This window comes from Pyrus communis, chromosome 3 (genome assembly GCF_963583255.1).
Source record: "Pyrus communis chromosome 3, drPyrComm1.1, whole genome shotgun sequence".
NCBI lineage: Eukaryota > Viridiplantae > Streptophyta > Magnoliopsida > Rosales > Rosaceae > Pyrus > Pyrus communis.
In genome coordinates, this window is record NC_084805.1 from 4,782,531 (window position 1) to 4,926,709 (window position 144,179).

The window sequence follows — 144,179 nt, forward strand, 5'->3', positions numbered from 1 at the left end:
AAATCACCATAGTTAAGCCCAATAAGAAGTACTGGCCCGTTGTCTTATCCTTCACATGAAAAGAACGATCATTAATCTCAAAAAAAAAACAATGATTATCATAGCAAAATCAATGAAGCGATAATTATTAGTTATTTTTAATGGCAGGGACATATAACACATCATCCAGTATCATGGAGCCATGTAAACCAGTTACGGAGGATTTGCCAACATGAGAGATACATAATTGATTACCGTTGCCAACAATAATATAATTGGTACCTTCATAAGGTTGAATCTACATGAGGGTGAAAGGATCATTGGTCATGTGATTTGTTGCACGAGAATCGAATATCCAAGGTGTTGGTGATGGAGAATGAGCAGTAGCAAGATATGCAAAGTTTCCACGTGTTTTACATTGGTTGGCTTTGTTGACACAACACGCCCCGATCCCAATGTCCTCGGGACATCCGGATGGTCACATGCTGGCCGACACCCGAGGGTGACAAAAGCCATTTAATTAATGCAAAGGTTAAGAACATGTGTAACATAAATTGTAGCAAGATAATATGATGTGACTATTCATGCAGTAGTAAAGTATTACCATAATAACAATATTCAACTGCCAACAATGAATTGTTATGATAATGAATGACATGTTCAGAGAATACATCTAATACAAAGTACAAGTGGAAGGTAAGATAGAGCAATGCTATTACAATCGATGTCAAAGCAGAAGGAAAATAGCACGATGTCACTGGTAGGGAATGCTTTGTAACTTGGGTCGTATTCTTCGTTCCTATGTCTTAAGGGGGTGCAAAACAAACATGAGTGGACCAAGTTGATATATATATATATATATATATATATATATAATAAAACAGTTAACACACTAACCCCTAAAGTTTTATGAAAACGAATACCATAATATGTAATAAATTTTCTAAAAACCCTAGCATGCCATAAACATATCTTGTATAAAGCGTAATTACTATGAATGTCCAATCTCAACTCCAGGCCCTATGCCCTCTTCCCGTCCTTGCGCCGTAGCCAAAGGAAATTTCTTCAAGCCCTATGCCAGTTCATGTCTCTCAGCCCGTAGCTAGAGATTATTTCTTCCGGCCTAATGCCAACACTGTAAATCTCGTCCGTAGGCAGAATAGGGACCACTAGTTAAGTAGAAAACCATTGAACATAGCTTTTCCAAACATAAGTACATATATCTCAAAATGATCTTCACAGTATAAAGTCATCCATCATCTCTAACTAGCCTCAGTAAGCATGTTATCTCATCATTAAATCATGCTTTTCATGTATGCATTTCTACTATTAAAACATGCATTTTAGAAAGGGTCCACTCACAGATACTCTGTCGTAGATGAGCTGTACGAATTAGGAATAACAGAATCGCTGCTAGAAATTGCACTTAAGCACATAAAGGGTATAATTAACAAAACTATACTCAAACGATTGAATTTTAGAAAACGAACATCATAAACAGGTTCAGGATGTCAAAAAACATAAAAATGGGCCTCGGGTATGACTGTGCGCCTCCCCATGCTCCCTTATCAGCCGCTGTAAAGTGGCGGCTCCAGCGACCATTCACCGCCGTGGGCCACCGTGGGTTGCCGGTGGTGCGTGCACCTTACGCGCTGGCATCGGCAGTCGCCCACGCGTAGGCCACACGCAGGCTCATGCACGGCTGGGCTAGGGTTTTGATCAAATTTAGGCTTGGGCTAAGGTATTAGGCAAGAGCTAGGGTATTGGGCCTAGGTCCAAAGGTTTCTGGTTGAGTCTATTGGGTCAGGGCCCGAGTTCTATAAAGCCCACAAGCCTGAGTTCCTTAGGTTTCTAAGCTAAAGGGCTTGAGCTTGAAAGCCTGGCCCAAAATCCTTTTGGGTTTAAACAAAAATAAAATTAAAAAAAAAAACAGATTTTGGGTTAAGGAAAAATGGGCTGGAGGCCCAATTTCTACTCGGCCCCAAGGCCGGTCCTTTGGGTTTTTGGGTTGTGGTTCCCAGTAAGTCGAGCTTAGAAGCAAAAGCCCAAAAGTCCATTCCACATAGCCCTCAGGGCCTGGGTTGTGGTTTTTCATCGGGAAAGAGGCCCGAGCCTCCCGATCTCCGGTCGCCATCGATTTGGCCACCCTAGGGTACGATCTAGGTTTGAAATTGAAGGTAGAGACAAGGGGAGAGTTTTGGTACCTTTAGTTTCCGTAGAATGGCTGGAGATGGCCAAAAACTTGTCTTGAAGACGTCAGACCCACGGAGGGAATGAGTATGCTTAGCTCCGATGGGTGTACTTCGTGTTGTCGGAAGAAGATGTGAAAGAGTCCTTCTAAGGGTGGTAATGGTGTCGTGGTGTGGTTAGGGGGGTTAGGTGCATGCATGGGTGTAGATCGAGGAGGGAGTCTGAGAGAGTTAGAGAATGGAGAGAGAGAATGAGAGTTGAGAGCTGAGAGTGAGAGATCCGAGAGAGAGAGAGAGAGACTCGGGAAGGAGAGAGATATGAAGTTAGGGTGCTACCATGTGGCATCATGGGGGAGAAAGGAAATGTAGATTGTGGGTCTAGATTAGATTAGGATAAGTGACCAAATTGCACATTTTATAAACTTTCAGGGACAAAATGAAATTACGATTTAATAATAGGGGTGGGGTTTCACATTTGTGACCATATTCCTCGTATAGTTGGCAGGGCTCGTCCGCCTCAAAAGTGGGTGGCTTGGGTGGTAGCGATGGCAAAGGAATAAGAGGTGGTTGATGGTCATTAGACAGACCACAGTTGAATCGAAGAGCATTCCAATTGGTCTGGCGGTGGGAATTTGAAGGACGCGACCTAGGACAATTGCGATTACGACCTTGTCCGTGGCTAAAAGAATGATTGGAGGATGAGAATTGGTTTTGGCTGGAGATAGATTTGGACGGGCCACTAGAGAGACGATGAGCAGTGAAGGTAGCACCATTGGACAAGGAAAGATATGACATTTTTTTGATGAGATTTTCTTCCTGAATGAGCAGGTCATAACAGTCATCATATGAAAGAGAAGGGCGAAGATGAACAACGGTGGTAAACTCCTTGTACTCAGGACCAAGGCCGTCTAAAAAGCATTCAATAAGGTCATCTTCACTGATACTGGAACCAACAGTATTATGAGAATCTGCAAGCCTTTTGGCATGCATTAGAATAGTCGAACATGGGCTTCTTCGAATCTTTCTTAAGAGTGCGAAGTTGGTCACAAAAAGTGCAGATGTGAGTCTTGGAAAAAGGTGATAAACGTTTTTCCAAGAGAGTCCAAGCATCATAAGCATAGCTGCAAGGAGTTAGAATAGTTCAGATAAAGGATATGCAAGTAGCCTTGATCCAACTGAGAGCGAGTTTGTTCCTAGAATAATGGGGATTGACAAAGCCATCATCGAGCTTCTTCCATGGTTTAGAATTAATGGTCACGACATCTTCCATTCCATGAATTTCAGAAACATCCTGAAATTGAGGTCGCCAACTAAGATAATTGTTGTGGTCCATGGGAGTGTTAATCGTGTGAGAGATGTTGAAGGTGGTGGGAATGGAGATGGTAGGGGTAGTCATGGTAAAGGAAGATGAATCAGAAGAGGTAGGGGAGATTGGGTTAGCAGAAGTCATAAAGGATCGAATGAAGTGTTAACTTGTCGAGAAGGTTGATATCATATAAAATTTGAGATTGGAAAGGGAAAGTATGAATGCAAAAGATCAGAGAATAGGTGAGAATAATTTGTGATTAATTTTCTTGATCATTTGCATTATCGTAGATTGTATATGTATACATATTACATCAGTTGGCTTTGTAAAGCCATAGAAGGCAAGTATTATAATATAATACAACAACAACAGTAAACATAGAGAATGAGTGAATCGTGCAGTACAGCAAATCACGTCCTAATGGTAGATTTGTTTGCTTGATTTGTTGAACATGTAGTAATCTCTTCACTAGTGAACTCTTATGTATTTGTTCCTTTCTTTCTGCCACCCGTCAATTTTTGGTGTATCTCAGGATCGGGGCGTGATACCTCAATTTTGTGATTAATCAAACATATAATTAAGGAGAAAGTTGTTAGTCTATGACGTTGTGTCCTCCTCCATTGATTCAATAGTTTGTATCCATACAAACTCTGTTAAGTAGTAACCTCCATATAGTAAGGCTTAGCTAAGTTGGCTAGCTAAAGTAGTGAGCTCTTAAACGCTTCGGTGTAATTAGGAATGGAACCGTGTAATTATAAGTTGTAAATCCCAATGTGAGATTTTCAACAAAAAGATGGTACAACACAATTCCAAATATTGTAAAACTGAGTTCTTATTTTCATAGCAAAATAGTATTTCACTCATAAAAATGATGTGATCATTTATTGAAAAATTACTGCAACTTTATGTACATCATTCAAAGATACAGTTTTTACTCCTCACAAAAGTTTTCACAATTACTTCCTACAGCCAGTGTTACCAAATCATGTAATTCTTCACGAACCACGGTTAACCTAGATAGTAGTAGATAAGAGATGTTCGTATTGTAAACAAACTACTGTTTTTTGATAAAATTTGGAATGAAGGGAGATAGCAGGTTCAGTAAAAGTAGCACAAAGCGTACTAACTAGAGTCTAGTCAGCCTGGTACCAGACAAGGTACTCAGGGTTGGGAGAAGTAGTGACCACTGGCAGGAAAGCCGTAGAAGTTTCAGGATTAGCAGAGGCAGCAAGGCAGGCAATTGGAACAGTTGTCACATCCCGTCCCGGGGCGAATCACTTCCCGTCCCGGGGCGAATCACTTCCCGGGCCCGCTCCACCACTGTAGCACGATATTGTCCGCTTTGGGCTTACCATTCCCTCACGGTTTTGTTTTTGGGAACTCACGAGCAACTTCCCAGTGGGTCTCCCATCATAGGATTGCTCTAGCCTCCTTCTCGCTTAACTTCGGAGTTCCTACGGAACCCGAAGCCAGTGAGCTCCCAAAAGGCATCGTATTAGGTAAGGATGGGAATATACATATAAGGATCACTCCCCTGGGCGATGTGGGATGTTACAATCCACCCCCCTTAGGGGCCCGACGTCCTCGTCGGCACACACGCGGCCAGGGTTAGGCTGCTCCACCACCGTAGCACGATATTTTCCGCTTTGGGCTTACCATTCCCTCACGGTTTTGTTTTTGGGAACTCACGAGCAACTTCCCAGTGGGTCACCCATCATGGGATTGCTCTAGCCTCCTTCTCGCTTAACTTCGGAGTTCCTACGGAACCCGAAGCCAGTGAGCTCCCAAAAGGCCTCGTGCTAGGTAGGGATGGGAATATACATATAAGGATCACTCCCCTGGGCGATGTGGGATGTTACAACAGTGGTGGTGATTACTGGACTAAGACACCGATATGAAGACAAAACGCAGAAATTTTGGCCAACTAAAAATGGCTTCACGTGACTCTCCCAAGGAAGATAATTTTGTTTGAAATATGTCAACAATCTGTGACAAACTTATATATGCTAATAATAAATGCGAATAAATATTTTACAGAGTATAAACAGAATGCAATAATAACTAAGCAGATAAACAGAAGATCGAGGCTTGTGTACCGCAATGTCCTTGAAAAAAAAATTTCGTCCCTACTCAGTGCTTGTAGTTCTGTGAACGTCTGCTTCACCAGGCTTCAACGATCAAGTTAGAATTCCAGCACCAGAAAAACTTAACTTCTGGCGAATTTCTTTGTGGTTCTCTTAGTAAGAATGCCTTGGATTGTGGAAGGAGAATTATTTTTTCTTTGTTCTAAATGCCATGCAGATGGATGTATATATAGAATGATAATGCCTATGCGCAACATGTATGGAGAAATGATGCATCTGTTAGAAGACATTTTCTCAGAGGGGTGTTTGCTTTCTGCATTCTTTCACCACACTTTAGACTTCATCTGAAAAGATGAGTCTGTTGGTAAAAAATTAATTAATTAATTAAATCCGAAAATAATTAATTAAATAATTGAATTATTAGAGCCCAAGCCCCAAGGCCTAAGGCCCATCTTTTTAGAATTAATTATATATTAATTATCAATTAATTAGTATACCCCAAAGGCCAACCCCAAAGGTGAGCCCAATTTTATTCTCCATGATCCATCACTCTAATAACTTTCTATAAAGGACAAAGCCTTATAAAGTGAGGGGACCTTTTGGTGGTGAGCAATGTGGGACAATGAAATTCTACTCAAAATTTCCAACAATACCCCACATTTGAGTTGAAATGTCATTCAGACACCGCCAATTTACTTATAACACTCCACATTTGAATGCAAATGTAAATGCAAATGTATGACTAGGTTGCCTAAAACTGAGAGAGAATAGACATGATATGCATCAAGTGAAGTGTATTTTGGACCTGAACTTACCCTCGTGAAAATATATCGAGTTTACTTGGTGACGCAGTGGATGTGGAAGATCTTGAACTGTTCACTGCAGTAGTAAACCGAGACAATATGCTACACACATATCATGTCTGCCACACGTCAATTCATACTCTTGATAACAAGATATTAATGTCATTAAATGTATAAAACATAACCCTCAAACTTCCACAGACAACACACATTTTATCATAGGAATGGGTAATCTGTGTGTTCAACTTTTGAATCAAACTTAACCAGTTTGCCTATTGAACCTAGACCATGGGATCTCCAATCAACTAGGTTAGGTTTCTGCCCAGTCCGATTCATTCAATTGGCTTGAGACCCATTCCCCTTTATGTGAATAATATTTGCTCTCTTGGTAGGCCTTTTGTCAAAGGATCAGCTATATTTTCCTTTGACTTTACATAATCAATGGATATTATTCCATTGGAGAGCAACTTCTTAAAAGTATTATGCCAACGCCTGATGTGTCACTACTTTCCATTGTATACATGACTTTTGGCCCTTGATTGCGCAGCCATACTGTCACAATGTATACATATAACAGTTACAAGCTTTGGCCACACTGGAATATCCTCCAGAAAATGTTTGAGCCACTCGGCTTCGTCGCCAGCCAAATTTAAGGCTATAAACACCGACTCCATGGTGGAACGAGTGATACATTTCTGTTTAGAGGATTTCGATATTGTTGCACTTCCCAAGGTAAAAACATATCCACTTGTCGATTTGGACTCTTTAGTGTCAGAAATCCAATTAGCATCACTGAAGCCTTCTACAACAGGTCAATACTCTGTGTAGTGTAATCCGTAGTCAAGTTTATTTTTCAAATACCTTAACACTCGTACTAAAGCATCCTAATGCTCTTGTGCTGGATTTTGTGTATATCTACTAAGTCTACTTACTGCATAAGCTATGTCAGGCCTAGTCGAATTCATCAAGTACATTAGACTTCCAATTACTTGAGAATATTCAAGTTGAGATATGGCATTGCCTTTATTTTTCTCCAATTTGCATCCAGCATCAACAGGAGTTGTAGCAGGTTTGCAATCAAATTGACCAAATTCGTAATATTTTTTCCGCATAATGGGACTGTGTAAAGACATATCCTTCACTTGAAATCTAGCCCTTTGAATTTCTTAGGCTTCTTAAAGTATTTAGTCAGAGTGCCATTCATAGTCATAGATTGTTGATCCATTTTTTGTTTCAAGATCGTTGGAAATATGTCAACAATCTGTGACAAACTTATATATGCTAATAATAAATGCGAATAAATATTTTACAGAGTATAAACAGAATGCAATAATAATTAAGCAGATAAACAGAAGATCAAGGCTTGCATACCGCAATGTCCTTTAAACAGAAATTCCGTCCCCACTCAGTGCTTGTAGTTCTACGAACTTCTACTTCACTAGGATTCAACGATCCAGTTAGAATTCCAGCACCGGAAAAACTTAACTTCTGGCGAATTTCTTTGTGGTTCTCTCAATAAGAATGCTTTGGATTGTAGAAGGAGAATTATTTTTTGTGTTCTAAATTCCATTCAAATGGATGTATATATAGAATGATAATGCATGTTCGCAACAGGTATGGAGAAGGGATGCATCTGTTGGGTGACATCTTCTCAGAGGGGTGTTTGCTTTCTACGTTCTTTCACCATACTTCAGACTTCATCTGAAAGGATGAGTCTGTTGGTAAAAAATAATTAATTAATTAAATTCGAAATTAATTAAAAATAATTAATTAAATCCGAAATTAATTAATTAAATAATTTAATTATTAGAGCCCGCGCCCCAAGGCCCAAGGCCCATCTTTTGATAATTAATTATATATTAATTATAATTAATTACCAAGGGTGAGCCCAATTTTATTCTCCATGGTCCATCACTCCAATCCCTTTCTATAAGGGACAAAGCCTTATAAAGTGAGGGAACATTTTGGTGGTGAACAATGTGGGACAACGAAATTCTACTCAAAATTTTCAACAATAATACCCCACATTTGAATGCGAATGTAAAAGCAAATGTATGACTAGGTTGCCTAAAACTAAGAGAGAATAGACATGATATGCATCAAGTGAAGTGTCTTTTGGATTTGAACTTACCCTAGTGAAAACATATTGGGTTTACTTGATGACACAGTGGATGTGGAAGATCTTGAACTGTTCAACACAGTAGTAAACCAAGACAATATGCTACACACATATCATGTCTGCCACACATCAATTCATACTGTTGTGTTCATTTTGGCCTTGAACATATCTCGGATTTTGTAGGAGCTTTAGAGAATTTAGCCATTTCAATTCTCGTAAATGTGGCCCCATTTACTCCTATATATGTGACATTCATTAAGAATAGTATGCCATATTCCGCTTGATAACAAGATATTAATGTCATTAAATGTATAAAACATAACCCCTCGAACTTCAACAGACAACACACATTTTATCATAGGAATGGGTAATCTGTGTGTTCAACTTTTAAATGAAACTCAACCAGTTTGCCTATTGAACCTGGACCATGGGATCTCCAATCAGCTAGGTTAGTAATCTGTGTGTTCAACTTTTGAATCAAACTCAACCAGTTTGCCTATTGAACCTAGACCATGGGATCTCCAATTAGCTAGGTTAGGTTTTAGCCCAGTCCGATTCATTGAATTGGCTTGAGAACCATTCCCCTCGATGCAAATAATATTTGCTCTCTTGGTAGGCCTTTTGTCAAAGGATCAACTATATTTTCCTTTGACTTTACATAATCAATGGATATTATTCCATTGGAGAGCAACTTCTTAAGAGTATTATGCTGACGCCTGATGTGTCGCGACTTTCCACTGTATACATGACTTTTGGCCCTTCGCGGCCATACTGTGACAATGTATGCATATAACAGTTACAGGCTTTGGCCCATTGTTTGATAATTAATTATATTAATTAAAAATTAATTAGTACACTCCAAAGCTCAACCCCGAGGGTGAGTCCAATTTTACTCTCCATGGTTTATCACTCCGATCACTTTTTGTAAGGGACAAAGACTTATAAAGTGAGGGGACCTTTTGGTGGTGAGCAATGTAGGACAACGAATTTCTACTCAAAATTTCCAATAAATTTGTTTCAGACAGTTTGACAGAAGCCAAGGTAGAGATATTGGGAATGATGATTGAGGAAGAAGATGAGGTTGCAGAAGCCATATAAAAAAAAAAGAGGATCAAAGCTCGAATGCCATGTGAACTTTCCGTATTTCATTGATTACAAAACAGCGCTTAGCAGCTAACACAAGTTACAACAATAATTAAAAATACAAATTATAATGATAAGATAACAGCAGAGCCTAACAATCTTATCCACATTTATAATCTTCAGTCACATCATCCTTCAGAGAGTACATTTTGCACTCGCAAAAGGGAAAAATATTTGTACAGTCTGTAGAAAAAAAATTCTTTACAAAATTGCAACGCAACTCATGTAATCACAATGAATTCAAAACGGAGAAATAACATCAATGAAGGTATCTTGTCAGCAGGGAATTGTTAAACCACCCATTGGATGATCAAATCCAAATTCTTGTTCTGCCTCACTTGGCAAGTCTTGGAATGAAGGTTGGTTGAGTTATGATACAGGAATGACAAACCGCTGTCTCTCGTGCTCCCCAACATAAACCGCTAAATAACTTTTCGGGACATCTGCTATATTATATGAACTTCCTCGACTTGAATTTGAAAAAGACCGCCGAAGAACTTTCTTTGCATGAGTTACACTTGGACGACTGAAACCCATGGTTTTATGTCTCTCTAGAGAAATGTCTGGTGCAAGTTTATTGGTGCAAGAAGAAGAGAAGAGTTGGGAAGATGCAGAGACTTGAATGGATGGCAATGAAAGTCTCATGAAATATATATACTTAAAGTTTTATATAGTCCTCTGTTGAAAGAAATATGTGATGACAATTAAGGCCATCTGGATAGGGCATAGAAGGGACACTGGTCACATGGTGCTGTTTTCCACCTCAACTTCAATATTTTGGGTGAAATATTTCTTGACAGAAATAGTACTTCAACAGATATATAGTCTCAATCACCACCGATGTACTTTGACGAGGTGATGAATTTGAAGACAGAGGCATGTGAACTTGCAAATGCTTGTGCCCTTAGAATTTTTTTTTTTTTCAATCCCATTCAATTTCCTGCAGACCACTCACTCAAACTTTCTTATAACATTATGTTGATTGTTAGGATTACCACTGATCTTATCGCATACTTTCCGAACATGAGTAGGACATTAAGTTTTATTTTAGTGTCAATACGTTTTCAGTTTGTGCAGTTATTAAGAGATGTAGTTGTAGGGTAATGTGGTTCTTCATTTCTGCTCTTAATTTTTCTTGATTAGTTGGAAAGACAAGTCCATGTGATTTTCCACGAGAAAATGATTATCACTTGGCTCAGCCACGGTCCTTCACTAATTGTATTTTTGTGCATAACTGATGTCCTTGAAAAATTGGGTCATAGCCATGTGAACATTTTAATGCTTGAGCAGCTGGGTCACTTGACAATCCGCATTCAATTGCCTCCATACCACTCCCTCCAACTTGTACAGATTATTCTGTAGACCAACGTATCAATTTTTCGTACCGATTATAACCAAAACAGATTAAGTCCTCACATTTTATATGCTAAAACTGTTGAAATAGCACCACGGGAAAAATTCTTGTCTCAAGGATGTCTCTGATTTTTTTTATAGGCCTTCAATTAAGAGATAGGACATTGGGTTGCTTTCGTTCAGGCATCAACTTGTGAAGTGTTGTTGATAGCTTGTCGACAAGTCCATGTGATTTCCATGGGGAAGCTATCTCACTTGGGTCCATTCCAGTGCTTAATCACCAATCATTTTAGGTAACTGACCGCTTGCAGCATACCGCTTTAGCTATATATGCATACATCACCCAAGGTTCAGGAGCAAACCAACACAAGTCTTCTACTCCCAAGCATATCTTATCAAAGCTCTTTCTGTTCAAAATATTCAATTGAACTCTTTATTGTTCCTTTTTACAGAGAATTTTTAAAACCATGGGTTTCCGATTGCCTGGTATTTTACATGCCAAGAAAAATCAAGTTTCTTCAAAGTCATTGGATGTTCCAAAAGGCTATCTTGCCATCTACGTTGGGGAGACCCAGAAGAAGCGGTTTATTATTCCGGTGTCCTACTTGAACCAACCTTCGTTCCAAGATTTGTTAAGCCTAGCTGAAGATGAATTTGGATATGATCATCCAATGGGTGGTATCACAATCCCCTGCAGTGAAGATACCTTCCTTGGTCTCACCTCAACTTTGGTGTATAAGTAGAGGCTGTATATACGTCGACATGATTTTGACACCAACGGCTGTAAGAGCACTTGGCAATTTTAATCGTTATCTGGCTCACCTGAAGGAGGTTCAATAGATTGATCGTCCAATGAATCATCGTGATGGAAGAGACATCAACGTCAAACTGCTTTGAGCTAAGAGGAAAATGTCCAGCCTAGCGGACATAAACTCACTGACACAATTTTTCAAGAATTGTTATTGTCAACTGAATGTACATAGTTGTCCTGATTAGAATATTTCACTACAATACAACGGTTTTACAGTTTCATGATTTACTTTTCTTTTTATTTGCTATCTTCTTTCAATCAAGTTATGAACAGACGATATATTTACACACAAGGGACTAATTACTGGAATATTGACAGACGAAGTAATGCAAGTAAACACCACAGGCAGATTTAAAAACATGTTAAGAATGGAATATTGTACAGATAAGTTTTAAGTAGTAACAAGCATTGGATGCACCCATAATAGCACTAATCCATGCTGAAATTCCCATGAAAATACCAATGTGTGCTTGAATATGCCCCAAATTAAATAGCACTTATCCATGCTCAAATTCTCACAAAAATATAAATGCGAACATTTAAATGATTATATTAATTACTAGCCAGGTCAAAAAGTTTCAACTGTACAAATATTAGCAAAGCAAAAATGTAGTCTCAAGCAGGTTCTTTACTGCAAGAGATCAGCACAGCGACTTAATTTTTTCCCGTGTCAACAACTCCAGCTCTTACCTTCCCAAAAATTGATTTGATCACTCGAATAAATGGTATCTATACATACGAATGTTCTAACTTTATTTAGTTTGCTGACAGTGGAATCTGTACGTATTAAAAAATTTCCCTTTATGGGAGCTATAGGTCTATGGCTAGCTAATTCAGTACTCACTTGTGTTAAATCTCTTATGGATTAGATCACATGATTAGTGATTAAGCCAAAAGAAATAGGGACCAAATCCATTGGGAAGCTCCTGGGTCAATGTCCATCTTATTAAAGATGCACCATGTCCACTCTCAGCAGCTGTATAGATGTAACTAAAACTGACTGACAATATATCCCACCTTGAAGATAAATCCCTAGCTAATTAGATCGTAGAAAGGCTTATTGAAGGTTCAACGTTTCTTTCATTCTTCTGTTTTGTATGGTGACTCTTATACATCTCCTACATCAAGTATCAATAAAAAGTTGAGAGTCGTAATTGGATACATGGAGAAGAACATATATTCATACAGTAAATTTCATAGTGGAGTTGTTTGAATGCAAAATTCGCAATTTACTATCTACCAAATAACATATTAGTCATACAAAACTAAGGTTATTGTCCAAACTATTGGGGAGATGTATTAGTATTCTCATAACTATAAAAAGGATCCAAATGAAAACTCAATCACAAAAGAACCTGAAGAAATTGATCCAAAATTGTACAGGTCACGTCTTTTTTACTTCTTTTTTTTATGAAAGAAAACAAAATTACTCATGTTTAAATCAGATGGTTCATCCTCAACCAAGAAATGTTTTGTTGGTCATTAGCAGAAGACATACCAAGCAGCAGCAACACACCTGGTCATATAATTTAAAGGGACGCTTTCTATATTGTAATGTAATAAGCTATGAATATTGCTAGAGTCTCCGTTCAGGCATTTACCTAATCTGATTCAAGGGGAACAGTATGTGTCTCCCTCCTCGATCAAAAAAAAAGTACAAAATCTGGAAATTGTTTGGTTTACAAAATTGTAACAGTCACACAGTTCGTGTAATTGCTCTCCACAGTCCACTGTATCATACTTTACTCAAGCGGGATATGAGATCAAGGAAAACATCTTGTCTGCAGGGAATTGTTAGACCGCCCATTGGATGATCAAATCCAAATTCTTCTTCAGCTTCACTTAGCAAGTGTTGAAATCCAGGCTGGCAGAGTAAAGATATGGGAACCACAAATCGGTGCTTCTCACTCTCACCAACGTAAACTGCAAAATAACCTTTAGACCATCTCCAACAATGGCTTATAACCTAAAATTTCCCTTTTTTTTCCCCTCAAAACCCACTCCAACCCATGTGCTAAATAAAACCTAAAACCCAAAACTTAAAAGAAGGCCAAATACCAGCCCGTTTTTAGGCCAAAAGTCATTATGGGCCCTACCTGTTGTGAGTGAAACACGGGCTGTGAAGCCCAGTTTCCTTTCCTCCAGACGCCCACACGCCGCACGCGCCAGGACTAATCCCTCAGCCGACAGCCCCACTTAGGGCTGTTCCCTCAGGTTTCAAAGCAAAAGCAGCCTAACGGCTACTTTTTGTAATCCAATGGTGACTTTAAATGGGCCGTTGGTTAATCCAACGGTCCAGGTTCAATTTTTTTTTTTTTTAGTTTTATATTTATGTATTTATTGAATTCAACGGCTTAGATCAAATATAATTAAATATAACGGTAAAAAAATTGATCTAACGGTCCAAATTTAAATCCAACGGCTAGAATAATTTTAAAAAATTATTAAAATTCATCCAAAAACTCTGTAAATACCTATGTATTTGTTCAAACATCTACACAAAACTCACTTTTCTCCTACAATTCTTCCAATTTTTCTTTATACCATTTATTCTCATTTCCAGAATTTTCAAGATGGCAAAAGAGCATGTTAATGGTCGTAATTGGACCTTTGATGAAGATATTGCTTTATGTTTGGCATGGATTTCGATTAGCGAAGATGGTGCCGTCGGCACCAATCAAAATAGAAAGGTTTTATGGGGTAAAATCGTTGATAAGTTCCATGAAAACTCCAACGCCGGTCGAAGGGAAGTTGGTTGTGTTTATGATCGGTGGAAGATTATCAACAAAGCGTGCACTTTGTGGAAAGGAAGCTTGGAGAGAGCCATGGTTGACATGCCTAGTGCAAGGGGCGCCTCAGAAATTGTGAGTTTATTTGTTGATATTTTAGTTGTCATGTACATAATAGAATTTTGCAACAAATTTTGCAACTAATTGTTTTTATGTATTTGTTGCATAGGGTGACAAAGCAATGGCAATTTACAAGACAAGAACTACACCAAAAAATCAAGCTTTTAAGTTGCATCATGCTTGGAACATCCTCAAGGATTGTCCGAGGTGGGGAACCGATGCGAACCAACAATGTGGAAGATTATTTCATAATGAAGCCCCACCCCCAAATGATGTCAATGAAGGTGTGAATTTTGCCGACAATGAAGGTGTCGAACAAATGACCCCAACTTCTTCTTTTGCAAGGCCCCCGGGTAGAGATAAGCAAAAGGAAGCAAAGAGAAAAGGGAAGTCCCAAGATCCGACACGTGCACAATTTGCTAGCGAAATGGCAATAATGAACGAAATCCAGTGTTGTCGGCAAGAAGAATCGGCCCAAATGCTTTTGGCCATGAAGGAACAAGGGGATAGGGAGCAAGAAAGGTACGAAACTAATTTGATAATGGAGGACCTCGACAAATACACTCCAGAGAGGAAGAGATACTTACATGGTAAGCAAAAGGAAATTTTATGAAGGAATGCCACAAGGAGTATATTTCAAGATGATGATTCATTTCAAGACTATCACCCAAGTCCATCACCAAGTCAAGATGGTGAATATCATTATTAAATTTATGTAGTCTATGAGTTTTCGATTGTATTAAGTTTATGTAGTTTATTAATTTTTTTTTTTATTTTTTAAGTTTATGTGGTTTATTAATTGTCTTTTTTATTTTTTAAGTTTATGTGGTTTATTAAATGTCGCTGGTATTAAGTTTATGTGGTTTATCTTGATTTTCATGTATTGATTTAGTGATTTTTCAAAATTTATCGGAATTTAAATATTTTTAGGTTAAAATGTTCATAAAATTAATTTAGGATAGTCTACATAAATTTTTTTTTTAAAAAAAAGTTAATTTAAAAAAAAATAGCCTTAATTCATTCTTTGATAATCTGGGGCTAAAATTTTAAGCCAGAAGGGTTGGAGTAGAAAAGTTGTTTCTGGGTTAAAACCTAAATTTTCTGGGCTAAATATTTTTAGGTTTTAGGTCACTATTGGAGATGGTCTTAGGGATATCCGCTAAATTATACAAAGCTCCTTGACTTGAATTTGAAAAAGACCTTCAAAAAAGTTTCTTAGCAGGAATTACAGCAGGCAGGCGGAACCCCATTGTAGTAAATCTTTGGAGGAAAGACTAGCAATCGAGTTTATAAAAACTTGAAGATCTCAAGGAACTAGCAACTGCAAAACAAGAAAGCTATATGCTTGAGAGCTTGAAGATTTAATTTGGTGGTCTTGATCCCATTCATATGGTATATATAGATGAAAAGTATTTTTGAATTAATATCTTCGGCTAAAGAGAAAATATATGGTAAAGACAAAGACAACTGGAAGGGGTATAGAAGGGAACAAGAGCTCATCAGGGACCACATGCGTGGTTCTGTCTTCAACCTAATCAAGCATTTAGGGAAAATATGTGGAGTCTCAATCACTAACAAGGCTTCGGAAGAATTGGAAGACAAGGCCATGTGAATTTTGAAATGCTAATATCTATTGCCACTCAATTGCCTGGAGAATACCCACACGGCCCCTCACGCCAACTACTAGAGATTTTTTCCTGACACATCCATCGTTTTATCAGTTTGGGTATGGAAACTTGTTGCTATGATATAGTAGTTCAACCACAAATCAATTTGTATTGTGTCCACATATATAGTATGCTGAACTAGCAACCTGCGAGAAAATTCCTGTGTTCAGCATGTCCCTGATTTCATAGTTATGTATCTATTCTTCCAAAAGGATTCAATTATGCAAATTTTAATCTGATCTGTTGGCATCGGTGGTTATAACTTGGAGACAAGTTCATATGATTTTCCATAGGCTATCTGCATTTTAGAGGTCTTCAACAGCTTAAGAACAAAGAAATGGTGCATGGTCTTCTAGTTTTAGAAGAAATAGATGAAGTTTGTGAAGGTTGTCAGTTTGGGAAACAGCATAGAGAGTGGTTTCCAAAGAATCAGGCATGGAGAGCAAGTAAACCTCTAGAACTGGTGCATGTAGATCTTTGTGGTCCTATGCAGAATGACTCTTTTGCGGGTAACAAATATTTCATGCTTCTTGTAGATAACTGTACAAGAATGATGTGGGTTTATTTTCTGAAATACAAGTCAGATGCATTGATCTGTTGTAGAAAATTCAAATCCATGGTGGAGTTACAAAGTGGCTTTAAAGTAAAATGTTTGAGGAGTGACAAAGGGGGTGAATTCACATCTTGTGAATTCAACAAAATGTGTGAAGATGCAGGGATTCAAAGACAGTTGTCTATGGCTTATACTCCACAACAGAATGGAGTGGTAGATAGGAAGAACAGAGCTGTAGTTGAAATGGCAAAAGCTATGCTTCATGACAAAGGACTACCTTACAATTTATGGGCAGAATTTGTACTCACAACTGTCTACATACTGAACAGGTGTCCTACAAGAGCTCTTGGAGAAGTAACTCCATTTGAAGCATTCAGTGGTCGAAAACCTGGAATTGCACATCTTAGAATCTTTGGTTTTTTGTGTTATGTACACACACCAAATGAGATGAGATAGAAACTAGATGCAAAGAGTGTCAAGGGCATATTTGTAGGTTATGCAACCTGTGAAAAGGGGTACAGAGTGTATGATCCTCTTAGTAAAAAGCTTATACTCTCAAGGGATGTATGCAGCCTGGGAATGGAAGAAAGCTCCTGAGAATTATGTAACTGTGTTTAATCATAGTGAGTTATCTGAGCTGCCTAAATGTATTTCATCAGAGACAACTCCAGAGAGAATTGACTATGCTCTGTCACCAAATCTAGCATCTTCTCATGAATCTGTAAATGATGTGAACAACAGCATGAGAAAGACTCAAGCCTTTGATCACACTCCATTGAGATTGAGGAATCTAGATGATGTTCTAGCACAATGCAATCTTTGTATTATGGAACCTGAAAAGTTTGAAGAGGTAGCTAAAGATGAATCATGGATGAAGGCTATGGAAGATGAATTGTCAATGATTGAGAAGAATGCAACATGGGATCTGGTGAACAGACCAAGTGATAACCCTATAATTGGGGTTAAGTGGGTGTTCAAGACCAAGCTTAATCTCGACGGGACAGTGCAAAAGCATAAGGCAAGGTTGGTAGCCAAGGGATATGCTCAGAAACCAGGTGTGGATTACAATGAAACGTTTGCACCTGTAGCTAGACTTGATACAATTCGGACTCTAATTGCCTTGGCAGCTCAGAAAAGTTGGAAATTATACCAACTAGATGTGAAATCTGCTTTTCTAAATGGAGTACTCGAAGAAGAGGTTTATGTAGAACAACCAGATGGTTTTGTGATCAAGGGGAGTGAAGACAAGGTGTACAAGCTTCATAAAGCTTTGTATGGTCTAAAACAGGCACCAAGGGCCTGGTATAGTGAAATTGATACCTACTTTGCTCACTGTGGGTTTGTGAAAAGTCAAAGTGAAGCTACTCTTTACATCAAAGCAAGGGGAGGAGAAATTCTAATTGTTTCAATCTATGTGGATGACATAGTGTATACTGGAAATAACACTGAGATGTTGAAGGAGTTCAAGGAAGACAGGATGATAAAATATGAGATGACAAATTTGGGGCTTCTTCACCATTTTCTTGGTATGGGAGTTATTCAAACTCACACAAGCATATTTATCCATCAAAGAAAGTATGTTGTTTCTTTGTTAGATAAGTTTGGTTTGAATGAGTGTAAATCTGTGTTCACACCTCTGGTTTCATCAGAGAAGTTATGCAAAGATGATGGCAGTGGTTCAGCAAGTGAGGAACAGTATCGAAGAATTGTGGGAAGTTTGTTGTATCTCACAGCTACTCGACCAGATATAATGTATGCTGCAAGCCTTCTAGCTCGATTCATGCACTGTCCTACAAACAAACATCTTGGAACAGCCAAAAGAGTGCTTAGATACATCAAGGGAACATTAGATTATGGTTTGGAGTATGTAAAAGGAAAGAATGCAATGCTAATCAGATTCTGTGATAGTGATTGGGGAGGATATGTTGATGATAGCAAAAGTACTTCTGGTTATGCATTTTCTTTTGGTAGTGAAGTGTTCTCGTGGGCTTCTGTGAAGCAAAATTGTGTAGCACTCTCTACTACAGAAGCAAAGTACATCAATGCCTCTGAAGCAACTGCTCAAGCCATTTGGCTTGGATTTGTACTTGAAGATTTTGGTGAGATGCAAACTGAAGCAACTCCAGCGCACTGTGACAATACAGCTGCAATTGCAATCGCTAAAAATCCAGTTTTTCATCAGAAAACCAAGCACATTGACAGAAGGTATCATTTTATCAAGAATGCACTCCAGGAAGGGATAATCGATTTGGTGTACTGTCCAACAAATGAGTAGGTGGCAGACATATTTACTAAGGCTTTGACAAAGGATCAGTTCAACTATCTCAGGGATATGCTTGGTGTGAAATCAGCTCAAAACTTAAAGGGGAGTGTTGAATTATAAGTGTTGAGCTGAAAAGTTTAAAATAAGATGTCTTAAATTGGTGTATTCACTTATGCAAAATGATGCAAACTGTAAAGTTCAATTTTGTTAAAAGGCCATGAGTGCCATGTGTTGATTGATCCATGTAATTAGTTAGATGAGTGACTAAGATGAAATGTAGTGTGTGTGTGGTCCCAAGTTAAGGCCAACAGTGATGTAAAAAGCATGTTGAGTGCTCTCTTTTGATATATGAAGAAAGTCATCCTCTCTGCACCTTAGGTGAGAGTGAAAGAAAGAAAACCATTCAGTTTTCTCTGTGTTCATTTTGTTCTCTGTCTAGCTCTTTCTCTCTAGATCGAAACCAGTGATTCATATACACTAACAGGCGGAACCCCATTGTAGTAAATCTTTGGAGGAAAGACTAGCAATCGAGTTTATAAAAACTTGAAGATCTCAAGGAACTAGTAACTGCAAAACAAGAAAGCTATATGCTTGAGAGCTTGAAGATTTAATTTGGTGGTCTTGATCCCATTCATATGGTATATATAGATGAAAAGTATATTTGAATTAATATCTTCGGCTAAAGAGAAAATATATGGTAAAGACAAAGACAACTGGAAGGGGTATAGAAGGGAACAAGAGCTCATCAGGGACCACATGCGTGGTTCTGCCTTCAACCTAATCAAGCATTTAGGGAAAATATGTGGAGTCTCAATCACTAACAAGGCTTCTGAAGAATTGGAAGACAAAGCCATGTGAACTTTGAAATGCTAATATCTATTGCCACTCAATTGCCTGGAGAATACCCACACGGCCCCTCACGCCAACTACTAGAGATTTTTTCCCGACACATCCATCGTTTTATCAGTTTGGGTATGGAAACTTGTTGCTATGATATAGTAGTTCAACCACAAATCAATTTGTATTGGGTCCACATATATAGTATGTTGAACTAGCAACCAGCGAGAAAATTCATGTGTTTAGCATGTCCCTGATTTTATAGTTATGTATCTATTCTTCCAAAAGGATTCAATTATGTAAATTTTAATCTGATCTGTTGGCATCGGTGGTTATAACTTGGAGACAAGTTCATATGATTTTCCATGGGCTAATCTCTCTCATGGTAACATCGTGGTGCCTCGATGATCACCAATCAGTCGTTTCAGATAATAGATGGTTTATGGCATATACCCATTTATCTATATATTTTATGGTCAAGCTCAGAAGAAAATCTCAAAGCCTTCTCTCATTTTTAGAAGTCAACTAAAATTTCCATTGTTGCTTAATTTTCTCATTAAGAAATTTTAAACTATGCGTTTCTGGTTGCCGGGCATTGTTCATGCTAAGAAATTCCAAGTTTCTTCAAAGGCCTTGTATATTCCTAATGAGAACTATAATGTATTATTATTTTTTATTCTGCTGGTTATCTTATATATCTTATGTTTGGGTTCTATTGAACTCTTATGTATTTGTTCCTACGTCTTTCTATCACTTGTCAATTCTAGGTGTATATCAGGATTGGGGCGTGGCACCTCAATCATGATAAATTGAACATAAAAGGAGAGATTTGTTAGCCTATGACTTTATATGCTCTGCTATTGATTCAGTACTTTGTATCCATACAATTTCTATTGAGTTATAACCTCCATATAGTAAGGCTTAGCTAAGTTGGCTAGCTAAAGCAGTAAGCTCCTAAACTCTTCGGTATAATTACGAATGAAACTGCGCAATTATACATTGTAAATCCCGATGTAAGATTTTCAACAAAACCACGGTACATCACAATTCTAAGTATTGTAAAATTGAGCTGTTATTTTCACAGCAAATATTATTTCCCTTACAAAAATGTTGTGATCATTTACTAAAAAATTACTGCTACTTTTGTGTACATCATTCAACGATACAGTTTTTTACTCCTCACAAAAGTTTTCACAATTACTTCCTACAGCCATTGCTACCAAATCATGTACTTCTTCACGGACCAAGGTTGACAAAAGTTTTCACAATTACTTCCTACACCAAATGTTACCAACCATGTGCTTCTTCACGGACCAAGGTTGACAAAAGTTTTCACAATTACTTCCTACACCAAGTCATGTACTTCTTCACGGACCAACGTTGACCTAGGTACTAGTTGATAAGAGATACTCGAATTGTAAACAAACTATATAGAAACTGAAATCTTTCTCTGTAAGCTTTCTTTTGTATTGAATAACTCATTACATTGTGATAGTATATATAGCCTTTGGCTATTTACATTCACACCTTTAACAACCTTAACTAATCACAACAATTAAAATAACTAGCTACATTTAGTTATAACAAACTATTTATCAGTAACTGAAATGGATGACTTGCCATTCTCCCTAATCCCCCTCAAGCTAAAATTGGGATCAGAGATGATACCAAGTGGAAGCTTCGATTGCAAGTGAGCAAACCTGCTTTTAGACAGAGACTTGGTGTGTATGTCAACCAATTGATCTTCACTACAAACAAACTGCACTTTAACCAAATTGGCAAGCACTAATTATTTGATATAGAGTAGTCTCTCTCAACGTGTTTTGTTCTTGCATGAAATAAAAGATTGGAAGCTAAAGAGATAGCTGAGATATTGTCACACCACAAGGTAGGAATTTTAGGCAGAGGAAACTGATGATCATGGAAGGTTTTTCAAATCCAAGTGATCTCTACAGCTGTGTGAGCTAAGGATTGATACTCAACTTCTGTGGAAGATCGAGCAACTGTGCATTGTTTCTTGGCACTCCAACTTGTGATATTTCATCCAAGTAACACACAATATCCACTTGTTGGTCGTCTGTCAAATGTGCAGCTTACCCAATCAATATCTGAGTATGCCACTTTACCCAAGGTAGAGATATTGGGAATGGTGATTGAGGAGGAAGATGCGGTTGCGGAAGCCATGGAAATAAAAAGGACCAAAGCTCGAATACGATGTGAACTTTCCATATTTCATTGATTATAAAACAGGGCCTAGCAACCTTATCTACCATTATAATCTTCAATTATATCATTCTGCATAGAGTACATTTTGCACTCACAAAAGGGAAAAATATTTGTACAGTATGCAGAAAAATTTTGCTTTACAAAAATGTAACGCAACTCATGTATTTACAATGTATTCAAAACTGAGAAATAATATCAATGAAGGTATCTTGTCTGCAGGGAATTGTTAGACCACCCATTGGATGATCAAATCCAAATTCTTGTTCGGCCACACTTAGCAAGTCTTGGAATGAAGGTTGGTTGAGGTATGATACAGGAATGACAAACCGCTGTCTCTCGTTCTCCCCAACATAAACCGCTAAATAACCTTTTGGGACATCTGCTAAACTATATGAACCACCTTGACTTGGATTTGAAAAAGACCTCTGAAGAACTTTTATTGCATGAGTTGCACTGGGACAACGGAAACCCATGGTTTTATGTCTCTCTAGAGAAATGTCTGGCGTAAGTTTATAGGAGCAAGAAGAAGAGAAGAGTTGAGAAGATGCAGAGACTTGAATGGATGGCAATGAAAGTCTCATGAAATAAATATAGTTAAAGTTTTATGTAGGATGTGCTCTGTTGAAAGAAATATGTGGTGACAATTAAGACCATCTTGATAGGGCATAGAAGGGACACTGATAAAATGATGCTGTTTTCCACCTCAACTTCAATATTTTAGGTGAAATATTGCTGGACAGAATGCAGTAGCTAGTTCAACAGACATATAGTCTCAATCACCACCAATGTATTTTGGCGAGATGTGAATTTGAAGACAGAGGCATGTGAAGTTGTAAATGCTTCTGTCTTTAGAAATTTGTTTTTTTTTCCAATCCCATTCAATTTCCTGCAGAGTGCAGACCACTCACTCAAACTTTCTTATAGCATTATGTTGATTGTTAGGATTACCAGTGATCTTGTCGGAGTATCTTCCAAACATGAGTAGGACATTATGTTTTATTTTAGTTTCAATACGTATTCAGTTTTTGCAGTTATTAAGAGATGTAGCTGTAGGGTATTGTGATTCTTCATTTCTGCTACATTTTTCTTGATTAGCTGGAAAGACAAGTCTATGTGATTTTCCATGAGAAAATGACTCACACATGGCTCCACCACGGTCCTTCACCAATTGTACATTTTTTCTGGAACCGAAGTCCTTGAAAAATTGGAAGACGTAACCATGTGAACATAATTGCTTGAGCAGCTGGATCTCTGGCCCATCCGCATTCAATTGCCTCCAGACCACTCACTCCAACTTGTACACGAACGTATCAATTTCCTAACCTATATCCGAACCAAAAAGATTATGTCTTTTCATTTTTTATGCTAAAAGTGTTGAACTAGCACCATGGGAAAAAAATTCTTGTCTCAAGCATGTCTCTGATTTTTTATAGGCCTTCATATAATAGAGCTGGACACCGGGTTGCTTTCGTTTGGTCATCACTTGTGAAGTGTTTTTGATAACTTTTAGACAAGTCCATGTGATTTTTCATGAGCAAACTCTCTCTCACTTGGGTCCATCTCAGTGCTTCATCACCAACCATTTTAGGTAACTGACGGCTTGCAGCATACCGCTTTAGCTATATATGCACACATCATCCAAGGTTCAGGAGCAAACCAACACAAGTCTTCTACTTCCAAGCATATCTTATCAAAGCACTTTCTGTCCTGAAATTCATTTCAACTCTTTATTGTTCCTTTTTACAGAAATTTTAAAACCATGGGTTTCCGAATTCCTGGTATTTTACATGCCAAGAAAAATCAAGTTTCTTCAAAGTCATTGGATGTTCCAAAAGGCTATCTTGCCATCTACGTTGGGGAGGGCCAGAAGAAGCGGTTTATTATTCCTGTGTCCTACTTGAACCAACCTTCATTCCAAGATTTGTTAAGCCTAGCTGAAGATGAATTTGGATACGATCATCCAATGGGTGGTATCACAATCCCCTGCAGTGAAGACACCTTCCTTGGTCTCACCTCAGCTTTGCGGTATATGTAGAGGCTACATATACGTCGAAATGATTTAACACCAACGGCAGTAGGAACACTTGGCAATTTTAATCGCTTTCTGGCTCACTTGAAGGAGGTTAAATTGATTGATCGTCCAATGAATCATCGTGATGGAAGACAACATCAACGTCAAACTGCTTCTGAGCTGAGAGGAAAATGGCCAGCCTAGCGGACGTAAACTCACTGACAATTTTTCAAGAATAGTTATTGTCAATTGAATGTACATAGTTGTCCTGCAAGGAAAACTGAGATTAGAATATTTCATTACAATACAACGTTTTTACAGTTTCACGATTTACTTTTCATTTTAGTTGCCATCTTCTTTCAATCAAGTTATGAACAGGCAATAAATTTACACACAAGGGACTAATTACTGGAATATTGACAGACGAAGTAATGCAAGTAAACATGGCAGTTTTAAAAACATGTTAAGAATGGACTATTGTACGGATAAAATTTTAAATATAACAAGCATTGGATGCACCCAGAATAGCACTAATCCCTGCTGAAAGTACCATTAAAATACCAATATGTGCATTGAATATGCCCCAAATTAAATAGCACTAGTCTATGCTTAAATTCTCACAAAAATATCAATGCAAACATTTTTATACATTATTCTGTTTCATAGAAGTTTTCTTTTGGTTGACATTAAAAACCTATTCGGGCAAATCCCTAAAGACATGCACCAAACGTATTAATTAACCATGCTAGGTTCTCAAGATTTGCAAATCTTTATATGATTATATTACTTACTAGCCTGGTCAAAAAGTTTCAACTATACAGATATTATCAAAGCAAAGATATAGTCTCAAGTAGGTTCTTTACTGCAAGAGATCAACCTAGCTACTTTATTTTTGCCAGTGTCAACAACTACGACTCTTACCTTCCCAGAAATTGATCTGATTACTCGAATACATATGAATGCTCTTACTTGATTTAATGTGCTGACAGTGGAATCTGTACGTATTAAGAAATTCCCCTTTATGGGAGCTACAGGTCTTTGGCTAGCTCATTCAGCACTGACTTGTGTTAAATCTCTCATGGATTAGATCACATGATTGGTGATTAAGCCAAAAGAACTGGGGACCGAAGCCATTTGGAAGCTCCTGAGTCAATGTCCGTCATATTAAAGAATGTCCACTCTCAGCAGCTGCATAAATGTAACTAAAACTGACAATATATCCATCGTTTTATCAGTTTGAGTATGGAAACTTGTTGCTATGATATAGTAGTTCAACCACAAATCAATTTGTATTGGGTCCGCTTATATAGTATGTTGAACTAGCAACCTGTAAGAAAACACTACTAGAAATTTGGCTAAAAGCCACCCTTTTCATTGGTATCCTTTGTCAAGTGTGGATACTCACAATGGTGGCAAACCTCAATTGCCACCAAGCACCCACCAAATTAGAGAACATGTCCTATGTAGAGGACTCTATTGTTACAAACACCACAAATATTGCATTGGTGTGTATGTGAATAGTACAACATTTTTATATTTTATAATTATTTCTAAAATTCAAAATATCTCATTGTCCCTGTTATTAGTGGCTAGATTTGAGTCTAACATTGGTGCCATTCATACTCATACACACACCAATCCTATTTGTCTATATTAGGATCAGTGGCTTTGAAGATATAGGCACCAAAGTTGGTGTGAATATACAACATTCCAAATGGCTAGTAGGTTTGAATTGTATTACATGCATCCTGGGAAAAGCTCTATACTATATTAAAACTCAGCTTCTTAATATAAAATTCACATGAAATTTAAATTTGTAAAAGGATTCACATTTCCAACCAACCACACTTTATGTCCAATAGATTTATCAATAACAAGGTTTGTGCTACATAAGAAAGCATATTACATTCAACGATATCGTCCAACACAACCAAGTACCCAAGGGTGATGACGTTACATTTTATAACAACTATGTACCTATGCACATCCACCAACAGTAAAATGATAACTAACAAAATCTACCCAATTAGTTCTATGCCTTCCCTATGGCATTTGTACTATATACATCAAGTAAAATTCACAAAAAGGATCATAGTTAACTTTTCACTTACTGATGCCAGTGACATTCACCATGCATGGACGATACCCAATCTTATCATCTGTGCCAATATTCTACACCACAACAAAACCTTCATCTTCAACTTCTCCACTTGCTTGGATCTCCAAACTAGTCGCTAGTTCAATTCTATTGACATAAGCTTGAGTCACATCAACTCCATTTGGTTCCACCATGCCTCCATCAGCAGTCATCTTCAGTGCGGACATAATTTCAACCCTCATTTCACGCTTCATGTTATTCAATTCCAAGTCCACCCATATGTTGTGTGCCACCATTGAATCAGTATGGTCTTTCCTCAATTGTGCAACCACATTTGCTGACTCAATCCTTTGCCTTTCCTCTCTCTCACTTGCCTCCATCCTAAGTCTCTCAATTTCAATATTAGCAACTTTTCTTTGCTCCTCATATGATGCTCTAATTGCTTCAACCTCTCTACAAATTCCCATTTTCTCTGTTATAATACCTAGCACATCAAACCACACAACCCCTGTCCCAAACCCTCTAACACAGTTATTTCTCTCAGGCCCCAATACATTAGCGTACATCAGTTATGATCTCATTCCTATCCTTGTACAGTTTTAGCTTTGTATTGAAATCATCCTGCAAGTACTTCACAAGATTAATTACTAATGTATATGCACTTTATATACATTTGAAAGCCTTCTAAATCAAAGATATTCTAACCATGTTTCTCAATAATACTAGTACTATGAGTGATTGGTCTGTTCTTCAAGCTATAGTGCATACCAATAAACTAATGCAAGATGCCATTGGCTTATGCTCTTTGTTTCACTGGCATTAAATAGCAAGTAATCTAAAACACTATCATTCTAAATCCACAAGGCAGTGTCTATATCTCTGCTACATATAAATCGTAGAAGCTAGTAATTGATGGCATACTTACAATTATTTTAGCAAACTGAGCATCCATTGGTTCCCCATTCTTCCGAGTATGTGTCAGCGTAAAGAATGTAATGTAATCTGGTTTGCTTCCATTAACTTGTTCCTGTTAACATAAAATGTCAAACAACTAATTTCCACATTATTTCATATCTTGACATCAATAGGCACATTCATTCCATTTGCACTAACATGTATTTAAGTTACCATAACACAAAACACCTGGAAGAGCCTTACATGTTCGTGTCTAATTTGCGCAAAAGTCTTGATTCCAGTCGTGTGATTTATTTGTAGTGCCTTCCTGTTCTTTCTAGATGATGTAGCACACTTCTGCATATGTCAAGTTTATCATGCATTAGTAGGGCTATGTTCAAGGAAATTCATCCTAATTTCCAATACATTTATCAAGCATATATGGTGTATAAAAAATGAAGAACATTTGTTGATTGTGTGTGGTACCTGAGCATCTATGGTATCCCATAGCTACACTAACAATTTCCATTGCCCTTGGTTGACACGGCCATGATGACAATGGAACCTCTCCGTTCATGGTGAGTGCAGACATGGAGTATAGTATGCCTTCTTGAGGTTTGCCTTGTAATTCTTCCATCTATCATTCAACTTCATCTCACAAACCCGCCGAATTTTTGGCCCCAATTCTAGAGTTATAGCATCTGCCTAATCAAGAGTCCCCTGCCCATGTACATATATATGATGTTGTTAATTATGCACCATCATTTAATATATGAAATATGAATATGTACAGTTACTTTGTAATACCCCTCCAGAAGGTTTCAAATATTTTTCTAGTAAAACAAATTAAAATTAAAGGAGACAAAGTTAAAAGAAGCCATCTTGAACATCACCAATCTGCATGGATGCTGCCTTTTAGTGGTGCATAATGTGCTATGGACCATATTCTAACTTTTTATGGAGCCTCTTACTAAGTAATTGGTGCGTCTTATTTCAAATTTTTCACAATGAACCGTAATTTATTCTAGTGCTCATTTCTGAGCGACTAACTGCAAAATAATTAACATAACCATTGAAGAGTTAAGCAGTTGAGGTCAAAGTAGGATTGCAACGAATTAATCAATTAAAAACTTATGGTTTCAAATTGCTTGTTGACAAAGGAAATAAAAGCCCATGTGAAAGCATTTTGTGGGTTTTTTTTATTGGAGGGTTAAAACTAAAAGATAATGAAATAACTATCTATCTATATATATATATATATATATATATATATATATATATATGTATAGGAAAACCAACCAACCATTAATGCCTCTTCTGTTGATTTACCTTAATCCTCTGCCAAACACAATCCATGTTTGAAGCCCTGTAGACATTCCTCCAATCAACTATGTTAATTGGAAAATATGATGCTTCTTGAGAACCTAAAAAAATCTAGCAACAGTATGAGGAGGCTCTACCGGCTGCCCTTTCTCATTAAATGTCATCAGCTCCTTTGTACCATTAGGTGCCCATCGTGGCCTATTTATTCCCCTAGGAGCCTGTGCTCTATGGGTCATACGTTGACGTTCATCCAAAACGCCTTCAACATTATTTGGAATCATGAAATGATCTATGCGGTCATGTTTCATCAGGTTGAATGTCGGTGGTTGAGTTTCGATGCCATCGTCAATCGACATTGATGCAAATGAGTTATTGTTGCTGACCTACAGTACCTTTGTAATTACCTTTCATGTAAACACATGACAAGTGTGTTAAATTAACATTTGTAAACAAAAGCATTTCTATTTAATACCTCAATTATTTTTTTGGTAAGAAGAGAAGAGTAGTAGATACCTCCTGAAATGGCTTCAATGAAACCTTTGTGCCCTCAAGATATTTTCTTGTTTGAGTTGATAGGTTGATGCAATTAAACAAGACAAGTGAATAATTGATATACCCTTATGGAGGTAAGCCCCTAGCCGCACAAAATGGCTAGGTGTTGCTATTACCAAATAAAAAAATTGGCAACCCATTAAATAATTTGGCAATCGATGATTTGGCAGATTTGGAATTCATGGTTGATGAGATTGGCATATGCATTGTGTGGTCAAAGTTTGGTGCTTTTGTAAGGAGACTCCCAAGACTATTAATGGTTGACACCCTAATTAAATTATTTTACACTAAGTGGGTCTGAACTTACAAGTTCCCTGCCTTCCATTCTAATGTCAATTATAAATATCAAATGATTCTGTTTTTCCACTTACACCAGTTTCAAAAACTCTCAAAATCACACCTAATCACCAATGGCCTCTTTATTCCCAAACGCTCACAGATAGTTGTTTCCTAACACAAGTGAATCCCTTGTTCCTGCGGTTGATCATGAAGTTGGTGGTCCCATGATGTAGCCCCAACCACTGACACTACAACCCCGGTTGCCACCCAGGAAAACCTTGTCCCTGTACCCACTGCCAATCATGAAGATCCTGATTTTTGGCGTTACCTAAAGGCTAACTTTCACGTCAAAGTCAAGTACGAGGCAAACCCTACACTGCAGTCAGGTGCCAATCAGTTGTTTGAATCCCCTGCAAAGACAACTACTGCTTGGGGTGAATGGAACGACTTTTCACATGGCTCTAACATGCCCCTTTACCCTCCTCAATCACCCAATCCCTTGATCAATATTTACTATCCTTGTTATGATGAGGTAGTAAAAATTGTGATCTTGAAAGATGAGCACTTTCCATCTGATCTTCCAATTTTAGGTGTGAACGTGCTTCTGCCCTAGTCCAACGAAATCAGTTACGTGAAGCATGGTAGCAGTGGAAAGCAACCTCACCTCAGTGGTGAGACTGAGAAATCCATCAATAGTAACACAGTGAAAATAATATCATCTTTTTTTCCGGGTGATTCATACCGCTTTGATCCTATTGAGATTTGCAATGCTATGCACTTTGATTCTGATTCTGATTGTACCAGTACTGCGAGCACTCATCATCCTCAAAAAAGTTACAAAGCTGTTAAAGAGTGTGCTGCGTGCGAATATGTGGGTGGTTAAGAACACTGTGATTGGATGAATCGTGCTACATGTAAAGCAAGTAGGAAGCCAACCCATTCAAATTCAGAGTGCAAAATCACATACGATGACGCTTATGGTAAGAATAGTTGAACCTAGCTGGGAATGGATGTTATATTATGGTATTACTATTCATGTATGTCCAGTGCAGGCAAGATATCAACCTTTAAAAAAAAATTCTAGTTTTTTGCTCTATGTAAACATTCCTTCTCAGTTTGTACCACCGCAGAAGATATGGATGTTTATATTTTGAACCTAGGCAGTTGGTAACTATATAAACTGCTTTGTTATTTTTGTTTATGTATGGATGGTTTATGGAATCAAAATCATGTAAGACTACTATGTGTATTTTCCAATTATAAAAATGTGTACCAGTTTAATTTATATGTATTCAGTTACAGTTGCACTACTTAAATATTATGACAATATAACTGGTTAATTCACAATTCATTTAATACCTAGATTATATTCTTACTGCTCAATGATTGAGTGCGAAATAAAAATGAACAAGCAGCAATGCTATGTCTAGAAGGCTTTCATCATACTGTAGTGATCTGAATTAGGACAAACCCATGCTCCACTGCACCTCCAGTCATCCTTCTTACCTGAAGCTGCCACATAAAGACACCAGTTTAATATATTGCATATAATACCAAATCAAAAAACTAATAGTAAGGGCAATGCTTGGATTAGGATTGAATGTCAAAATATAAAAATATTTCCATATCCTACAACTCTTTCGTCGAATCAATACTTCCTATAACTATTACCTTAATCAAATGTGAGATGTTATTACAGGCATTCTTCGAAGTCTTGGGCGTCTACATCGCTTTTAACTCGAACCTCATCATTATCACCAGTTGCATGTTCCACATCCTGTCTATCACACATATCATGATCATGTGTTGAGGATATATCAAGGAAATCACGTGGTCTCGTTTTGATTGCAACGTGCCATTCAATATTTGTTGGGTCTTGTACATAGAACACTTTGTAGTGCTTGTGATGCGAGAATGAAGGGGTCACTCGCAGAAAAAAATCTTATTGAAGTTAACTAATCTAAAGCCATATATGTACGTTTTTACGCCCTGACCAGTATTTTTGGAAGTGTCATCAAACCAGTTGCACTTGGAATAATACCACTGTGCGTTCTATATGGTACTTGATTTCAAATACACCAGTCAGAACCCCATAGTAGTCTACCAAACCAATAACAGGGTTCCGGTCACGTGGGCTAGCATAACTTGGAACATCAAACTGTAGGAAAACACCGTAGTTTTGGTATTTCCCATTGGATTGTGTGCCTCTTACTTTGAACATGAACCCATTACATACAAAAATGTTATATCTCTGACACCACTTACTAGGTCCATTAGCAAGCGCCACCAAGTCGACAGTTGCCCTTGGATCACCTGATTGTTGCAATTGATTAACCTACACAATTTACACACAGGTTCATATGCATAGTTAAGAATAGGAAGATAAATAGGAAACCATTATACGTAGAATCAACTTATTCCGTACTAACATGTTTTTCAAACCAATCTGGGAAGGAATTAATAGCTTCTTTCTCTGCTTGTAGCATGGTTACACGCCTCCCTTGCGTTCTTTGAGCATTCTCCACGTAACTTCTGTATGTGAAAATAATGTCAATGTCACTCTATATAACCACAAGTCAAGATTCAAAATTTGGTGCCATTCAACTACAATCTATAACATTTAAGTTTAATCACCTCCTATATTGTACCAACAAATCATTTGTAATAGGAAAACAAAAATTCAATCGATTTTATGAGTGACATTGTATGTATGAGTCTTGCAACAGATTTTAGGGTGCAGGGGATAGTAACAAGTTCATATAATTCACCAGAAGAAGGAAGAAAAGAGTTCATATACTCAATACTATCTATCGGGCAGTCATTAGTATAACAAAGCTTAAAAACTGAGGAACAGAAAGGGCAAAAAACTAGGAAGCCAATAAAGAAATTCTTTAGTTGAACCCTAAAACGTGAATAATTGGAGAATTGAAAGATTAATAAGCATGATAAACAAATTGAAAAGTTTGATCTAAAAAATTTTGAATATTAAATATAAGAAACACAAAATTACTTGTTTTTACTCCCCAAAATCAATTCAATGCCTTACAGGCCCAAATTGATTGTACGAAACCCAACTGAAAATAAATAATGAACTGAGGAGCTTAATCTGTTGAGAAATTGAAAGACAAGGTTTGAGAAGCAGATAATCAGCATCCTGGGAATGGAGCTTCCGCTGCCCACGCCCATCGCCAACTAAACGAGGCCGCTCATTGTCTTGGCCGCTACGCCCTGTCTGCATCCTGCCAGTGCGACTCGTTCGCGAAACCGCTCGACTTCAGACAAGATGCAATACTGGCCGAGAGATGCGATTAGGGTCCAAGGCTCTGTCCTTCTATGGGTTTTGGCCTCTATCTCCCTTTTGTTTTTCACTTGCATCCATAGTTTCTCTTCTCAGGATGAGTCTTCTCCCCTTGCAATATATATCGCAGCTTTCAAAACAAAAAAATTATGTATCACAACTTTCAAAACAAAAAAAATTAACCAGCACCACTTCGGTGTCTACAAAATAAATAATAAAATAAAAATGTAGAAGAAAAGTAATTTTAAGAAATAAAGTTATTTAACAGACACCAATCATTGGTGGCTCAATTTTGAAGGCCACTGATATTAGCGGCATCCTACTGTAAAGACACCAAAAAATAGTAAGAGTGACAACTTTATGTCTATGGCCACCAATTGCAAATGGTGTGCAAAAAAATGGTGGCCTAGCATAATTCTAGTAGTGAAATGCCTGTTTTCACATGTCGCTGATTTTGTAATCATGTATCTATTCTTCCAAAAGGATTCATTTCTACAAATTTTAATTTGATCTGATGGCATCGGTGGTTATTACTTGGAGACAAGTTCATGTGAAATTTCCATTGTTGCTTAATTTTCTCATTAAGAAATTTTTAATTATGGATTTCCGGTTGCCGGGCACTGTTCATGCTAAGAAATTCCAAATTTCTTCAAAGGCGTTGGAATTCCTAAATGAGAACTATAATATATTATTATTTTTTATTCTGCTGGTTATCTTATATATCTTATGTTTGGGTTCTAGTGAATTCTTATGTATCCTACATCTTTCTATCACCCGTTAATTTTGGGCATGACACCTCAACCATGATAAATCGAACGTATAATTAAGGAGAGATTTGTTAGCCTATGGCTTTGTATGCCCCGCTATTGATTCAGTACTTTGTATCCATTAATCTCTGTTAAGTAGTTACCTCCATATAGTAAGGCTTAGCTAAGTTGTCTAGCTAAAGCAGTGAGCTCCTAAACGCTTAGATGTAATTAGGAATGAAACCATGTAATTATAAGTTGTAAATCCCGATTTGAGATTTGCAACAAAAACATGGTACAGCACAATTCCAAAAATTGTAAAACTGAGCTGTTATTTTCACAGCAAAATAGTATTTCCCTTACAAAAATGCTGTGATCATTTACCGAATTATTACTGCAACTTTTATGTACATCAGAGCCAAACATCCTTATCCACATTTATAATCTTCATTCACATCATCCTTCAGAGAGTACATTTCGCACTCACAAAAGGGAAAAGTATTTGTACAGTACGAAGAAAAACTTTGGTTACAAAAATGTGACGCAACTCGTAATCACAATGAATTCAAAACTGAGAAATAATATCAATGAAGGTATCTTGTCTGCAGGGAATTGTTAGACCACCCATTGGATGATCAAATCCAAATTCTTGTTCAGCCTCACTTAGCAAGTCTTGGAATGAAGGTTGGTTGAGGTATGATATAGGAATGACAAACCGCTGTCTCTCGTTCTCCCCAACATAAACCGCTAAATAACCTTTTGGGACATCTGCTAAATTATATGAACGACCTTGACTTGAATTTGAAAAAGACCGCCGAAGAATTTTCTTTGCATGAGTTACACTTGGACGACGGAATCCCATGATTTTATGTCTCTGGAGAAATTTCCGGTGGAAGTTATTGGAGCAAGAAGAAGAGAAGGGTTGAGAATATGCAGTGGCTTGAATGGATAGCAATGCAAATCTCATGAAATATATATAGTTAAAGTTTTATGTAGGATGTCCTCGTTGAAAGAAATATGTGGTCACAATTAAGACCATATTGATATAGGGCATAGAAGGGACACTGATCACATGGTGCTGTTTTCCACCTCAACGTCAATATTTTAGATGAAATACTGCTGGACAGAATGCACTACTTCAACAGAAATATATTCTCAATCACCACCAATTAATGTATTTTGACAAGATGATGAATTTGAAGACAGAGCCATGTGAACTTGCAAATGCTTCTGTCTTTAGATTTTTTTTCAATCCCATTCAATTTCCTGCAGACCACTCACTCAAACTTTCTTATAACATCATGTTGATTGTTAGGATTACCAGTGATCTTGTCGGCGTATCTTCCGAACATGAGTAGGACATTATGTTTTATTTAGTTTCAATACGTATGTAGCTGTAGGGTATTATGATTCTTCATTTCTACTCGTACATTTTTCTTGATTAGATGGAAAGACATGTCCATGCGATTTTCCACGAGAAAATGACTATCAACTGGCTCCACCACGGTCCTTCACCAATCATATTTTTTCCGTAACCGATGTCCTTGAGAAATTGGAAGTCATAGCCACGTGAACATTTAAATGCTTGAGCTGGGTCACTTGACAATCCGCATTCAATTGCCACTCTCGGCAGCTGTATAGATGTAACTAAAACTGTTTACATCCCACCTTTAAGATAATTCCCTAGCTAATTAGATCACAGACAGGCTTGTAACAACGTGGAGCCAATGCTAATTATTTGTGGACAAATTTTTTTCGTAGCAATTAATATTTTTCCTCGTCATTCTTTGCAATTTCTAAAGGCTTATGTCTAGAAGGAAAAGAGCCGCAATGCTTCATACATTCTCTCGCCAAATATCATATGTAAATGTTCTGATTATTGAGGCTGAGAAACTTTATATGTAATTATAAGCCCGGGTTTGCTTGCTGCTCTTTCTTAGAGCTTAAATTTATCAGATCATTTGAAATCTTACAGAGAAATTTTAATACCATGGGTTTCCTGATAACATTCATCAAGGTATACACAGATGAATGTTTTGCAGAAAAAGTATAAGAACTGTATGAGAAGAAATGTAGAGAGAGAATCAAGAGAATGCAGACCTTGTTACTTCTTAGAGATAGAAAAGATAATCACACTATGATTCGATACAAGCTTATATAACAACCGAGCATAGCTTATCAGCTAATCTATCAATGTAACTAACTTTTAACAAACTAACAGACTACAATAGCTGATGTGGTATTCCTAACTAACTGTGATGATGTGTCAAATGATGTGGCAGTAGTCATATATCTTCCACATTTCCGGTTGCCTGGTATTGCACATGCTAAGAAATACCAACCACCATCAAGCCCGTCAGATGTTCCTAAAGGTTATTTTGCAGTCTATGTTGGGAAGGGGGAAAGACAGAAGAACCGGTTTGTGATTCTGGTTTCATATTTGAACCATTCCTTTTTCCAAGATCTGCTAAGTCGAGCTGAATAAGAATTTGGATACGATCATCCAATGGGTGGTATCACACTACCCTGCAGTGAAGATACCTTCATCTCACTTCCCGTTTGTGTGAGTAAATGCTAAGGAAGTGAATATGCGTTCCAAATTCACGCCCAAAGCATCATCATTTTGGAACTCGCGATATATCAAGCTGAAGAATAGGCTAAGATATGATTGAATATATCCAAACGCCTTCTTTAGTCGTCAAGCTGCTCAGCAGTAAGATACACCAAATTAAGTAGTCAGAATGACCATGTCATGAACTTTCAAAGACTATTGTCCTCAAATCTAGGAACCCAATTTTGAACTACAAAAAGAGTCAAATGCTTTCTTTGAAGCCCGTATGGTGTAAATTCTTCGTTTGTAGTTCTTCATCCATTCTTGTCTTATACTTTTCATTTTACTTCTTGGCATTGAACTTGTGATCGGTACTTGTTAAGATTTGAATATAATATTTAGGAGTTCATTTTAATTTTCTCATTGTATCATTCATCTAGAGCAAGTTATGTAACTTTCTTTGTACAGTCTTTTATTGTATCATACACACAAAATTCTCATACATTACCAATTTTACATAGCATTGGAGCAAAGTTCCCTGAGTTTTTGCTTTGTAGCCCTCCACTACAAATCCAAGAAACCTTCCACAAACAATATGGGAGATATCAATTAATAAAAAAACTAATAGTTGAAATATTCTTTTGATAAGATGAGTGATTTTTTTATGGACTTTTAGGAATTTAATTTATGATTTGTAGTTTTGACCTTCTTTCGAGAGCTTAGCATTCGACCATCCTTTTAGATTAAATGCCTATTTGAGACAAGGTTTGGAATATTCCTACTAATGTGAATTTGAGGTTTGCCGATTAATCTTCCGCATTAAGTTACTAAGTAGGATAGGTTGCACTTATTTATGTACGAATTTGAGAGTGTTACACCAACGCTACTGCCGACTACACTCTTTTGTAGGGCTCACTCTACATCGTATTTCAATAATCTAAACCGTCCATCTTTTAGGTGTTTCCTCATTGATCATTTCTACGAAAAATCACCCAAATCCAAAACCATTTGACCACTAGATTAAATGGTAGTTATATTAGTATTTCTTTGAAAAATCATATTCGTCTAGTGTCTTCACTACAATTAGATGCCTTAATAGTTTTGAATTTGCCTAATTTTTTTATAAAGATGATCTATGAATGTTGTCAAAATATGTTTATTCCAGCTAATTGCCCTCAAAATTTCATGAAAATTACAAGAAAAGAATCGATGTGGATCATAAATACATTTAAATACTCCCTCATATGTTTTGGAGAGGAAAAATGAAGTTTACATATATAGGATAAAAGACAACTTTACTGCCTTAGACCATCTCCAAAGAAGATGTTAAATATTAGATAAAATATGATTTCACTTCATGAAAGGATAATGTTACACTCTAAGTATTTATATACAAGTATCTTGTAACTACTAAGGAAAAACAAATATAACAAACTAACAGATTTCTTAACAACTAAGTAATATCTCTAGATTTTGTAGTTACAATATTGCCCTTTATATCCCCCCTCAAACGAAACTGAGGTACTCAAAGATGAAGTTTGTCACAGAGGAATATGAATCTTGACTTGGAAAGAGATTTGGTACAAATTTCAGCCACCTGATCTTGAATACAAACAAAATGCACAGAGATCTGTTTTGCCAATACTTTTTCCCGAATGTAATGGTAGTCTATTTCAACATGCTTTGTTCGAGCATGGAAACTAGGGTTCTTGGCAAGAGATATGGCTGAAATATTATCACATCATAAATGGGGAGAACATGGCAAGCAATAACCAATGTCAACCAACAGTTTACATATCCAAGTAATCTCAGACGCAGTGTTGGCAAGAGATCTGTACTCTGCCTCTATGGAAGATTGTGCTACAGTTGGCTGCTTTTTAGCACTTTAACTAATCAAAGAGTTTCCCATAAAGATACAATAGCCTCCAGTTGATCGTCTATCTAGAGCACAACCAGCCCAGTCAGCATCTAAGAAAGCAGTGAATGAGGGATCAGTTGAACACTTTGAGAACCATAAGCCAACATCAATAAAACCCTTCAAGTACCTTAAGATTGGCTTAACTGCCTGGTGATGTGAAATTCTAGGATTTTGCATGAATTGACATGCAAGGTTGACTACAAAACTAAGATCCGATCTTATCCAAGTAAAATATTGTAAAGCGCTAACTAATGAACGATACTCAAAAGCATTCTCAAGTAATAAAAACTCATGATCAAGTTTAGAGGTGCTGAGTGGTGTACTGCAAGGTTTGGCTCTAGCCATTTTGGCTTTAGATAATAGGTCCACGATATATTTTGTCTGAGATATGAATATGCCTCAAGATGATCTTTTAACTTCTATGCCAAGAAAATAATGCAGAGCTCTAATATCTTTGATTGGAAAGAGTGAGCTGAGTTGTTTAATCATTTATTGACATGATACAGAAGAATAATCAGTAACTAAAATGTCATCCACATTAGGATGAAAACCAAATTTGGAATATTTTTTACAAATAGAGAATGGTCACTTTGAGAACCTACAAAGCCAAGAGAGTGAAGAGCCTCATGAAGCTTCTCATACCAAGCTTTGGGAGCTTGTTTTAAACTGTACAAGGATTTAGGCGAGTGACAGACATGAGATGGCTTGGTTGAATCTTCAAAGCCAGGGGACTGTTGCATGAAAACAGATTCAGGAAGAGTACCATGTAAAAAGGCATTGTTTACGTCGAGTTGGTTTAAAAACCAATCATATTGAGCTACAAGAGTTAGTAGAAGCCTAATGGTGACTGGTTTAGCTATAAGACTGAAGATTTTAGTGTAGTCTAAACCTTCATGTTGATTGAATTCTTTTGCAACTAGTCGGGCTTTGTACCTATCTTTAGTTCCATATGGCTTTCTCTTGATTCGAAAGACCCACTTGTAACCTTCAAGGTTATGAGATGAAGACTTAAGGACAAGAGATCGTGTGCCAGTATTGTTAAGGGCATTAACTTCTTCTTGCATTGCTTGACGCCAATGAAAGTGATTTGAAGCTTGAAGATAAGCATCGGAAGTGCGGCACTAGTCAAATTTTCGTTGTTAAAGCAAAACAAGTTTTGGGAATGTTACAGAGACCTAGCAGCACGTGTTGTAAGGAAGGAAGTAGAATGGTACGTTTTGAGGACGCATATCTTTGGCGTCACTTCTCAAAATTCTGCCAGGGATACCACTGATGATAAAAGTAGATTACACCATCAATCCACTTTCTCATACTACATCAATTCCTCCTGTATCTTTTTCACACACTTGCATCATTGAGAAGACTTAGTTACAAAAGCTTACCAAATAGGAATTTACCCAACCAAATGCTTTGTCTTAGAGAATCTCAAACCTAGTTTAGAAGACGAAAAACCAAACCTAGGGTTTGTACCTGGTTTTCTAACAACTTATTTGGGTGACGATTAAAAACCATTAACTCGTACTTCAAATTGATGATCTCTCTGACCAATTCTAGATTCCGAGTTTTCTTCCTTAGTCTGAAGAATTTGCAGTAGTCGTACTGACGACCTTCTCACCTATTCCGACATCAAGGTCAAATTCTCTAAACATTGGCAGTCAGCTTTGTACCAAAGTCCCCAATCGTTAGCTTTGATTAAATTAGTACTTTTTTTGGGAGACGTGATCTTAGTAAAAGATATTCTTTTCTTTTTCCAAAAGGTTGTAGCGGAAGAAAGTTGATATTCTCACAAAGTGTTGTGAGATTCGAGATATACTTGGTCTTGTCGAGTTTATAGACAATTGGTTAGCGATTTTTCAGCTATAGTGTTTTTCCTCACTTATCGGCCAAGAAAAGCTAGTTTAGCTTGGGGTGTTGATTATGAATAAAGTTTCTGACAATTGAACTGTTGTCTCATCTCACCTTTGTTTTACGCTTTTAGATGACATTGATCATTTTGGAAATCCATGATGACGTGTTTTTTGGATGTCCCGACTATGCAGAGGCAGCATGACGGAGTATCACTTATATTTTCCAATGGTTAAAACCGTTCGAAATGAATCATCATATACATGACCTAGAGTCAACAATTATCATCTTCACTTGAAAATTGGATGACACTTCTCTGTGGAGAAACGTATCCAAAATCTTCACCAACCTCACAAACTTCCCAACTACACTTTCTCTCGTAAAGAGCTAAATTCATGGCAACAACGATGGAGGAACCAAACCAAATCCTACGATTGCACTATTGTGTATCACCCCGATTATGCAAAAAGACGTATCTACCTTTGAAGTACTTTCAACCTTTACTATTCCATTTTAGTTGGAATTCATGAGTAGTGGTTTGGTGTTACCTACAAATCATCAAGAATCATTCGAATGGTTGTAATCACTTTTTGTATCTGAACGGAGATGGAAAATATCATCATAAGCTCCCGGTACAAGGTATTTTGTACATGTGGAGATCATGATGATGTCTCAGTGATCATCGACCGACATGACAAGTCAGCTCATTTTTCATTGGTCCAGAAGGGCCATATCTAGTTCATTTAGTAAAATTTCTCATTCTTGAATTCTTCAAATTTTCTGAAGTTTTGATCGGTGTTTAATTTAACGGTGATTCCATATTCATCTTCTTGTGCTGGAAAGCATTTCAGTTAACCATGAGTACATGTCTACTCCACTGCTTTCCATTTTATTTCTGAGGTAGACAGACGGTCAAGTATATTCGTTCGGACATTGAAATTTTAGTTGTGACCATTAATTCTTCAATCACCCAACAATTACTCTGCTGAGTGAACCTTTACCGTTGGTGATTGAATATTCTGTAAACTACCTTTGTAGTGTGAGGTCATACAGTCAACTTAGATATCTTTAATTCTAGATTTGATGGACTTGTTTTGACCCTCAAATTCTTGATTTAGCCTTCTCAACTTATATTTTCACTAAAATCGAGAGAAACTCATATTGAATATGTTCGCTAAGGCATTGTGGATTACATTGTTCAATTACATGGTGCGCATATCACTACCGTATCTCACTATGATGCGCATATCACTTCTCAATCTTGGGAAGTCTTTGGAGAGCCTTGGGTACTAAGTTGTTATTCAGTGCTACATTTCACCTTCAGACTAACGCCCAGTCTGAACGAATTATCTAGACCTTAATGTACATGTTATGTTTTATCTGTTCTTTAGCATGGTTGTAGCAGACACTTATCTTTTTGAGTTGTATGTAACTATGGTTACAATTTTGGTTCGGCTATGGTATTGTTTGGGCCGTGGTATAGATATTTTATGCATGGAACATGTTTGTTAAACGAGTATTACGAAAAAGGTATTCAAATGATTGAGTTTACAACATAGAAATTGTGTAATGTTGATGACGTTACCCAAGAGGGTAGTTCGCTAGCGCAATCGAGGCTTATTCAGACGATTTATGTGTATTTCCAATGAGGGGCAAGAGGGTAATATTGAACCCTTGGGAATTTGTTACTTACTTATCGGGACAACAGTGAGTTGTTGGTATTACGGGCTGCAGACCGTAACATTGAGAACTTATTTGTTGAACTTGTTAAGCAAGTAGACATTTAGTCTACATTAGCATTTTATTTATTTATATGTCTAGTTATTTATTCATCATCTGGGCTAGACTCAAAGATACTACACACTTACCTCCGGAGTACATGACACTACGAATGCGTAGGTAAAATTTTTCTATGCTCAATTTTGTTTTCAGTACAACTATTTTACTTTATGTTATTATATATGTACTTTGACGTTACGTTGTTATATACCTATTTTTCTATTATATGTTTTTATAAAGGATTTTATATTTTAGTATTGTACTGAAGGATAATGAAAGTTTGAGTTTGGAGGCACGAAAGAGAAATCATTGCACTCCGATCTCGATGGAATGACAATCTCTTTTATGCAACCACTCAAACTCGATTTCTTCGATGTACATTGTCTTTCTATCCTAAGTATCTTATGCATATCAAGTGTTTTTTAAGGTGGGTAGAATGTGACAACCATTCCCTAAATTTACGTTTTTATTTATTTTAATCGAGGGAATTGACGAAAATGATCCTAGAGGCAAGGACTTTGACTTCCGTTGACCATCGTCTAGAGAAAGATATGCCTTATTCCTTTAGTGTATTTGTGTAGTACTCGTTGGTACAAACGCATAGGTGAAAACCGTTTGCGAGTCCGGATTATAACGGTATAGTTACGGACGTTTGAAATTGGTTATTTAAAGTTTAGTTAAATAAATTAAACTCCTACCTTATGGGAAGACTGACCAATCCGATTAAGGGGGTAAGGACCAATCAGATGAGAGAGAAGCAACCAATCAGAAATCAGGAAGAGAAAAAAAAATTGAAGCTCCATTCCCATCGATCCTTACACCCGTACACCCATCCAACCCAATTTTGGCTAATTTCGCTATTTTTTCCGTCGAATCATCACCATCCAACACCTGCAACTTCTTCCACCACCTCCTCTCTACCATTCCCGCCCAAGATTGAAGGGTTTTAGGTCCCATTTTGTGTAGAACTCCACCGGAGCCTCGGAGATGCTCAACAGTGATTCCTCCATTCCGGCGAGTTTCATCACCCATCACCGTCCTTAATCAACTCCCCTTGGACCCAGGAACAAGACCAACCAGTGATAGGGGCGTTGGGACACCGGAGAAGTCGAATCGACGAACACCCATTCTAAGGTTTCCGATGGGTTTGTGGCAATTTGAAGCCTTTCCCGGCCAAATTGGACTTGGTGGCAGGTATGAAACTTACTCAACTCGTTGAGATCTTCATTCTTGTAAAGTTTGAGAATTTTTAGAAATAGTTGAATTTTCCGACGAGATGGGGTGGCCGACTGCCGCGTGCGGCGGCACGTGGGCCGAGACTCCACCTGACCTTCCTAAGCTAATTTGGATGTCCCAATTTCATATTTGACATCCGATTAATGAAATTCCATTATTTGGGTATAATTTCGCTAAGGTCCTCCACTTGGACATTATGTGAATCGACGATCCAACCATTGGATCATCACCAAAACTTAATACATTATATTACGTAAGATTTGAGGATATTAGGAACTTATGGATTAGGAATCTGACGTACGGATCTTCCTGAATTGGATTTGTAAGCTCGTAAAATAAAATGCCGGCTGCCACTTAATTTTAGCAATTGGTGGAGATTCGACTATTGGATCGTTCCGAAACTTTAGGATGTTGTTCTAGAAGCTTATTGAAACTCTTGGGAAATTACATATCAGAAATTTGAGATGTGGATCTTCCGGATCGAGTTACGTAGGGTTGTGGACCCTACCGTCAACCTTTGACCGATGGTTAACTTTTGGTCAATGGGTTTCAAATCATTCTAGAACGTTCCTGAGGATGTGTTTTACGTATGTTACGTGTTCTATTGATAATCATTCTGAGACGTGATTTGATCATTGTTCTAGGCACCAATTGTAGCACGGACCTCCTGACGGCGTCGTTCTTCACCTCACTGTTTCATTTGGCTTCACCCAGGACTTAATGACTCCAAAGTTATAAGGATGGTCTGATTTCATGTTGGGGAGCCTTGCTGTGAACTAGAGGTTTATAGTTTAAACCCTAAAAGGTTGGAAAAGGATTGGTAATTAAAATCTTAGGGGTATTAATGTAATTTCTCAAATGTGAGGAGTTTTGTGAAAACTCACCAAACTTCAGCGGTGTTAACGTAATTAACTCATTGTAGATCTCGATTATGCTTTCCCTACAAAATAATCTCTTGATCCAAGAAGTCTTAATTGACATATTATTCTGGCAAAAGCTCACTTAGAACGGAAATCGGTTATTTGATTATTAATGTATTATTATAAATATTCTGTTTGTTGTAACTTTGTATTTGTTCGATCTAGAGTGAGTTTTTACAAGAATAATCTTTCAATGACTTTAAAAATAATCCATCCAAATTATACCACATTAGTGTATTCATTTGATCCGAGAAGAATGAGATGACTATTTTAAAGTGTTGATAACAACTGTTTACTTTTGAACAATAATAAAGAAAAATAAGAATGTAAATTAAAGGACTGAATGTGCTATAAGTAGCTACAAGTGATTTCATTGTCCGAGTGCATGCCAAATTTGAGATAATGTGCTAAATCTTCCCAACAAGTAACAGAAAATTAAGAAGCACCACCATTCGAATTGTAAGCCAAACAAGAAGTGCTTCCTCCGAAAGTTGCTTCTGAATTCAAATCTCTAATGCGCTGCAAAGTGGAAATGCAGGATGCTACCGAAATACCAAAATTTGACGAAGCCAGATGCTTTTGTGAGTCTGATGTTCAAGAATCTTTAGAAGCATTCTCATCCACCCGCGGCAGCAAAAACGGTGGAAGGAATGATGGTACGGTGAACGCCAAGGCCAAACACACCACTACAAAGCCTACAACCCACCAAGCTTTGTACGGAATCCCCAATACTAGTTCATCACAAACTGCCACCAACATAAAAGAGATGAACTTTGTTACAAAAGCAAATTGTAATAGGAAAATCTACAGTAAAGAAGAGGGAGATTGATAAAGAAAAACATTTACATACGGGAGCTGTTATTGGCAAGCCGTGCAACTCAAAGTGCAGTTTGCATATGGTTTTTCGAGTGCCAATAACAGCTCCCTTTTCATACCAACTTCTCGCGCAAAGTTTACTGTAATTAGTGGCATGATGGCAGCAATTGCTTGATATCTGCATTACCTATGTTGAATATGATGTGTTCCTTCTTTTTCACATTTGGTATTGCAACAACCCCCTCAGGCTCCACGCTCACCAACACAGACATTTCACCCTGAGCAGTCATCAGAGTCCAAAAACTTACAGGGCATCTCGGAAAATGCAAGTTATGGTGCAACAATGCATGCAGTTCAAAGGGTCAGTGGAAAAAATCGAACCTGATCATCAGAGCCAAGACTCTCAGTCTTGAAAATAAGCTTTTCCGTATTTTGTAATCTTCGGTTCCCAGTCAGTGCCGATTCCAAGTCCCCTTTCTTGAGTTGCAACGAAACGCTAGCCGGTATCTATTAACATGCATCAATAGAAGTTATGGAACCCATAAGAGGATTGCTGAACAGCACAAAGCAAATTAAAAGTTGAGAAATACATACGGAAGCAGGATATGATATCTTCACTTCGTACCAAGTATAAGGCTTGAGTCCATGAAGCCGGTAAAGGCATGAACCCGAATGCAGCGGTAGAGTCTCCCTCCACAGCTCTTCACCAACCTTCAAAACTTTGATGTCTGTCCTGTAAGAGGTGTAGAGCAGTGAATTGGGTTTAACCAATGCTCCTATAGAACGAAATTAATAGCAGAAAAATTACAAATTGGGTTTCATTCGGATAATACTAACCCGTTCGCCTTGCTTGAATTTGAGCAGCTGATAATGATGCAGATAATGCAGAGGCTGATAAAAAGATTATGAATACGTATTCGACGCATAGCTTCCTGAACCTAACCAACCAGAGTAACACACTTCAGTGGTTTTCTTTCTTGGTTGGCGCATTTCATCAAACAGTTGGTGGGAAACAAAAACCGCAGAGTAATCAAGTTAACTTCATATCGAACAAGAAATAAAGAACCCCACTGGAGCTCCACTAATCTACGAAGCAAAGATACTGTCATTTTGAAGAAAGATTAACAATTCCTTCAGCATTTTGATCCTTCCAAATCAAAGAACGACAGTCGTTTTTACATGCAAGCTAGTTTTCCTTACCTTTCTGGGAAACCAAACAGAAGAATGATCGATCGGCGGCTGCAATTAGGGCTTAAAGAATCCCGCAGGGGTAGTTGCGTATTTATTTTCTCGGGAATCGATCAGTGAATATTTTCTCAGGAACCAATCAGTCAGCAGCAACCATCTCTCAACGCAGCGTTTAGAAAGTGGCACTATAGAAGAAGAAGAAAGCACTAAACGCAGCGTTTCGGTTGCCGTTAATCGTCTTCCTACCGAATTCTCCCTCGCTCAATAATAATAACAGCTTCTCAGCCAACTCTGATCGAATTATATTTTCGGGGTTAATTTTGCAGAGCAAAAACCCTAATCCCCTTCTCAGTAGATAGAATTACTCAGTAGATAGAATTAGTATTAGCTGAACAGAGTTCCTCTCTGCAACTACTCGATTGCTGCATTCGAATTTTCGACAATGGTTAGTAATTCGAACGCTTCTTTCATTCGATCGAGTTTATTTTATTTTATTTTATTTTTTTCCATTTTGTTTTCGGTGTTCGGGTTCTGAATTTCTATGCTTTTTCAGTTCTCGATTGCAGCTATCAATGATACGGAGTCCAAAGGCAAATGGGAACCTTTAGCTCCCACCAAAGAAGCTCGGGCATGCCTCTCCCTCTCTCTCTCTCTCTCTCTCTCTCTCTCTCTCTACTTTTTCTGTTACAGTTCAGCTATTTTTGGGTTGAATTAGCTGAATGAGTTGGGATTTTCCGGGATTGTATATTAATTTCGAGCACTTTTAGCAGAAGTCAATTTATTGAGGACAAAGGAGAGAAATTTGAATTCTGTGTAGCATTAATATTTGGGAAGTTTATTGTACTTCTTATCATTGTTTCAATAAACTGAGTGAGCCAGAAAATGTGAATTGGACGCAGGTTTTCTGTATGGTAGCCCGATTCAGAAGCGTTTAGATTTTCTCAGCTGAAGATGTTTTCCTTTTCTGATCAGTGATTAGATAGAGTTCATACTGTTTAGTTTGGTCATGGCAGGAATTCCATCTTTCACAAACATATCATGAAGGACTTCACAAATTGCAAGTCAAGGAATACAAAAAGGCTGCTGAGCTGTTAGAATCCGTCCTAAAAGATCCTCTTATAGAAAATGCGCAGGTGAGCATAGGACCTTCAGCGGACATTCTTTAGATGGCTGTCTTATTGTTTGTCTTTGAATAGGTGGTTATTCTTGTTTCTATTGCCGTGCAGGTGGATGGTAGTGTTAGTGATTGCCATCTATTGCAACTCAGGTTTGGATTTCTGCACTACTCCATAATACACTTTGTGCAATTCTCGGAGTTGGTGTACAATTTTCTAATTCACATAGGAGGAATCAGTCTCTTGTAGAATTTTTGTTTTGTAACTTTTCTCTCACTAATGTTTTTGTGAGAATAAAAAGGATAAAAAGAAAAAAAATGAACATGATGTCCGAAACATCTTTCTCCAATTATATTTTTCATGCCAACTGCAGATTTTTGGCTCTGAAGAACCTTGCCAATGTTTACCTTCAACAAGGTTCAGCATATTATGAGAATGCTTTACGAAGTTATCTTCAAGCTGTAGAGATTGATACCAAAGATTCTGTTGTCTGGAACCAGCTGGGAACGTTGTCATGCTCAATGGGTTCTCTCAGTATATCCCGTTGGGCATTTGAGCAAGGGCTTATATGTAGCCCTAATAATTGTGAGCAATTTATGATGTTTGAATTATTTTTCTCTACATCCATACTACAATACATCTCCTATATTCATAGTGATTGGCTCAGCACCATATTTTGACAGAGTCATATTATGTCTTCTCTGAAAATTTTATGCAGGGAACTGCATGGAGAAATTGTTGGAAGTTCTTATTGCTATTGGTGATGAGGTTGCATGCCTTTCTGTGGCTGAGTTAATTTTGAGGCATTGGCCATCACATTCTCGTGCTTTGCATGTCAAGAGAACCATTGAAGAGTCCGAGCCAGTTCCATTTGCTCCTAGAGGTATCGATAAGTTAGAACCTAAACATGTCCGTCTAAAATTCGTTGACAAGAGAAAAGCTACTGATGAAAATCTAGAGGAGGGTGCTGCATCCAAGAAGCTGAAGCAGATCATAGATCTGAACCTTGCAGAAGCTTCTTAGGCTGCTCTTGCTGATGCACTCTTGGATATCTTACTCCCGTTGAATGGGTGTCAGTCTGAGATGGGGGATGCAAAATCGTACCGATCTGGAGATGTCAGATTAATTTTGCATTTACCTCCTAGTTCAGAGAGTACCATAGGATTTGAGGAAAGGAAAGGGTTTAAATTATCCCCAATCAGTGGAAATGCTGTATTTGGTGATTGTAACACTGAACGAACAGGTGTTGTTATAGAAAAAGCAACAAATTTTCTAGACTTCCAACCAGAGGAAAGGCGGAGTACTCGTCTTGAAAGGCTTAGAAGCCGTAAACCAGGGAAAGAAGATATTGAATTTGCTAATAGTAAGGATCAGGCCAAGGCTGTACTTCAATATCTAGAACCTTTTGTTGCTGGTAGATCAGGAAGCAAAGATTCTGGTCATAGTTCTGTTTCATGTCCTGATCAAGCTAATCCATGGGATAGGTGACGTGTCCAGATTTATTAAAAAACATCAAATAACTATGGTGCTTTCCATGTGGCTCATTTGCTTTTAGAGGATGCTGCGAGTAGAGGTCTTTTGTATCAGTATGCATTTGTTAAGTTCTTGGAGTTGGAAAGAATTACAAGGAATTGGGGGAAGGATAGGAGCCCTGAATGTTGTCTTTTTCTTGCTGAACTTTATTATGAGCTTGTCGTGTCTTCCGATGTTTCCAGGTTATCTGAATTCATGTCTGAGGCATCTTATCATCTTTGTAAAATTATTGAATCAGTAGCCGTGGAAGATGAATGTATTTTTGGGCTTAAGAGATTCTTTGGTGCTGATGGAATATCCGTGAACATCTCTGTTTGCCAGGATGTATCATTAGGTGGTTCTTTAACAAGTAACAGTTCTTTCTGGGTTCGTTTTTTCTGGTTAAGTGGACGGTTGTCTGTTTTGGATGGCAACAAGGAAAAAGCCCACCAAGAATTCTGTATTTCATTGTCTCTTTTGGAGAAGAAGGAAAATACGAATGATTCCCAATGTGTGATCCGCCTTCCATATTGCAAGGTTGTTAAAGAGTTAACCATTTATAGAATTCTCCATGAAATTAACATTTTAAAGGTTGATTTCTTGATGGAGAAGACTTTGGGTGAGATGATTGAGAAAGAAATGTACGTGGAGTGCATGTCCTTGCTTGTTCCACTTCTATTTGCAACAAAAAATGCTCCCCCTGATGCATTACCCTTGCGCTTAGCTGATAAAGGGGGAGAGGAAATTACTTCTGTTGAACTATCAGCACTAGACATTTTAATCAAAGCATGTGAGAAGACAGCCTGTGGATGTTGATGTTTATTTGAATTGCCATCAGCGGAAATTGCAAATCCTTATGGCAGCAGCAGGGATTGATGAATGCCTTGATTCCTGTAAATCCTTACTATTGAAATCAGGATCAAACACTCCCTATGCTTCTGACATAGACACCAAAGAAATTGCAAGCAAGCAGTGCTGGAATTTATTGGTTGCTGAGGAAGTGAAGGCTATTTCTCAATGTGTGTGACAAGTGAAGAACTTGATTGATCAATGTGGGGCTTCTGTAAGTCAATCGATATTCATGTATAAATAGCTTTGCTACTCGATCATGCTTACCTCAAACTGTAAAATTCAGTACATTTTTTCCAATTAAACAAAGATTTAGGTTTTCAAAAGTGTATTAACTTTATGGATCAGTCTAGAGATTTTGTAATTTCATGTTTTGTGCAGTATGTAATTATATCTTATGCTTGCAGGACACTATTCCGATGGACAGCGTAGGTGACATGCAATGCTTGCTCTTGTCAGTAATGTACAATGTTGCAAGCATATTCCTCTCTAAGAAGTCCTCTGATCTAGCAAATACTGATCAAATTGAAAGAAGTTGCTTCATTGAAGCTTCCATCGCATTCTGCAAGATTCAGCACCTCAACGCCATGATAAATGTTAAAACTCAAGTGAGTCTTGTGAACTCAAGTTGCTCATACAATGAACTCTTTCAGGCATACTTTTGGTTTCATTCTCTTTACCTCTTTTTAAATTTTTGGATTTTGCATCGTAGGTGGACTTAATTGTGACAATGCATGATTTACTCGCTGAGTATGGGCTTTGCTGTGCCGGGAAGGGTGGTGAAGTGGAGGAAGGAAGTTTTCTTAAGTTCGCAATTAAGCATCTGTTGGCCTTGGATATGAAGTTTAAATCTAACGTTAACTCATCAAACCAGGAAACAACTCAATCTAGTGAGCAGCTTTGCCTAAATTGTCCTGCCAAAATGTCTCTCAAGGAATCAAAATCAGATACTGATCTGGAAATGGTGCACACTGGAACAGATGATACAAGTGCTGTAGGAAAGGATGCTTCTGAAGGGATACCTTCCAAAAGCACTTCACTTGAGAATGCCATAGATAAGGACAGCATGGAATTGGAAGGTGGAAAGCAACATGTAGATGGGTCAGGTGGCAAGTTCAACGGATCCGAAGAAAGTGATCAATTAAATGAAGCTGGAGATGAGCTCATTGAAGATGAAAGGGAGGAACTTGAGTTAAAAATTGATTATGCATTGGATCAGTGTTTCTTCTGCTTATATGGTCTAAATATTAGATCTGATTCATCCTATGAAGATGAGTTAGTTGTGCACAAAAATACTAGCCCCAGTGATTACCAGATAAAGGAACAGTGTGCTGATGTTTTTCAGTACATACTCCCTTATGCAAAGGCTTCTTCTGTGAGCTCCTCCCTTCTCTCTCCTTTTTTTTTTAATTCCATGTGTGTCCGTACATTGCATGTTCCTATCCTCATCACTACAATTTGGGGTGTGCTATCCACACACCCCTTTTTACTTCTCACACACCTTTTGTTGATATCTGTCCCTTGATCTTCTTCAATTAAAAGGGTGTGTGAGAAGTAAAAAGGGGTGTATGAATATCACACCCCTACAATTTATCAGAAGGGTCCTAATGACAAGGCCTTGTAGCACCCACAGCTATTTAGTTTCCCCAACATTTATTTGGCTACTGGTATGCCTGTATGTTGCAGGGGACAGGATTAGTTAAATTTCGACGAGTACTCAGAGGCATACGCAAACATTTTCCACAACCACCACAAGATGTTTTAGCTGGAAATGCAATAGATAAGTTCTTAGATGATCCTCATTTGTGTGAAGATAAGCTCTCAGAAGAGGCTGGGTTTGATGGTTTTCTTGAAACCGTAACAAAGATTATACTCCCGGATGCGAGAAACATAAACAACAGAAGACATCACCAGTTTGGAGGTATACATAAATAGATTTCCTAATTTGTATTTGAAAATAATTGTTCTCTCAGTTGAGGGTTAATTCATAAATCTCATAATTCTTAGAAGTGATCTTTCTAGTTGTGTTATTGAATAATTGCAGCTCGGAGCCGTATCTGGATGTCTATTGCAACTTGTATTATTTCCTTGCCCTGTCTGAGGAAATGAATGCTACTGATAAATGGCCTGGCTTTGTGCTTACCAAGGAAGGGGAAGAATTTGTACAACATAATGCAAAGCTCTTCAAATATGATTTACTTTACAATCCTCTACGTTTTGAAAGTTGGCAGAGACTCGGAAATATCTATGATGAGGTAGTGTTTGTTGTTTATCATTCTGATTTGTGAATTCTGTAGAAACCAAAAGATTTTGGTGTGGAAAAGTTTCATTTTATAATGATCATTTTTACAGGAAGTAGACTTGTTGCTAAATGATGGCAGTAAGCACATCAATGTGGCAGGATGGAGGAAGAATGCTACTTTACCGCAAAGAGTTGAGACAAGTCGAAGGAGGAGCAGACGGTGTCTATTAATGAGTTTGGCTTTGGCAAAGAAACCAGTTCAGCGGGTAAGACCCCTTTCTTTCCTATATATTATTGTACTGGTGGGGAGTGGGGTCTTGTCTTTTCTCTTTCTTGGTCATGTTGGCCATACAGGTCCTTGGAGATTTTCCCATTTTTTTTTTTTCAATTGGCAGAATATAAGACCAAATAGAAAGTCTAAAATTGTTTTGATGGGGACCATCTTGTGCTGGATCATGAATAGATTTTTTATTTCTTAGCATGCCATTAAGGCAAACAAGAAAAAAAAGCTAGTCCTTTTTGCTTGATTTTGGATATTAGAATACCCTTGGGATGTGTTTGATAAATGTAATGATTTTTTTCTCATTTTGTGGCTCAGTCTGAGATACACGAGTTATTGGCATTGGTGTACTATGATAGCCTTCAAAGTGTGGTGCCATTTTATGATCAGCGAACTGTTCTACCTGTGAAGGATGCAGCATGGACGATGTTTTGTGAGAACTCAATGAGACATTTTAAAAAAGCTTTTGCTCATACGTATGCCCTCTTTACTACATGGTTTCATTTTTCCAGACAAAAACTAACCACTTCATGTGCCATAATCAAATGGTAATCTCTGTGCTTTCTTCTGTATCAGGCAAGATTGGTCACATGCTTACTATATCGGAAAGCTCTGTGAAAAGCTCAAATTCTCTTATGAGACATCGTTGTCATATTATGACAAAGCTATTGCTCTAAATCCATCAGCTGTAGATCCAGTCTACAGGATGCATGCTTCACACTTGAAGATACTTTGTGCATGCGGAAAACAAAATCTAGACACTTTAAAGGTTTTTTATTCTTAGAGATGTCTGCTCGACTGATTTCGTTGAAATAATTTGTGGACTTGGAGACTTTTCATATCCTACTATTGTACATATTTTGAAATTAATCTTTGGCCCTTTCAGGTTCTTTCAACATATATCCTGTCAAAGTTCTTGTCTGGCTTGTGGCTAATGGGAAGCTCAACACTTGTGAACAAATTCAAAGGAGAAGCCCTTTTATTTGCTTCTCCCCCCATTGGTGCAGTTTGTGCAAAGCTAAGGAGGAGAGTGTAAACGACATTTTTCTCCATTGTTCTTACACGATTCAACTGTGGTGGAAATTGTTTCAGGAGGTTAGAGTTAGTTGGGTCATTCCAAAGGGTTGTTTCGAGCTTCTAAGCACCAATTTTGAGGCCCTAGGAATTGGGAGGAAAGCTAAAGCTTTGTGGGGTTGTCTGGTCTCGGCCGTTTTTTGGAACATTTGGCTGGAGCGTAACAAAAGAATTTTTGAGGATTATACTGGTGTGGGGGTATCAGTACTTTGGGGAAGAGTAAGATACTGGGCAGCCCTCTGGGCTTCAGTTTCAAATGATTTAAAAATTACTCTCTTTCTCAGTTACAGTGGGATATGTTAGCAGCAGTAAAGTGATTTAGGTTTAGGTTTTGTTGCTGTAGCCAGATCCTCTTGAGAGATTTTCTTGTTTTTGTTCTTGGTGGATTTCTTATCCACTTCTGTGTATTTCTCTGTTCTTTTATAAAATGTTTGTTTCTTCTCAAAAATCCATCAGCTGTAGTTACAGTCTACAGGATGCATGCTTCGCACTTGAAGATACTTTGTGCATGCAGAAAACAAAATCTAGACGCTTTAAAGGTTTTTTCTTCTTAGAGATGTCTGCTCGACTGATTTCGTTGAAATAATTTGTGGACTTGGAGACTTTTTGTATCCTACTATTGTACATGTTTTGAAATTAATCTTTGGCCCTTTCAGGTTCTTTCAACATATGCCTTTAGTCAATCAAGAAAGGATTCTATCATGACGATTTTAGGTAACATGGATTCTGAAAATTCATATTCGCCTAAGGATAAAAGCACACAAGAAAACACTGGGGAGAAGAATGAAGATTTACAAAAATTAGAGGTGTGGAACATGCTTTACAGCGACTGTCTTTCTGCCCTTGAAACTTGTGTTGAAGGGGAGCTTAAACATTTTCATAAAGCCAGATATATGCTTGCTCAAGGTCTGTTTAGAAAGGGGGAAAGTGGTGCATTGGAGAGGGCAAAGGACGATCTCTCCTTTTGCTTCAAATCATCTCGCTCATCATTTACAATAAATATGTGGGAGATTGATAGCACGGCGAAAAAAGGAAGGTACAACTTTAATTCTGTGCAACAGTTACGTTTTTCGAAAGTCATAGGAAAAACCCCATTTCAATAGTTTAAAACAAAACCATCTAAGGGAAAATCCTTCCTGTTCAGTTCAGTATGTTTGTTGTCCATGTTGTTAGGTAGCTTGAAATTATAATTCATATGAAACTAATGGGATATTCTTCTCTGTTTATCAGGCGGAAAACTCCTGGTGTTTCTGGGAGTAAAAAGTCCCTTGAAGTTAACTTACCTGAAAGTTCTCGAAAATTTATTACTTGCATTCAGAAATATCTGTTGTTCTATTTGGAACTGTTGGAGAAGACTGGAGACATCTGTACTCTTGAACATGCTTATATATCTCTTCGAGCTGATAAGAGGGTAATAATTTAACCTCTAGTGCATTAGTAGTTCAAATATATGTGTCATAATTACTGCTAAAACGACATTGCCTCATCAGCTGTTCTTATTCTGTTTCTGATGTTTATTTTTTCTCTATTAATTTAAATGGGATCTGACTTGATTCGAAAATTCAGTTTTCACTATGCATTGAAGATCTTGTTCCAGTTGCACTAGGGAGGTACGTTAAGGCCCTGATTTCATCCATACGTCAAGCTAAGACTTTTGGCTCTGGTGCTACAATTAATTCCGAGCACATATTGGAGAAAGTGTTTTGTTTCATGGAGCAGGGGAACTTATGGCCAGAAATATGTGCTTTGCCTGAGATTAAAGTCACAGAGACGTCGGAAAGCAGTTTATATGGGTAAGTTGAATCTCAACTGCTTTCTAAGCCTCAATCCTCAAATTCTAATTAAACTTGAGTGATTAACTTCAGAGTCCTAATCTATTTATGTTATTATTTTAAACAAGATGGTTCTTCTTCCAGATTCTAATGATCTCCTCATACTTCTGCAGATTTCTTCATGAACATATAACAACATTGGAGAAAAATGGCAAGCTGGTCACTCTTGAAGCCATAAATGAGAAGATACGGAAGAGGTTTAAGAATCCAAAATGTCAAACAGTAACTGTGCAAAAGTTTGTAGGCATGCTTCCATTGCTTGGTGTCGATCTATTATACTGAGCTTGGCACAGATCACTCCCACACAGTCTGAAATCACCAGTGAGATTCAGGTCCTTAAGCCATCAGATATGCTGGAAAATAGCCAGCTGCTTTGTGTTGATCTACAATCAGATGAATTATGGAGTTCAGCATTCGAGGACCCAGCCCATTTCAAAGTCTCAAAGAAAAACGGAATCCTATTTTCTCTAAAATAAAGAATTTGATAATTAAGAAAGCTTCGGATGAGAATATGGAGGTCGCCAGCTCTCTGCTTCGATCTTCTTATAATTTTTATCATGAGAGCTCCTGTGTGATGCCCTCATCTGGTGTCAACTTGTATTTGGTTCTGTCTTGGTTAGCAAAGGATACACTATTGAGGCCGACCATGGATGGCACTGAAATCCTTGACCTTAGCATTCCAAGAAAGCTTCTCTTGTGGGCTTACACATTACTGCATGGCCGTTACACAAACATCTCCTTTGTTGTAAAGCATTGTGAAGAAAATGCAAAGGTATGGAAACTCAATCGCCAAAAATCTAATTTCTCTGTAGCCAGATCTTTCTCTTTTTGGGTTTAAACTTGACTGCAGCAGTCTGAAAACATTCAGAAGGGCCCAATGACACCATAAAATGTGTTTCTCTTAGTTCTTTTATGTTAAGAAACCCGAACATAATGTCATTTAGAGTATGTCTGCATAAAAGCAGAACAACTTCTATAAAAGTTTGAGGTAATTAAGGAAATAAATTTGAGTAACCAGTGACAAGTTTATTGTGGTTGTGTTTTGCAGTCTAAATTGAAAAAAGGTGCTGGAACCTCATCAGTGTCCCCGAACACAAGCATACCCAACACCGGCATTGTGCATACAGGTGATTCAACTTCTTTCTTCCATATTTCTTGTCAAACACAAAGTACTCACATTAAAAGTGTGCTTCTCAGCTTTCGGGGGTGAAAAAAGCACTGTTATCTTTAGATTGTTGGAGTTTCGTGGATGTAATATTTTCACCCACACAACCACTGAACATTACTGGTTGCAGGTTATGCGAGAGATGGAGCCGACCATACTGGAACCAGTGATGCAGAGGCCACTCCAGTGAAAACCATAGCACCCACCTCATTTCCGGAGGACTCCATTCAATCTGCCAATCCTCCACCTTCCAGTGTACATCAAGCGGGTTTATTTGCTTCTCCCTTACTGCAGCATTGCAACAACAGTGTTACAGAGAGGAGCAATACAACAGCGGATGGAGGAGTTCGGACATAAGTTAAATTGCAATCGGCGAATTACATGTAACTAATTGTATCAATATTGTAGATATGTTCTCCTTGTTAATCTCACTAGGCTAATGTGATACCCAACTGAAAGCAACGTACTAAATGGCTGATATCAATGTATACAACACGGCTTTTGGAGAATTAGCAATGTACTTGTATTTTCAAAAGAATGAATTTCAAACTTTAATCCCTTCATATAAAGCACACGAACGGCAAGACCGTAAGCAGGCATGATCATACTCCGATCGAACAAATTCACGCAGATGTTGCAATTTCAATCTTCGGCGGCACTGCTGCCATGACCATGCAAGGGGGTATGCAGGAACAGAAAGAATGATGTACATTGCTCCCTCCCACCATTGATAAGTGGCTATGGAATTAATCTCATCGACAAATGTATTGAATGGCCCCTCATATCTGCCAGAAGGAATGCTATATGTCAAACTATGATCTTTTAGATTTGTTGTAAGTTATAAGTTATAACGCAGACTAAGATCGATAATTAATATGAAGAAAGTCGCCATAACTTTAAAGTCCTTAAAATTCCAAGTGGGATATTGAAATGAAAATATAAATGATATATAAAAGTAAACTCACACAATCTCTTTTATTTGTTCTGGAGGTGTGTGGGGCAAATGCCAGGGATCACCAACAGTATTAGGACCCATAAAATACATCCGGTGCACATGGCTCTGTGACTCCTCAGCCCTGTTTGTTTCTAAAACCTACAATATTAATACCACCTATTAATCTCAAAAGTGGGGGAAGAGAGGAGATATATATAGGGAGATATATAGGGAGATAGAGAGGTTCTATTATACACGAACAAACCTCATTCAATGACTCTAGGAAAGGGAAAGAGTGATCTATTTGTGAGCCATGTTGAGTGGGAGCAGGGCCTGGTCATTCATCAACCCCAACCAATACCAATTTCATACGTGCAACACTGAGTACCAAAGCCAACAGGATGAGGAGCCCAATCAGAAGAAGACCGAATAGCCAAGGCCCGCCAAATGTATAAATCAATTCTTCAAGAGCTGTAAAACAGTTTGGCATGTGATATCTGTCTGAAATGCATTTGTAAGGACAAGGAATCTCAGCAACACCACCTGATAAGAGAAGAAGAAATGGTTTCATGTTTAGATACCAGAAATGACTAATATGGTAGAGGAGACTAAATACAACAAACTACAAATCAAAGGATGCAATACCACTAAAAACTCAAAGGCAGTAGGCCTGGCTCCTAATAAAGCAATAAATTACTAATGTTAGAGAAGTACCTCGGACAGAAATATAAATCGCACGAGGGGGAACCTGAGTAGCAGGACAGTGGTGACAAAGTGCCCTATCAGACCCAATAGCATTCTTATAACTGCCAGCTGGACATGCCTGAAAAAAAAAAAAAAAAAAAAAAAGAAGTTCGAGTAGCAATTATTAACGTTCAAAGTGGAATAATATTACTGCCCACAGTATCACTTTTTCTTATAGACCTACAATGAGTGCATGTTCATGAGAGAGGGAGAGAGAGAGATCTTAGAAGTTAGAAAATAACTAGATGATTGCACATAGGAATACAAAGTATGTCCAAACAATGAATACGTACCTCACAAAAGGTCCCATAGAGACCTTTTGGGCAATCTGTACCCGTCACTGTTTCATTTTCTCCAGCACCGCCTGGTCTCCACCCACCCCTCCCCTGCAATATAGTTATAAACCAATAAATTATTTGTTCCTTCCTTTTTTTTTCTCGGAGAATTAATCATAATAATCCTTAAGTACATATGAGCAAATTAGACTACACAAACCCTGCAAGGATGCTTCCGCCCACACTTGCAATGGGCTGATACACATCTCCAGTGGGAATATCTGACCAATGAAAATGAATCCTTCCACCACCACCTCCACCACTGCCGATGGAACTACCATTTCCCCCAACACTTGAAAGAATGGCAGTCTCACCAAGAGCTAGTGTTCGCAAGACCAAAATTGCTAATAAATTTTCAGAATGAACGAATAACAGTTCATGACATATGTGTAAACAGAAGATTAGACATTGAGGCTATGACATCAAAGAAAACCACTCACATGAATACTGTAGAATAGCGATAAAACCAGACGTTGTGCTTGAATCCAATCTCCAGGTCCTGATAAGTTCAATAAACCTTGTCCATGAACTCCCAGATTTGCATTAGAGTGTATCACAGATGATCCCCATTATAAACAAAGATTACTTGTCATAAATGAAGACAAACTCCACATAATGCAAAGAGATAGTAAGTAACTTACCCTGAGAACCACCAAGTTGCTAGCCCCGAGTAAGGATGTCTCAACAGCTTCTTCCCCTCCACCATCAATGAGCATCTTGGAATTCCACATCAAGAACATTGTTACAGTCATGCGTAAGGCCCCATACACCTGAAATTAGAAAAGGAGGGGAGGAAAGGCGACAAGTTCACAAATTAGAATACCATAACATCATATCAAGTTCAAGATCAAAAGAAAAAATAAATAAATGGCTTCGTACAGTGTGAAATTTAATTATCTGAAGGAATTGAAACAAAAAATTGTCAACAAGATTGCATCTTAATATAATAAGGAACTGCAAACAATGAAATCCAAAATTTTCTACTTACTTTGATTATAGAGTCGCTCATCAACAATTCTTCAGCCAATAAGTCAAACTCTGATGAAGCATAATGTTGAAGTCCAAAGCTTAACACACCATCACTCAAAAGGCTTATCTGTCCTTGCACCTATAGAGTGCATAAACAATGGATGACTGAATCGTTTCCTCAAATTTTAAATTCTTTATGTTATTGATAAATGTATTCTCTTTTCAAACTAGACCAAAATCTATATGAAAGTAAGACAAGGGATATAAACAGAAAACACCTTTTATCCAACAAGAAAGAGTTTTTGTATAAACCAACAAAAGGCTGAAAATTTACAGAGAAGGAAGAAACACTATAGGTTACACATTTTGAGTTCCACAAACCTGGACACGACTCCAAAGCAATGGGACGGTCGCACTCGCCTTATTTTGAATATAAACATCTGTCCAAAGAGGCTGATAAGGAAACTCCATAAGAAGTGATTCTGTATCTGTTGAGTTGTTATGATTGCTAACAATAAGGCTTCGAGGAACTGCATCATATAAAGTCCCAGCCCCGCCTGCATTTTCTGGACAAGCATAGCTATTTCCTCCCGATAATGAGATAATTAATGTCACATCCCCTCATTCCACATCAAGAAGTAATTACCACCAAAACAATTTTTTGAACTCCTCCAAGAGGGCTTTCGGCTTTCATAAAAGCTGACACATTTCAATTTTCAGAATTGCATAACTTAAATATATAAAAATAAATAATAATTTATCTTCTGATAGATGACATTTTAAGAATAAAAGATAAACTGAATTGAGTTACTTGAAGAGAATCAGTCTTTAACAAGTAAAGTAAACAACGAGATCATGGGAACAATTGTGAACACTAAAATTACTTTTCGAAGAAATTTAATATTGAAATCAGAACAGCAGATTACGAAACAAGAGAAACTACTGAGAGAATATTATAAAATGCTAAAAAACAGGTCAAGAAAATCTCAAACATTGAATTGAACATAAGATTTGTCCAAAATTTTTATAAGAAATCACAATACAATTAGCCATGTCAGGCAAACACATGGTGTCTCACCATGCACAAAAATTTTGGGGTCATCGTGCCTGCTATAGACATCAACTGACACTCTTCCACCACCACCACCAGCGTAACCATCACCACCACAAGCATTTATCCTGCCACTACCAGTCCTGCACTTCATAACAACAAAATTCTTTGGAAGGCATAAGGTCACCCTGCATAAGATTCACATCCTGCTGATACAACTTGATGCAGATGTAAAGCACAATCGTACCAACAGTCGAATGGACTTGGGAAATGAGAACAATGAGATGAAGCATGGTGGCATAAGAATCACATTTGAATAATAAGTAAAATGACCATGTTTTGATGCACAACTACAGAGTTACCACAGACCCCAGTTCTTACCTTTCTAGCATTTTTGTCACCGGCGTAGAAACAACAATGAAAACACAGATTCAAACATAAAATCAAAATTTAAGATCAAACATCATTCATTCACTTTACTTATCCACAAAAACTTGGATGTAAACTAAACAAGAGTTTTTAGAACACATCTCAAGACTCAAAAGTACAACCAATTGTGACTGAAACAGCGCACCAATATCATCTCTGACATTCTATAAGAAAAATCTGGGTGAACACAACATAGCACTGTAAAATTTAATTCCAATCGATCAAAATATATGTCATGTCAGTTCTTTCAGTGTTCCATTCTATTTGACTTGCCTTGACAACTAAAAACTCAACCAAACAAAGGGTTATAATCCAGGGACGTCTCTGAGAATTTGAGGTCATGTGCGAAAATCTTAAATGGGACCCTCGTTAATATAATCTTTTAGGAAAATGCTAATATTTTTTTAACATACTAATTTTTGTCTTCAGACATTGTACAAGGAAAATGATAATAAACACACACCCTTTTTAACCTCTCAAACACCTATTTTTAATCTTGTCTATTGTTTTTGTGTGATTTATTCAATTTGATGGCCAAAAATAAAAGCATCTAAGAAGCTAAAAATGGCGTGTGAAAATCACTTGCCAATAAACAAATCTACTATTAAAACTAACACAAACTTTAAAACTAAAACTCATAATCAATTAAGAAACACTCAAGTCAAATTCATAACATAAAACACCTAAATTTACTATGTCCATTCAATTAACAATCGTATTATAATATACGTTAAATGCCTTACATGAATCAAATTGTTAGCACTTCACTCCCAAGTAATTGAACAATCTCATGTATTTGGGGATTTACTTAATAGCAGTATTATGATTTATGGACGTATGAGAGAGAAATAATCCAATACTATTTTCCCTATCAGGCTATTATATATTTATATACGATTGAGGAAATCATATATTATATTTTATATATGGGGTGCAGAAACATCTGTGATGGAAACATTTCAGTTCCCTAGCATTTCTGTAAAATTCTTACTGAACAAATAAACTCAAACTCGCCATCTTACCGACAGTAAATTTATATCTACTTTCTCCTACATATCATCAACATATGCATCATCAAAAACACAAAAAAGAACATTTAACAGAAAAACCCACTACAGAACATCATCTAATTATTAAACAAATTAAGGAAAAAAAAAAAAAAAAGGAGAATTGATGATGAACATTACATTTTATGAGCCTTAATGTAGATACTGCCACCAGAACCACCGCCACCTCTATTCCCTCCGCCACCGCCTTCAGCCAAAACACTTCCCTCAACCACCAGCAATTCCTTCACTTGGAGCCTCACCCTCCCTCCCCCTAAACCTCTCCTTACTCGTCGAACCACCTCGGCTCCCAAAACTAGCCGGCCTCTGCAACGTTCCTCGTCACTAAGTCCTAGGGGGCACAAAAACAAAAGGTGAGTAGACCATAGTTTATGAGCCGGCCTTTGCAGCGTTCCTCATCACTAAGTCCTAGGGGGCACAAAAACAAAAGGTGAGTAGACCATAGTTTATGAATAATAATAATAATAATATTTCCTGATCATCCCACTAAACGAAAGTCATGATCATACCACTAAACAGAAGTACTAGTGAAAGGTAAGACATCAAGTTACAATTATTCATAAAGAAGCCATACACAAGTGGAAGAACGTAAGTTCACTGGTAACAAAATGCCTCGAAGCTCAGGTCGTATTCCTCGTCACTAAGTCCTAAGGGGGCACAAAAACAAAAGGTGAGTGGACCATAGTTTATGAATAATAATAATAATAATAATAAGAAAACCATTTTTCCTTCTGAAAAACCATTTTTCCTTCTGAACATACTAACCCCCTGTTTTGAAAACTCATATAGTAGTACATAGTAGGTTTTTCTAAAAACTCTAATATACCATAAAAACGTACATACGGTAAAATCATCTCTATAAGTGACAGTGAATCACCTGAAGGAAAAACCAACGAGTCTCAGAAATCAACACAACGATGTACTCAACTAGGGGTATCATAGTCACTCCAAGGCATAACCATCACCTAAATGTGAAGTTGTACGACACTGGTTACGCCAGCGAAGAAACATGGTAGGCCTCATCACTCGAAGGTGAAGCTGTACGACTCTGGTTTACGCTAGAGAATAAACATATACATAACATAACACACCAACACTAGCTTTGGCTAGTGAAGCTGTCCGACACTAGTCTTGCCAGTGAAGCTAGGAGTATGTCATAAATATTCTCAACTATGTCTAATGGTCATAGACATATACATACTTAGGTTTTGTGTATATGTTGTATGATAACCCACTAGATAAACACATAAAACGTATCTCAAAAACCCATGCCAAATTTAGAATTCCAAAATCTCATCATTTGAAATCATAAGCAATTCCATAAACGTGGATTTCATAAACATGGCAATTTATAAACCTTAAATAGATGAATCAAAACTAATTCATAAAAGCGAATAAATCATGAATTCTCCAAAATCATAAATATAGAAATCTGTAAAGAATATCATAAAACGTATTTAATTCATGAAATGTAGAATGAATGCAAGCCTAATATTTTATGAAAACATGCAATTTGAGAAGGGGTCCACTCACAAATATTCCGCTACCGGGGAGCCGTTCGAACTAGGGAGGATAGGATCACTTCCAACCGATGCACTAAACACAAATAGAGACCATTTAATACAACTCTACTAAAACGATCGAATTTGGGAAGATGGACGGCGGATTTAGATTCAACACGTCAAAAACCCTAAAGAATGACCTCAGGTTCCCCTACGCACCGTCGTAATGTGGCGGCCCAAGTCATCACGCGTTGCCACGCACCAAGATAAGTCGTTGAAAAACTCGCCAACGTCGCTGTGGTCGCCACTATAGACGGCAGCGGAGCACAATGCCTTCGGTGAAGGCGCATGCACTTCACGCACCTGCCTTTGACAACCCTATGCGCTGCGAGTATACTCACCTTCTTCGAATTTTTGGAATTTTTCCATATTTTTCTTCCAACTTCAAGAGCTCATTCCGAGCTCGATAGAAGTCCAAATCGAGTGATTCAAAAGAAAAATGTAGGTAGGAATGTGGAAATTAGAAGGTCCAACGGAGATCAGAGTTGGTCAGAAAAATGGCTAAAAGATGGACAAACGATCACGGTTTCGAATTTCCAGATTTTGCACAATGACTTCCCTTGTATTTTCTAAGTTCCTACACCACCAAAATCACCCAAAAACTTACTAATCATGAACCTAGACATGATCTACAATGATAGGGACCAATGTTGAAGCTTACCTTCGCCGGAAATGGCGAGAATTCGTCGAAGAAGTCCCTTGCACAGTGTAGCTCGGGGAAGGTGTTTTCAAGTGGTTTTTCTCCTATTTCCAGGTTCTAAGGTTCACAAGGATCACAAAGGATGATGGTGGGGGTGCTACCTTGCTGTGGTTGCAGGTGTGGAGGTGTGAGTGTATGTATGTGAGTGTGCTTGGCAAGGGAGAGAAAGGAGAGGTGAATGAGAGAGATGAGTGAGGTGAAAAAGAAAGGAAAGAAATAATAGAGAGAATAAGGGAACTCATGACATAAAAGAACTCCCTAGAAAAATGGGGAATTTGCCACATGTCGGCCTGGAAATGGTCAAAAGTGGAGAAATATCTTCAATTGTGAAATTACAAAAATGCCCTTGACATTTGAAAATTTGTAGAAGCTTTGTTTTAGCTTTGAATTTGATTCCATTTGCACTCACGCGTTCGTATCGAAGAATACTATGTGAATAAATTAAAAGAAAATTTCCTACATGTCAACGGACGAGAGTTAACGAAAATCAACGCTTTTGTCGTTAGGGGTATTTTCATAATTTAATTGATTAAAACGTAAAAATTTAAGACGGGTCGTTACAATAGAAGTATTGAGAGCATGAAAGGATGATGACCAGTTATATCTCTTTGCTAAGAAGCAGACCATGTAGTTCATCAATTGTTATGGATCCAAGTTGAAATTGTATAGCATCAACGAAAGAATCAAACTCAGGAGGGAGGCCATGAAAAGTGACAAAGATCAATTCTGAATCTTCAACTGGAGAACCAGCACTAGCAAGGGCATCAGGAATTACCTCAATTTGTTGAAGATATTGAGCAGCAGTGGAATCACCTTTGGTAAGATTACGAATGCGAGATCAAAGCTCATGGATGTGAGGTTGAAAAGCTATGGCAAGTCTTGATTCCAATTTTTCCCAGAGCTTAAGAGCTGAATTCACACCAACTATATGTGGAATTAGGGATTCAGAGAGCGTTAAGTTGATCTAAATGAGAATATTTATCATTCTCATACCAAGAAACATAGGCAGGATTGATGATGCGATTTCCCAAAGAATCAAGAAGAAATTGAGGAGGAGCCGTCATAGATCATCAATGAGACCTGTAAGGTTGTAAGGACAAAAAATTTGAGCAAAAAGAGCACTCTAGGTCAAGTAATTGGTTGTGGTGAGCTTGATTGGAACCATGGATCCAATGTTCTGGATCGTGATTGAGGCAGAGATAGAAGAATTAGGGTTTGGAGGTGTAGTCGGAAGAGGATGAACTAGAGAAGTCAATTTCGACAAAGGAGATGCAGAAGTTGCCATTGCCTAGAGATTGGTGACTGAAGATCAAAGAACACGATCACAATCGAAGAAACGATGAAGAAATCATAAAAGAAAGTTATAGAAAGAAGCGAGAGATTTGGGATCGAGGAAAGAGAAGTCATGAGACCAAAAGGCGTGTGATACCATATTTGATAAAATATGATTTCATTTTATGAAAGAATAATGTTACACTTTGAGTATTTATACACAAGTATCTTGTAACTATAACTACTAAGGGAAAAAAAATATAACAAACTAACAGATTCCTTAACCACTAAGTAATATATATATATATATATATATGTATGTGTATATATATATATATATATATATGTATGTATGTATGGATGTATATAGATGTTGTAGTTACAATATTGCTCTTTATACTCAAAACGCATTTTAGATGTTTTATTGTGTGGGACCTGGTAATACATCATGAAAATTAGTTTTTATTCATTTGTTAAAAAGATTGGGTCCTACAAATATTAATTGCATAAGAAAAAACATATTAATTGGAGCACAAGAAAATTTGAAATTGCCACGTAAGTCTTTAAATTTACATTTGACATTTTTTTTGACATTTCTATTGGAGATGCTATTCGTATTAAAATTGGACCTGTGTTGTATGGACCAAATGTTGATGATATATATCATCATTTGTCATGTTGATAAATTTTTCTGTCTGCTCAACCCACGATGTGTCATTTCAGTGGATGAAGGATTGTGGCCTTTCCTTCATCCAATCTCGATGTTTTCTGTACTGGGGATGCTTTGGATAATGATCATATCAAAAATCTTCTTGGCTCGACTCTTGAGTGAGTTCTGGAATGAGGCTTTGCCTTTTCTTGATGATCGGTTCGTGTTCACTCATACACTCAAGCGAGAAGTGAGATGAAGGAATGTGTCTTCACTGCAGGGAATTGTGATAGCACCCATTGGATGATCATACCCAAATTCTTCTTCAACTTGACTCAGCAAATCCAGGAACAAAGGCTCATTCAAATATGATATTGGTATCACAAAGCGCTTCTTCTGGCTCTCCCCGACATAGACTGCAAAACAGCCTTTTGGTATATCCATGGTCTTTGAATCAGCTGTCTGGTTTGAGCTAGTTAGAGAGCGAATGAGAGTTCTCTTGGCGCTAACAATTCGAGGAAAAAGGAAACCCATGACTCTATATTCTCAAGAGGGCAAAAGAAGAAGCAAAAGATTTCAAAGAACTTGGAAAACAGAGGAAGTTTGAACTTAGTAGGAAGGTGAAGATTACCTGTGTTATTCAGGATAAACTCTGACCATATGTATATATAGACGAAAGAGAGTGCAGAAGATCCTTAGGTAGGTATAGTGATTGGTGAAGAGGCACTGAGACGGGAAACAATGAGGGAGACACGAGCGTGTGAGCAATCACATGGGGTTTGTCATCTTTCTCATGTAACGCAATCCTCTGAAAGATTTCTCACGAAACTCTTCCCTACCACATATGTATAACAAACAACACGGACCACCAAATGTGATTCCGTCCCAAAGAATCGTGTGGGTTAGGTAAGAGGCATATATGATTGAGACCGGCACTTGTCTACGTGACCACCAATTCAAACTGCTGATTAATTGGACTAGTACTAATTAGGTCGACTAATAAATTGCATTTACTCACTCAACGAAGACACCAATGGCACTCCACACTTCATGGCTCTACCCTAAGGGGCCAAACCAAAATCCACCCCTAGCATGTGGGCTTGTTGTTTCATCTAGTATCCCGTCGATCTCAACAAGCTTTGGAGGTGTTTTCTTTTATTTTGGCAATCTAGAAGATTCCATGAGACAGTAACCAACAAATTGTACTGATTTAATGTTCGACCACCATTTGAAGCTAAATATCAGTAGACCTGAAATAGGAAATATGTAATTGCCTACCGGACTCTTGAAAGAGCAATTTACAGGAAAAAGTTGATTAATCAGGTGAGGCAATGTTCCTGGGCTGGCTGAGAGTTTTACGTACGTAAAGTGATTCATATTGGACATGCAGTAGGTACATACTGCCCCTAACTTGTCATATTACGTCTGAAATTGTAAGATTGATGCCATCAAAAGAATGCTAATCTGGTTCTGTTAAGTAATCGTAGACAAAAGCGTCTGAAAGTCCTGTATTGAAATGAAGTCTCAAGGGTATTTTCCTATCCACACATCTCTAAAATTTCAAATACGTTTTGTGGTTTGCAGGTAGTCATAAAATTGGTAGGGCACAAGGTCCACCAACAAATATATACTCAATTGCTACCAAATTTTTTAGACTGCGACGGAAGACGCAGCCATGTGATCCTTCAATGCTTATGTCTCTTGTCAATCCAAACACAATTTGCTGCCATATACAACTTTTCCAGATATATTTTTCCGAGTCTATTAAGACCTGTATGTTAAGTATTACCTACTATAAGGGCTGATACATTTTTCTAATCTTTATCCTTTAATTGGTTTTTCCAGTTTTTATCATTTCCATTTAGTTGTGAACTTTGAAAGACTTTATTTGGAAAATTTCAGAAATTTTTCTACAACAATCCCAGTGTTTTTTATCTGAAAGTTGCACTGACACGGTGAAAACATTTTACCCAGTCATAGGATTTAATTATCAGATAAAAGGCAAATAGTGTAGAAATTCCCCATATTATTTATCTAGCACATATATCTGATAATTTTGAAGCCCAACACTAATACTTGAGGCACCACAGATTTATATGAAGTACGAAGTATAACCAATTGAAAGTCATTTCTTGAGAAAAATCTGTTGTTATTGATAATTTAATTATATAACAGACTACATTGTACAATTATTTTTTGAGGGACCAAAGCTAGAAGTATAATTAAAATATCAAGACAAAAAACTGGATCAAGATATAAATTTATTTCATATTCTAATATATTTTGCACAAGAGCAGCAGCAGTTTACATTTGATTGACTTAGAGCAGCCAACATAAAATCAATTGGGTTAATTTAAATTCCCATGTCTGATACTCTGAACAGCGCCTGTGGAAAAGTTTTGAGTCATCGTTTTTGGAAAGTTGGGTTTTGTTGATTATATCTTCGTTTGTCTGCTTCATTAATTTTCTGACTTTCTTCTCAGATCACAGCTGGCTGCTTCAGTATTACTGATGGCTTCACCTCAACACAGGATGTGAGTTGATTCAGTAGATGATCGACCATAGCCTCTCCTTCATCGTAGCTCAGTGAGTTCCAAAATGAGGATCCTTTTGGACATGAAAGTGGATCGCATATTCACTTCTTTAGTGTTCGCTCACACACTTAAGCGGGAAGTGAGATGAAGGAAAGTGTATTCGCTGCAAGGTATTGTGATACCACCCATGGGATGATCATACCCAAATTCCTCTTCAGCTTGACTCAACAAATCTTGGAACAAAGGATCATTCAAGTATGATATTGGAATCACAAACCGCTTCTTCTGTCTCTCCCCAACATACACAGCAAAATAGCCTTTTGGGATATCTAAGGTCTTTGAAGCCGTCTGTTTTGAATTGGATAGAGACCGGATGAGACTTCTCTTGGCGCTAACAATTCCAGGCAACCGGAAACCCATGGATTTATGTTCTCAAGGGGATAAAAGAACTAGAAAAGGAATTAGAAGGACTTGGAAAAGGAGAATGCTTTGATTCTTAGGAAGGTGGAGATTTGAGTTGCTAATGCCATTGTGAACTTGTTGTGTATATATAGACGAAAGGGTATGCGAAAAAATCATATGGTGCATGAAATTATGGTCAAGAGGCAATGCAAAGAGAAACGATGAGGGAAACTAGCTTATACCAAATCACATGGCCCTGTCTTGCTGCTCACCTAACTCCTAACGTAACTCCTACTCCGACAGATTTTTCTGACATATCTTGTGTGGAAGCAGCATTTCCCACCTCCTCCGGATAACAACAACACAAGGTCCACTAGACATGAATTTTGTTCCAGTGGAATTATTTACGTCTGTTAGATAAGAGGCATTTTGCTTCAGACATGCCTGTTAATCACTAATCACGAATTTCTTTTTTGGATTAGGTTCCTAACCACTGGATAACCCTTTGCTGCATCCACATGTTCTCGAATAATCAATTGCTTGCACACTGGATGTTAAACAAGTGGACCAACAGTAGTGCATTCGTTATGCCCTATCAAACAAGAATTTGTGGATAAATTGTGTTTCATTGTAAACAAATTTAGAATAAATGCTACTTGACAAACAAGAACGTGTGGTGCTATGAAAATCTGGCATGGGGCCTGATGTATAAGAAGGGATGTGGCTTTTTCTATTCATCAACGAGTCAACGAAGTTCGATGTCATTTTGTTTTGCCTCTGTGTAGTCTAACCAGAAAACCGTACTATGCACATATCTAAATCCCGTTTGATAACGAAGATTATTGTTGTCTTAAGAGCCCTTATCTGTTCCAGTCAAGAAATTATGGACATATATGTCTGAAGCATGTCCTCTATTGTATTCAAAGGAAGGAAGTCACTCAAATGAAGAAGTAGCCTTTCCTGTCCACATATCTGTCTAAATATTTTCAAGTGGGGTTCCATGTTTGTAGGTTGTCATAAAAATGGTTGGGGCCAAAATGTTCACCAACAAATATACAGACTCAAAAGCTACCAAGTTCTTGAGATTGAGATGGAAGACAACACCATCTTATCCTTCCTCAAGTGCTTATGTCACACTTGCCAAACCCTAACATATTTTCTTCCATACATTTTTTCCACATTGCAGATATTTCCCTAATTCCTAAATACACCCTTTCGAGTTTCTTATATATATATATGTATATACATACACACACACTCGCGTAATATCCAAAAACAAATCAAGTCATCACAATTTGTACTAAATTTTTCCTCTTGTTTATTTCTAAAGTAATAACGTACACGATAACATGACTATCAGGTTTGTTGTACTAATGCATTACTTTGAAATTGCTCTTGTTGATATTATTGAATTTTGATGTATATTTGCTTGATCTAAACAATTACAAGATGAAACATATATATATAGGGAAGAAAAAGATCATAAGCCTAATTTTGCCTAACTTGCCTATCTTGCTTGACTAACCTAACTTGCCTAACTTTGAACAAGAAAATTGACTAGCCTACCATTATTCCAACATGTTTATTTCCTGCATTTTAACATTCCCCCTCAAGTTGGAGTGTGAATGTCGATGACACCCAACTTGCTAATTAAGACCTCAAATTGTGCCGAGCTTAGTGGTTTGGTGAACAAGTCTGCAGGTTGATTCGAGGTCCGTATGTAAGCTGTTTGCACCATTCCCATTTGAATCTTCTCACGTACTAAGTGACAATCTATCTCTATATGCTTCGTTCGTTCATGAAACACTGGGTTCGAAGCAATGTGCATGGCAGCTTGATTATCACAAAACATTGTGACTGGTTGTGCATGATTTACTTGCAAGTCCTTCAAAATGTTTCTTAGCCATATAACTTCACAACAAGTAGTAGCCATAGAACGGTATTCTGCCTCTGCACTGGAACGAGATATTGTGTTTTGTTTCTTCGTTTTCCAAGATATCGGTGCTTGTCCAAGGAAGATACAATAACCGGTTATTGACCTTCTAGTGACTTTACACCGAGCCCAATCAGCATCACAAAAGGCTTGTAGTTGTAGTGAACCTGTAGAAGGCAAAAGAATTCCCTGTCCAGGAGATTGTTTGATGTACCTGAGAACCTTATGCACCGCTTCAAGGTGTGGTTGTCGTGGCTTATCCATGAATTGGCCCAACATATTAACCACATAAGTCAGGTCAGGTCGCGTGATGGTTAAGTAAATCAGCTTCCCTACGAGTCGCCTGTATGAAGAAAGATCATGTAGGAGCGTCCCATCAGTTTGTGTAAGGGACAGGTTTGGTTCCATTGGTAATCGTGAGGGCTTCGCACCAAGGAACCCAGCATCTTCTAGTATCTCCAACGCATATTTGCGTTGGCACAAGGCAATCCCTTGTTTAGATCTTGCAACTTCTATCCCCAAAAAGTATTTGAGTTTTCCCAAATCCTTTAGTTTAAAATGTTGGGAAAGGAAGAGTTTAGTCTCTTCAATTTCTCTCAAATTGTTACCTGCAAGTATCACGTCATCAACATACACAAGTAATGCCATGAAACTGCCTTGACGGTTTCGGACGAACAATGAGTAATCTGACCATGATTGATGAAAACCAGCAGTCTTGAGAGCACTAGACAGCTTGATAAACCATTGTCTCGAGGCCTGTTTTAAACCATAAATGGATTTGTGTAATTTGCATACTCGTGTCTCCCCCTTTCGTCCGAACCCAGGAGGCAGGGACATATAAACCTCCTCGTATAAGTCACCATGCAAGAATGTGTTGTTCACATCAAGTTGATGAAGATGCCAGCCTCGTATGGAGGCAATACTCAGGAGGACACGGACGGTGGTGAGCTTGGCAACTGGAGCAAAAGTTTCCCGATAATCAAGCCCCTCAATTTGACTGTAGCCTTTAGCAACGAGACGAGCTTTGTAGCGTTCAACACTGCCGTCAAGTTTAAGCTTCACCTTATAGATCCATTTGCAACCGATGGGATGTTTGTGAGGTGGTAAGGGCACAAGAGTCCAAGTGCGATTGTCATGAAGGGCAACAATCTCTTTTTGCATGGCGTCACGCCATTTTGGATCCTGAACAGCCTGCGAAAAACTGGTGGGTTCTTTGATAATGGTGAGGGTGGTGAGAAAGGTTTTGTGAGTGGGGGATACATGGTCATAAGATAAATAATGAGATATGGGGTGAGATGTACCTGATGACTGGACCATGCTTGTGGAAGATGTGGGAGCAACACGGGAAGGGAGGGCCACCTCAACATGAAAGTCCTGCAAAAATGTGGAAGTTTTGGTCGGTCGAGTGCTACGACGGAGTGGAGATGGTTGGTCTGGTGATGGAGTGGTTGGAGGTGGTGAAGAGTGTAGAGTATGTGTAGGGTATGTGGAGGTGGGGAAGAGTGGTGAAGGTGTTGATAAAGTATCTGGTGGTGGAGTTGTAGTAGGTAAAGGAGATGAGAGTGGTGTGATGTCGGTAAGTGTGGGAGAGGTGGTGTTTATGTCTTCGGGTGCAAGGCTTGAGTGCGACTCAATGGGAGAGGTCAAGTCAAACGTGATGGATGAGGGTGTAATGTTTGATGGAGACGGGGCAGCGGAAGTGGTATGATTTTGGAATGGAAAATGATTTTCAAAAAAAACAACATCCCTAGAAACAAAAGTCTTATTGTGTTTTATATCAAACAATTTATAACCCTTTTGACCATAAGGATACCCAAGAAAAATGCATTGGATTGCACGGGGGTCGAATTTAGAGGGCCTTTGGGCGTGTGTAGAAGCAAAACATAAACTACCGAAAACCTTTAAATGGGAATAGTAAGGTGTTTTACCTTGGAGAAGTGGAGTGGGTGTTTTATTGATGAGGTAAGCTGAGGTTAAGATTGCATCCCCCCAAAAACGTTTTGGCAAACAAGCTTGAAAGAGCAAAGCCCGAGCATCATTGAGCAAATGTCGGTGTTTACGTTCGGAAACACCATTTTGTTGTGGTGTGTTGACACAACTAGATTGATGTATGATGCCTTTGAGAGCATAAAATTGCTCAAGCTTAAACTCAGGGCCATTGTCACTTCGTATGATTTGAACTCTGGTATTGAATTGAGTCTCAATCATTTGAATGAATCCGACTAAAATGTCTTTTGTGTCAGATTTATGTTTCATCAAATAAACCCAAGTGCTTCTAGTGTAGTCATCTACGATGGTAAGGAAATACTTGGCACCTGAAATAGAAGCAACTTGATAACCACCCCAAATATCAATATGCAATAAAACAAAACATGATTTGGTAGAAATAGAGCTCAAAGGAAAGGGTAATCTTGTTTGTTTGGCCAATGGGCAAATTAAACATTTTTCCAAATCACAAGCCTTATTGTTAAATAAAGGTAATAACGAAGTGGCTTTATGAGATGGGTGTCCTAGGCGTTAGTGCCAAAGCTTTGGTGAGACGGTTTGAATATTGTTGCATGTTCCTTTCTTTGATGGGTCGAGGTAGTAAAGTCCATCCCTTTCAGTTCCTGTCCCAATCATCTTCCCCGAGCGAAGGTCCTGAATGACACAAAATTGGTGAAGAAAATGGTGACATATAAGGAATCATAGGCTAGTTTACTGATAGATATTAAATTCAACCTAAAGAACGGCACACATAGGACATTTTTAAGGATAAGATTATGAGAGAAAACAACTTGTCCAATGTGAGTGACTTTGGCAACGGAACCATCTGGCAGTTCAACTGTATGATTTTCAACAGCTCGTGAGTGTGTAAGGAGACTAGGACTGCAAACTATGTGATCCGTGGCACCACTGTCCAGGATCCAAATACTTTTGGTTCCTTTACATGGAAAAGAAAAGGCTTAACCTGAAAGTTCTTCATGACTAGGAGGATTACTGACTTGATTGGCAAATGATGATTTGTTCTTGTTCAACATCTGAAGGATTTGCTTGCAGTCCTCCTGAGAGAACAGGAAATTAGGCACTGTCTCTTGCTTGTTACTTTGTGAAACTTGATTGCCCTTTGAAGAAAAGAGACGATTGGATTCGGTCTCTGTGGCTGCTTTTCGTTTTCGACAGAAATCGAAGATGTGGCCTTTCCATCCGCAAAAAGTGCACTTGAAATGTGCACGACAATTTTTGGTGATGTGATTGGTTTTATTGCACTTTCCACATCGCATCTCCTTGTCTTCAGGTGTAGGTTCTCGCGACAGATTCTTCACCGCAAAGACAGCAGTTTCTAGTTGTGTGCTTTTCCCATTGGAAACCTCTGCCTGGCGTTCATGTCGAAGGACCAATGCATATGCCTTGTTCACCGTAGGCAGTGGTTCGAGAAGAAGAGTATTGCTTCGAACCGTAGCATACGATTCGTTCAGTCCCATAAGGAACTTCATGGTTTTCTGAGTTTCAACATATGAGTTCATCTCATTCTTTGTTCCACAACTGCATGCTGGAATGGAACACAAAGTATCACGTTCATCCCATAAACTTTTAAGTTTAGTGAAGTAAGAACTTACACTCATATTGCTTTGGACGCAATCATGGATCTCGTTCTCAACATAGAACAGCTGAACTATATTCACATGTGAGAACCTCTCCTGCAGATCGGTCCACATTTGTCGAGCATCCTTGTAGTTGATGACACTCCCTGAAATCTCCTTTGACATGGAGCCTAGTAGCCATGTCTTGACCAAGTTGTTGCAGCGATTCCATTGCTGCAGCTCCTCAAAATTATCCTTACTTGGTTTGTTGATCGTCCCATCAACAAAACCAAGTTTGTTCTTGACCGTTAAGGCCATACTCATGGATTGAACCCATGTGTTGTAGTTGTCTTCCACCAATGGTTGTGGTACGAGGATTGCACCAGGTTGATCCGAGTGGTGGAGATAGAGCGGGTGGTTGGGACTTTCCCATTTTGAATGAGAGGCCATGCCTAGAATGGTTGACCTCGTGGCTGCTTTAGAGCTGTGTTTTGTGGTTTTATTTTATTTTATTTATTTTTTTTTTCAGATCACAGCTCTGATACCATATTGAATTTTGATGTATATTTGCTTAATCTAAACAATTACAAGATGAAACATATATATATAGGGAAGAAAAAGATCATAAGCCTAATTTTGCCTAACTTACCTATCTTGCTTGACTAACCTAACTTGCCTAACTTTGAATAAGAAATTTGACTAGCCTACCATTATTCCAACATGTTTATTTCCTGCATTTTAACAGATATTATTATTTGTCAAAGAGAACAAAAAAAGATGTACATGCTCTAAAAGAAAAAGATGGAAAATTTTGTTTATTTTTTATTTTTTATTTTTTCAATTATTTTTAAGAATGAAATTACTTAATTATCCTTACATGTTGTATACATGTTTCGATTTAATAAGAATTTATATCAAATATATAAAAATTTAAATGATAAGGAGGAAATCGGCTAAAAAATTAGTTTAATCCTTAATTTTTTAGTAGAAAAGTTTAGAAAAAAGAAATTGAAAACTAAGTGAAAATTTAAGAGAGAAATCGAGTGTTACTCTAAATATTTTTAGCTTTTACACGCACAATTGGGGATGGTATTACTACCCTCCACACGGCCCAGCTTCATTGGGTGAAAGTACGGACTAACTTGAAGCACGTTGTACAGGATAACTCCCTCCTGGAAAACCACGGAGCCTCGAGACCGTACTCTGCAACTTCGCGGGAAGAAACCCTAGTTTCTTGATTGCGCCACAGAAGAAAGTGCTTTTCACAAAGACATGAACAATAGTTCCTCTTCCACAATGCACGGTCCAGATCAACCTGAAATAAGTGGGCCTGCGCCTGCGCCTAAATCTCTGCGCACGAAAATGGGCAAACCGGAAGACAGTGAAAAGAAGGTAATTTTCTTGTTCAATTTCAAATTTTTACTATTACCCACTTCCTAATTTACCAAAACAAGGATACCCAGAAGTGCTTTTGGAAATAGTTCTGATCCGCAACTTCAACACTCTGTTTTGAGATTGATTTGATTTCCCAATGTATAATGTGTTTAGTGCCTTGTTATGGATCATGAGACTGGACTTTTTGAAAGAAAAAAAAAAATCTTTTAACTGTTCTTTTTATGAATTTGAATTTTTGCCCAGCATTCTAATTACCAGAATTTAAATTTGAATTGTAGCTCTTTTTTTTTTTTTTTTTTTTTCATTGTATTGCTTTTCATGTAACTTTGTGTAGATTTTTCATAAGAAACTCAAAGATGTTGAGATTAGTGTTCCGATAGTGTATGGCAATATTGCATTCTGGCTCGGTAAGAAGGCGAACGAGTAAGTATTGTTTTAATGGCGGTAGATTTATTGGCTTGTTGAATTACTTACATGAGGACTGGAATATCAGAGTTAATTTTGTGATATCTAATTAGGTACCAATCACACAAGTGGACTGTGTACGTTCGTGGGGCAACCAATGAGGATCTTGGAGTGGTGATAAAACGTGCTGTTTTTCAGCTGCATTCCAGTTTCAATAATCCCACAAGGGTGGTTGAGTCACCACCATTTGAATTGTCAGAATGTGGCTGGGGTGAATTTGAAATCGCCATTACGCTTTTCTTCCACAGTGATGTTTGTGATAAGCCATTAAACTTGTGAGTTGCTTTGAATATTAAATTTATGTGATTTACTTGGCATTTGGCTGTCTAGTTTTGTGTTTGATACTGTCTGTGTTCTTTGCATTTGTACCAAGTCCTCAACAATGGAATAGTATATTTAAATGGTTAAACCTAGCTGGAGAGAAGCAACTTTGTCTTTTAATTTCCAACGTCGATATGTTCATTGTCTATCTGAGTAGTTAACAGAAACCTTCCAGCAACACATCCTGCTTTATATGTGGAAACTATATTTTACTTAACCTTCTAGCGTGCTTAATTGGGAGATCAATTTTTCAAACAATGAGTTTGATTATTTGTTACATGCTTTGATATAATTTGATTTTACATTTGATTGGAAACAACCAACAAGCTGTTTTTCATTTTAGCATGCATTTGGTACTATGGGTGCCCATCATTGTGAGGAGAATTTGATCTTGAGCTTTTTCACAGATTTCATCATTTGAAGTTGTACCCAGCGGATGAGTCCGGTCCTATGTCGACTAAAAAGCCTGTTGTTGTGGAATCATATGATGAGATTGTGTTCCCTGAGCCTTCAGAGGCATTCTTAGCTCGTGTGCAGAATCAGCCAGCTGTAGTCGTTCCCAGACTACCTGCTGGTGTTGCTTTGCCTCCTCCTGGTATAAATTAGATATGCTGTGCTGTCTGTAATTTCTCTTTATCACGTTGTGGATGGTAAATTATTCCTTTTCGTTGCATGTAGTGCCAGTTGAGGATCCAAGTAACAGAAAGAGAGGGGACACTAAAGATCATCCCCTATGCCAGTGGTTCACGAACTTTTCAGAAGCAGATGAGCTGTTACGACTTGCAACAGCTCGTCAGCAGGTAAGCATTAGTCTATCTCATATTTTCTGGATATATTTGTGGAACTTCAAATTTTGTGATCATGAAGAGCTGTCATATGTGTGTATTCGTGGAAAAACCATATGTGGTTTTTTAGATTATGTACTGACATATTTGTCCAGTTAATTTCTTTGTGGAAAATCCTTTTGCAATTTATTGCATATATTAGTGTCTAGGATTGAATTGGCGCAAACCCGAGCGCAATGGCGCTCTATTATTCATACAGTCGACCCGCTTAGTAGGTAAGGCGCAAACTCCAAAAAAAATTTGTTAGAAGTATTTCACCCTTCTCATTTATGTATTGAACGGAGTTCTATCCATCTTTTGTTAAGTTACAAACTTCCCGATACTTAGTAATCCCCAACAAGTCATCACTTAGGACATCGCCAACCCACACAGGAGGATCTTCAAGGAGGCACAATCCTGGATCAATGTTGTAGCTCCAATTAGCAAGCATCAGCCACTGCATTCTTCTCCCGTAAATATGCATAAGTTTATATTGCTGGAATTGAGACAATATCTCGTGGTAGCTGTCTAAAAGAGAAGCTAGAGGATGAAACCTGTCAACGCCATCCTGCTGCATCAAATTCACCAAACCAACTGAATCTGTTTCTACAATATGATGAGAGATGCCCTTTTCCCCTTCTAACCTAAGCCCAAAACCCCAAACTTCAGCCTCCCAACACTTGCCCTTTACCCATTTGCAGTCATCTCTCTACCGCAACTTTAGATGTATATTTGATAAGTATGAACTTAAAATCATTACGATATTCTAGTGAAGAAAACATCAAACATGAGCCCAGTATGCTTAGAGAAAATGAATAGGGCTTGTTCATGTTCTAAGAGCTGTAAAGGGATTTCACAGGAAAATTTTCAGTAAGCAATCGTTGTGCATCAATCGAAAACATTTAGCCGATGGACCGTTGCTCTCTATCTGATCATTGTAGTGTCCAAACTAGTGTAACAATGTCTAATCTAACGGATGTTTAAATATATCCCCAGAGATACAGGGGTACAATGTTTGAATCCTAGGGTGTGCTCTGTAAACCCTAAAGACCACCCAACCATGTTTAGTAGGGCTGTGTTCAAATTGAACAGTATTTGGTACTCAGAAACTATAATCTGGTCTGTGGAACTGTTGTGGGCTAAAATGTAGAAAATAGTGAACCAAAATTGTAATTTAGAGCCAAGGCAGACCTAAAATAACATTCAAAACTAGTTCAGATTTAAGTTGTTTTAATTATCAGGTTTTATGTAGAACTGGTCTAAACCAATTCTTTAGTTTCCCAAACACGTCCTAAGTATATGTTGAATGGATTGATGGGTTCTCAAGTGAGTTAAGAGAGGACTACCTTTCTTCTCCCAGTGAGTTCTGATAAAGTGTCTCCAAAAAGGACAAATTATATGCAAAGATCTTTAGCCATTCGATCATGCTACCGTCCTATGTCTATGTACACTACGAGGGAGGGTAAAGAAACAGACTGACAATTACGGCAGGGAAATACAATATTTCTTTTTTGCAGCCCTTGGTCTAATCAAAAGACGAATAAGTCTCATAGGTCGCCAAACTTCCACAAAAGTTTTTACTTTTTGTAGTTCGACCCTGCCATGTTGAGTTAGAAGGCCTTTGATGAGTCAAGTTTCTATAGGAAAAGTAATTATCATGACAACTATAGTGGTTGTTTAAGTTATTCTGAAATTCCTGAACCAGTCTAAGCATTTGTGATAAGGGGTGTGATATTCACACACCCATTTTTACTTCTCACACACCCTTCTAACTTTCGGCCATCGGATCAAATGAATTGAAGACGATCAAAGACAGAAATTAACAAGTCGTGTGTGAGAAGTAAAAAGGGATGTGTGGATAGCACACCCCTTGTGATAAATACCTATTTTGTGTCTCCACGTTTATTGACTTATCATGATCAAATTCTGTGATTTCATTGCTATTAACCATTGAAATCTGAAATAAGTTAGAATTGAGTAGGTTATGAATCCTGAATCTTGCAAGGATTTATTGAGTTGAATCACATGTTGTGGAGATCTGGAACATATATGACGTTTTGGCATTAGTCGGCAGTAATGTATACCATAAGTTTGGTTACTCTAGTTGAGATGAAAATTACTTATCGTGATAGAAAATGCTTAAATAACTATATTAACATCTGTCAAATGTCTTTGTGTTAGGTTCAAACTCATATTGCTAAATTTCGAAGAGAGATAACTCTGATAGAGGGGCAGCATCAACAAGTGAATTCTGTCTCCGACCAGTGACTGTACATTATCCTGCAGATTTATGAAGATTTCAGTTCCAAATTGGTTCCTGGTAGATTCATTCAAATGACTTGCAGCAGACGCACATGGTGGCACACAAATGTAGTGACCTACGTGTATTTTCTCAGCTATGGGGAGTTTTTTTTTTTTTTTTTTTTTTTTTTTTTTTTTTTTTGTACGTTCTCTTTTTATTTCTCTCTCTCTCTCTCTCTCTCTCTCTCTCTCTCTCTCACGTTAATTTGTTGTCTTCTTCATTGCAACGCCGCATGTATCGGTAATCTTTTATATCTTTTATGTCAAGAAAAGAGAGGATTTTTGTTTACTTTGACAATTAACATTGATTGTTCAACTTGTCGGTGTTAGTTATCTGAAAGTACATATGAAGAGAATAGAGTAGGTATGAAAATTGAGGCGTTTGATTTTAGGAATGGCTTGTGCATTCAGCATTAAGGTATCATCTTAATCAATTTTCTTTTCAATTTTAAGTTTTCTGTGGGGATTGGGCATACGAATTGCAACGCAAACGGGGACGAGTTCTTGAAAACTGAAAATTAAAACTGAATGGTCGTTTGCCATTCTTTGTTTTGAACATATCAGGTGAGGAGCCATCCTTACTCTCACCCTCACAAATCCTGTCAAAGTTGCTGAGTTAGGTCCAAAAAAATAATTCTCTTTATACTTGCATATATCCCGCTGAATCTAGGCTTCGTGTAGTGTAGGTTATAGCCTAAGTAATTCTCGTTTTCTTAAAGATAGGGGACACTTTATTGATTAGCTATATGTCATATTCAGGGTGCGTTTTTACGAAATAGGATTGTTTAACTAAGAACAACTCTACCCTTAAAAAAATGCGCTGGCACCCAGCCCTTGAAATTTGATTATATTGGTTATATCCTGTTAAGCCTCGGGGGGGGCGAGTGCCATTTATTTCACATTAATCGCAAAAGATGCTTTTGAAAAAGGAATTAGTGCGTCTTCCCGCGAAACAAGATGGCACGGCCCGAGTCGACAACAAATGGTTATCCACCCACAGGGCTTTACGTTTTGTTCGAATCATGATGTCGTACTGAGCTCCAACCCTTTCTTTCCTTCTTACCACAAAAGATCATGTTTCTTTCACTGCATGTCTTCATCTTGAAATATTTTGGAATAATGTATACAAAGAAATAAAAATTGAAAACAAATCTTGCAATATTAACTCCAATGAACAGTTAATTGGCCAAATCCATCTCCACCCCTACAAAATGTGTTGGCATCCAACCCATTTAAAATATTATTAATTTTTTTTTAGAAAATAATAAATAAAAAAAATTTAGTTTTAATTTCGGATAGGATTTTTAACCAATCTTGTCACGTCACATATCATTATCCGAAAGTACCATTTTGTGGATAGATTTCCATTAAGATTTTCAACCAATCCCGATACGCCACATATCACTATCTATTTACAATAATTTAGTCAAGATTTCGATTAAATTTTCAACCAATCTTGTTACGCCATATCCGAATGTACTATTTTGTGGATAGATTTCCAATAAGATTTTCAACCAATTCCAACATGCCACGTGTCACTATATGTTTACAATAATTTAGCCAAGATTTTGATAAAATTTTCAACCAAGCACGTAGTGCCACGTGGCATTGTAAAAAACCTCATCCTTTCTTTTTTTGTCCATATCAACCCTACATCCATCCTCATTCGTACACCAAACTCAATCCTTCTTTTTTAGCTCAGAATCCTTCTTCATCGTTTTTAAATCTTAAGTTCTTACAATGTCTTCTTCAAGGAGATTGTATGAAATCAATAAGTAACAGAAAAAATTGTTGGCACAACAGGAAGAATTGTTCAATCTAAAGGAAGGCGAAGATGAGGCTTTCGCAATGGAAGAGAATGAGGATATGAACATAGAAGGCAGAAGGCCGCACATTCCCGTCATGTCATGAAAGTTGTGGGTCAGATATCCAAACCCAAACGTGCCACAAACTTGAATAAAAAGAGGGAAAGACAAGGTAAAGGTCTCTTGGAAGATTATTTTATCTCCAACAATTTATTCCCTGATCATATTTTTAGACGCCGTTTTAGAATGCAACGAAGTTTGTTCGACAAAATCATGAGTGCTATCTGCAACCATGATCCATACTTTGTGCAAAAAAATGATGTTTTTCATGTTCTAGGTCTTCTTCCTAAGCAAAAAATTACAACTGCCTTGCAGATGGTTGCATATGAAGCATCTTCAGATCAAGTGGATAAGATAGCAAGGATGGGAAAATCAACTATTTTAGAGTCCCTGATGCAGTTTTGCTCCGCAATGGAAGTCCTGTACACCAATAAGTATCTTCAAAAACCCACGCCAAGGGACTTGCGAAGGCTTCTGAAGAAGGGTGAGATACGAGGCTTTCCTGGCATGATTGGAAGCATTGACTACATGCACTAGACCTAGAAAAACTGTCCAAGTGCGTGGCAAGGAGCTTATGGCAACAGAAAATGAGCCAAAAGTATCATTTTGGAATAAGTGGCTTCATGTGATACATGGATTTGGCATACCTTTTTTAGTGTTCCAGGAGCTCAAAATGACCTCAATGTCCTGGCCCAATCTCTAGTATTCTCGCAACTCCATCTCATTACCCGTAAGAAGGTCATAGGTAATTTGAACCCAACATTGACATAACATAACATCTTTGATGAGCTTCCACTTAGCCATTTTTTTCACAAAAAAGTATATGAAAGCTTTGCTTGAAAGTGTTGAAAATATTGAAATGTGGTGTAAGGTGGAAGCTGATGGTTATGTATTTATAGAAAAATAATAATAATTTTTTTTTAAATTTTTTCTGTTCTTTAAACAATTTTTAATAATTTTTTATTAATTTTTATTAAGTTAATTAATCTGGACCACTGGATTTGAAAATATTCAAATCCAACAGCCCAAATGTGAACACGTGGCCAACGGTCATAATTCTGACTGTTTGGTTTTTTTGGACAAAATCATGGATCGTTGATCTTGGGATCAGACAGCCTAGAACGAGCCACATCCCTGGCCGTTAGATTTGAATTTCAAATTTTTTTTTACCGTTGGAAATCCAACGGTCCAGAAAACTAGCCGTTGGAAATCCAACGGCCCAGAACGAGCCACATGACCACTCACCCAGTACCAATTAGTGCACTGCAACGGTGGGCCCCGCTGCCTTTTTTTGGTCAAGAAATTGCGCCCAGTCGCGCATGTTTCCCATGCGCCTGAGGCAAAAAATAATAATAATAATAATAATTAAAAAATAATTGTAGTGGGCTGTGACGACACACAGCCCAGCACATTGCTTAGCATGTTTTGGCCCGCCCTATGGACTGGCTTGGGCTGGGTGCCAGCCTATTAAGCTTGGCTGGACCATTTTTTGTGCAGGCTGACCTATTTTTTAGGCTTTGAGTCAGCCTACCCTAATGGGGTGGAGCTCCTCTAAGGGTGCGTTTTTAAGAAATAGTATTGTTTAACTATGACAACTCTCACTCACACAAAGCAACATTTCCACTTGTATTTGGTCCCATCCACCCCTTTGTATTTGTTGTTGGCACCTATAGTGAAGTTTCTGTTTGCCAATTCTAGACAAGATACTTAGCAGAGTTGACTGACTAGAGAAACTTTCACATTCAATGGGATCATGTGGGGCCGCGTGATGTTTAAATAGAGAGATCTCATGTTTTTTTTATGAAAAAATGCTCTACAAATAATGTGATCAGACATCTCTACTTGAGTTTTTCTCCCTCTACTATTCATTTCCCCATACTCTTGTGCACATGGGATGTGAACCCATACCACAATTTACATCTTGATGACATCAGCATCAGGTGCTTAATTTTCTGATCCTATCCATACTTTGAAAATACAGATGGATATGGATATAAACCATATTTCATATACATTCTTTGACTAATTATGTTTCCATGTGTTTATTTATAGTATGTTTATGATATATTAAGCTTTTTATTGAATAACCCATGAGACCATGTATTTTGACATCATCACCACCATCAAAATGCAGCATGCCGTCTCTTCAGACTTCATTGTTAAAGCATTTGCTTACAACCCACATGGGTGTCAATGCCTTTGTTTATTCAATTTTTTCCTTTCAAACAATATTTTAATCTACTCCAAAACTACTCAAGCAATGATTCAAATATAGGTACAGGTAGAGTGGCAGAAATACATTACTCTAACCAACCGGGCAACGCCTGATGTCTGCATTTTTTGTTTATTCGTTTAGTTGCTCTTACTCTATCCATGCCTATAAAAGAATAATAGTTGGGATCTTTTGGTTAATGTTCAACATGACCTCATTTTCTTACCAAGTTTTAACTAAGAAAGCCAATGGAAAAAGACAATACCTCATAACATATATGTTTGTACCATACTTGATCAATCCTAAAACTACCAAGCATCGGTCAACTTCATACCTTCAAGGATCCACTGAGGGGTTCATGCTGAGGCACCCTTACCGAAGCACAAGAGTTTTCCTCCAACCAGGGGGTCAATCACAGCACGACACATGTCAACGTCAGAATAAAGCTCATAGAGTCCTACATCAACCACAAACAAAAGCTAGAGGCTCTCCTCAACTATAAAAGAAGACCATTCTCCTACAATGAATCCCTAATATCATTATTGTACTTAAACTAGTCATTAGAACTCACTAATGATGATTATGCTTGAACCTATATATGTATTTGTGTAAACCCTTCACTATTAATAAGAACTCCTCTACTCCATGAACTTAGCCAAACTTAGGGTGAACCACATACATCTTGTGTTTGCTTCTTTATCTCTATCTCTTTTCATGTTTATCCTCATTAGTGACCGGAGCAACCGAGCGAAGGTCACAAATTTGACATTTTACACTATTCCAAAATCTTCACTGATTTTGTGCATCAACAATATATATTCCAACTTCCAACTATATACAGTTACGGTTGAAGTAATCTTTTTTGGGTAATTGAATTGGCGAGAGAGAGAGAGAGTCGTTTGAAGCAGTTGGAAATGATGTCATTGCAGCGATCATCATCAGGTCCTTACATTGTTGTTTTTACAGGAAAGTGTTGGGGCAAGAGTAACATGGCCTTCATGTGCCAAACCAAGCCGCAGTCAGAGTCAGTGAAAAAAATGAGAGACAGAAAAAATACCACCAAAATTTGAATAGAAATTCCATGTCCTGTGTTTTTGGGGGGTCTATGGTGGCGGGCCTTTACAGTCCCTCTCTTGTGTTTTCATTTGTTTATTCTGTTTTTTCCCAATCAATCTCATTCATAGAACATGGTAGGTGGGAGGGATTCTTTGGAAGACGGTGACTTGCATGTAGGTAATTTGGTACCTGTGTATGTTTGTATCTGGGGCTTCCTATTGCAACAGATTTACCCTCCAACCTTGGCCCCCATATGTAGTTGCTTTCTTAGCTACCACCCAAATAATCGTACTCTGATCTTCCTCTTGGTAGGGTTTTGGCGAGGCTCACTTATAAACTTGTAAACGGACCAAAAGATTGGATCACCCTAAGTTATATCTGAATATGATAATCAAATTATTGAATTTCAATCGTATTTAAATTAGTTGTTTGCATGCATCTCAATCCATATCTTATTAGTTATGTTGAAAAATCAGACAAAAATCCTACCATTGGCAGTCGACTTGCTTATCCACATCGGCCATAGTTCTATTGTTTGAGAACGTTTCTGGCGACGTTCACTTAGCAACACCAAAGCGGTTTCAGCCAAGAGTTTCAGCTAGGTCTCCTAAGAACTAGTTGCTTGTTAGAGAGTGTCATCGTCTTTCGATAACTAAAGGCGCTCTCTTATAGTCTTGGGCTGAAATTATTTTTATGTTGTTGTGAAATTTAGTGTGAATGACACACATGCGATTGTATGAGGAAGCAAACCAAAATAGACTTTGGTGACAACCGTTGAAAGTCTTAGGGAGATAAAAAATGTCTTCATGCATGTAAAGTGGTGTCAGATCAAAACCTCTATGTATATATGGTTGTAATCTCATTACAACACATAAGATTAAGAGTGAAAGCAATAATATCAATATCGCCCTTTCTTTGCCTGCATTCTTTGTGTGATACAGTTACGAAAATAAACAGTATGATACATAACACCTGTTCTACTTCTATCTCTAGCAAAGGTTATCTCTCTCTCACTTTTGTAACATATGTGAATTTATGTTGGTGCATATTTCTTTAGAGTTGCCTTAGTCTAAAAAAGCCAAGTACTAGTTTCCAAAAAAAAAAAAAAAAAAGCCAAGTACTAGCCCTGCGTTGGTCTAAAGTTACACCCTTTAAACCTACATTTTTGGTTGTGCTTGAGTGTGCGCTAATTAATTATGATCGTAAAGATATATGTACTCGTTTGGGTTTGAGAAAACACAAAAACAAGAGACAGAAATGCAGGACATGGCCGTATTGGGCACTAATCATAGCTTTGTGGACCACTTTAGGAATTCGAACATGGAGGGGTTCCTTTGCTAAAATGGATGCAGACTTGGAAGGTATATGGGGTGTACATTTGCCGTAGATTTATGTCTTATTGCAAATCTTCTTTTCTAGTGGTTGTAGTTCCAGTAGGACCACGTAAAGAAAGCTCTATACGTTATTAAGACACTGCACTTCACTGTTATTTTAACCATTAGGTCCATGGCCAATGACTCGTCAGTTAGTGAACCGGTTAGTGAGTCGCGATTTGATGAGTTAGTGAGCCGTAGAACAAGGTTTTAAAAGACACTAGGTGCTAGTCGGATGGCAGATTGGAGCCTACTGTTTAGATGGCTAGGTGGGGTCCTAGGCGGATTTAAGTTAATATAAATAATTGCATGCTTATTCTTAAAAAATACATAATTGCATTTGAATACATAAATTGCAAAATAAAATGACTTATAGATTACAAAATATTAGAACATAATGAAAACATGGGAACCAAGCATATAATGTACATGTGTTCATCTTTGTATTCAACAAGTTTATTACAATTTATTGAAGAAAAAAAATGCAAAATGAAAGTTATCTATTTTCTATCTAAAGAGTCGCGACCTAGGCAGGTCTAGGCGGGCTTCTAGGTGATCTGGGTGAGCGCCTAAGCAAGTTTAGGCGCCATTTCTTAATTTTCGAACTCCTAGGGATTAATCGCGATAGTAGCTAGGCGCCTAGCACCTAGGCTGGGCCTATGTGGCGCTAGGCGGAGATTTTTAGAACAGTGTCATATAACTCCATGTATTGAGTTCATAAGCTAATAATTTGGTGTATAAGCTAATAATAAGCGGGCCAAGAGTGCCACGCAACTAGAAACATGAGTAAACGCCTGTATTGATAGACAAGAGTCTATCTGAGAAGATGTTTTAGAATGAATATTTCACCATAGATAAAATAAGATGGCGTGTACAACTTCATAAGTTTGTTTACATTGGAAACATAATTAAAAAATATATATAATGTTCTGTAACTTTAACAAAAAGGAATGCATCTTTCTTTTCAGTTAGAATCAATGTTGATCACCGCTTCCAACCTTGTTTGTTTTCGTCAATATTTTCTTCCTGTTTAGAAGAGGGTGCTGAATTGTGATTTGCGAGAGAGACATCTCTGCTCAGGATGAGTAGGACAGGAAATTATATATACATGCATGGAGTTTACTTGATATCTGTGATAACCAAATACATATAGGTATCCACTTGAATCGTATTAATAGATTCTCATCGTATCAATTTAATGTTAGTGTCAAAATCACCACCACTAAACTTTCATATACGTATCTGGGTTGAGTTTAAGTTAATTAAACAATCGTGCGAAAATGTTACGTACTCGAACTGAGATTATTGCTAAATAAAGTAATCATGAAAGTAAGAAAATGTTTGAGGTATGATTTTGATTGATTTGGTACCAACTCAATCCGGAAGCGTGATCACAAAAGTATGGTGGAAATATGCAAAAGTAGCAGTGAAAGACACATAGGTTTCGAGGTTTCTATAAAAATGTTAGTTTGCTATGTGCTCTGTGTGTGTGTGTGTGAGAGAGAGAGAGAGAGGGAGGGAGAGAGAGAGTTGTTTTATCTGTGAGGTAGAAGCAGTACACGAAATCACCAGACCAGGTTGCCGAACAATCAGGAAAAGGCCAAACCATCCACTTCCACAGGACTGTACTGTATAGTCCCCTAATTATCGGTTACTGTATAGTACCCTAACTATCGGTCCGTGATTGTAGATAAAGAGAAAAGGATGTAAAATTGTAGTAAATTGCTTTGCCAGTAGTGGATTCTTACGTTTACGTATCTCTTTTTAGAGCAATTCCACCCTACTAAGACAAAACCCAAGACTCCACCGTCGACGACGTCGGTGCCAGGCTCAAAGCCCTTCAACTCGAGCACGGCTCTCCTTCCTCCTCTTTCGCTACCTCCGCCGCGCAAGGCCGGAACGCCGTCAAACTCTACCACCACGTCGGCGGCAACACATCAAGGCCAAGTGGATCGTCCCCGAGAGGACCGCCCCCTCCCTCGACCAGCATCTGATTCTGCACCCTAACCTGCAAATTTTTTTTGTCATGTGACGTCATATCGCCTCAGGCACAGAGGCGAGCGAGAATGGCCCTATTGTTGAGTCTGGGGAGTTGGGCCCACAGAATAGCCCCCGCGCTGGAACTGTTTTTGTTAGGGTAGGGAGAATGAATCATCCAATTACAAGGGCAATGAGAAAGGGTGAAGTTACTGTTAACTCATCTCTTTTTCGTTTGTCCATTAATTCTTTTTTATTTATCCAATTTAAAGACTATAGAAACAGAAAAAGTATGAGGAAAAAATGAATTACCTTGTAAGTTTTCTAGCTTTAAACCTTCCTGGAAAATTTACATGGCATTTGCAAATTCCTATTATTTAGTATTTAGAAAATTTGTCGATGGAACTCTCCAAGAGCCGGTGTCTCATTCATTTACCAAAATCTTAGATCTAAAAATATTCATAGCAGTCTTTCTTTAGCTTTCTTCCTTGCTTTTCTCATGAATTGTTGCAGATTTATTTTTTATTTTAGTACTTTTCGTTTGTAAGTGTCTTATTGGTGAGGCTATTTGTGAGTCTTTCCTAGTGAGTATTTTGATACTGTTAAGCACAAAATTCATGGTGCTATGAACACTAGTTAGTTCCTTGTCAGTTTCTCTTTGGAGTTGACATTGCTCATTGTCAAAGAGTGTCCTCATGTTCGTTATATTTCAACTTTTGTGCACAAAATTTTCAGATGTCAAATCGTGTTTAACATTTCCATTAGAAATTGAGTTACTTTGACTTTAAAATGTCGTCCCAGTCTCTTGAGTTTGGGTGTGGATGATTTCAAGATTTGGATGCAATTCCCTTAATTATTTTAAGGGACATCTCACTCTCAAATCCATCAATACAGTGAAAACTAGCTTGGTCATGTTGATCTTTTATGTTTTTGTTGAAGTCTCTTTTGATAGAGGACCTCTTGCATTTAATCAAGAATGTTCTCTTTAATATTTGTATCAGTTTTTATTATTAGAGTATTATAACAAAACTGCTTATAACAGAATGAGAATGGCATCTCTTTGTGGAAAGTCATTAACTAAGAAATGATTTGGTCAGTCAATAAAGTATAGTGCTTTCGAAACCAAACTTTCAAATTTAGATACCTTCATCCAAAAAATGAAAATTTTCCATGAAGAAAGAGAGAGAGGGTCCATGTTGTCATATGGAGGGCCAACATGCAAGAGTAAACCCAATGGGTTTGGCTCCCACCATGTCCCTGCACACATACACATAGACATAGACATAGACATACACACATACCCCAAAACACCCGTGGTATGTCCTTCCCTCCCCACACTTCCACATGACCTCTCTCTCTCTCAAACCCTCTCCTCCATAAATACCCCTATCACCCTTCACTCACTTCACCACCAACACCTCTCTTATCCTTCCTTCCCCATTTCCTTTACCCCAAAACAAACACCAGAAACCAAAAGCACAAAGCAAAGAAAAAGGATGGGCATCAGAAAACCAAACAAACTGGCTCAAACCGCAGTGCTCAAGCAAATCCTGAAAAGATGCTCGAGCTTGGGAAAGAAACATGGCTACGACGAAGATGGTCTTCCCATTGATGTCCCAAAAGGCCATTTCCCAGTTTACGTTGGCGAGAACAGAACAAGGTACATTGTTCCCATCTCGTTCTTGACACATCCTCAGTTCCAATGCCTCCTCCGCCAAGCCGAAGAGGAATTTGGCTTCGATCACGACATGGGCCTCACCATCCCCTGCGAAGAAGAAGTTTTTCGATCCCTAACGTCGATGCTCAAATGATATCATTGGATATTTTCAAGGTCTAGAGATTTGTGTGTGGGATTTTCATGGAGAAGAGATGACCAAGATGAAGCTTAGCTAGCTAGATAGTCATAGCTTCTCTCTTTTTTTAACATCTTTTTCTTCTTTTTTCATCAATCTTGACCTTAATTTGTTGGGTTTTTTATTTTTTATTTTTTGGGGGTTGGGAGGTTTGTTTTGAACCCTGTTGAGATGTTTGATTATTGACCCTAACTTGAAACCCATTAACATAAAATGGGTTTGGTTACATTGTAAAGTTTGAGATCCATTTACTCACAGAGGTAGATTGTTATGTTCCCTGTGAGACAATTACTACTGTTTTTAAGGAATTAAGGACAGCTTAAGTGACCGTTTGCCTTAAAAAAGAGGCTTATTTTTAACTACGCCTCTTTTAATCTCACTTTACTTCTTATAACTTAAAAGTCACCACGTTACTTTTTGAAACTCAAAGTTCGCTTCACTTTGCCCCTGTAACTCGATTTTAATCCTATGTTGCCTCTTGAAACTTGAAAGTCGTCTCTATAAAACTCAAAATTCGCTCCACATTGCTGAGATCTGTTAATTTTTTATGTGTGTTTGATTTGGGTGCGCCAAGCTAATCAAATTCTTTTTTATTTTTTTCATCTCTTCAATTTCTTTTAAAATTAGTATTCTCTGATTATTGAATGTTAACGCATAATGAAAATTTATATTCAAATTTATTGCACAAGTGACATAGTCTTATTGGGTGTTGGGTTCCACATATGTTTTAGGAGGCGACCTATAAGTTTCCAACAAAAGAAAGAGTCCACAAATCAAAGTGAAACGAATTTCGAGTTTTAGGAAATAAATTGGTGACTTCTGAGTTACAGTATGCAAAGTAAGATTTAAATAAAGTTCCAAAGAACCTAGTTAAAAATAAACCTATATAATATCCCTCTCTATGTAGGAAAAAATTGAGATCTATGCATGGCTTGAAGCAGCAGGTAGCGTAGCTATGTAGAATACATAATCTTGAGTCAAATCACATTCAGGAGCATCAATTAGCTTAAAAATGAAGTACCCAAAGGACCCTCGCCGAATCTTTTTCTTAAGGATCCTAGGGATTTCGTGATCATGATCGTTTATCGTATATCGTGCGGTCAGTTTTCGTTAGGTACTATTTATATTTAATTTTAAATTTTAAATTTTGAAATGATTTATGACCATACGATGTACGATAAACGATCACGATTACGAGATCCCTAAGATCCCCATAAAAAGAATCCGGTAAGGATCCTTTTCCTAAAAACAAGTTAAAATTGAGTAACTTGTCAGAGAATGTGGGGTACATAGGTTTTGTACGGATCAGCGATCAGGTTCTTCACAAGAATAATTATTTAGAGTACCACATCCACCGCGTAGTATTAGTTACAACGAGTGTTTTCCAATTAAAATTGCAAGTTGCAAAAAATTAAGAAAGGTTATAACAGGTTATAATTGGATCCCACAAATTCAGATTTTGACAGGAAAAATAGAAAATTATTAGTCTATATTTTATCTTTTTCTTTCCTCACGATCTCTCTAGTCTCAGCGTCTGCTTCCCCATTTTCCTGTCATCATCGCTACCAAATTGACTTCCAGCAGAGGGAAGGGAAGTTTAATTAAGTTACGAAACTCATTCGAGTTTAGAGTATTAAAGTTATTTTAAAAACTAATTCCAAAAATGTTAGAGTTGACACATGGGCTTGCACCCACAAGTGACAAGAAAATGCACTTATGAAATTAGTGAAGCCCATATCCGTTTCACACCAAGTTAACCACCAAGAAGACCTGAGCTGTTAACTACGACATCTCTTCTATACTCATAGTGTTTGGGTTAATATTGAACTTTGGGCTTAAAGGGAATGAAGCCCAAAAGAGCTCAATAGAGGAGATTTTGCCCGAGGGCCAGAGTCAAGCCCAGATACCTGTCTCAAGACAATATGACGGTTCCCTATTAAATGCAAAGGTTATGTGCTTACAAGGGAAGTGACAACTGATGGAAATCAACCAACTCTCGGCCCAAAAGCACTTTTTCGAATGGCAGAACATGTAAAAATGCTGATGACTCACTACCCTCTAGTTGTTTTCGTGTAAGAGCAGAAGCAGCACAATCGGGTTAATTCGCCTATAAATAGGAGACGAAGACCCAAAAATAAGGACACTCAACCAATCAAACAACAAACATACAACTTGCCTTTCAGTCAAGCAAATATCCAGAAAGTTGTGCTTTGTCCAGATTTTGCACCCTTTTAGCTCTAGACTTCCTTTAGAAAGACATCTTTTGTCTATGTAAAAGCTCTTCTACCTTTTTCAAATGTTGTAGTATCGATTCTCTTGTGTAAACCCATTTACCTTTCATCCCTCTTTCAGTACCTAGCCCTTTAGAATTGCAAGACGTTCAACCATGCCCGACAAGATGAAATCTTGCCCACCTCTCTTTGTTTTGTCATTCAATCAATAGATCTATTGTTATAATTCCCCAGTACATATTCAAGTCATTTCTAGTCTTTTGGTGATCCAAAGCTCCATCAGATCTCAGATCTGGTTCGTTTAATGGTTCTATGGTCATAGGAAAAGTAAAATTAATTAAAACTGATGACTTGATCAGATCTTGATCTCCGCCCTTCAAGCATACAAGATAAAGAACTAAAAGTCCTTGATCTCAAGGCACGGAATAGAAATTAATGTAGACCTAACCCATCTACGACAATCTTTTGATAACAAGAAGTCAGAATAACTTGGGGCGCAAGTAATCGACTTAAATACACTTGTTTTACATCTGCCATACAAAGATGGCAATGGCACGTCTTAACACTTAGTTAGTTTTGATTGCAAGTCTCAAGGCCTACACCTAAGGCCCCGCAAAGGCACATTTCAGAACTAACTTTGTCCTCCTCTTGCAGCATCTCAGCAAGCTGGAGCCCGACAATCAACCAAGGTCCTAACTCCTCGATGAGCTGTGTGCTCGAGCCAGGGACCTCTCATAGCGAGATTTCCTACCCGAACATAGTTTTGGCAAGCCCAGTGAGACCACAAATCTTGTATGCTAAGAAGGCAAAAGAAAGAACAAACCTTCATGAGGATGGGAATGAAGCAAAAATCACCCCAGTGTATCCCAAGATCAAACATGGCAAATCTCCCCGAAGACTTGCAATAACCTCCCTTGATGGAAAGCCCGACTCTTTTCGAATGATCAAGAAGGAAGGTCACAAATGAAGACCTGTAGGCTACCATAATAGCTGTCTTGAAAAGCATGGAGAGAAATTCTCTAGAGATAAGAGAGGAAGTGAGCAGACTCTGTTCCTTGACAAGAAATTTGCAAAGAAGGCTAAATCTAGGATATTCTACCCTAGAAAACAACCATGGTAGAAAGATGATGAGAGAAACCAACCCTGTGAATGAGCTAGTTATTCCTTTGCTTAAGGAAAAGATGAATAAAGAAAAGAGCAAGGATTAGAGGTCAATTTGGGCTCAAAACAAATCATGTTGGCCTTTTTTGTTGTAAACAGTACATCCACTTATAGGGCTTTACTGGGCAGAGATTGGATTCATTAGAGCATCTTTGTGCCATCTACGTTACACCAACAAGTTGTTGTTTACCATGAAGAACGGGAAATGGGACCTGGATTCTTGGAGATGGTGGAGGCCGAATCACGGCCGTCCCTGCCTACAACTAACATCACATAAGCCAACTTCTACAATCCCAGTATTGGAATTTTTAAATGTTCAGAAGCTAATAAGAACAACCGCCCGACTAAGGTGACGGCCCAAAAGCTTCTAGAATAAGGGTTATCTCTCACAAGCGAAGAATGGGACAGACCCTACATCATCCTAACTCCCTAACACCCTTAATGTCAGAACAAAAAAAGGAAGGACCAAGTGATTACAGTCAGGTCCTTAATAAAAAGATTGTTGGTGTATAAGAGAGAGAAAAAACAAGAAAGGGAGAAATCAGCCAAGGAAGAAAAAAAGTGGAGTGGAGAGTCTTCAAGCAGTAGAGTGAAAAGAGAAGAATTTTTTGGAGAAGAATTAGAAACAGCCATCCAAATGGCTGAATGTATACACGACTTGGAGGGACCAGAGGATTTTCTCGAGACTCCTGCACTTGTTGAGTTTTTGTGTGAAGAACCCGACAAAATAGGCCCAGAAGTACAAGACCCCTTTGGAAACCATTGATTTGGGAACTAAGGAGGATCCAAGATCAATACAGATCAGTGGTTTGTTGGAAACCGATGATTGGACAAGGATTGTCGACCTTCTGCATGAATTTAAAGATTGTTTTGCTTGGCATTACACCGAGATGTCAGGTTTAGATCCAACCTTGGTGGAACACAAAATGCCTATTAAGGTGGGGTTTAAACCAATTAGGGCAAATTCACCCAGCTTCTAGCAAAGGACATACGTTCATAATTGTGGCAACAAATTACTTCACCAAATGGGTAGAAGCTTCAGTAGTAAAAACTATCACTTCAACTGCAGTTAGGAAATTCATTGAAACCAAGATTTTACATAGATTTGGGGTGCCTAAGACAATTTTCACAGACCGGGGACCATCCTTTATTTCAAAAGAAGTAGAAGAGTTTGCCAGTAAGTTCAAAATAAAGATGGTCTAGTCTAGTCCTTACTACCCCTAGTCAAACGGGCAGGCTGAAGCTAGCAATAAGATCTTGGTAAAATTATTAAAAGAATGGTGCCCAGGAATCCAAAGAAATAGCATGAGGAGTTGGGAGATACTTTGTGGGCATATAGGATTTCCAAAAGTGCAGCAACTGGAACTATTCCTTATGCTCTAACTTTCGGGCAAGATGTTGTGATTCCCATGGAAATTAATGTAAGTTATGCTCTAACTTTCGGGCAAGATGTTGTGATTCCCATGGAAATTAATGTAAGTTCGTTTAGGATTCAAAATCAATTCAGGCTACACAATGAAGAGTACATTCAGGCTATGTGTCAAGGAATTGAAGACCTTGATATAGCCTGAATCAAAGCTCTAAATAAAATTCAAGAAGGAAAGAAGGTTGTTGCCTAAGCCTATAATAAAAAGGTCAAGTTGAAGAACTTCAAGGAAAGAGAGTTGGTATGGAAGAGGATTATTCCTTTGGGAGCTCAGATCAAAGGCTTTGGAAAATGGAGCCCGACTTGGGAAGGTCTCTTCATTGTTAACCAAGTATTGGGTAAAAGTGGATATTACTTAACAAATTTGGAAAGAGACTTACAAAAGCATCCAGTTAATGTTAAATTTCTAAAGAAGTATCACCCAACTTTATGGGATGTTAGGGATTGCTATATAGAAGAAGAAGTGCAAACATTGTATGAAATCTAAAGCCAGTTTTGCACTCGTCATGAATCTCAAGGAAAATGCAAGGCAAAGCAATTTTAAAGAAATCTTGTTCATTTCAGCAAAAAGTTACATTAGATTTAGCTCAATAATTTTACATCCCTAACTAGGACAGTTACCCTAAAATGGTGAGCCTACTTTTTGTCCAACTCTGCCTAAACATTGTTACTATTGGCTAAATAGATTTCAACATATCCAACTTCCATTTGCTGTCTCAATTTCTTTGGATCTTCTGCGCCTTCGCCCGAGAGCCCGACCGATGAAGTCATGATAGTTGATCTTGAAGCATACACCTTTGATGATGAAGTGATTAAGAAAGCAAAAGCTATAGGGAAGTCTGGGCTTGTGAATATCAACAAGAATGGAATCTACCGGTGTGATTAAGGCTGCTCGGTTACTCCTCAATGTCATAGAAGTCATGAAATGGAAGCAGGGAGTAGTGCGCATTTCTAATGATTTTATAAGAACTGATTTCTTCTTAGGCATGCAATCTCCAACAGCACTTGAGACCTGAAAGGCCCATGCAGGTTCCAAAGGATGCATTCCTCCATCTTTGAAGGAGAACTTAGTGTAAGGACCTACCCGAGGATGATGAAGGCCGTTGAGAAAATAATGCATGGTGGAAATCCTTTCACCAGTTGCAGGAGAAAATTGGATTCATGCAGCTTTGAGTACCTTTAAGAAGATGGGAAGAAAGTTGGAATTAGAAGGGTCTGAAAGTGTATATGAATTCTAGGTAATCCTGGAAAATTTTGAAGACTCGAGTTGGTTGAAATCTTTGGCCAAGGAATGAAATTGAAGGGAATTTTATAGTGAAAGATCGGGTGACAGTTGGAATTCATGGGTTAGTGCAAAAGAGGCTCGGTGAACTAACAGTTGCTTTTGAAAACGGTGCAAGTTCTGAGGGTAGGCGTGCAATGGTGGTTAATGAAATGCGGCTATTCAATCATTATTAACACCTTGGTTTACAGGCTTAACAACGATTGAAAGGGGCACTGTTTGGGTTAATATTTAACTTTGGGCTTACAGGGAATGAAGCTCAAAAGAGCTCAATAGAGGAGATTTTACCCGAGGCCCAGAGTCAAGCCCAGATACCTGTCTCAAGATAATATAACAGCTCCTCATTAAATGCAAAGGTTACGTGCTTACAAGGGAAGTGACAACTGATGGAAATCAACCAACTCACGGCCCAAAAGCACTTTTCTAAATGGTAAAACATGTAAACATAATGATGACTCACTACCTTCTAGTTGCTTTCAAGCAAGAGCAGAAGCAGCACAGTCGGGCTAATTCACCTATAAATAAGAGAAGAAGGCCCAGAAATAAGGACATTCAACCAATCAAACAAATAAACATACAACTTGCCTCTCAATCAAGCAAATATCCAGAAAGTTGTGCTTGTCCAGATTATGCACCCTTTTAGCTCTAGACTTCTTTTAAAAAGACATCTTTTGTCTATGTAAAAGCTCTGTTACCTTTGTCAAATGATGTAGTATCGATTCTCTTGTGTAAACTCATTTAGCTTTCATCCTTCTTTCAGTACCTAGCCCTTTAGAATTACAACAAAGAAATTGCAAGACATTCAACCTTGCCCGACAAGGTGAAATTTTGCCCGCCTCTCTTTGTTTTGTCTTTCAATCAATAGATCTATTGTTATATTGTATTCGTTAGTACATATTCAAGTCATTTCTAGTCTTTTGGTGATCCAAAGCTCCATCAGTTCTCAGATCTGGTTCATCTAGTGGTTCTATGGTCATAAGAAGATTAAAACTAATTAAAACTGATGACTTGATTAGATCTTGATCTCCGCCCTTTAAGCATACAAAAAAAAAGAACTAAAAGTCCTTGATCTCAAGGCACAAAAAAGAACTTAATGTAGACTTAACCCATCTACGACAATCATTTGATAACAAGAAGTCAGAATAACTTAGGGAGCAAGTAATCATCTTAAATACACTTGTTATACATCTGCCATACAAAGATGGTAGTGGCACGCCTTAGCACTTAGTTAGTTTTGATTGCAAGCCTCAAGGCCTACACCTAAGGCCCCGCAAAGGCACCTTTCAGAACTAACTTTGTCCTCCTCTTACAACATCTCAGCAAGCCAAAGCCCGACAATCAACCAAAGTGCCAACTCCTCGGGGAGCTGTGTGCTCGAGCTAGGGACCCCTCCCCGCGAGATTTCCTGCCAGAACACATAGTAAAAAGATAAGGCAAGAAAATTAAAGGTAAAATTAATAACTAATTTCTATCTTTAAGCTTTCCTTATTGAAGACAACTTCCTTCAAGCAAGGAACAACAATCCAATCCAATCCAATCAAGGACTCTACAGGATAATTCTAAGATATTATTAATTTAATAATATCTTTTGGATAATTCTTTAGTGCATCTGACGAATGATACTCTTTAGCCAACTAGATGTCAACACATGACATGACAATCTCCTACCCCTCATTGTACACATCTTAAGTAAGTGAATGCTACGCAATTCAACCGTAAATCTCTCTGTCGCTAGACTTAGGCATCAAAAATTGATCGTCCAACCCCCTCCCTCCCCTCCCCACTTGTTTAATAATTTTGTGGTACAATTTCATCAAAACAAAAGACGGAGAATTTTTACTATTATGTCTCCACATATACAACGGCAATTACTTGTTGAAAAATTTCACTCAATTACATTTTTTTCTGTTCCAGAGATACTAATTAGAAATGGAAGTCTAGCTTTGAGTTCATAATATAAATGATTATCCAAATTATATATATGCCAGCTCGAGGTTCATATCCACCCAATGATTCATACGCTATTCGAAGCCTCCAATACTTTGGACACAGAAAATACGCATCATACATGAATTATGTGACAATGAAATATCATTTTTATCTTATCCTTTACTTATGGCATACGGTCTAAGACCATATCTTGTTTGGAATTGGAATATATATGTACACTCTAATCACCAGTCCTTCAACTCCCATTAACCTTGAGTACTGCATGCACTAGGGCTCTTGTATATTAAGCAAGGAGTTGCTACTAACACTTTCCGAAAATCAAGACGAATTGCATGTAAGAAAATTTGAGTTTGAAAGGAAAAAGAAATTTGCAAAACAAAAGCACCATCATGTATCTCATCTTCTATAAAGTTATCAGTAAAAGTTTCACTTTAAGAAATGCATGATGATTTTTTAAGGTGGCATTTATTAGTTAATTTTACATCGAGCATCTCTCGATATTTAAAGTATTAGAAGTATTAATATATTAGCCTAACAAATTTTTTATGCTTTTATGATAGAAGTTCTTAATTAAGATCTCATTTCAATGTTGATTGGGCAGAAAAACTCACTATAATTCTGTGTTGATGGAATAAATGATGTGGACTTAACTTCTAAATGTCTAAGTTGAAGGTAGAAGATGAATAGGCCACAAAGGAACTCTATTCATCATAGTCCTACCATTTTTCTGGCGAGTAGTACAAATTTCTTTTATGACCAATTCAACTTCAACATTCAATTTAAAAGATTTTAAGTTGACATTCATTTTATTGAGGACGTAATAGTTTAGTTGTTGAAGAAAAGTCACCAGTAACCCATAAATTTTACCCACTATATATGCCCTCACAGCATGTAAAAATCTCGGAGTTTGCCCATTCACTCCAACTCACCATCTTAGTGAACATTTTAGTAATAAAATCGCAAAACATTCAACCGCATCAGTATATATCGTACATAAAATGGAAAATGTTAGAAAAATTATCTCTTTGGACCACATTTGAAAAATGGCTCTTTTTCATATCAGACCAAATGAACTATTACAAAGAGCATGGTTAAAAAAGTGGCCCAGAAAAAAATCTCGCCCCGGGTAAGCCACTTCGGAAAAAAAAACTCCGGGGAATGACAAAGAGCCACCCACATGCTAGAAACAAACTAATCACATTACAGTATAATCATCAGACAATTAATCCATTAATTATGGGGGATCACATTACAGTATAATCATCAGACAATTAATCCATTAATTATGAGGGACCGACATCGTCCCACAATGATCCATCTTGATGAGTAAGACTATAGCGAACCACCCAAAGCCTTAAAACTAATACACTTTCAGGTTTTCAAGACAAGGCTCATTTGGTATGTAGGATTGAATTAAAATGGATAACTTAATATTTTAAGGTCTGTTGATGTGAGAAATGGAAAAATTAGATCAACTACAGGGTAGAAGATGAATTACTCATGAAAAAAAATTTATCCATATTTGAATTACTTTAGTCTAAAGTAGGAGGGGAAATCGCACTATTCATATGAACAGTGTTTTGGACCACATTTCAGTTTATTTACGAAGCTGCCACTGTCTCCCTCTGCCGCTGATCTTGATGCCGCGTGTTGATGATCGTGGAAAGGCAGGGTGCGATCGTCACTTTACCATTCTCTTCCTCCCCTCTTTCTCCCTCAGATCCCATTCTCTTCATCATTCTCTTTCTCTCTCCCTCAGTTTCAATCTGCTCACCTAAAATCCCCAGATCGAACATCATCCATCTCAAATAAAAAAACCTTCCCCCTTTAAAACCTATAGAATCAGCACTAATGGAATAATCATGGATTTTTGTTTAGGTAATTTGATTTTTTCCTCTTCTGTAATTTGTTTTTGTTAGTTTATTGTTCCTGAATTTTAATTTTTCTGTTTTCTGACTTGGAAGAGTCGACCTTCAGGTGATAAAATCATGATGTGACCATCACATCTCAAAACGATGAAATCGCACAGGGCTTTGTTGATTTCTGTCAACTCCGACCACGACCAGTGTCGGGTAAGCTATCGACTACCCCCTCTTCATCTTCTTTTTCTTCTTCTGCTTCTCCATGCGCATTCCAGTTTGACTGTTTGTGTTTTGGATGCATCTTGATTTCCTTAGTATGTTTAGACGGTTCGGATGCGCCTAATAAACCAACCTAATTTGCCTCGCGCGTTTAGTCATCTCCTTCCTTCGTCTATAACCTCACGCAGAGACAGAGTTCCCCCAAAACCCTAAACGCCCAAAGGTAATTTTGTTTAATTTTTCAATTAGTTTTAATTATCTGGCGAATCCCTAGCATAAATTCATTCTTTTTCTACTCTAAATGCGTATAATTTTTTGCAGTATTGATCACAAAGCTACGGAGCTGAAATTGCAAACGTTATCCATGGCTCGCTTCAAAAATGTAAGCTTGAAATTTTTAGGTTCTGTTTGGTTGTTGAGAAAACTGAATCAAAGAGGGTTTCTTTTTTTGTTAATTTTCTCGAAAACGTAGTTGATTGTTGTGTTTCTGAAAATTTGAAAACAGAAGAAGAAGGTGTTTGTGAAGTCGGTTTCGACGAAATGATGTTTGATATGGTTAAACATATATATTCAAGATTTTGATCTCTGTGTGATTTGGCAATACTACTTTTCACCTAATATTCCTCTCTCTCTCTCTCTCTCTCTCATGAAGTTGCTGATTGCATTAAAAAAAAGGTTCCCAGTTAATCAAGTATAGCCGGAAAGGGAAGCCAAAACTTTGTCCATTCAGAATTTCTACTATGAGCAATTTCCTTTACATTAGGATATTGGATTCATTTCATACTAATAAGTTTTTTATCTTACATCTTCTTCCAGCTGCGTATCTCCACGATCATTACTAGATATCTTAACCGCTTGAATGGCTTCATTTTTCGTATCTTTAACAGGATGAAACCACACTAATCTGGTTTAGGGATTTAGGGTTTTTGAGGTAGTTTTTGTGAAGGTCATTTTTTGATTTTAGGCACACTATAATCGGTTACGGGTTTTGGGATCCTAAACACTTTGAAATGGTTTCCAGAAAAGACATCTTTCTAAAGGCGAGTAGTGACACTGTAAATTTCCTCAACCAATCTTCACTGGAATTTTCTCCGTCATCCTATATATTGCAGCATTAACACATTTGATAACAAATTTTCAGTTTCTGGCCACTTAAGATGGCAGGAAAATGGACACAATAAATTATCCATGGTCTTTATCATAGCTGAAAATTGGAAAGTGCCTGAAATTATTAGTTATTAAACTCTTCCTTTTTGTTTGAAATGCAGGTGGTGTTGGACAAATGGGATAAAAGAAATGGTTGTTGACTGGAAAGTTATCTGAAAATAATGGAAAGAAAATTTTCTGCATCGTTATTCTTTAATTGTATGATAATGTTTTCAATGTTTTAGATTACATTGATCTGTATTATTTTAAAGAATATATAAAGATTAGTTTATAGGTGTATGCACTTAATATTGGATATATGGTATTTTTCAGGTTATTTGACATACAATTGCATATAATCTCAATTTTCTCCTGCAAATTTTATCTGAGCTTCGGAATCGTTGAAAAATTTGTCTAAATAATAAATTAATTGAAATGGTTATTAGTAATGAATGAGGTGTTTACTGTGTTTTTTTGGTGTGTACAGAGCATTTTTTGGTGTGTACAGAGCCAATGGTATGTTGCTAACGAGGGCAAAAACAAGATGCAGTTTGCTGCATATAGAAAACGGAGGTTAGTTTGATTCCAACTCCTTTTTTCAGTTTATTTGAATAGAAAATTGGTAAGTTCGAGTCCAATTTGATTATTTCTTGCTTTTCTGCTGCCTGTCTGCTCTCCCCCTTTCTTGCTACCGTCCATTGCTGTAAAAAAAAAAAAAAAAAAAAAAAAAAAAAAAAAAAAAAAAACCATTTGCCAAACCCACCAAAGCCACAAGAAAAGACAAGTAGAATTTTATATTCTCTGCCCACTTTTATTCATGATTGCTGTTGGCTTCCATTTTTTAGAAAGGAAAAGTCCCGCTCTTCTTGGACAGTACCATCTTTCTCAAAACATGGATTCGGAAAGACATCTGACAGAATTTATTTTGAGTCTAAATTATTAAATTAGGAGAGCTAAGAAGATATTAATAACTCTGATTTTCTCTTTTGGCTACCACCTTGCTCTCCATTTCTCTTTTTCCTCCTGCTCTGCTACTTTTTCAGTGTTACAACCTCTATGCAAAAAACACATTGTATGTGTCTTGCATGTTTTTGTTCATGCTTCTATTCTTTGTTGTCATTGTGGTGACTCTGAATGGAATTCTCAGTTATCTAATCCTCTACAATACATGATACATCTTATTTTTGTTCATTGACAGATGACACCACATGCTTGAGATTTTTATGCCATCACTCTGTTGGTTCTTTTGTGATTGTTATTATTTGTTTTAAAATGTGTATGTTGTGTGTGCACAGATTAGAGCAGAGATCTATGATTTAAATTCAAAATAATCCTCACATCAAACTTAGTTAAGTTCAATGTTGTTTTTTGAAACTTTGTATGCTGTTACCAATAACGTTAAGTTTAAATCATTTTATCATAACATTATGTATTTAAATTTAACTAATAATGTTAAGTATTAAAACGACGTAACAAAACAACATTCATTGAGACACGCCAAAAACAAGAATCTTCATTAACGTTATTAATAAACCAATCAATATTTCATAATTTTTTGCATGTAAGTGTACTAATATCGATCCAAAGCCGCATGGCCTACCTGTGTGGTCAACTCTTTTGATATAACAATCACTCGACGTTTTCAATGTACATAGCATTAATCTTTAGTACATTAATTCAAATAAAATTGTGGCTCAAGGGAACAGTTAATGATCCACATGGCATCAAAGTATCTTACTCAATTGTATATTACACATGTGTATTGCATTATGTGTGTGCGAATACCTTTTTTCACCGTCAATCTATATTAGTTTTGAATTCTGAGTTGATTTAACTAACATGTTTCTTTTTATTTCAGATTAATTTGGTTCTCGCTAAATATATCAAAGATCATAAGACTAGAACCAATGGTTTCCAAAAAAGGTTGGTTCTTGAATATTTTCATTTATGCTTTTTCAGTTCTTTGAATGGACTTCCTATAATCCAAAATGAGCTATTGAACAACTCTTTTGCTACATTGTGTTTGCAAATCAATATTTAGGCTAATAATTGAAGGATGATTCTTTTTTGTTGAAAAATGTAATCTGGATTCTTAAACTGTGGCGGTTAATGTGGTTTTTAGGTGAATTTTTCAGGTGGGGGAGAAGGGGTGGGGGGGGCTTTAAATTGTTATTCTCAATTGGTATATAAATATGTGCAAATCATGGATATCATGGAAGAATTCAAATGTTTTTTCTGCATTAGGTTGGAGAGCATGATCGTTTTCTGTTTACACATCACAAAGTTTGTTTTGAGTACTTCTCACGCCATTGAGGCACAAATGTTCTTCCTGCATTAGTTAATGTTTTTTATATCAAAATTTAATAAATTCAATTTTCCTTTGTATCCAAATATGTATTAAAGTAATTGTGATTGAAGTTTGTTTATGTCTGCTTTCCAAGATTTATTTTTTGTTTACATGTCGTACTCCGTTTATGAATGGTTTTTGGTTAACTGAAAGAATGTTTTTCATTCTTGGTTTTCAGGACTTTATCTACCGTTTACAAGTCAACCCCATAATACCAAAGTACAAGAGAAGCAAAGATTTGAGGTGATTTTTGCTCTAACTTATTTAGATTTTATATTCTGGGTTAATTATCAGCCGGATTCTGTTACTAGATTTAGAATTGTAATTTGGTACCACTGCTGCCACCTGCCGCTTCAGTTTTCACATCCAAATGCCACAAAATGCTAATTTTAAAATCTAGGTTATGGGTAAGCATTATTATTTGGAGGCACAAATTATTTTCAGCCGCTAAACCAAGTTCTAAATCTTTTTTTTGTGTAGTTTACATTAGGCTATCCAAGCCCTATTTTAAATGTATGATTGGTTTGCGTGAAATGAATGAAAAAGAGAGTCAAAATACCCTATGAGATGACTGATTCCAGAAACCATTTTAAATAAAACATATCAAAAGTGCTGAACGGAGAGCTAAAAGATTATTTGGATGGAAAACAGATTTCACTTTGTTTTCTTTACTCAAAGTGCTTTTATTTAATCCGGTTCTGTTTCGGTTGCGTAGTTCGTGGTTCGCAGCGACTAAGAATTGTTTCCTAAGAAATCTATTGAGCTAAGTTCTTTTGGTGGGAAATTAGGGTTGCTGATGTTAGCAATGGATTGAGTCTTTCTGTTTGGTATGATTATATCTCTGAACAAGCATTAATAAATAGAACGATTTTGATCAATAATTTTATTCGGTCAAGATTCAAACTCCCATTGTAGAGCAAACTATAACTCAAACTCCCATTGCAGAACAAACTAGAAGTCAAACTCCCATTCCAGATCAAACTATGAGTCACACCCCCATTTCAGAGCAAACTGGGAACGAGGAGAAGCAATAGGGCATGGCTATTTCCGTGGCATCGGTCGTTTTGAGATTCTGGTGTAATTAGGTTTGAACATTCTGCTCCTCTGCTTCTTGATTTATCTATATCTCGAATTTCTCTCAATTGCTAATGGATTTATCTTCTTGGGAAATTTCAGAAAGTCAGGTCGTGTGAGGAAGAAGCTGGTTTGTTGCCATTTTTAGGTATATAATTATGTGCCCTGATAGCATATTCAAAGCCTATTTAGTTATATGGGTTTTTTTATTTATCTTTCTAAAGCTTTTGTGCCTGGATTTTAAATATGTGATTGATAATTACGTAGCACGATAATTGTCAAGCATTTGATCGTTATTCATGAATACAAAATCTTCATTCACAAATCACAAGTATATGATGAGCTATTTAGAAATTCAGCATTTCCGTCATCCAATTCAATAGCATTGGGGATACTATGCTAGAATTCTATTACAGCTCCAGTTAAGAGATGTGAAGCATGAAGAATATCTCTTTAGGAAGTGTTAGCTAATCCGGTTGATTGGTCAACGAAATTAGCCATTTCTGTCATCTAGATTGGATAAGCTAGGAAGAATGTTAGAATGATTGGTCATATTCGTTAGCCCTACGTTTTTTTATTGCATAATGATGGAATTGACACGTCATTTAGTCATAGTAATTGATGTAATAAGTACGTATCAACTGCCGCATTCACTCATCTATTCTTCTCTTCATTTAGGTAAAATGTATCTTATTCGTGCAGTTCAAGGTGATGCATTCAAGTCCCGCAGCAACGCGCGGGCACATTTTCTAATACTCTCTAAAATGGTAGGATTAGAATGAATGAGTTTTTAATGTCAAATGCTTTTTTAATCTCCTCCAAATGAAAAATCATTCACATTTGTCATCAATATGCCGTAAAATTAAGAAAGTTTATTCATTCCAATCCTACAACCAAATGAGACCAAAAGAGAACTTAAAAAAAAAATTATTAAAAAATTATAAAAAAAAGCCAGTTGAGTCTTCCATTTCATGCATGCATGTTCTCTCTCGGAGTATGACTCTCTCAACCAACTTGCAACTGGCAATTTGGGTAACAAGTGCCCTAATCATTCAAACCCATTGAACAGATTATTCACGAAATCCAGTTGCTCTTAGTAATTTCATCGTTGAAAAAAAGGACCCGAGAATCAAGAAGCAGAGAAAAGTAGGACCGGAAAGGATGCAAATAAGGCTGCATATGGACCTCTCCTTTATTAATGCGTCTTTTGTATGTTTCTCTTGCAGCCACACAATTTTCCGACACTTGCATCTCTACCTTAAACTGGCTCTACAACTGCCTTTTGCAAGTTTGCAACCTAAAAGAATATCCTTCATTTGCAGCCCCAATTCCATATTAAAATCTCCTCCTCAGAAAATATAAATATCCTCGCATTATGGTCCTCTTCTTGTTCTTCATGTCCATTACCACACACACCACCCCCACACCCCCCCTCCCCCCTTCAGAAAATATAAATACCCTCTCATTATGGTCCTCTTCTTGTTCTTCATGTCCATTACCACACACACCAACCCCCCCCCCCCTCTTCTCTCTCCTCCTCTAATGGTCCTGATATGATATTACCAATAAACAAATAATTTTTCCAAAAATCCAACCATTGAATTTGTTTGTTTTATATTTGGACAATACTTCATTTACTGGAATGATGCACCAACTTGTCCACTAAGTCATGGTTCATGTAGTTTCATCATATGCATGCATGTGTTAGAGCGTCGTATTAACTTACTAACCAATTATAATGCTTAAACGCTTATGTCATCGCAAAATTAGCCATGAAACAACAATTTGAGTCAGGAAAAGTTAGTGTGTAAGGAGTGGAAGGAGTGGAAAGAGAAAGCATTAACATTTACTTGTCCGAATTTGTTTGCCATAGCTCTATCAAGTTCTTAATCAAAATCACATATAGACATGACGATTTCACTATTTGATCTTCAAAGATATATACGAGTGATAATAATCAAACAACATAACATTTTAGACGTTCGGTCCATGTAATTTGTCCTCAGGATAATACAAAATTAAGTAGCTATACACGTTTAAAATTGTCTGGCACCTTATGTAAACTCAAAGTCATTAAACCCTAAACATGCATGAACGAATTATGAGACGTAGGCGGTTGCATGGTGATAAGGTATCATCCACCTCCACAGATGTACGTGTTTCATATCTCTCTCTAGCCCAGCTAGCTTGCATTGCAAGCATGTATTTCGTTTTGATTAATTGATATTAATAATTTGTTTCCTAATTATATATATAATGAATTTTAATGTTAATTTTATATTTAATGTATACAACTGGTGCTTGATGCATTTTTTTCTAAGAGAGGTGAACTAGCTAGACAAAAAGGACACAGTTAGGGTGAGGTGGGCTAGCATATTATATATGGATGCTGTGGGAAAGACACGTTGAGTTCGATATATATTTGGAAAATGATGAAAGTATTAGTGGGTATTGTCGGGGTACGAATCCCCTTTTCCTCATTCATATTTTTTATGAATATTTACATGCATGCTCATCTCCTTTTTGCCAAACCTATGTAGTATCTAAAAGAAATTATGTCTTGGCTAAACTATATATGTGCACACTATGACTTTTCGACTGTCATATATAATAGGGCCTCAAAGGACCAAAAGCACGAATGACATAAATAAATAAATATATATATAGAGGAATAGTTGTAACCAAATACGTAAGAGTTCCTACTCAAAACTTTTGATGACTAATTCACGAAATTTCATGTTTATGATGGAACCAACCAATATTATAAACCTCTTTATAAATATTATATCTGCAAGAAATCAATTAAAAATAAAGTCATTTAGTCAATCAACTATAGAAAATTGATAAACGGTTCATAACATTATAGTTAATTGTCTAAACGAACAGCCTATCTATTTGTTACAGTTAATTAACCATACAACATAGTTTTATTTTTTAATTTTTAAAGATAATCTTTATAAAATAACTTCCTTATAATATAATCAGTTTCGATCATAAATAAGTAAAGTATTATTCCATATGGGTACTAATAAATAGTTCATATATAGTTTCTACCCAAAAGTAAATCATGAGTTGGCAATGTCTTTGATTAAGTGGATGCCACAATGGCGAATAGACAATGCTCAGATGCGCCAACATAATTGTACTTGGCATCAGGATCCTCTCCTAATCTAAGGATGAGGTTCCTCATGACCAAGGTATGTGGACCGTTAGATTTTTATCCAACGGCTACAAACAGGAAGGCCCTTTTAAAATTATAATGATATAAACCGTTGAATTTTTATCCAACGGTCCACATCTCTTGATCATGAGGATCCTCATCCTTAGATTAGGAAAAGATCCTAATCCTTGTACTTGTCCTCTTGCTAATTGCAAAACAACCAAAATATGAATATGAAGTGACTCTTTTCCTTTTATGATAAAGGGATTTTTATGGCCATTTCAACCTCGCCTTACTAACAGCCAATTTAGGATTGTTGTGATTTAAAAAATATATATATAGCCAACAAGCTCAATGAATAGCGGGTTTTGGTGTCATAAATTTCACCAAAAAAGAAAAAATGGATAGGAATGCCCCTCAAACAAAAAACTTAAAACAAAACCTAAAATAATGCATCAAATGTGATAGGGGTATTTTCGTCATTTTAACAGTACTTTTTTAATAATTAATTTTTTTAATACAATTTTTTTTAATTAGTACCTCACAATAGGCTAGCAATAATATGATTCTATCAGCTGTTTATTAAATATTATTTTCTCTATTTTTAAACATGTTCAAAATATCTTGATAGGCGTGTAATGTCGGTTATAAAAAAAGTATTTCGCACGCGCATAATAATGTGATTAAATTAGTTGTCAAATTATTGTTTTTTATTGTTTTTTTTTTTAACAAACGATATTGTCTACACTAAGAGGTTTCTTCTAACATGATCTAAGATTATTCATTTACTTCCAGTATTTGACTTTCCTTTTGTCAATTCACGCATATAAATACATTTAAAACGTGCAAGTCACGTGTAGCACGCCGTGATTAAACAAATGCCTTTTGCACACATGTGAGCACGTGCATGAAGGCTAGTATATAGTTATGTTTTAAGAATAATTAGTTGTCAAAAAATCAGTTTATTTATGAAGGAAGTTGATGTTTCACTTTAAAACCAATTGGCAATATATAGGGAGTAAGCAATGCAATGTCCCTTCTCTTATCAATGTGAGATTCGATTCTCAATGCGCCCCTTCACATGTGGTGAACTTTCAAGCCAAACACGTGAACAAATCAAATAAGGTGACGTGGAGTGCGTGTGTCCACTAGGCTTCACATGTGAGACAATCTGCTCTAATATCATGAAGAAAGTTGAGGTTCCACCATTAAACCAATTGAAAAAATGGAGTAGTTTAACTACTTATAAGTTCATGCAAGGTCCCTTCTCCTATCAATGTGAGATTGTTGTAGGGCTAGTGGCATCGGCGGTGATGGTGGCTGCAGTAGAGGTGGCGGTGGTGTGAGGTTGGTGGTTGCAGTGGTTAGTGGTGACGATCACCATGTTCCCTAATTGAGTAAATATGTGCGCACAAGGATAAACAATGTCATTTTATAAAACCAATAAGGGTATCACAAGATAAACAATATATTTTTTAGGAAAGCACGTTCAAAGCAGCCTACAAGCTACCTAGAGGTCATTATTTTTCCAAATAAATTATTTTTATTTTATTTTTAATAAACATTTTTTATTGTTTAACATTAAAGTGAAACGCTTGATAATGCATCTATCAACATAAAAAAACAACGTAAACAAAATTAATGCCTTGGTAGAAAGAAAAATAAAAACAAAAATATGATGCACGTCTTGGATGGGTGATAGATGGATTGGTATCTTGGTTCCCATACCAAGTTGGCATGGCAATGTGAATATGTCATTTTCAAAATTAGATATTCTAGCTTTTGCCATGAGTGTCCCCAACTATTTTCTGTGGCCACCAAGGGGCCGAGGCGAGAGCTATAGACAAGGGACAAATTTGTCTAACGCCCAAGGTACGTACGAACCCTGTAATTGGTGGTTTCACTCCTTTTTTATGAAGCAACGATGACATTAATTTTATACCACAGTTATACTTTTGTGTGATGTTAATTGTCAATAAAATAAAGGTATGTGTATAATACAACTTACATATATTATTTTTTTACATAAAACATCACTGTAACAGTATATCCCTATCACACGGTCTTTCTTACTTATTGTTTGGCACAGTGTTCGGTTAGATCTTGAAGGGTAAAATGTGAAAGAATGAAAGCATTGAGAGAGGAAAATGTTGTAAATTGTAGGGGTGGGCACGGTCTGATTTGGTGCGGTTTTGATTGAAACCGAAACCAAAACTGAAAGTTTTTGCTGTTTGGTTTGGTGTGGTTTTGAGGTTAAAACCGAAATGAAACCAAATCATTTGATTCGGTTCGATTCGGCTTGAAACGGTTTCGGTTCGGTTTTAAACCGTTTACAAACAAAATGAAAAAATAGCTTCAAATCTCTTTTCTTAATTTAATTTGCCAACTCCCTATACTCTTTCAATGTCGTTTCATAACAATATTACCAAACCATGAAAATAGATTGCTGAATGATTAATTAGCAATGTAAGTTCCAAATTCGTGTTGGAAAATATAGTTTCTTGCTAGACTTGTTGAATTCAAAAGCAGCAAAAGGGATTTCTCATCTACGGGCAAATTAGAAGGAGGAAACACCTTCTCTTTCAAATCAAAACAATGTTGTTGACTCTGGAGTTGCGCAAGAGAACTTACAGGCTTACAGTGGTTCATTGTTTGGGGGTGAGGGGGTTTAACTGATAGGTATTTACACCACCTGCAAAAGTAGGGATAAAAACATTTAAAAATGCTGGCAAGAGTACAAGGTTATCGTAGTATAGCAGCTTAAGTAAGGTCGTTTTCCACAGATATTGAATGAATAATTTATGTTTAAAACCAACTCTTAATTAATTATTGAAAACAAAGTTTGAAAAATGTTGATTTTAGAATTTAATATAATAAAAACGAATTTTAAAACAAAACAATTAAAGAAATTAACTAGAGAACAATTTAAAGAAAGTCGATTTGTAAAGCCTAGGGTTCCGCCGTCCCCTTAACAATCCTACGCAATTTTATCAATTACTTATGAATTTCTACGTACATGCTTGGAAGGTTAGGTTTTCCTAATACATATTTTCCTTGTGATGTTCAAGCGAAAACGTATATCTAACATGCAACCTGTCTATGATGTTCAAATCAAATATAAACATGTAAGACTCATTAAGTTTTGTGAAAACCCTTTGAAAAACCATGCAACCCTTAAGAGTGTGATGTTCGCCTTAAGTGAACTTACAATTACTAATCACAAGAAGCCCTCCTCAATTTTAGGGTGATGTTCCAATAGAAATTGCATCAAATTACTTGTCTAAAAACCCTAATGGTCATGAATCATTAAGACAATTAGACAATTTAATCGTGGTGATTAATAATTCAAAGCAAGCATGCATCCATAAGCAAATTAATAAAATCACATATGCATGCTAAGGCTCATGGCATCGCCCTAGCAAAAGAACTAGTTACGAACAACCATAAAATAAATTATTATTAAGAACAAGGATAGAAAACACCTAGAAAATAAACTTGAACTGTCAAAGGCTTGTGCCTGCGTTTCCACCTCTCCTTCCCCTATTTCTTGCATTCCAACCCTAACAACTAAAAAGTCTTATTTATACTACTACAAAATAAAACCCTAAAAGGTTTTAGAATAAAACTAGGAAACATAATAAAATAATAAAACAGAAAATAAAAGGTTCCTATTTAAACTGAAATTCGGACTTCTTAGAAAATCAGACTTTTGAAAGAACAAATCAACTCCGATTTGGTCCCAAAGTGTCTCTTTTGAAAGCTGGAGACGTCCCCTACAAATCCTCAGAATGAATCTTCCTCAAAATATGTCATCTTGACCTCCTAAATACCCAAAATATCCAGAAACGTCAATCTAGGAAAGCTACGCATTGGGCCTTTATTTCATCGCCACAGTCAAACGGCTTGGTAGAAAAATCTGAAACTTTGATACAATCATCTTGAAAGAATCATGAACATCCTTCAATTAAAATCACTCCAGAATTCATCCGTTTGATCACTTTTTGCTCCAGATGAAGTCGCATGTCCTACATTGAAAATATATAACAAAGTATCAAAATTCTACCAAAATAACCAATAAACTACAACTAAGAATAGGGTAAAATATATGGTATAATATGGACTCATCATTAGCCTCCAAGAATCAAAGTTGTTGCGCAATGAGCGTGAGACAAATTGATTTGCAGATTTTGTTTGTGTAAGGCGTGAAGAACGTATGAGAGTTGGGAGAGAAAGAATGATTAGATGAGTGATCCAGAGTTGAAGACTAAGAGAGAGATGAATTTCTATGGTCGAGTCCATACTAAATGTATGGACTTTAATAAACAATCAATTATAACACAACACCTAATATGGGTATTTAATTAAATATTTTATTTTTTGCAGTATGGTTCAATTTTGGTTGAGTTTCAAAATGCCGAAACCAAAACCAAACCGTTTTCCTTCACTGCAGTTCAGTTTCAAACCAACCATTTCAAAACCACAAAATCAAACCGTTCGATTTGGTTCATGTTTCGGCTTCAGCTTTCGGTTTCAAGTGCCCACCCCTAGTAAATTGTAGTTTGGTGTTGGGTCTAGCTGGAGAGGGGTGTAAGTTGTAGTGGTCCTATTGTCTTTTAGTCGCCACCCAACTTTCTTCAATTCACCAAAAAAGAAGTAAAAGGACTCTCTTGACCTATGGAGAGAGATAGAGCGAGGGAGAGGAGGAGAGAGATGAGTCTGAAGAAAAAACCCAAGGCAGTAATTGTGGGAGGGAGCATAGCAGGGGTATCATGCGCCCACTCGCTCATATTAGCGGGGTGGGATGTTTTGGTGGTGGAGAAATCATATGCTCCCCCAACTGGAAGCCCAACTGGGGCTGGACTTGGCCTTGACCCTCTCTCTCTCAGACTCATCCAGTCATGGATTAAAGACCCTGACCTTCTCCACAAGGCCACTCTGCCGCTTACAATTGATCAGGTACAAGTAACAGTTCTCTATTCTGTATCGTTGGATTGTAAATCGAAATCGAATACTTCTGACGCATATGCAAAATGATTATACACACATGTCAAACTGTGATTTCTTCGGTTTTCCAACGAGGGTGGATTTTTTATGGTGTTGTGTAGAATGATGCAATTGATGGTGAGAATAAGGTGAAATGGACGCTGACTAGAGACGAGGACTTCAACTGCAGAGCAGCACATTGGGCTGACCTGCATGCCCTTCTGTACAATGCACTACCACCAAACCTGTTTCTTTGGGGTCACAATTTCCTATCTTTCTCCATTTCCAGTGACAAGTCTTCAGTTATAGTGAAGGCTTCATCCCATCGGACCAATGAAATCATCGAAATCGCCGGTGATTTGCTCGTTGCAGCGGATGGATGTCTCTACTTCCTGTAAACATATACCAATCACAATTATAAGCCGGTGCTCTACTTCTTATAAAACTGAAAAAAGTGCAAGAGATGCTAAAAACATCAAGGTTGAGTATAAAACCTGTCTAGCAACAGCCAATGACCGAAGCCCACGTTCAGCATATTTGTCAATAATGGTAAAAGCCTTCTTCTTGAAATCTTCTTTGCAGAGGCAGAGGTCCAAAATCTAATTACAGAAATCAATTCATTAGTCTGTGAGTATGAACGCTTACCTTTCAATAATGTAATGCACCGGGTAACTATAGGAAAAACAGAAGTACCTGCTCAGGGGCACCTTTGCTTGCTCTATGCCAGTTTCCATCGGAATCAATGTTACCTGCTCAGAGGCCATGTCGTTCTTATAATTAAAAAATAATATTTATATATATAATATTTATTTCTATTCGGTATGAGAATACCGAAAAAATGGAGATGTAATACCGAATCCCATACCGAAAATTTCGGTTTGGTTCGGGATGACATACCGAAATTTTCGGGAATTTTGGTTTGGGATTTTTTTGGTTTGGGATCGGGATTTTTTCGGTTTGGTTTGGGACTTTTGGGATTTTTTTCCAGCCCTAGGTGTAATGATGGGATATATCTTGTAAGTCCAGTCTCTATCTCTAGGGGATGATGAGTAGCACGTGACTGAGGCCCTGGACGTGGCCCACTTACCGTCAAAAAGTGGTACGCCGTACTTACCATGTGGCTTGACAGTCCTTTGGCAGTGTACATGTTATTTGCATTATGTGATAGATCGTAGAATGCTAGTGTCAATTGTTCTTTCGATCAGCTTGCTACAATGGACAATTTGCAATATATTAAACTAGCTAATGATTATTATTTCACTCAGTGATACTTAGTTTTTACTTTATTATACAGGAGATGTTACCGGCATTCTAGTAAAGTCATCACCCAATCTCCAAATACATTTTCCCTCTTATATTTTTACAAGTTTAAAGAGCAAGAGGATTTTTTGAGTGCCAATAATAATTATTATTTGACAAAGACACAATGAATTTGATTTACTTTTCATAGCATGAGTGATTTATTCGCCCGTTATAATTCTAACTAGAACTAAGAAAACAAGCATTGATTCACACACACAACGATATATGTACGTTCAGATATTGGAGAATAAATTGATTTTGAACTTTCCATCCACGAGATTCTAAATTAAGACTTCTCATTTATAAATGAAGAAGAATATCACTACACAGTAGTACTGAATGGTCAAAACAAGCGGTCATTTTAATTATGCGTTTTTCTTCTCTTTTCTTTTTTCTTTCCCAATTTTGAAATGGTTATGGAATTCAAAGTGTCTCACAGAGCCAGTCATGGAAAACAAACCATACAACTAGGGGATAGTTAGAAATGGAAGAGCCCAATCTGCAAGACCACAATTGCCATTTATGTCGATTAGGAGCAAACAATTTTAAATTCATAATATACTAAGCTAGTTTTGGGCCTAATTGATAGGGCCATTATACAAAATCAGATCCAATATGTTGCCCACAAATTTTCCTTTTTGGGCTTTTTAGACGTCTGTTTAATTTTTCTGGAATTTCCAAGTTTCTGTGAACACTCATTTCTTTGTACACCCTCCGCTGAATTTCCAAGTTTCTTTGGACACGTAACTACAATTTATAATTTTCTTAAATTATCCCTATACAACAAATGATTTATTTAAAATAAAAACGTATAATAAAAAACGCCACTTAGTATTGTAGTCCAGTAGACTTCACTTGTAAGTGAGAGGTCTTAGGTTCGAACACCCACATCCTCCCCTTTTTATTTTCTTTCATAACTATTATTTTTAATGGTAAATTACAAAAAAACTACCTCAACTATTGGGTTATTAACAAATTCATGCCTTGTCTTTAAAAAGTTTCAATGTCATACCTTATCTTCGAATTTGTTGCAATGTCATACCTTCCGTCAGTTGACTGTCAATTCCTCTGTTAAATGCTGATGTATTAAAAAATTAATAAAAACTAAAAAAAAATCATTTAATCTTTTTTAAATATTAAAATAATAAAGAAAAGTATAAAAAAAACCCTTAGTTCGTCCCTTCTCCCCCCCCCCCCCCAACCCCCTCTCTCTTCTCCCCCATCTTCATCTTCTTCTCCCGACCACTCCAACCCAAGAAGGAAAAAAAAAAAAAAACCCCCAGTTCGTTTGAAACTTTTTAAAGACGAGGTATGAAACTGTTAATGACCCAATAGTTAAGGTAGTTTTTGTAATTTACCCTATTTTTAAAATATTAAGACATTGTAGTCCTAATTCAACTAGGTATGTTAGTCATTTTACAGGGGGATACAATCCTCATTAATAAAATTATGGGTATTCTAGTTCTAATTCCCTAATTTTTTTAAATGAGCTCGTTGACAACAATAGACCTATTGTTAACGCAGGGTCCCTTCCAACCCCAATAGGCCCAAAGAAACATGGGTCTAAAGGAAGGTCAAGGCCCGACGAAGCTGGGAGAACAATCCCGAGTGATATAGTAGCACTTGGCATCCAGGTTGACTATAAATCAACTAGGCCAAGGGCTTCCCTATAAAGCATTTTCCGACCACCAATGTGCAAGTTGGTGCACTGACGTATTTATGGCACAACGTCCCAAGAACAAAGGGACATGCCTATTCAAACCATTAACTCTAGGTGCGTTGTGGCTATCGAAGTGAACAAAAACCCAAACCCACTAAGATGAACCATTTATTCAAGAGACTTAACGAACAGTTTTAAAAGATGAACCACTTAAATTTTGTTATCTATTTTTCCTTATTCGCAAACCCCAAACCCACTAAGGGGCAACACACAACTATTTTGGTCTTTACTGAGCTCACTAATTTTAAGCACTAATACGTATGTTTATCTAAACAAATAAAATTAATGAAAAAGACCTAACAAAGTCTAATTTTTAATCAAAAGCATCGAACAACCTTTATCCAATGATAAGGATAAGAAAAAGACAATTTCTTACAAGAAGTCTCACTTTGGGCCCATGAGAATTCCCATCTATCGAACAGTCTGTCATCAACGCTCCATCTGACTCGCATCCTATCCACGTGCGGGTCCCATGAGAAATACTCCCACCAGAAAACAACAAAAATTGTAATTTTACTATTTTGCCTTAATTTTAAAGTGTCTTCTTTTCTAAAAAAAAATGTCTTCTTTTAATATTTTTATTAATCAAGAACATTTTATGATATTTGAAAGCTTCATTATTGTTGCTTTCTCACTTTCTATATATAAATAGATAAATGCATATGAATTGTCGAAGTATATAAATACAAAAGATTTTATATTAGAGTCAATTGCCCATGCACAAGTAATTAACACAAATTTTATGGATGTATTAAATGAAAGTCGTGGTTATGTCATGTTTAGATATTTTCATTCTCTCTTTCGATTTGTTTTCACTCTTTCATTTACTTTCCAATATAAAAATAAATAAAATAAATAAAAAATAAAAAAAACAAGCATAAAGAATACAAATAGAAAAATTCTGTCACTTTTACAGTTGAATTGGTGATCAAATAATCAACACGATAATTAGTAATATAGCACACTTGGTTTATTCATGCACATGAAACTTGATGAAGACTATTTGGTTCATGATTTGCTAAGAATCCACAATAATACATGTTTGATTAGTAATTGTTGTTGTTTTCTACGTCATTTCATAATTTTGAATTTTGATCACCAATTCATCAATGGTGTACCTATGTAAAAGCTCTTTTTGTATACTGAAAGGAATTACTTTGGATGTATCTTAATCGTAAATAATACACTATTCTTTTTTGCTAAATAAGCTCGTATAGAGAAATAATGATGTCATAATATCATACGAGACGTCTTGTTTAAGGACTCTAGTCCTACTTGATTCTCAACTAAATGGAGGATTTTTATGTTGTCAATTCTTAGATTAAGATTAGATAAAAAGATAAGGTTACTGTTGATGACTTTTCTAGCAATTATTAGTAAGAGCACATGATGGTATGACCTTTACCGACCTTTTTTATCCTTCATTTTTCCTGTCTTATTTTTTCACTTACTTTTAGCCCTAAACGTTATCTTGATTCCTGAAAACCACGACCTTTCTTAGGTAAAAAAATACCAACTCCAAACTCTATAACAGAATAATAAAGAAAAAACAAACCAAACCATTTAATTCATTATGAAATTATGTTTTATTAATAATTGGGTTTTACTTCTGTTAGTGATATTTTTCTTCATTAGTTAGCAGGATGGTTATAAGTTTGATTCACATAAATGGCGAGTTCAATACAATTTTATTAAAACTAACTTATTTTGTATTTTATCCCAATTTTATAAGGAGTGTTATAGCTCCATCCTCACTTAGAGTTTCCAAGAGGCAAAGAGAGAAAACACAAGCTCTCTCTAGGAGGCCAGCCATATGGGATGGAAGATACTAGCGTCTTCTTCTAGGGATTGGTTATGTTCCAATCGTTTTGGTTTTTGCTGAAACTGAAACTGAAACGAAATTACGGTTCGGTTTTTTCCGGTGCAATTCGGTTTTTTTTTTTAATAAAAATCTGAAAATTGTTTAAAAAAAAAATAAATATGGGGTTTAATTTTTCTCTGTATTACTTCTCTTTTGATCCCCACGTCAAAATTAGGGTTTTCCCTTTGAACCCCTTTAGCCTCTAGTTAAGTAATCTAATATTAACTAGGAAACCACAAGCTTAAATCTAATATAATCTCTAAATCTTAGCTTATAATTCATAATCCCACAATGACTACAAAACCATATCATTCTAGAAGAGTAAAACACCAACAACTAAAACATCTTAATTCATAAGGTCCTTTATATGATTAAAGTGTATCAAACACTCTTTATATTGTGGTCCCTCATTTTGCTCATCTTACCCATCCTTTAGTCATAACTTCCTTTTTTTATAATTACTCCAACGGAGTAACAAAAATATATTTAATTTAAAAGCCTTGTGATGACGATCATGACAAACAGGGCCATGATTTAGAAAGCTGCCATGCGATGGTACCATCCGTAAATACAAACAAGCATACGAGTGCAGAACAACTGGAAGCTCGAAAATCATTTTTTATTTTTAAGCATACTCTAAATAAAATTTTAGTGTTAATTTCAATTTACTATCCTAAAGTTTCTTGATTTTTAACATTTCATACATTTAGTTTTTTTCGTCTCAATCTGGTACCTAGAGTCATCATTCTAGAACACTTCCATACATTCATCAAGTTTTTCGTCAGAACTTCCATTAACCGATGAAGTGGTGCTCTGGACAATAATTGAATGTTACGTAGCCAACATACAAAACGCCTTCACATTCTCCAGACTTAGCTCCATAGCCCGAGTCATATCCTCGATCACCGAGTCAGCCTGTGCTTTCTAGTTCATCGACTGCTTGATCTTTGCCCTTTTGATGAGTGCATCGTCGTGCTCCTCGTCAGCCAAGCTCTTCTGGCAGAGAAAGGACAGTGCAACGTAAATGGCGTCGAGGGCGAAGGTCTTGAATCCATGGGCGCTGAGGGTGAGGGATTTGAGGATGTGGGCGGCATCCTTGGGGTCGAGTGTGATGGCCTTTTCAACCTCGTCGAGGGTCTGCTGAGAGGGAGAGGTGGAGGAGGAGCGGGAATCGGCAGATTAGGACTAGGCGAGGAGCTGGTGGCCTTTTCAACGTCGTCGAGGGCCTGCTGAGAGAGAGAGGTGGAGGAGGAGCGGGAGTCGGCAGATCAGGACTAGGCGAGGAGCTGGGTGCCGTAGACGAAGTGGCGGTTGGCTTGGGCAACTGTTTTGTTACAAAAGCGGTGCCAGAGTTATGCGAGGAACTTTTGGGGATGTTGTGGATGGAGAGGAAGGCAACAACGACGAGGATGATTAGGCCAGCTTGGAGGAGAATGTCCTTCACGATTCGGGAATGATAGATCGGTGCCGATTCTTCTGTTTACGAATTAATGTATCATAATTGGGATTGAAGGAAATCCATGAGTGGGTGTTTAGGAGTTGGGTTAACTGTTAAGGGAGGACTGGGAGATACGTGGGGGGAGGGGAATTAGGAAGGGTAAGGTAGGGAGGGAAGGGGAAGGCTGAGGTGGAGATCAAAGGGTGAGAGAAAATCATTTTTTTTAATTTTTATTAAATTTTTGATATCCACGTGGGCTCATATTGACACGTGTCGTTCAATCATTGTCTACATGAACATCACTTCATTAGTTAACAGAGATTTTGACGAAAAACTTAACAGATATATGAAAGTATCCTAAAATTATGACTTTAGGTATCAAACTAGAACGAAAAAAAAACTTAATGTATGAAATGTTAAAAACCAATAAACTTTAGAGTTATAAACTAAGATTAACCCAATTTTTTTATTACGCATTAGAACATTGACTACCCAATCAATGGCAAAATTTGCCTTTTTGGTGGGTTGTATGAGATTAGGCCTTAGGGAACGAATGGATTGGTAACAATTGGTTAGGCTTTGTAAGACAAGATTTGTAACATTAACTCATGTATAAGGATAGATAACATAACCTACTCTATTATGAATTCATAACACATCACGTCTAGCTCACATTTTGACACAACAAACAATGAACTGAACTCAAGTCCATTTTAACTGTTTCCAACCTATTCTGACCATTCCACCAAACAGGCGGATTGAATTGCTACAAAAAGCGATTGATCATAATATTAGGGGTGTGCTATTCACACATCATTTTTTACTTCTCACACACCCCTTGTTAGTTTATGTCCGTTGATCATCTTCAATTCATCCGATCCCACGACCGAAAATTAAAAAAATGTGTGAGAAGTAAAAAATGGTATGTAGATATCACATCCCTAATATTAAAATTTCGGAGCATTCAATATGACGAGGCATTGTGGCCACACCCTACTATAAGACATAGAATGAGTATTAATTTATCAATTTTCCCAATTGAATATGCTTGCTTTTGTTGAAATGTTTGCAACAATAACTAATAGTTTAACCAATCATGATTTTATGAACTTTCTTTTAAAGATAATCTTTGAATGAATACAAAAATGTGAGCAGCTTCCATCATGAGATTCAATTGCAACCCCACAAAATGGTTAGCACCAATTAACTTAGCAGTACTTGAGCCGTTGAGCACATCTGCTTTTGATATTAAGTATAAATTATTAGAGGAAATAATAGTAATGGTTTCTCAATTTTAACTTAGTTGGAGTAATGATTTTTTAATTAAAAATTCATCATTATTTGTCTCTTAAGTCATCAAAACATGCAGCTATGGTTCTTTTCATGAACTCCGTTAGAATTTCCGTTAAAATAAGTCACGTACTACGCAGGTGAGGCTGAATTAATAGGCAAATATAGAAAACCAAATAAGAAAACTTGTAGTAATGGTTTCTCAATTTTAACCAAATTAGAACAATAATCCCTCAATTCTAACCCAATTGTAGCAGTGGTCCTTCCAACATAACTCATTTTGATGGAATTCTGATAAAGTTGACGAAATGACTACAGTTGCATGTTGTAATAAGTTAAGTGATCAACGGTCATGAATTTTTAGTTTAGGAACCATTGCTCCTATAGAGTTGAAATTGAGAGATCATGGCTACAACTTTCTTAAATTATTATTTTGTGCTACAATTTTATTTACGGTAAAGAGTAAGAGAATAATTATTTTTTAACACATTATTTACGAGATTCGAACTTAATACGATAAAGGTAAAGTTTAGGGATTACATGAAAGAACTTCCGTAAATTAACTAGATCTCTTCCAGTATAAAAGTATGTTAAAGACTATAGAAATTAGAAACAACTAATAAGAACAAAAAAATATTAATCTACCTTTGAATTACTACAACTATAATAGATTAGATATCAAACATTTAATTTGTTGAATATTTATATCCTGAAATTCTACAATAATACACAAATTAACCACTCCTAATCCAGTCTTTACCAAAAATAATTAAAAAAATAATTAGTTAACTCATAGAGTAGTCGCCAGTAGTCAGTACTTGTAGTCCATTTAACTCGGAAACTCGGCTGAGTCGTCTCAACTCGACCCGCTCCACTGAAAGCCCCGCACCTAATTAACATACAGATTTATCAGCCAACCCAAGCGCGAAGCAACGGCCCAGATTCACCCAAATACTCAAGCTGGTTCAAAGCATCCCCGTGGCAGCGTCTCTGGAGATCCTCCACGTTCAAGAATCGCCCGGAGTTACCAGACTCGGACCGGGCCAGGACCCGAAGAACCTCTTCGAAAAACGACTCGTCGCATGGGATGGCCAAGGGGCCCTTGTTGGCGAAGCCGTACTCCTCCTCGGCCTCTACTAGAAGCTTCTGGAAGATAGGGTGGTTCAGGTACGTCGCGCGCACGATAAACCGCTTGTAGCTGCTTCCCACGCAGACCGCAACGTGTCCTGAGGGGACGTCGGACGGCGCGCGAGCTGCCGTGAGGCGGGCCTTCTTGTGCCAGCGTTGTAGCATTTGACGGATTCTAACAATGCGTCGAAGTTTGTTGCATTTGCTGATCGCCGGCGACATATTGCCGGAAAGAGTTGGAAAGAATGGTAGTTGCTTAAAAGGAGGTAATGGCGATGATGGGGGTACGAGTATTTGTTGGTGGGAGGTTTATATGGGAGGTGGAGAAGTGAAATGGCCCTGGAGTTGGAGATAATTACGGGATTGTGGCTGTTGTTAAAGTTGTTGTCAAGGCCATGTGATGGGTAGAAAGGAAAGTTGACATGATAACATGGGATTAGCGCACTGAAGTCTTCAGTTTACTGATAGATGTGCCACGCCTTTGAGAATCTCACTAGATAAATGCTTGATTGGCTCCTGACATAGGAAAAAATAGACGGAGGCAGATCCCTCCTATTATCATGCCCTTTCTATCTCTTTTTATATTGTGCGGTCACGGTTAAGTTACGTTAATATTTTATATTAATTTTTTAATAAAAATAATAAGATAAAAAATAATAAAAATATAAAATATTAATGTGATTTAATTATAATCGTATAAATACAAGAGAATGAAAAAGGCATCGTAAAAAAAGGACAGACAATCTGCCTCCAAAATAGACATGCTTGATTTGGGGGAAAGAGTTGCCTACACGGCTATTGCTGTACGAACTGCGACGATATAGACGTTTGTTATTATTATTAGATGTCGAAATTATATTTTGGTTTTGGACTCTTCTTCACGTATAACAGTGTTAACATTCACCGTAATTATTAAAATTTACACTTTTTGAGGTTATATAGTAGTGGTAAAGTTACAGTTAATGATATAGAATGATGTTGTTATCACTTTAATAAATCTGGTCTTCACGTTATGGACTTCCCATAACACTGTTAATGTGGATAATTATATTTAGACTTGATTGCATTACATTACCAACGTTGATGGTTATATCATGCACACCTTATTACATTATAGAGGTGGACTATTATTAGAGACGTCGTGAAGTAATTACACATCATCGTTAGTCACTTACCTTCATATCTTATAGTGTTGCAACATGAAGTACATTATTCAACGTCAGAATTACAAGAAAGATAAAGTTACACTATAATCGTTAACATTGACGCTCTATGGATACACAATGAAGATAAGGTTAGAGTTTATAACACACATTGATGTTGTTATTACTGGAATAAGGTGGTTGTGTAACTTGTGGACGTTCTATTACACTTTCAAGATAGGTTATGATGCAATTGGTTTACACTACAAACGTTGACATTTAAGAGTCGGATACCATTTTTCTTTGGTTAAAGGATACCGTAAGCTAACCCATGAAAAAAAACTAATGTAATTGTGTTAATCCTGATTAAAAAAAAATATATTATGTTATTGATATAAAATATTTTATAGTGACATGTCTAATGTAAATAAGTCATCCTCGGTCGATTGGCTAAAACGAACGAAAAATGATAGGTGCATGTACTAGTAATGTGTTGCAGGGCACGAGAGAAGAAATAAGTTTGTTTTCGGCCGATTTGGAGTATGTCATTGTCGTGGGCTTGTTCAGCGACCAACAAGCAAATATATGCAACTGGATTTTCTCTAGTTAAGTACAAGAAAAGAACAAAGAACAAAGATGGTGTTTTCCAACTACAGATGCAAGATTTTCTCAAGTTTGGTAATGTCTTGCAACTAACAGATGCAATGTGTTTAGGAAGGTTAAAAATAATATTTTATTGGGTATGGAGTCAAGTAACATGAAAGTGTATGTGAACTTTATATCAAATATATTTATGTCTGGTTTGGTGGTCAAAATTAGAGCACTTCAATTAAATTGGACTAGAGTCATGTTTTATATTTGATAAATTTCTGTTCAATTCTATTGAAATAGATGTGAAATATAAAATCGAACGCTACGTAAATGTATGTTGACATTATAATTTAGTAAAAATATTTCCATCATTAGATTTAAAGCAGGTTTTTTAGCCAAAATGATTACTGAGATTAGCATAACTCCCCAATTTGGTTCTTGAGATTTGAAATCGATAGAAGTGGTCCGTGAGTTTGTCCACCGTCAATCCTTTTGGTTATTTTGTGAAAAATCTCTATTAAATAAGGACCATAATGAAAAAAATACCAAATTTAATGAATTTTAAATTCAATGATCAATCCTCCAATTAAGTCATAGTGAAGGGACTATTGATTCAATTTTCTCAATTTAGTAGACAATTTTTGGTATTTTTAAATCCTACCAACATTTATAAGCTTGACAATTTTGTTTTGTATCCTCCTGCCCATGTTTATGTAATGATATGATCCGATTATATTCTCTGTGTCGAGGAAATAGAACATGTTTACAATTAATGAAGTGCATGCTAATCATTTCCAAGTGAAAAACTAAAAACTGAAAATCAATTATTCAATAAATATTATTTATGTTGATAAATGTGTGTAGGATTTTATGCTGCGAAATACCATGTGCATGATGAAATAAATAAACCCACAAAATAATATAATAAGATACCAATTAATTAATAAGTTAATTAATTATTCAAGTTAGTTTTGGCAACTTAATTATTAGGAGGAGGAGGAGCATGACATGAGACATCGGTCTTAACTTGTAGTGTTAACTGATCCACCAAACAGGCTCTGATCAACAAGATTTTCTCCCAAACAAAAATCAACACACACTTCTTTATGCATGCATGGCATCAATTAAATATTTTAATGCAAAAATACCTGCTACGTACATCGAAAGTTATAAACCCTTCTTCTCTCCCTTTGAATTTGCAGTGCCTCAGTGCTACAAGTGCAAAGACAAACACTAAATTAAAGATCATTTCCTGATTAGCCATTTCCTTTTGCATTTTTATATTTGATATGATTCGATTAGAAAGCTAACTGTTTTGTGTTTGCAGTTGAATGGACCACATGGTATCAAAATTTTATATGCACATACTTATTGAGTAGAGCACAAGTAGGAAGTAAGTTATACCTAATACTCATTTAACCACACATTCAATTTTGGAATATTGAAAATCAAGGTTAGATCAATTGATCACAATAGTATAGCTGCTTTTTTTTTTTTTTTTGTGCTTTTGAATCCAATGAAATATTTACACTAAAGGGAATAAATTAATATCAAACCCGCTATCCACGAAATTCAAATATAAGACTTCTTATTTACAAGTAAATAGAGAATATATACTACTGCACCGTAGTACTTTGTGAGTTTTGAAAACAAAAGAAAAAATTGAAAAACGAAATGAAAAATATGATTCGATCCCTCTCTCCTAATAAACAATAAACAGAAATATTATGCGACTCTAAATAAATAAATGAGTGCTTGAACTTTAATCAGTAGAAACTTTGAAAATTCTTGGTGTGGTGCTTAGTGCTTAAGTCCACAAATATATATTAATTAAGCATGAAATGGAAGGATATAATTTTGTTGTGGCGCTTTTTGTTTTTTCCCTAACCCCATTGAGCTCTTGTCGACCACTATCTTTTTATCACAGTAATATTGATTAAAATAGTACAATATTGAAGATTTAGGAAAATATGCTCCAATTTGGGGGGTGATTAATTAGCTGGGGTAAATATGGAGTCAAAGGATATATTTGAAAGTTCAACTACAAAAGTTAAATAAATAAATATTGGAATGGAAAATCGGGTAGTCAAACTTTCATCTCAGCATTTTTTAAAAGAATTGTTATTAGCATTCTAAAAATCTCATTTGGCACTTCAAATTTTCTATAATTAGAAGGAAAAAAAAACACTTATAAAGAGTATAGAATGAGATTTTCAGAATGCTAATAAGAGTTCTCTTAAAAAAACATATTAAAACCTATTTTTGTCAAGTGTTACTTTAAACAGGTACGTTGGTATTGGTATTGTGACGTTTCGTATAACACAATATTGTTTAAAGAAAAATTTCCATAAAGTGTTGTATTATTAGTGCTAAACTTCACAACGAATGTACTAGTGTCATTCATGTCTTTTCCGACACAAACTTATACCTTATTTTTAAACATTGCAATTCATACATCAACTTACGAATTCGTTGAAATATCATACCTCGTTTCCTTCTTCATCAATTTTTCTATTAACCGATGAGATGGATATTGTGTGGCCAACTCCCTTGCCTTCTAGAACTCCATGTTGCTGACATTTCCACGGTGGAGTGCGGCTAATCCCATTCGCTAAACATATCCAAAAATATCCTTTAAGTCCACCTACCATCCTTGTCTTCTCATGATTGTTCGCCACGTGGCTCCCTCATTCGCTTTCATCTCCAGCTATTTTCCCTTCCTATTTTATCTCCCCTAGAAAATCTAAAAAACCCTAAAGAATTTCAGAGCAAAAAAAACAAAAAAAAACTTGAAACTTGATCCTTTTTTAATTCTTGAGTTTTGCATGAAAATGTGGAGGTTTCTGAAGCGGGATTGAAAGAGGAGGTGGTTGAGAATGCGCTTCTGAATTTTCAGACGAAGTGGGAGATGCAGGCGTTGAGAAGGCAGGAAGCAGGAGGAGAAAAAAAGGCAGGACAAAATGATTCCTAAGTGGAAGACCAATCGAGAGAACGAAGATGAATGTGAATGTGAATATGAATTTGAGCAACAAATTGAGCTGCGCTACCCGGTTCAACAACTGGGTTAGTACCCATACCCGCCGCTCCAGTTCGTTCCATACATGAACGGGTCATCGTATCTCCATGCTATTGTTAAACTTGGCAGCGCATCTCCGTTGTCCCTTGCTCAAATTCAAAGTCACATTCACATTCGTCTTCGTTCTCTCTTTCTTCATCGTCGGCTACTCCTCCACCTGGGAATCATTTCGCCACAAGCTTTCCTTCTCCTCCCGCTTTCTCTTCGCTTCCTGCCTTCTCAATTCTTCCATCTCCCATTTCATCTGGGGATACGGGGGATATTTTGGATATATTTAGGATCCGTTTACTAATCCGTAATCAAAATAGGTGGAATTGGATTAAAGGGGAATTGAATTGAGGAGAATTGAAATCCAGATTTCCATTAAAGCTATTTACTACAATTTTCTAGAATTGGAGTATAAATGGTCTTGTTTAAATATAAATTGTTTACTAATTCATTTGAATCGGAATGAAAATTTGTATGATTACTAAAATGCCCTTTATCATAAATAAATGTTTTATAAGAACTTATAGGAAATCAAGTCAATTGATATAAAATTAAAAACAAAAAACTAACCAACCAAACCCCAACCCAACCGTTCTCTCTATCTCTGCCTCAATCATCTTTCAACAATTTGAAATTCACGGTGGGTTTGAGGCCTATGGGAAGTGCTGGTTGTGATGATGTAGTTTCTTTGAAGTTTAGTTTACGAGGTATTTCATGTTGATTTGAATGTGAGGAGTTTGGTTTTTAGCATTGTGTTAAAAAGAAATAACTAAAATGGGTTCTTCTTCAGCTTTCGCTTGATCTTGTTTTCTGGTTGTCGTTGTTGTCTAGGAAGATGATGGTGGGTATGTGGCATTGGGAAGACAGGAAAAGGGCGGTAGTGAGGGAGAAGGAGACAGACTAGCGTTGGGCACGGGTGCTGGTTTTATCATTGGAATTTCAGCAATTATGTGAGGGCATTATGGGTATGAAAAAGGTATTCCCCATTCCCTCATTCTTCCGGAACTAAAATACCACTTACTATCGAGGGATCCAATTCCTCCAAAGTGAGGAATTGAATTCCAAACTTTGTGTGGGTCCACCATAATTTTGATTCCTTTAAATTTAGTAAACACATGAGTGATCCGTAATCAGAATACGATTCCATGTTTTGATTCCCACTACGTGTACGTAAATGTGCTCTTAGCATATGGGATTAGCCACACTTTACCGTGGATATGTCAACAGTGTGGAGTTCAATGGGCGATGGAGTGGGCTCTGCGCTTACCATGCCTGCAGTTGACAAATAAATTGACAGGCTAAGAAACAAGTTCTGACATGGCAACAAATTTATAAGTTGAAGTATGATATTGTAATATTCAAAAGATGAGGTATGAGTTTGTTATATGATCCAAAATTGAGGTGATAAAATACAACTTTATTTACACTTTAAAAATCCTCAATGACTGCTAGTTTTTAGGTACTTTTGCTAAAAAATTTATTCGGCCCAGTTACAAAAGTTACCAGGCCGAATGGAAAATTTGAACAGAACAATGACATTCTACTATTAACAAAAATGTTAAATCATCTTGCTCATTCATGTAGGTCAAATTTGAAACACCTCTTTTGCAGGTGAAAGTGCTAGTTAGTATCCTTTGTTTTGTTTATAAAACTAAATGAGGAGGAATTTTGGAAAAGACACACAATTTATCAATCATAATTATCAAATGTGTCATCCATTGTAGTCAAATTTAAGACATTCAACTTGTATATAAGTAGAGAGAAATATTATTAAATTGTAGCACACGTGTAATAATAAGAATTTAAGAGCAACAAAATGCACAGACAATAATAACATAATATCAAACTCATTATTCATAGAAATCAACCTTAAACCCTTGTTATCACTTAATACTGCAATTTAGTGATATTCTCCTTCAATTATAAGTAAGAGGCATTTGATTAGATTATTGTTAAAGGAAAATTTGAACCAAATTATTACTTATGAATGAAATATTTAAGCCTGGATTTAAAAAAACCGGACATTGTGCTGTCCCACAAATTATCTTCCCCCTCTTTAAAAAAAAAAAAATCGTGCCTCTTGCTCTTGCCTCGTGCAACTTTGCAATCCCTCGCTCTTAACTCAAGGCAAATTCTGCAAAGTAAGAATTCAATACAAACAGTAAAATAAAATCCAAAGAGGTGAAGAACTGGGATAGAATACAACAATCAACAATGCCAAACTTGGTCCTCCACCACCCACCAACACTCACCCCCTTTCTTTCCCACCTCCCATCATCATCATCATCAAGCTTTCGAATTCGGACCCAGAAATTATCGGCCTCGCTTCCCCCAAAAAATCCTGCGGTTGTACTCCGTTGGCGGCCCAACACCATCAGGTGCATGGCCAACCCGCGCAGAGTGGTAATGGTGGCCAAGCAGATAAGGAGGGAGCTGTCTGACATGCTCATAACTGATAAGGTCTTGCAGTACGCTATTCTTCCTGAGGTTTCTTTGGGTGCTGACCGTTTCCTCTCGTCGCTAACCACCATAAGCGATGTGGAAGTCTCCACCGACTTGCAGGTACATAGTTACTTGCATATGTAATTACGTATGGTTTCTTTTTATTTCGATTCTGATATTTTGACGATGTTTTTGTGTTTTTTGTTCGATTTGTAGTGTTGGGTTTTGTGGGTTTGCTATCTTGTTTGGCCTTTCATTCTTAGTAAACTTCTGTAGCATATTTGACACTTCGTGGGTGCAAATTATATGGCTTCTTGTTTTGGTTGTCTCTGAGAGTAGCTTCCTTCAATGTTTCCGCGAAGATGGCAATGTTCATCATTTGACGAATCTTGTGGCGCTAAAATTTTAGTAAACTATAGTTTATATGTTTGCCTACAGGTGGTGAAAGTGTATGTTTCTATTTTTGGCGATGAGAGAGGGAAGGAGGTTGCCCTTGCTGGGCTAAAGTCAAAAGCCAAATATGTCCGAGGTCAATTGGGAAGGCGTATGAAGCTGCGGTTGACTCCTGAGATACGCTTCATAGAAGATGAGTCATTAGAGAGAGGAAGCAGGGTAAACTTAATACCGTACTATTTCATATGATTATCTATATAACTGGGGACAGCAATACAATTGGTTTCTCTTGACTTTCTTCCAACTTTTTCCATGAGAGTACTTAAGTCGTTTTTGTGTGGGTGATTCTTGCATTAATTGAGGTAAAGATAAGAGATAAGTTGGTAAAAGTAAAGCCAATTGTGATTGCTCATAGAGGTTGACAAGACTTGGTTATCAAGGTTTGGTTTGTGTACTTGTAAAATTGCTTTTGAGGTGGGTGTCAATATATGCTAATATGTCAATGGTGAACCATTTCAGGTGATTGCAATATTAGATAAGATAAAGAATGAAAGGAAAGATGAGGAAATTCAAGGTGAGGAACAATTGGAATCATCCCAGGCACCTGAGGATGACGGAGATTGGGAGGCTGATGACCCTGATGAAGACATTATATACATAAAATAGTTACTCTCCCTAGTTCCTGAGCATTATGCTATTTTGATTGAGGCTTGGCTTCACTTGTCTACAGGTTTGTTTCATTTTCTTCGCTTTCTTTGTATATACCGTTTGCAAATATATGTATGTTTTAATTGTTTCTTCCATTTGCTGAAATTGAACACAAACATAATTTAAATGAAGCGGACTACCTGCAATTTGGTTTGACAATGCTTGGTCTATTTAGGTGCAATCAATGAGTTGTTGGATTCAACTTTAGGAAGGTTTAGTATTGTGTTTGTGTATTTGATTAGAATTTAGATGATGTTGGGATTAAAACTAGCGTACTATGGTTGAATTAGGAGTTTTGGTACGGACACACAGAGTGGCCAACTTTAAGGTACAAGGTTTGATCTCTGAACACCTCCCACTCCAGAGGGTTTGTTGTGGGAGTTGGGACTGCCTGTGATGGTACAATATTATGCACTTTTAATAATCTTTATTATGCTCATAAGAAGTGTATAATGTTTCATTTACTTTCCGTGAAGCAGGCAAGCACGATTAGTCACAAAGCTAACCTAGACAGAAAAACTCTTCACGGCTGGAGCCCCATCGTCTGAATTACGAGCTTCAACCATGGCACACCTTGTAAAATTACCTATAATGTTTCCGTTCTTTTCTTCAGGTATGCTTGTGATTTGCTTTTTGTTTTGGTTATCTAAAACCAGAAGCAGAAATTGTGGTATTTATGGTGCTAGATGGTTCACGAAGTTGACAATCCACATGATGTGAATGGAATTCTCATATAAACATGTCTGCCTTTGTGATATTCTGCTGTGTCTGTTACCGATATCACCTACTAGTTACTGATGCTTGGGGTCAATAAGATGCCGCAGCACTAGCTCGTAATCTCGTCCAGTGGTCAGTTTACCGGGACAGAACTGAAAATTTATCATAAGCACGTCGACGAGCCTTGGACTCTATTTACCCCATGCTGGGAATTAATAATGTATGATTTTCAAAAGAAGTAGTCTGTGTTGAGCGTCCACGGGGTTTGGATTTAAAAGTTTAGGATGATGTATGACGTTACAAGAGCAGAGGCAAGGATGAAATATGAATAAATGGAGTTTTCTAGAGGTGCAAAACTAAATCTACCCCTACTCTCGAGAAACTTCTCTCCCTCTGTGAAAGTCTTTCTCTCCTCCCCCGTGAGAACCTTTTCAGCCTGTGTGCTGAGCCTTCTTCAGACTTCATCTCCTCCGCCGCCGGCCCTTGCCATGGCCTGGGTCGGTGGCCCTCGGGTTTAGTTCTCCCTGCAATGTTTCTGCTGATCGTCACCAATATGTGCTTTAATTTTCCAAATCCTATGCCATCAATTCCAATTTCTTTTCACCATCTTTCCCATCCTCCGCCTCCTAGGCTTTCCTCTAACCTATTTGATTTCGGATTTGTAGCTACTTTCCTTAAATGCGTTTTGTCGCGATTTTTTGGGGATGTGCATAGAGCTCCGGTGTAGGTGATCTCACCACCACCTCTCATGGATCGGGAAGTGCGTTTTGCTCCGGTTCGGGTGTTTATACCACCGCCTCCCATGGATTTGTCTTCGACAACTTTTTTGCCTTCGATGACTATGTTGCTAATGGATTTTTTACGCCCGTTGGACGAACGTTCTTCAACGACGCATCGGCGGCTGTTGCAAGGAAGATAAGGTTTTGTGTTTCTGTTGTTGTTTCTGGGCTCAAACTTTTGGTTTGGGCTTTGTTTCGGGGGTCCATATTTTTTTTAGGCTTTTCTTGTAATTAGACCTTAACTGTTGTAAATTTTAATGTGGTTCGGCAATAAATCTTCCGGTTTTACCAAAAAAAAAAAAAGAAGTAAATCTACCCCTTTAGCGATATAGTCACACCACTACGTCTTGTGATGACGGGGTATTACAAGTTTATGCGAATTTTAACACACCTGCAATCGCTAACTTAAATTCCAAACTCAGGTCATTATAATTGAGTGGACGTGTAGCATGACATCAAGTTGTATGCCCTATATAAATGTGTCTACAAAGACATTCAACGAAAGATGGAGCAAGCAATTTTTCTGTCCTCTATGATGAATTTCAGCTTCCAATGACTGGTACAACCTTATTTTTGAGCCTTCGGTCTGTCTCACTAGAAGTGAATCTATGGGCATTTGGTACGTAGAATTGGATTAGAATGAACTAACTTTAATTTCAATGTATGTTTGAGGTGAGAAATGAAAAAATTATGACCATTACTCATAAAATAAGAGAAGTGTCATGGTACTTTAAAAATCTCATTCTACACTTCTCTCAAGTGTATTTTTCTTTCTAAATATAAAAAATTTGGAGTGTAAAATGAGAAATTTGAAGTACGAATAACAAATCCCTAAAAATAAGACTTATTTTTTACGATGCCGCTAAAACTTGACTTCAATCTCACTCTCCCCCTAAAACTCAAATTTCGCCACTTACCATTCTAATACTCAATTTTTGTCTCTACTCTGCAATTTTCCTTCAATATTGTTAAAAATATCTTTTTATTTTATTATTATTATTATTTTTTTTTTTTCAATTTTTATACAAATGATAGTTAGTGGGTTAAATTATTAAGGGAAGAGATATCAGTAAAATTCGAACCCGCACAAAAGTGCATAGACATTATTACTTTCTAGCCTGTGGTTAAACGCCATTTGCTAAAAAATAATAGAAAATTGTTATTGGCATTCAAACAATCTCATTTTGCAACTTTCTATAATTAGAAAGAAAAATACACTTATGAGAAGATTAAAAACTTAAGAGATGTAGAGAAACAAAAGGAAGAAGCTTGAATTTGCTTTCAAAGCTGCCTCAAGGTTTACCACCCTCCCCCATATCGCTTGTGAAGTAATTTCTCTACTAACCGAACTATTCAATATCATAATGTCAACAAATATTATTAATGCATATATTTTTGGTGGTTCGGAATAATGTACGTGATGAAATTGAGCCTTAGGCAAATACCACACAAGCTTTTCAACCTCAAATGGAAGCATAATTCCAATTTCCCCCCAAATCCTTACTTGACATTTTCCATTGCTCTCAAGGGCATTGTTTGGTATGTAAGATCGGATTAGAACGGATAACTCTTCAATTTAAAGGTCTGTTGAGGGAGAATAAAAACGTTATGTCTAATTAGAGGGTAGAATACGATTACTCATGAAGGACACTTATCAATCCCAATCCTGTCCTAAATGGTAGGAATAGAAGGTATGAGTTTTCTTCACGTATAATTCTCTTCTAATCCCCGCCAACTGAAAAATTATTCACTTCTACCTTCAACATATCAAACAAGCCAAAAATCTCCAGGTTTTATGTCTACACTATGATATGCAATGCAACATAGGCGCATGAGTACTGTATCTCGGTCACACATCAAATGATAATTAACCATTATAACAAAATCACCTAATAGCGAAATTGAAGACTGAAAACGATAAGCATCTTATTCATCACGGGAGCATTACCCTCAAAATGTTCGCTATGAAATGGAAATCTAAATCATCCTAATTACCAAATTCATAATTCTCAATTCAAAAAAAAAAAAAAAAAACCTGGAACTTAAGCAAAGTTTTCATGGTGCAGAAAAGCTTTAAGAATCAAAATATTGGTACAGTCCACCCTTTCGTATTATTTCTATCTGAAAACCAACTCATTTTTCATTCACAACTTCTGATAAAACACATGTCCTTCAGTGATGAGCCTTTGCCGCAGCCTTTTGTTCAGATTTAGCCTTTGCCTTAGTGGGGAGAAAAAAAGAAAGGAAATAAATACTCGTGCACAAATAAAACGACATGGTGTAAGCAATCCAACAAACAGGCACAAGACTGTCACACAACTCAAACAGCATAACACATAATTTCACATTGCATTATATGCTAGCATCAACTTTGGGTTGAACAGCTTAACAATTTAAATAAAGGGGACAGCTTCAGGTGACATTTCCCATTCCATTAGTTAGCCCTAGTTGGTCAAATACCAGACCCGTATCCTTATAATGTCTTGACATGTTAAACAAAAAAGTTGATAGTTATAACATATATACACATTTAGTTGTGGTGAAGCTTTGATTGGTCATGATCAGAACGAAGTATATTATGGTAAATTGATAGGTGGTTAAAAATGTTAACCCTATGACTACTTTCATTCTCCATTTCCAGTTTCGGAAACCGGAGCAACCCCAGTTCCTTTCTAGGACACTGCTGCTAGACTTCCTTTCACATTTGAAGATAAATCTCAGCTTTGCCCCTAACTTCAGTCAATTAATTATCAACTTAAAATCCAGCAATTCACAAAGGGTTATTTCTCTCTCACATTTACTCGAGCATAGTTTTGGACATTGTGCTTATTTATATGACAGCAAGTTATCAACACATTGACAAATGGTTAGCAAATATTTAGCTAAAACCCTCCCTTTCTCACAAAACTCTATGCAGCCTCGTCATTTTTCTTTTTCCCTTCACACTTGTAATTGTTTCTCTAAAACATATGCTACTGGTCACATTTTCATTGACTAATTCTGCTGTCAAATCACACCGTGCATTGAAGACTTGAGTTTTGATAGTGAGTTTGTGTAAGTTGTGTTTGTGGGTTGGCAGTTAAACCACTAAGAAGCTATAGTGAAGTCATTGGATTGGTTGCATACAGCTTGAGTTAAGATTTAATAGCCCAACCTAGAAGTCTTCATGATGTGAGAAGTCCTCGAAACCAAAAAATATTGTAATCTCTATACAGTTTCACTTGATATTCTTTACCTCCTTGTGTATTGAATACACTGCTCAAGCAATCTGAACTCGCTCAAAGTGCAAGCCACTCAAAATTGAATCACTAAACTGTTTACAACAGCTTGGTTTCCTTATGAATAGTTTATTTTCACTTCAAAGACTTTGTATGCACTTTTATGAAACTTCAGAAACGCATTTATTTATTTCAATGGATGACTTGATGCTAGAAACGAAGCTGCAGTTGGAATATTTAAGTTTACTTCTAGAATTTTCCATGCACAACGTGCATATCTTTCTTTCTTAGACACACTTCCGATTGAATTCTTTCATCTTAACATAGTGGGCTGCATTATTATGCTTGACCATTGCTATAAAGACTCAGGCTTTTTACAAGCATAGCCAATAATCTAGGCATTGACATTATTTCTTATTTGTAGAGCCCCTCTAAAACATCCTTATACACCAATATCTGTTATATGCATTTTGCAGTTTTGTTGAGGGAAAGTTAACACTTCCATCGAAGCTTTGTGATAGGGAGCATACTTGGAGGTGAAGAAAAGTTCATTGCTTGCATACAACCAAATTAATAGACCATATTTAGAGCCTAGTTCTATTTCCAAATTGTTGACATGATCACATAATTGCAACATGCTCGGATTGACAAGTGGTCGAATGCCCCTACAACTAAGCAATCACATACGTAAATCAACCCTAACTGAAAAAGGAGAGGACTACAGAAAAATAAAAACTCATCACGAAAACATCACCAAAAAGGGATAAAATAAAGAATAATAGAAGACAACATATGTACATTGTACAAGTTAAACAAACTATTTCTCGATTATTACTACTCTTGGAGCCAAGAAGTCAGATTTCAGCTACGCATGCCTCTGGCACTACTGAATTTTTTGATGTTTGGTGTTACCTTAGACGCCGCCAATCATTTAAAACATCAAGTACGATTTAAGCATTAATTAACAATCTCTCCTATTTCAAGCAACCTTATTCATAAGATAGAAGAGTTCCATACCTAATTTGCTACTTCACAAATTTTAAGACAAGGTTGACATCTACGATATGAGCTCACCAAATGGTGCTTATACTCTTCCATGAACACAAAGAAAATACACGAATTCTTCGTATGAAAATGGAACCAAACGAATAGAAAAATTAATCTTTGGAATCGATTTGACCAACATCGATTAAAATCCGCATTACTTATTAAAATCTACAAAAATTTAAACAAACCCAATACAAATTTGTAATAAAATGTACAAAATTAACTCATAAAATAAAAAAGTGCGTCAATTGAAAAAAGAAAAAGAAAAAGGAAAGGAGGTACCTGGAGATACTTGAGCTTAATGCTTCCGTATACGAGTCCAAAGGAGAATGCGGAAGCCCGAGCCACCTGCAAATCACCAAGAACCCAGATAACCAATTAGATTAACAACTACCAAATTGGTCCAAAATCCATACGCTAAATTTTTTGTTTTTTTTCCCAAAATATAAACTAATTAAAAAAAAAAAAGTTAGATCCGGACTGAAAAGAGCAAAAAAAAAAAAAAAAAGAGAAAATTTAAGAGAAATTAATACCAAGGCGAGGGTGCTGGTTCCAGAATAGGGTCCAGGAGGCGGCGCCATTGTTGTTGCTGGAGAGGACGAGACCGACTGTTAAGCAATTAGACGAAGCGAACAAGAAGGAATCTGTAAAACCTCCCCGAGTCACACAGCACCAAGCCCTACTACTACAGTTCAGCGTTCCATTGCTTTATATATCGAGTAATTGCGGACCTGGATTATCTACCCCGTTTGGGCTTTCTACCTGATTTTACCGGGTTTAAATCCTGATCGTACATCACTGTGGAAAAGTATGCGGTCGTTATCGTACGTCCACTTGTTCCATATGGTTGGGCCCACTATTTGTAGAGTCAACCAATAAAACATGGTTTATTATGGCTCACCACCTTACTTATTACAAAATTTAGAGTCACACAATAGTAATAAATAGAGAAATGATTATGATAATCACCTTAGGGAAGTGAGCAACTATATTCTAAATAAAACACCAACACGTTGTTTTATCTTTAGGAATAGAGTTACTTACCTACTAAATAGACGGGAATATTTTTGGTCGTATCACTCAAGCGATAGTGATACTCACCATCCTATTTATCACCTATAAATGAGTTTAAATTTCAAAATATGTGTAACGGATAGACACAAATTTCAAAATTTAAACTCATCCAAAAGTGGTAAATAGAGTGAGTGGTGAGCAAAAATGCATCTCTTTATTGCAAGGTTCTAAAAGATGCTAGACACTAATCAAGAAGCGGGTTGGGACTTTGGCCATCTCCACCCGAAGGGTCCAGAGGACCGAAAATCGCCTGAAAATCGTCTCCAACCAAAGGCTAGGTCAAAAGGCTCGTGGGCCCTATAGGACAAAAAGGGCCAAAGGGTCAACCGGCTGGCCCTACCTAGCCAGCCAGCCCCGGGCCAGGCCACAAATTTGAATGCAACGGCTAACTAACGTCAGCTAGCCGTTATATTTGAATTTTTTTTTTTAAATTCTATTTTTTTTCCTATAACTTTCTAAGCCATTAAACAACATTAAGTAACATGAAACAACTTTAAACAATATTAAACAACATTAAATAACATCAAACAACATAAAAATTATACAACATAAATTTAAGTTGTTGTAGTTTTTAAATTTAAATAATAAATTATGTTTGGCCCTTTGGCCATCGGTTGGTGATAGTTTTTTATCACAGGACTGTATTTGGCCTTATGAGCATTTAGCCCTCGGTTGGAGATGGTAAGCGATATGGCCCTGCACTGTTGTTTGGACCCGATTTCACATTATTGGCCTGAGCAATCAAGGCCGTAGAATGAGTAAAATTATAAGCCTTTGGATTGAAAATTATTTCTAAAAGTGCGGCTATTTTTGGGTCAGTTCTATGCACGTGGCTTAAGTGTCGTGTGGTAATAAAGTTTCAGAGGTGCTTTGCTTTGCAGAAGCATGGGGTAATGCTAAAATAATAGGTGTTGGAATTATGATGAGGTAAGAAGCCTAGATATGCTAGGTTTTTGGTCATGATGGGATAAGTCAGGATGAGTTTTTATCTTGTTTGAAAAGTGAGCCTAGGCTTCAGCTTATAAATGAAATGAGGAGATAGTGACGTGGTAATTTTTTGACCATTGATCATGTGATAATGGGATAAAGCCATTATTATTTGGTCAGATGTGGTGCATTTAAATATTAAAGATTTGTGGCGTAAGGAGACTCAAGGATTACTCCTTGGCAGTTGTGATACATCAGAAGACTAATAGATTATTTTTTGGTAGCCGTGACACATTAAGAGATTCATAAATTTATGGCTTGGACTATCAGTGAGAACAACGTTATAAATACAGAGGCAATGGCAACGGAAAAAGGGCCCCCTCCAATTCAACACACAAACTACCCTGCGCAAACCCTCGCTTTACGTGAAAGCTCTCAACAACCTTGAGATTTTTATTTTCTTTTTCCGCCGACACATCTTCAGTTTGGATAAACAACATTGTGAAGGCAACCGGTGACATCTTCAGTTTGGATAAATAGCACTGTTGCCATAGAATCAGTCGACCGCGGAGCACCTTCAGTTTGGATAAACAGCACTGTGTCGAGGCCGACTGGTTATCTATCCAAGTCTCGGTCGAGAAGGATTTTCAAATCCTTATTAGCAGAGGTCATCTCATTAGCCTTCTCGGCGTAGTGAGGTGTTACATATTACTACATTCGACGCATTGAAAGCCGAATTTGATATTGAACTTCGCAGAATTAGCAGCCTTATCTTCAAGCTCTAGAACCTGAAGGCCGAGATGTGTTCCTTCCTCGGCCGCAGTTACAAGATCAAGAAGTTAGTAGCGCGCCCAATGCCACATCAACATATTTTACTCCCCGGCTGAACTCGGTCGACGAGTTAGCACGCTTCACACATAACTGAATGATGTAGTTGACTTATTAATTACTCGGCATACACGCCACGTAAATTTGGTAGTTTTTAGGGTCAACAACTGTTCATTAAAATATTAATTTCTTGGAGGGCCAAAGGGCTAAAACGAGCCATCTGTCATTTCTTCGATTAGGCCATCTCCAACTGAATGGTCCAGAAGGCCAGAAGGCCGAAAATAACCCAAAAACCGTCTCCAACCAAAGGCTAGGCCAAAGGGCTCATGGGCCCCACTAGACAAAAAAGGGCTAAATGGCCAACTGGCTGACCCAACTTAGTCAGCCAGCCAGCCCCGAGCTGGGCTAGAATTTTCATTATTGCTGTTGGTTATATCCGACAACATTGTACTTATTCCTGTCGGTTATATCCGACAGGAATGGTAGGCCAAAATTTCAAACACAACAGCTACTTACCATTGGATTCATTTTTTTTTTTTGGGCCAAATTTTTTTTTTTTTTTATGAATTTAGTTTGTAGTTTTTAAATTTAATTTGTAGTTTTTAAATTTAAGTTGTTGTTTTTAAATTTAAGTTGTTGTAGTTTTTAAATTTAATTAATAACTTATGTTTGGCCCCATGGCCTTTGGCCCTCGGCTGGAAACGGTTTTTTGTGACAGGGTTAAAACGAGCCCTATGGCCCTTTGGCCCTCGGTTGGAGATAGAGGCAAATATGGACATATACTGTTCATTAAAATATTAATATCTTGGAGGACCATAGGGCTAAAACGAGTCATCTGGCTAGCCTTCGGTTGGAGATGGCCTTAGAGATGGCCTTAGGTCTTCATTGAAAGGGGCTAAAGGTCCAAAGGCCAAAAAATGGTTTGATTTGTCAAAAAACTTATCTCCAACTGATGATTGAACTATAATTCTATAGAGCCCATCATACTATTATTTCGCCAAAGGGGCATCGGGCTAGTCAAATGTAGCCTTCCTCTTAGCCCCTATTCTGGGGCCCAGTTTCTCAATTGCAAAAATTGATTCAAACTCAATGGCTAGATTTGAAAACATCAAACGATAGTTTAATTAAATTAAACAATAAATTTAAAATATAAAGTTAAAACTAATAAATTTCCGAAGGGGGTTGAAGATGGTATATGAATATGGCATGGCATTATATATTTAAAAACAATTTTTTGCAGGGGTATAATTCCAGGTAGAACTATGTTTAGCACTTTCGTTTGGAGATGACCTTAATAGTTGAAGAATGACTATGACATATGCCCAACCACATTGGATTTACTTGTGCTCATACTTTAGAATGTTGAAAATTCAAATTGTTTCAAAACAACTAATCTATTGACTTTAAATGTACATTTTTTCACAATCGATATTACTTATTTAAGCTATATTATGAGAATAGAAGAAATAAATTTGAAATGAACATAATTAGACAGAAACATTTTATTCACCATAATAATACACTAGCAAAATCAATTGTAAGTAAATGAAATGCGTAACAATATCTCTGTGTGATCCCATTATACCAAGATACGCCCCCAAACCCACCACTTGCAAAATCAAGCTACATCTCTTTCAAACATCCTATGCTTCCTCAGCAACAAGCCATGGGCTCCATAATAAACATCACAACTTTTCGAAGATCCGGAATCAAGTGGGTATGAAGAATTGCATAGCTTGGGGTTATCATCTTGAGGACCTATATCATCTGGATTAGACCAAGGCCGGTGCCCACCGTACATATTTCGCCTATGCCACTCTTCGACTGGAAGGTGGAGTTCTAACACTCGGAGTAACAGAGCACCAACATTTGCACCTATAGGTCGGGGCATAATCTGTATTTAGCCCATCAAAAAAAGAGATTGTAACTTTGAGATTTCAGGTTGTGATTGACACTAACAAATTAACTAAAACAAATGTGTAGAATTCAATGTTTTAAAAGGCGAAGGCATAGGCGAAGCATCTCTCGGATAGCCACACCTAGGCGAAAGCCTTGAGGCGTGAGACTAATTTTTTTAATATATATATATATATAATATCTTAGTGGGATACGTAGGTCTTAAAAGAAAAAACAAAAAATCTATATAACATTACAAAAATAATAATAAAACCAAAATGGTTGCATCAATATTTCTTTCCTATTGGCCAAGTGGGTTTTTGGATATTATAAACTAATATTAAAAGAATAGAAGTCTTTTGATTTTTTTTTAAGATTTATAAGATAATATTAAAAAGTTTAAAAATCATTTTGTCTTGGGCTTATCTTTTAGTCTTCATAATATTTATAAAATTAATATTAAAAACAAAAAAAGAATGTCCTAAAAGCATATGTTGTACAATTGTCAACAAAGAAAGAAAAAATTTTAAGAAAACAAAAAATAAGGCAAAATATTTGCCGTCTTCTTCATCTTTCTTCTTCGAGCTTTGCAACCAAAAAGTCCAGTAACTTATTCAACTAAAAACCCAAATTTCAACAAAAAAAAAATTTCAAATTTCGGCAACATTGACGCCCAATAAAATGCCTTGAGGTGCGCCCTTGCCGTCCAAGCACGCCCTAACGAAGCCTAGGCGAGTTTTTGCCCACCCCCACAAAACAAAGGCGATTTTTCTGCAACCCTGCCTCCAAAGCCGCCTTGGGGTGAGTTTTTCAAAACACTAGTAGAATTTTAAACAACCAGTTAACTAGAAAGTTAATCCTCTCACTGAATAAAGTTAAAGGCATTGAGTTTAGGAGCATTATTAACAAGGAGGAGCAGAAACCATGCAACTCCATCATCATGCATGAGTGGTATTTTAGGAAATACAACTATACCTCCATGAGGGTCCTAATTGGATTTACTTGAGCTCATACTTTAGAATGCTGAAAATTCAAATTGTATCAAAACAACTTATCTATTGACTTCAAATGTACATTTTTTTCACACTTGATATTACTTATTTAAGGTATATTAAGAGAATAGAAGAAATAAATTTGAAACGAATATAGTTAGACATAAAAATTCTATTCGCCAGAATAATACACCACTTATAAAATCAATTGTAATTAAATGAAATGTGTAACAATATCTCTCCGTGATTCCATTATACCTAGATACGCCCCATACGCCCTCAGAACCACCACTTGCAAAATCAAGCTGCATCTCTTTCAGACATCATGTGCTTCCTCGGCAACAGGCCATGGGCTCCATAATAAACATCACAACTTTTCCGAAGATCCGAAATCAGGTGGGTCTAAAGAATTGCATAGATTGGGGTTATCATCTTGAGGACCCATATTGTCTGGATCATACAAAGCCAGCGCCCATAGTACATATTGCACCTATGCCACTCTTCGCCTAAAAGATGGAGTTCGAGTAACAGACCACCAACATCTGCACCTATAAGCCGTGGCATATTCTGTATATAGCCCATCGAAAAAAGAGATTGTAACTACGAGATTACATGTTGTGATTGACACTAACAAATTAACTAAAACAATGTGTAGAATTCAATGTTTTAAAAGATGAAGGCGTAGGTGAGACGTTTCTCGGATAGCCACGCCTAAGCGAGAGCTTTGAGGCGTGAGGCGAAGTCTCACGAAACCTAAATTTTTTAATATATAATATTACAAAAATAATAATAAAAACAAAATGGTTGTATCAACCTTTCTTTTCCTATTGGCCAAGTAGATTTTTGCATATTATAAACTAATATTAAAGGAATAAAGGTCTCTTGATTTTTTTAGATTTATAAACTAATATTAAAAAAAATAAAAGTCTTTTGATTCTTTTCCTATTGGCTCAAGGGAAAAATTTATAGGACGGCAATAAGGCCAGCAATGCTTTATGACACGAAATGTTGGGCATTGAAGCATCAACACGTACATAAAATGAGTGTAGCGGAGATGAAAATGCTTTATTGGATGTGTGGACACACGAGGGATAATATTAGGAATGAGGATATTCGTAGTAAAGTGAAGTATCCGAAATTGAAGGAAAGATGAGAGAAAATCGGCTATGGTGGTTTGGACATGTGAAACGAAGGCCCACTGATGCTCCGGTTTGAAGATGCAATTATGGGAAAGAAGTTCAAGGTCGAAGGGGTAGAGGAAGACATAAGAAGACTTTGGAAAAGACTCTAAGAAAAGACTTAAAGTACTTGGATCTAACAAAAGATGTGATATAAAATCGAGCGCAATGGGGTTCTTGGATTCATATAGCCAACTCCACTTAGTGAAAAAAAGTTTTGTTGTTGTTGTTGTTATAGATAAAATTTGATTGATTGTTATTACTTTCTCTCCAATACGGAGGCAGTATATATATACACATCTATTCCTTGCAGTACAACGAATAATAATACAAGAGTTTATCCTAGTACTAGGAAGGAATCCCTTTAATCTAGGAAACCAAATTCCATTCCAATACCTATTAACTTATGACTCACACGCCCAACCGTTGTATAAAATAATATTAAAAAGTTAAAAAATCTTTTTATCTTGGGCCTATCTTTTATTCTTTATAATATCTATAAAATTAATATTAAAAACAAAAACATAACAAAAAAGAATATCCTAAAGGCATATACTGTACAATTGTCAACAATGAAAGAAAAAATTTAAAGAAAACAAAAAATAAGGCAAAATATGTGCCATCTTCTTCATCTTTCTTCTTCAAGCTTTGCAACCAAAAAGCCTAGTAACTTTTGCAACTAAAACCCCAGATTTCAACAAAAAAAAAAAATTCAAATTTCAGCAACATTGACGCCCAATAAAACGCCTTGAGGTGCGCATCTACCACCCAGGTGCGCCCCAATGAAGCCTAGGCGAGTTTTCTCCCACCCCACAAAACAGAGGCAATTTTTCTGGAGCCCCGCTTCCAAAGCCACCTAGGCGCGCCTTGGGGTGAGTTCTTCAAAATACTAGTAGAATTTTAAACAACCAGTTAACAAGAAAGTTAATCCTCTGACTGAATAAAGTTGCAGAGATTGAGTTTAGCAGAAACCATGCAACTCCCTCAGCATGCATGAGTGGTATTTTAGGAGATACAACTATACCTGCATATGAGGGTCCTAATTGTCATGAAAAAATTAGCATGTACATGAAAATCTACAATTTAACTTTTCAAAAAAATGTATCTTCTATTTTATGTTTTACTATTATATATATGTTTGATGTTTTTGTGTTCGCAAAATAATTTATCTAAAATTACATAGTCAAGAGATATGGTAATGCATTATATTAATTCATTATTAGATTGGTAAAAGAAATTGTTAAAAACGTTAGCCATAATGGTTGGCTAATAATGGTTGTATGAGAACAGTTATAGAAAGTTATGGCATAAATTGTAAATAACTTATATGAATGGGTTACTTATTTTTTATGTGGCAATTTATTTAAATTTTGGGGTTTTATTAGATGTTTATTCATAAATGGGTTTTTATCCGAGGTATATGAGTTGTATGGGTCTGCATCTAAACAACCCTAAAATTTGTGATCAAACGTGTTACATTGCAATTCTCTTATGCTCTCACTGCATAATATGATTGGCACATAAGGAAATGCAAATGTTATAATCCTTCAAACAATAAATGCAATAAGCTTTTCATTTGGAAGATAAACAACAAAACCAGCCAAAGCAAAATAAATGCACATTGTAGTAATTTTCACGCTCTTGTGTTCTCCTGCTACACTCTCACATTTTTTTTGTATCCTTAATTCTTCTTTTATTTATTCTACCTAAAAAGTATGAACAAACATGCATAGAAAATGAGAGTTCAGAAATCACAAATGTCATCTAAATTTGATTACAACAAATTGCTTTTTCAATCAAACTTGTAATAACAACCATGCAAACAATGATTAATGAAACACAGAACCAAGTTTCAAATTTGAATCTCAATTTCTAGCCAAAATTTAAAACAAAAAAGGGTATCTGAAAAGTTTGTATCATGGGAATAGCAAGGGAATCAAGAATTCCAAGGAAGACACTGATGAGGTCGCGGTAGGAGGCCTTGTCGGGTTGGGGAGGCGGTTCAGAGAGTCCGTATCTGCTGTAGTCAGGAGCATTGGCTCGGAAGCCGGAGTGGGCCAGACCAATCATCTGGTGCCGCCACGAGTACCAAATTTCAGGGAAACCATAGAG

The 144,179-nt window shown here is 37.1% G+C and overlaps 14 protein-coding genes, 3 long non-coding RNA genes and 3 pseudogenes across 18 annotated transcripts in view; 9 read left to right on the forward strand and 11 right to left on the reverse strand.

The window, feature by feature from the left end:
• Positions 1–9,730: 9,730 nt before the first annotated feature.
• On the reverse strand, positions 9,731–10,215 carry LOC137729396 (auxin-responsive protein SAUR20-like; annotated as a pseudogene).
• Positions 10,216–11,347: 1,132 nt separating this feature from the next.
• Positions 11,348–12,057, forward strand: LOC137729397 (auxin-induced protein 15A-like). Its single transcript, XM_068468341.1, has one exon. The coding sequence runs from the start codon at positions 11,444–11,446 to the stop codon at positions 11,717–11,719; it is 276 nt and encodes a 91-aa protein (XP_068324442.1). The 5' UTR covers positions 11,348–11,443; the 3' UTR covers positions 11,720–12,057.
• Positions 12,058–21,418: 9,361 nt separating this feature from the next.
• LOC137729062 (auxin-induced protein 15A-like) lies at positions 21,419–22,919 on the reverse strand. Its single transcript, XM_068467883.1, has one exon. It carries the CDS (start codon positions 22,761–22,763, stop codon positions 22,359–22,361), a length of 405 nt encoding a protein of 134 aa, XP_068323984.1. The 5' UTR covers positions 22,764–22,919; the 3' UTR covers positions 21,419–22,358.
• Positions 22,920–23,847: 928 nt separating this feature from the next.
• LOC137729064 (auxin-induced protein 15A-like) lies at positions 23,848–24,526 on the forward strand. The gene has a single exon (XM_068467885.1). The coding sequence runs from the start codon at positions 23,942–23,944 to the stop codon at positions 24,215–24,217; it is 276 nt and encodes a 91-aa protein (XP_068323986.1). The 5' UTR covers positions 23,848–23,941; the 3' UTR covers positions 24,218–24,526.
• A 6,717-nt stretch (positions 24,527–31,243) lies between these two features.
• Positions 31,244–32,808, reverse strand: LOC137729065 (uncharacterized). The gene is made up of 3 exons (XR_011067962.1): positions 32,350–32,808; positions 31,769–31,871; positions 31,244–31,674 (listed from the first exon to the last, which is right to left on the reverse strand). It is a non-coding gene; the product is annotated as an uncharacterized lncRNA (long non-coding RNA).
• A 954-nt stretch (positions 32,809–33,762) lies between these two features.
• LOC137729063 (auxin-responsive protein SAUR20-like) lies at positions 33,763–34,374 on the reverse strand. The gene has a single exon (XM_068467884.1). It carries the CDS (start codon positions 34,348–34,350, stop codon positions 33,949–33,951), a length of 402 nt encoding a protein of 133 aa, XP_068323985.1. The 5' UTR covers positions 34,351–34,374; the 3' UTR covers positions 33,763–33,948.
• A 9,499-nt stretch (positions 34,375–43,873) lies between these two features.
• LOC137729986 (uncharacterized) lies at positions 43,874–46,064 on the reverse strand. 2 transcript variants are annotated; one of them, XM_068469047.1, is made up of 6 exons: positions 45,649–46,064; positions 45,286–45,386; positions 45,043–45,181; positions 44,830–44,955; positions 44,636–44,726; positions 43,874–44,378 (listed from the first exon to the last, which is right to left on the reverse strand). In XM_068469047.1, the coding sequence occupies exons 2-6, from the start codon at positions 45,372–45,374 to the stop codon at positions 44,227–44,229; spliced, it is 597 nt and encodes a 198-aa protein (XP_068325148.1). In that variant the 5' UTR covers positions 45,375–45,386; positions 45,649–46,064; the 3' UTR covers positions 43,874–44,226. The 2 variants fall into 2 exon arrangements, with proteins under 2 accessions (XP_068325148.1, XP_068325149.1); XM_068469048.1 differs by having other exon boundaries at positions 45,286–45,534.
• On the forward strand, positions 45,673–56,282 carry LOC137728103 (calcineurin-binding protein 1-like; annotated as a pseudogene).
• Positions 56,250–65,951, reverse strand: LOC137728104 (uncharacterized; annotated as a pseudogene).
• A 1,632-nt stretch (positions 65,952–67,583) lies between these two features.
• LOC137729988 (indole-3-acetic acid-induced protein ARG7-like) lies at positions 67,584–68,557 on the reverse strand. The gene has a single exon (XM_068469050.1). The coding sequence runs from the start codon at positions 68,369–68,371 to the stop codon at positions 68,072–68,074; it is 300 nt and encodes a 99-aa protein (XP_068325151.1). The 5' UTR covers positions 68,372–68,557; the 3' UTR covers positions 67,584–68,071.
• A 4,674-nt stretch (positions 68,558–73,231) lies between these two features.
• LOC137728105 (uncharacterized) lies at positions 73,232–74,299 on the reverse strand. Its single transcript, XM_068466988.1, has one exon. It carries the CDS (start codon positions 74,297–74,299, stop codon positions 73,232–73,234), a length of 1,068 nt encoding a protein of 355 aa, XP_068323089.1.
• Positions 74,300–75,045: 746 nt separating this feature from the next.
• LOC137729990 (transcription initiation factor TFIID subunit 14b-like) lies at positions 75,046–79,267 on the forward strand. Its single transcript, XM_068469051.1, has 6 exons — positions 75,046–75,241; positions 75,579–75,667; positions 75,763–75,984; positions 76,438–76,625; positions 76,709–76,830; positions 79,036–79,267. The coding sequence occupies exons 1-6, from the start codon at positions 75,122–75,124 to the stop codon at positions 79,120–79,122; spliced, it is 828 nt and encodes a 275-aa protein (XP_068325152.1). The 5' UTR covers positions 75,046–75,121; the 3' UTR covers positions 79,123–79,267.
• Positions 79,268–89,072: 9,805 nt separating this feature from the next.
• LOC137729987 (protein SMALL AUXIN UP-REGULATED RNA 12-like) lies at positions 89,073–89,814 on the forward strand. Its single transcript, XM_068469049.1, has one exon. It carries the CDS (start codon positions 89,135–89,137, stop codon positions 89,447–89,449), a length of 315 nt encoding a protein of 104 aa, XP_068325150.1. The 5' UTR covers positions 89,073–89,134; the 3' UTR covers positions 89,450–89,814.
• A 9,449-nt stretch (positions 89,815–99,263) lies between these two features.
• Positions 99,264–101,104, forward strand: LOC137727545 (uncharacterized). Its single transcript, XR_011067808.1, has 5 exons — positions 99,264–99,419; positions 99,506–99,613; positions 99,719–99,845; positions 99,944–100,004; positions 100,891–101,104. It is a non-coding gene; the product is annotated as an uncharacterized lncRNA (long non-coding RNA).
• Positions 101,105–102,655: 1,551 nt separating this feature from the next.
• Positions 102,656–104,194, forward strand: LOC137727772 (uncharacterized). Its single transcript, XR_011067851.1, has 3 exons — positions 102,656–102,691; positions 103,294–103,358; positions 104,061–104,194. It is a non-coding gene; the product is annotated as an uncharacterized lncRNA (long non-coding RNA).
• A 7,789-nt stretch (positions 104,195–111,983) lies between these two features.
• LOC137728106 (FAD-dependent monooxygenase atmM-like) lies at positions 111,984–118,448 on the forward strand. Its single transcript, XM_068466989.1, has 3 exons — positions 111,984–112,305; positions 112,455–112,713; positions 118,144–118,448. The coding sequence occupies exons 1-3, from the start codon at positions 112,024–112,026 to the stop codon at positions 118,446–118,448; spliced, it is 846 nt and encodes a 281-aa protein (XP_068323090.1). The 5' UTR covers positions 111,984–112,023.
• Positions 118,449–120,565: 2,117 nt separating this feature from the next.
• LOC137729670 (indole-3-acetic acid-induced protein ARG7-like) lies at positions 120,566–121,371 on the reverse strand. Its single transcript, XM_068468673.1, has one exon. It carries the CDS (start codon positions 121,291–121,293, stop codon positions 120,853–120,855), a length of 441 nt encoding a protein of 146 aa, XP_068324774.1. The 5' UTR covers positions 121,294–121,371; the 3' UTR covers positions 120,566–120,852.
• A 6,613-nt stretch (positions 121,372–127,984) lies between these two features.
• LOC137730355 (probable ribosome-binding factor A, chloroplastic) lies at positions 127,985–131,171 on the forward strand. The gene is made up of 4 exons (XM_068469418.1): positions 127,985–128,430; positions 128,749–128,922; positions 129,223–129,433; positions 129,891–131,171. Exons 1-3 carry the CDS (start codon positions 128,083–128,085, stop codon positions 129,367–129,369), a joined length of 669 nt encoding a protein of 222 aa, XP_068325519.1. The 5' UTR covers positions 127,985–128,082; the 3' UTR covers positions 129,370–129,433; positions 129,891–131,171.
• Positions 131,172–132,813: 1,642 nt separating this feature from the next.
• Positions 132,814–135,864, reverse strand: LOC137729402 (uncharacterized). Its single transcript, XM_068468345.1, has 3 exons — positions 135,706–135,864; positions 135,455–135,520; positions 132,814–133,127 (listed from the first exon to the last, which is right to left on the reverse strand). The coding sequence occupies exons 1-3, from the start codon at positions 135,751–135,753 to the stop codon at positions 133,080–133,082; spliced, it is 162 nt and encodes a 53-aa protein (XP_068324446.1). The 5' UTR covers positions 135,754–135,864; the 3' UTR covers positions 132,814–133,079.
• Positions 135,865–143,939: 8,075 nt separating this feature from the next.
• LOC137728107 (uncharacterized) overlaps positions 143,940–144,179 on the reverse strand; it is a 442-nt gene continuing 202 nt past the window's right edge. Inside the window, exon 2 of the mRNA XM_068466990.1 lies at positions 143,940–144,179. This exon is cut by the window's right edge and continues 20 nt beyond it. Within this exon, the coding sequence (XP_068323091.1) occupies positions 143,940–144,179 (240 nt within the window).

Coding starts and splice junctions, on each gene's coding strand:
- LOC137729402 (XM_068468345.1), bottom strand. CDS start 135,753: ATGGCGCCGCCTCCTGGACCCTATTCTGGAACCAGCACCCTCGCCTTG. Junction 135,521..135,705: donor GAACCAGCACCCTCGCCTTG/GTATTAATTTCT, acceptor GGTGATTTGCAG/GTGGCTCGGGCTTCCGCATT. Junction 133,128..135,454: donor TTAAGCTCAAGTATCTCCAG/GTACCTCCTTTC, acceptor CTCCCCACTAAG/GCAAAGGCTAAATCTGAACA.
- LOC137729986 (XM_068469047.1), bottom strand. CDS start 45,374: ATGCGTCGAATACGTATTCATAATCTTTTTATCAGCCTCTGCATTATC. Junction 44,956..45,042: donor AGATATCATATCCTGCTTCC/GTATGTATTTCT, acceptor GCATGTTAATAG/ATACCGGCTAGCGTTTCGTT. Junction 44,379..44,635: donor ACACATCATATTCAACATAG/GTAATGCAGATA, acceptor TGTTGGTGGCAG/TTTGTGATGAACTAGTATTG.
- LOC137728105 (XM_068466988.1), bottom strand. CDS start 74,299: ATGGCCTCTCATTCAAAATGGGAAAGTCCCAACCACCCGCTCTATCTC.
- LOC137729987 (XM_068469049.1), top strand. CDS start 89,135: ATGGGCATCAGAAAACCAAACAAACTGGCTCAAACCGCAGTGCTCAAG.
- LOC137730355 (XM_068469418.1), top strand. CDS start 128,083: ATGCCAAACTTGGTCCTCCACCACCCACCAACACTCACCCCCTTTCTT. Junction 128,431..128,748: donor AAGTCTCCACCGACTTGCAG/GTACATAGTTAC, acceptor GTTTGCCTACAG/GTGGTGAAAGTGTATGTTTC. Junction 128,923..129,222: donor CATTAGAGAGAGGAAGCAGG/GTAAACTTAATA, acceptor GAACCATTTCAG/GTGATTGCAATATTAGATAA.
- LOC137729063 (XM_068467884.1), bottom strand. CDS start 34,350: ATGAGATTTGCATTGCTATCCATTCAAGCCACTGCATATTCTCAACCC.
- LOC137729988 (XM_068469050.1), bottom strand. CDS start 68,371: ATGGGTTTCCGGTTGCCTGGAATTGTTAGCGCCAAGAGAAGTCTCATC.
- LOC137729397 (XM_068468341.1), top strand. CDS start 11,444: ATGGGTTTCCGATTGCCTGGTATTTTACATGCCAAGAAAAATCAAGTT.
- LOC137728106 (XM_068466989.1), top strand. CDS start 112,024: ATGGAGAGAGATAGAGCGAGGGAGAGGAGGAGAGAGATGAGTCTGAAG. Junction 112,306..112,454: donor TGCCGCTTACAATTGATCAG/GTACAAGTAACA, acceptor GGTGTTGTGTAG/AATGATGCAATTGATGGTGA. Junction 112,714..118,143: donor GCTCGTTGCAGCGGATGGAT/GTCTCTACTTCC, acceptor TGTGCTTTCTAG/TTCATCGACTGCTTGATCTT.
- LOC137729670 (XM_068468673.1), bottom strand. CDS start 121,293: ATGTCGCCGGCGATCAGCAAATGCAACAAACTTCGACGCATTGTTAGA.
- LOC137729062 (XM_068467883.1), bottom strand. CDS start 22,763: ATGAGACTTTCATTGCCATCCATTCAAGTCTCTGCATCTTCTCAACTC.
- LOC137729990 (XM_068469051.1), top strand. CDS start 75,122: ATGAACAATAGTTCCTCTTCCACAATGCACGGTCCAGATCAACCTGAA. Junction 75,242..75,578: donor CGGAAGACAGTGAAAAGAAG/GTAATTTTCTTG, acceptor AACTTTGTGTAG/ATTTTTCATAAGAAACTCAA. Junction 76,626..76,708: donor TGTTGCTTTGCCTCCTCCTG/GTATAAATTAGA, acceptor CGTTGCATGTAG/TGCCAGTTGAGGATCCAAGT.
- LOC137729064 (XM_068467885.1), top strand. CDS start 23,942: ATGGGTTTCCGAATTCCTGGTATTTTACATGCCAAGAAAAATCAAGTT.